Here is a 144,179-nt window from a genome sequence, read left to right on the forward strand (position 1 = left end):
GAACTATACTCAACAGGTCATGTTTCAAAAAACTCATTAGTTATGACGCCTGACCTGGTGAGTAAAGAACTGCCTTGTATAACCTCCATTTTTTCTTCAGTGTACGGAATCTATTTCACACAAACTGAAGAGACGATGGAGGTCATACAAGGTATATCTATACTCACCTGGTCAGGTGTCAGAAATAGTGAATTCATGTGGCTGCGTTTTGTGCTCATTAAGTCATTATTTGTGACACATAACCTGATGAGTATAGATCTGCTTTGTATTATACCTCCATCTTCTCTTCAGTCTGCATCCAATAGATACTGCAGAACAGAATCAGGACTTAATGATGTCAACTACCTTTATCACTAGCAACCTAAGTGGTTTTTAGAGGAAATACATAAGAGACTCTGTCAAGATATAAAAACACGTTGTTTATTAACAAAAAATATTAGTAACATTTAAAACATAACTGGTACAGCCCAAACCCAACAGCACATTTTACACAATATTGTCTTGCCATGCCACACGTCCAATATCAGAATCAAAGTAGGCAGCAAATTGGTCCCGCATGTGGCCGACTTCAACAGTTGACCGCAGCGGGTGATGCTGGTAATCTGGCAATCAGTTTGCAACTAGTTCATCCAGTTCAATGTTGGGTCGCTCCTTAGCCATTATGTAATTGTGGAGAACCACACAGGCTTTGATCACCTCATCGACTGTCTCCATTTTTAGATTAATGGCTGTCCCAAGAATGAGCCATTTTGAGACAAGAATCCCAAAGGTACACTTTACTGTTCTTCGGGTCCTGGTCAGTCTGTAGTTCTAAATCTTTTTAGTGTGGTTCAAGTCCCAACTGGAATATGGCTTCAGGTTTTCACACATCTGAAAGGCCTCATCCCCTACCATAACAAATGGCATCAGTGGGCCTTGAGTGTTGGGGAGAGGTCGTGGCAGGGGAAAATTAAAATTTTTGCCATACACACGTCAGCCCATATCAGAGTTCTTGAAAGTCTGGGAGTCATTGCCACGGCCAAAAGCTCCAATATCCACGGCAATAAAGCGACAGTCCGCATCTGCTATTGCCATGAGCACTACAGAAAAACAATTCTTGTAGTTGAAGTACTCCCATCCAGTTCTGGCAGGTTTGATAATACGTATGTGCTTTCCATCCACCACTCCCAAACAGTTGGGGAAATCACACACACTCCAGAATTTTTCTGCAATTTCCATCCACATGTCCTCGGTGGGTAGGGGTATAAATTCATCCCAGAGAACGTTCTACAAAGCTGGGCAGGTGTCCGCAACTATTCCAGACAAAGAGGAAATTCCAAGCAGGTACTGAAAGTGGAGGGATGATAAGTTCTCTCCGGTTGCCAGAAATCTGAAATAAAATAAAAAAATAAAATTACAATCAATTTGATTTATGGTGGTGTTTAGCTAAAGACATAAAGGAAAATACAAATAATACATGGCAGACCAACAATAATTAAGACTGGCATTTGCTTAGAATTATTACGTACCTTAGTGTAACCAGGAGACGTTCCTCTGCAGGAATCACTTTACGGAGCTGGGTGTTCTGTCTCCGGATGGCTCCTTGGACACGGTCAAGCAAAGCCCGAAGTCTTGAGACATCCTGATATATTCTGGGAATTTGTCCAGGTTGGCATTAAGCCCGCCATATAGCGTGTGGTAGGATCCACGGCTCTCCTGGAGTTCAATAATGGGGTGTCTCCAAAAATGCCAACGCAGTGTCCTTCTGTCGTTCTCTATTTCTTTGTTGCTCCCAAGCAAATGCACAGGCAAGAAACAGCTTGATACTTAAATACAGGTTGAAATAAAAGCTCTCCATGCGAAGATCCATCATGATGCAGGATACAGTAGCAAACTGTTAAGATTTCAGCAGTCCAAGGGTCTATATATATATAGATATCCCATAATACATGCCTACTGTAGTCCCATTGGCGGTGTCTGTTTATCTAGATTTTTCTCCTGTTAAATATTCCACCATGAGCACAGAAAATGCAAACGCATGCAAAACGCATAAAAAAGCGTGAAAATGCCGCGTTTTTTATGCGTCTAAAAAACGCTGCGTTTGTACGCGTTTCCATGCGGTTTTCCGTGCATTTGAGGTTACGGATTAAACGCTGCGGATTTTAACGCAAATGTGAAACTAGCCTAAAACAGCGGAGGAATGAAAATGATTGCCAATGCTAAATTGTCACATTTGATTATCTCTGCCTGGATTGCACCACTCGCACAACTGCTAGATAAAGATACGCTATTTGTTCAACAAACATAATTTTGGGGGGGATTTTTTTTTACATCGCCTTTATAAGACATGCCAACAGCAGACTCAGGGAAATTAATGGTAAATAGTGATGTTTCCGTAGGTCAAGAGGTTTTGCACCAGTTGAACAACTGCTAGACAAATATTAAGTATTTAAGCAATAGCCAAGGAATATTATTTAGCAATTAGCTTTTAAAATGGATGTTACTATATGTGGGCACTGAGGAATATTATTTTGTGGTAAAAAAAAAATCTTAAAAGGCTGCTACACAGGAATATTATGTAGCTCCAAAAACGGTTTTGTATATGCTGGTACTACCTAATATTATTTCCATCTACAAATAGATGATTTGTATATTTTGGTAGTGGATGAACCCCTCCATAATTCAACCTAATCCCACAGTCTGTTCCTAATACTAACTACTATACAACACAGTAGAAAATAGCAGAGATCTGCAGCATGTACTTGCAATGATGAGAACACCCAGGTGCCTGCCTTTCACTCTACTTCCTATTAAATCTCTCCCTATGCTATCCCCACCTAACAAACAACTTATCTTTACAATCTTCAGCTCTTAAAAGAGCTTTTTGGAATGAATAACGCTCACTATAAGCTTCTATCACTCTCCCTGTTTCCAGATGCAATGTGTGCAAGATGGAGCCGGCAGCCTTTAAATATCCCCTATGATGCTGGAAGGCTAGCCAATAACAATAATGCTACACCAAAGATGGCACTGGCATTACTGTGCTTGGCAAGCCAGCCCAGCATGTTCATTGGCTGCAAATAAAGCGCCAAACATGCTGAGCAGGTCACTCGAATATACCAAGGCGAATAACTAGTTACTCGCCAAGTAACGAATAGCCTGAATACCGTACTATTCTTGTGAGTAATAGTGCCAAATGTATTCGCTCATCAGTATTGGTTACTTGATTTCCTTAGCTAACAAAATAGTGGCTATGAAGGATTAAAGATTTGAAAATATCAAGATTAAAATACTTCACTCCTTAAAGAGAATGTTTTTTTTTTCCCTCATACAAACCTGGAGAAAAGCTTGGTCCCAATATGTTCATCCTCAAGTTAAAACTGTTTTGGTGCACAAACCCGTCTAGTGTGGCCAGGAACTGTCCTGATTCTCATGCTCTGTAACTTGCCATCAAGTAGGTGGTAGTTCTTCATCAATATTCTGCCAGCACCATGGCCGCTTTCCTTGATTTCCCATCATGCATTGGTCACGCCATTGTACAATGGCTTTCCTTTCCTAAACAGGTAGCCTTCCAGCTGTCTGTATGCTGTTTGACAGGCAGGAGCAGAAAAACAAATACCTGACTCTCCATACCTCCAGTAATCCATCTCAGTGACTCTGCTGGTAGAGGATTACACTTGACAACAGACAGCAGCAAGTACAGTTATATGAAAAAGTTTGGGCACCCCTATTAATCTTAAGCTTAATGTTTGATAAAAAATTGTTTTTTTTGCAACAGCTATTTCAGTTTCATATATCTAATAACTGTTGGACACAGTAATGTTTCTGCCTTGAAATGAGGCTTATTGTACTAACAGAACATGTGCAATCTGCATTCAAACAAAATTTGACAGGTGCATAAGTATGGGCACCCTTATCATTTTCTTGTTTTAAATACTCCTACCTACTTTTTACTGACTTACTAAAGCACTTTTTTTGGTTTTGTAACCTCATTGAGCTTTGAACTTCATAGCCAGGTGTATGCAATCATGAGAAAAGCTACTTAAAGTGGCCACTTGCAAGTTGTTCTCCTGTTTGAATCTCCTCTGAAGAGTGGCATCATGGGCTCCTCAAAACAACTGTCAAATGATCTGAAAACAAAGATTATTCAACATAGTTGTTAAGGGGAAGGATACAAAAAGCTGTCTAAGAGATTTAACCTGTCAATTTCCACTGTGAGGAGCATAGTAAGGAAATGGAAGAAAACAGGTACAGTTTTTGTTAAGGCCAGAAGTGGCAGGCCAAGAAAAACATCAGAAAGGCAGAGAAGAAGAATGGTGAGATCAGTCAAGGACAATCCTCAGACCACCTCCAGAGAGCTGCAGCATCAACTTGCTGCAGATGGTGTCACTGTGCATCGGTCAACTATACAACGCACTTTGCACAAGGAGAAGCTGTATGGGAGAGTGATGCGAAAGAAGCCGTTTCTGCAAGCACGCCACAAACAGAGTCAGCTGAGGTATGCAAAAGCACATTTGGAGAAGACAATTTCTTTTTGGAAGAAGGTCCTGTGGACTGATGAAACCAAGATTGAGTTGTTTGGTCATACAAAAAGGCGTTATGCATGGTGGCCAAAAAACACAGCATTCCAAGAAAAACACTTGCTGCCCACAGTAAAATTTGGTGGAGGTTGCATCATGCTTTGGGGCTGTGTGGCCAATGCCGGCACCGGGAATCTTGTTAAAGTTGAGGGACGCATGGATTCCTCTCAGTATCAGCAGATTCTTGACAATAATGTTCATGAATCAGTGACAAAGTTGAAGTTACGCAGGGGATGGATCTTTCTGCAAGACAATGATCCAAAACACCGCTCCAAATCTACTCAGGCATTCATGCAGAGGAACAATTACACTGTTCTGGAACGGCCATCCCAGTCCCCAGACCTGAATATCATTGAACATTTGTGGGATCATTTGAAGAGGGCTGTCCATGCTCGGCGACCATCAAACTTAACTGAACTGGAATTGTTTTGTAAAGCGGAATGGTCAAAAATACCTTCATCCAGGATCCAGGAACTTATTAAAAGATACAGGAAGCGACTAGAGGCTGTTATTTTTGCAAAAGGAGGATCTACTAAATATTAATGTCACTTTTCTGGTGAGGTGCCCATACTTATGCACCTGTCAAATTTTGTTTGAATGCAGATTGCACATTTTCTGTTAGTACAATAAACCTCATTTCAAGGCAGAAACATTACTGTGTCCAACAGTTATTAGATATATGAAACTGAATTAGCTGTTGCAAAAAATACAATTTTTCTAAAACATTAAGCTTATGATTAATAGGGGTGCCCAAACTTTTTCATATAACTGTAAAACTGAAGGAATACTCCCAGTGGGTGGCACTTTGGAGTGATTCTTTTTTTGGGGGTGGGGGAACTTTCCCAACAAACTTTAAAAAGTTATTTGTAGATTGACTATTCAGCACATTAATGAAATGCTGTTTCATGTACTATATGACAGTACAAACTTTATAATGTTGAATTTCTCATTTTTTATTCTATTTTGTGTACATGGTAATGGGGGCAGCCATCTTGCCTAAGCTGCTATTAGCAGCATTTAAAGATATGCTTTATAGGAGCCATGTATATCGCAGAAGTAATAGATGGGATCTGACTTTCATAAGATCAAATGCATAATACATAGAAATGTTAAAATGTTAAAAAAAAAATCAAATCACCAAAAGTAAGTTTAGCAGCAGAAATGGTTTTAAACAATAGGCCATATCATAATGACATTCCCTTAAAATGCTTGATAACATTTTCTTTGTATAAATATCATCTTTTGAATAAAAGCTTCATGTTCCTGTTTGATTATACAGTGTTCAAAAGTAATAATTACAAGTATAATGGTGCAGGGGGGAGAGGATTTGTCTTTCCTGTATTTTATCACATAAAGAATCCATGTAGGGTCCATTTGCCATAAGAAAACTACTATTAGCTGTGTAATTGCATAAGTTTACATACATTACCCTCACAGCACTAATATGCAAGCAGGTTATCTTTGACTACTTGTAGGACAGCATCACTCTAAGCAAAGAAGTCACCAAACGCATATTTGCGGATCATGCAGGTGCCATTGGTGAACCTTATGTGAATTTCCACTCCTGGTTAGATGATGGAACCACGCTGCACCGAACATCATATATTGCAATGGGTCCAAAAGGCCAAGTACAATGATATCCAGTAGCAAATTATAATACGCAGAACTTCTGTTTATCTCACTCAACTCTTGCATAACTGTAACTCAGTGTGGCTACAGGTGAAATTATTTCTGTACATGGTGGTATGTTGTTCTGCCAAGGTAAATCAGTTGGTATAGTTTTCGAGTCAATATCTTTGGGCCCTGATCATCCTCTCCTGGATGTCTGCAACTAATTTTATCTAAACATGATTGTCCATTTTTTAAGCTTTGACCACAAATCCTTTGTTATACCACTTTCCCACCAAACTATGTACATTGATTCTTGCTGAAAATGAAAGATCTTGAAATTGACCAACAAGACAGTTGTGAGTTTCTGTGAATAAGGAAATTCCTAGTTAAACACATTCATTCTCATCACGACTACCCACATCTGATAAAATATAAGCTGAGCTCTGATTAGTTGCTGTAGGAAACAAAAACAGCTTTAATGGAAGACTGCTTTGACAAATCAGGTCCCTAAACGAGGGCACACCATGTACATGCACACTTTACTCAGTGTATGCATGCTTACAATAAATGAATGTGTCCATGCATTGTAAATCAAATTCATGTCAGTTTCTTAGGAACTTGCTCAACCTGGCAAATTTGAACAATTTGAGATCTGATTTACGCAAATCACCAAAAATCCACATCACAGAAGATTGTATCAGCTAGAAAAGGCTCAGATAACCTCTGGCGCAACCAAATGGATTTCCTTCTACTGATATAACATCACATGATATAGCACAGTCAATCAGGATGGATTATAATAGCCTGTATAAAAGCAGTGGCTTCAGCAGCCATTTTGGAGTGAATCTGGATAGTGAGGGGATGTCACAGATTAGTGATAGAGATAGGGAGAGTCCGTCAGAAAACAGTGAATAAACAATACAGATTGTGTATGATAGCACAACAGTGAAGAACTGTAATACAAAGTAGAAGTGTGTAAGCACCAGTCTTTTGACGCTCAGGCTCGTGTTTAAATCACATCAGGTTATAGAAACTTCTTATGGATTAATTGCGGCGGTACATATGATAAAATTTGCAATGCTTGTTATTTGAAGAAAAACACTCACTCAATCTTTGTAGCTTAAAATGTCCTTTATTCCATTTAGTGACATGGATAGAAGCACCATATAGACGCAAAATGGCCATCGTCCACCTTCCCCCACACAACTGAATACACACAGACCACTGAATACTGTTCAGATTAAATGGTATTAAAGACATCTTTAAGCTACAAGGATTTGGTGACTGATGTTTTTCTTCCTTTCTTCGAAAACCCACAGTGAAAAACTGTTACCATTTTCAAAGCTATAGCCATATACAGCTCTGGCAAAAATTAAGAGACCACTGCAAAATGTTCAGTTTGTCTAATTTTTCTCTTTATAGGTATATTTTTGAGTAAAATGTAAATTGTTCATTTATTCTATAAACTTCTGACAACTTGTCTCCGAATTTCCAAGCAATACATTTTTTTTTTCTGACAAAGAAAAATGGTCAAAATTTTAAACAAAACAAAATAGTGCTTTCAGACCTCACATAATGCAAAGAAAACAAGTTCATAATCATTTAGAAACAAGAATACTAGTGTTTTAACTCAGGAAGAGATCAGAAATCAATATTTTGTGGAATAACCATGATTTTTAATCACTGCTTTCATGTATCTTGGCATGCTTTCCACCAGTCTTTCACACTGCTTCTGGTTCAAAAATGTAATCAGTTCTTCTTTGTTTGATGGCTTGGCTTCCATCATCCTCTTGATTACATTCCAGAGGTTTTTAATGGGGTTCAGGTCAGGAGATTGGGCTGCCCATGACAGGGTTTTGATGTGATGGTCTCTTTTGCCAGAGCTGTATTTTGAGCTAACTGACATTACTAAGGCTGTTTTTGCATTAAAGAGCTTGAATACAGTCCTAGGAGACATCAGTCTTATACATGTATTTACTAAGCAATAGGAGTACTCGCGATTTGGGAAAAATTTAATTTTGAGGTACTTTTTGTCACAGCTTGAAAATTTAAATTTAAAAGATTTGCTCATCTCTAATATTTCAATGGGAAAAGAAATATAGGAAGAGTAACCCCAAATACCATGTACCAGCTAAGTTTTAACTACACATGTTTAACTATACACTCCTACTTTGTGAGATGTAAAAGCAGGTAGAAATACAAATAATTTGTGTCTCATATTGTATACTGAAATGAAATCTTTTCATTGGCACATAAATACAATGTTCCCCTTTGATCTATAAGTACGAGACCTTTGTGGAGGAGATACAGACCTTGTGAATGCCATCCGCTTATATATTTAGAATTGCACACATTCTATTTGTTGGGAATACTGTATATTACACTATTGTAGCTTCAGTATGACTTTCTCAAGATGAATTTCTTTCTCTCAGATTCTCGTGTCAAAAAGACTTTGTTAAAGTGGATTCTGGTTTAGATGTAAGGAAAAGGAACAGATCAAAGAGAATTCCAGCATCTATTTTAGGCTGAACACAATAAAGACTTTTCTGACAGTATGTATGACTAACAGAAGAAGCCCACCAAATATCTAACGCAAAACCAATCTGTCTGCGACCCCTCAACAAAGATATAATTGGGAAGGATTATTTGAGTTAGTCACTCAGGTATAATGTGCCGCTTTTAAGAGTCAATAGCTGCCAACTTGAAATGGTTTACTTGCTTCATTTTTATGATATCTTCACTGGTAAGAGAAGTTGGCATTTATTCAAAGCTACCAATCAAAACAGTTTCACAGCGCACAATCCCATCTCACCTTGTCTAAAACCACGGAAACCTCCCTATACAATTAACAATGGTGTCACAGGTCATACACGGAAAAAAGTTATAGATGTCATCACAAAAATTATTTTGACAAAGTGGACGTATGAAATATGATTCATTCATGTAGTATAATGTTATTTGTTAACTGTGCCACTAATATAACCTTCTCCATCATAGTTTGGACAAAGAGAAAATGTAGTTGGAGAAGAATCATTGTATTGGTGAGGAAACACAGAGCCAAAGTACTTGAAGAGGAACCAAATAGCCAACCTACTTGAAGAACCAGAGGGACAACTTGCTTGGTGAGGAACCACAGAGCCAATGTATTTGGTGAGGAACCAAAGAGTCAACATACAGTTGTGAGGAAGTGTTTGCCGCCTTCCTAATTTCCTATTCTTTTGAATCTTTGTCACACTTAAATGTTTCAGATCATCAACCAAATTTAAATATTAGACAAAGATAACACAAAATGCAGTATTTAAATGACGTTCTTTATTATTTTATTATTAACGGAAAAAGAAATACAAACCTACAGGGCCCTGTGTCAAAGAGTGATCACACACCCCACCTTAAAACATCGGTTAACTGGGATTTATCATATCTTTGGGAAGCAGAGTAGAGATGAGCGGTGTTCGAGTCGAACTGTTCGCCAAATTCAAATTTGAGCTGTTTTGGGCGGTGTTCGAGTCGTTCGACAAACCCGAACAATTTGCTTAAAATTCGGTTGTTCGAGTTTCTGTTCGATAACTGTTCGTTCACCAAAAGCCTAGCTTGATTTGCACATTAAAACTGTTTATCATTGTTAATAGACTGTTTCAGTGTATAGTGGGCAGGGGGAAGCGGGGGATAGATCTGTGCTGAAATAACGCCGATCTCCATTTTTTTTTTCTTTCCCGCATTTACAGAGGGGTGGTGCAGTCTCTCAGCCTATCAGCAGTGAACACACACACCTCAATGTGCATGTGATGAACACAAGCAAGGGCATGAGTCATTGGCTGTGTATGTCACATGTCCTTGCCCTATAAGAACCAGTCATTTGCCCCATCGCCACCATTTCCTCACTGCTGCAGCTTAGTGTTAGACGGCACCGCTGCTGCTGTGGGCGCTATACTGAATAAGAGTGTTTTTTTGGAGTGAATTGTCAGAGAGATAGGTTTAGGGAGTCGGGAGAAGTCGGGACTAGTTGTAATATCAGCCCTTTTCAGGGTAGGTTACAGCAGTTCATAGCACTGTTTGCCAGGCAGGTCTGAGCCAGTGCTGTGCAAGTGTTAGTCACAGCATTTGGTGTAATCTAGCTTGGCCAATCCTTTTGGGCTAGTAGCATTGTCTGATAGTCATCTGAGTAGCCCGCCCGTGAAGCTAGCTACACCGCCTGTGAAGCTAGCTACACGGCCTGTGTATCTCAATTTTTACTGCATCTAACCCAGTAAATCGTTTTGGGGTTTTGGGCTTAGTAGCAGTGTCTGCATGTCAGCAGAGTAGCCCGCCTGTGAAACTAACTACACCGCCTGTGTATCTCTATTTTCACTGCATCTAATCCAGGTAACAGTTTTGGGCCTAGGAGCAGTGTCTGCACGTCAGCAGAGTAGCCCGCCTGTGAAACTAACTACACCGCCTGTGTATCTCTATTTTCACTGCATCTAATCCAGTTAATAGTTTTGGGCCTAGGAGCAATGTCTGCACATCAGCAGAGTAGCCCGCCTGTGAAGCTAGCTACACGGCCTGTGTATCTCAATTTTTACTGCATCTAACCCAGTAAATCGTTTTGGGGTTTTGGGCTTAGTAGCAATGTCTGCACGTCAGCAGAGTAGCCCGCTTGTGAAACTAACTACACCGTCAGTGAATCTCTATTTTCACTGCATCTAATCCAGGTAACAGTTTTGGGCCTAGGAGCATTGTCTGCACGTCAGCAGAGTAGCCTGCCTGTGAAACTAACTACACCGCCTGTGTATCTCTATTTTCACTGCATCTAATCCAGTTAATAGTTTTGGGCCTAGGAGCAGTGTCTGCACGTCAGCAGAGTAGCCCGCCTGTGAAGCTAGCTACACCGCCTGTGTCTCTCAATTTTTACTGCATCTAACCCAGTAAATCGTTTTGGGGTTTTGGGCTTAGTAGCAGTGTCTGCACATCAGCAGAGTAGCCCGCCTGTGAAGCTAGCTACACCGCCTGTGTATCTCAATTTTTACTGCATCTAACCCAGTAAATAGTTTTGGGGTTTTGGGCTTAATAGCAGTGTCTGCACGTCAGCAGAGTAGCCCGCCTGTGAAGCTAGCTACACCACCTATGTATTTCAATTTTTACTGCAACTAACCCAGTAAATTGTTTTGGGGTTTTGGGCTTAGTAGCAGTGTCTGCACATCAGCAGAGTAGCCCGCCTGTGAAGCTAGCTACACCGCCTGTGTATCTCAATTTTTACTGCATCTAACCCAGTAAATCGTTTTGGGGTTTGGGGCTTAGTAGCAGTGTCTGAACGTCAGTAGAGTAGCCCGCCTGTGAATCTAACTACACCGCCTGTGTATCTCTATTTTCACTGCATCTAATCCAGTTAATAGTTTTGGGCCTAGGAGCAGTGTCTGCACGTCAGCAGAGTAGCCCGCCTGTGAAACAAACTATACCGCCTGTGTATCTCAATTTTCACTGCATCTAATCCAGTTAATAGTTTTGGTCCTAGTACCACAGTTTGGCCATTCAGTTCTGCTCGGTTTTCATCCATCGGTTGTTGTGCCAACAACTACAGATACAGAGTTGCCAATTAGTTAAGCACTAAAATGAGTGGCAAAAGGCCTGCTGCTGGCGGAAAGGGGAATAGGCACGTTGGAAAGGGAAAAAAAGGTTGTGTCCGTGGGGTAGGTGGTAAAGCAACAGTAACATCTGCAGAAGAAAGACCATCTTCCAGCCAAAGTAAGATGTCTACTTCTTTTCGTGGACAATCTGATATGATCCCTTTCTTACGACCATCGCTACAAGCATCACCAAAAATTCCAGATGAGGCACAAAAACAGCAGGTGCTTGAACGGATATCAAGTGCTCGTTCAAGTGGGCTCTCCTCCATGTCAACTTCAACATCACAACTACTCCAGTCCTCAGAGTTGTCACCCCAATCGCACTTGCTTCCTCACAGCTCCCAAGTCTCCAGCTGCCCGTCTGAGCATGGGGTAACACACATGGTTGAGTCTGTAGAGCTGTTTACGCATACTATAGCCTGGGAATCAGAGGTCTGCTCCAGAGCTTCTGTGAATTCAGACGAGGAAATGATCTGCACTGATGCCCAGAATCTTTGTGAGTCGGACCCAGGCCCAGATGAAGAAGGTTCTGAGCATAATGTAGACCCTCGTTCCCAAACTGTAACTCCTGTTGGTGGAGACAATGAGGAAGATGATGATGAGACTGAGATACCTGATTGGAGCGAAAACTTGACTTTTCGGTCAGGCAGGACGAGGTTGGCTCTGAGGACGACGGGTGTGAGAACACACAGGAAGATGATGAGGAGGTTGGAGACCCCACTTACTGTCAACCCCCAGTCCGCCAGTCCATGAGGTCAGCAGAGGAGGTGGAGGAGAATGCTAGTGACGAGTCTGACAACGAGGTAACGGTGCGCCTTCCTGGACAGAGACGGAGTACTGGAAGCACGTCAACAAAAGTATCCTCAACCCCAACTGTGCCTCTGAGCAGAAGTTGTGGTGGCTCTTCAGGTCGCATGGGCTCTAAGCCTTGCATAGCCTGGGCATTTTTTGACATTGCAAAGGATGACCAAACTCATGTTGTCTGTAAGATTTGTCAACAAAATCTCAGTAGAGGCCAAAAAATCACTAGCTTGAGTACTTCATGCATGAACCGTCACATGGATATGAGGCATAAGTTGCAGTGGGAAGCTCACTGTGCCACAATGCGGCCTAGTGGGCCAGGTCAACCACCGTCTGCCCCATCAAGTGCATCCACGTCCTCGACTTCATCCTCTGACTGTGGGGCCAGCAGACGCACATGGTTTTGGAAGCAGAACTTCCACCTCTTTACCCGCAACAGCCAGTGTGATTGGCAGGTCGTCAGAACATTTGCAAGTGGAAACATCTGCTGGTGTTGAGCGCTTTCCGACATCGACACATTTTGATCAAGGCAACATAACATCTCCACTTGCACCTGCCTCACAGACCAGCAGTTTGCCGGGGACACCCTACTCAACTCCGTCTAAGCACAGCAGCCAGCCCTCAGTCCCTCAGATGTGGACAAGTAAAAGACCATTTCCTCCTAGCCATGACAAAGCTAAGAGGTTGAATTTCTCCATCTGAAAGCTGTAGGCTACAGAAATGCTGCCTTTCCGCCTGGTGGACACAGAGGATTTTCGAGTCCTTATGTCTGTCGCAGTGCCCCAGTACCAGATGCCCAGTTGCCACTACTTCTCAAAGAAAGCTGTGCCTGTGCTACACCAGCATGTTGCACATCACCGCTTCCTTGAGAAACTCTGTGTGTGACAGGGTGCATTTCACCACAGACACTTGGACGAGTAGACATGGACAGGGGCGTTACATGTCGGTGACTGGGCACTGGGTAACTATGGTGACATCAGGAGAAGGGGCTGCTGTCCAAGTCTTGCCGTCCCGAGTTGCTCGTCGATCCTCTGCATCTAGAAGTACCTCCACTGCTTCTGCCTCCTCAACCTCCACTCGGTCCTCCACCTGCACCCAAAGCCTGTCTGATAATGCCACCCGCGTTGTAACTGCGCAGAAGGAATCCTGCACACCTCCTTACTATGCGGTCACCAGGGCTCAACGGCATCAGGCAGTGTTTACATTGAAATGTCTGGGAAATGTGAGTCACACAGCTGAGGAGTTGTGGTCAGCTCTGGAGACCGAGTTCCATCAATGGTTGCCTCCACTCAACCTGCAGCCAGGGAAGGCTGTGTGCGACAATGCTGCAAACCTGGGTGCGGCCCTTCGCCAGGGCAATGTCACACACGTGCCTTGTATGGCTCACGTTTTGAACCAGGTTGTCCAGCAATTTTTATCCCACTATCCCGGACTACATAGGCTTCTGCAGAGAGCACGGTCGCTGTGTTCTCACTTCCGCCGTTCGCATCCCGCAGCTTGACGACTTGCATCTCTACAAAAGTCGTTGGGCCTGCCAGTTCACTGGCTGAAATGCGATGTGCCCACACGGTGGAATTCAACTCTGCACATGTTGCAGCGACTGTGGCAGCACCGACGAGCCCTGCTGCAATACGTTATGACGTATAGCCTGGGCCAAAGAGATCAAGAGGTGGGGCAAATCACGCTGCAGGAGTGGTCTCAGATCAGGGACCTATGCACCCTTCTGCACAGTTTTGAAATAGCAAAGAAGATGTTTAGTGCTGACGATGCCATTATCAGCATGACCATTCCGGTGATTTACATGCTGGAGCACACCTTTACACAGTGTCCAGAGTCAGGTGGTGGAACAAGGTGTGGAGGAGGAGGAACAGGAGGAGTCGTATGAGGAAGGGATCATATCTCCAAGGTCAAGAAGGTTGGCAGCACCAAGGCAGCTGGCATTGGAGGCTGGGGGAGAGGGATTACCGAGGGCGCATGGTAGCAGCCAAACTGTTGAGGAAGGTGCAGGAGGCGAGGAAGAAGTGGAGGACGAACTGGCGCTGGACATGGAAGACTCATCAGATGAGGGAGACCTGGATCAAATTTCTGTTGTGCGAGGTTGGGGGGAGAGGGCAGACGAAGGAAGCATGATTCTCACCTCGCCACCACTTAGACAACAAGGACTTGGTCCTCCTGGATGCGCAAGACACATGAGTGCCTTCTTGCTGCACTACCTGCGACATGACCCTCGGATTGTCAGAATCCGAAGTAATGCCGACTACTGGGTTGCCACACTCTTAGATCCCCGGTACAAAAGCAAATTTGGTGAAATAATTCCTGCCATAGAAAGGGATTCACGCATGCAGGAGTATCAGCAGAGACTGTTACAGAATCTAACATCTGCTTTTCCACAAAACACCAGTGGTGCAATCTCTGAGTTCTAACTTGCCAACCGTGGGACTATCGAGTCATCACTCTAACCGTAACAGTAACATCGTATCTGGTGGTAACAGCAATTTTTTCCAATCGTTTCAAGATTTTTTTAGACCATCCTTTGCAAGGCCACAGGACACAAGAAGTCTGATGCACAGCCAACGCCTAGAGAGGATGGTACAAGAGTATCTCCAAGTTAACATCTATGCCATGACTGTGGAACTGGACCCTTGCTCATTTTGGGCTTCCAATCTTGAAAAATGGCCTGAGCTCACCACTCACGCCTTGGAGATCTTGTCATGCCCCGCAGCCAGCATTCTCTCTGAACGTGTGTTCAGTGCTGCTGGTGGTGTGCTGACAGATAAGCGCACGCGGCTGCCCAGTGACAATGTAGACAGACTAACGTTCATCAAGATGAACAAATCCTGGATCCGCAAGGACTTTTCTACCCGTGTCATCTTGGGGAGACTAAAAGCTTGATTTTTGAAAATCACCTCACCAACCGTTTTAAAAAACTCTGGCGAAATTGATGCCACTTAAGTGGTGTCTGTGGCCGAATGTTTTTAAAAAAATGGAGACTCTTATTTACTCCCCTTGCTGAGTTTTACATGACGTTGCCTGTTATGATCTGGTGGCCTAGGAGCAGCATGAGACGTACTCTGGAGAAAGTGGTACCTGTACTGACCGCAGACCCTGAACTTAACACCGCAACTAGAAGTAGCCGTGGAATGTACCTATCACTCCCTAGACATCTCGACACAGCCGGAGGACTAATTACCCCTAGAGATAGAAAAGGGAAAACTATCTTGCCTCAGAGGAAATCCCCAAAGGATAGACAGCCCCCCACAAATATTGACTGTGAGAGGAGAGGGAAATAACATACGCAGACTGAAATCAGAATTTAGCAAAGGAGGCCACTTCTAGCTAAATAGAAAGGATAGGACAGAGTACTATGCGGTCAGTATTAAAACACTAGAAAATATCCACCACAGAAAATACAAAATCTCCACATCTAAGTAAAGGCATGGAGGGTATATCTGCATCTCCAGAGATACCAGCTTGGCTGAACAAATCCTTATACAGACCAAGCTGGACAAGACAAAACATGGAAAATAACTTGAACGATCAGGCCCACAGCATGTGGACTGCAAAAAACAAAGCCAGAACTTATCTTTGTTGAAATGAACAGCAAGCGAGACCAGGCAGGGAAGTGAATCCTCCAGGAAACAATGGACAACTGGCACTAACTAAAGGGTCAAGCAAGACTAAATAGCCCAGTCAGAATTGCAATAAGTGGACACACCTGATGAATGCTGCGATCCAAAGACAGCAGCGCTACCACTTATAACCACCGGAGGGAGCCCAAGAGCAGAATTCACAACAGTTGCCATCGTCAGAGGTCTGCTCCAAAGCTTCAGGGTCTGCTAGTCAGCAGAGTAGCCCAGCCACCCACCGTCTGTTTACCTAAGTACTATTTTTAACAGCATCTGGCCCAGGAAATCCTTTTGGGCCTAGTAGAATTTAGTGCTACTCAGCAGCGTACCCCACCCATGAAGCAAGCTACACCGCCTGTTTACCTAACTACTATTTTTTAACGGCATCTGGCCCAGGAAATCCTTTTGGGCCTAGTAGCAATTTCTGATACTCAGCAGAGTACCCCACCCATGAAGCAAGCTACACCGCCTTCTTTCTTTCTCAATCTAACCCCTCGGCTCTGGGGTGTCCACTCTCCCTCCAGCTTGCTCCTTCTCACAGGTGGACTACCGCGTGTTTTCACACTGTGGCGAATCTTTTGGGCCCAGGCATAAGAAGTCGTCGAGGTAATGGATATGTGACGCCTTATAAACGTCCATGACGACACATTTGAGGAAGCAACTAAACGCCTCAAATAGTGAGCAGGATATGGAGCACCCCATGGGCAAACAGGGATCTATGTAGTATGCTCCTTCACAGAAGCAGCCCAATGGGAGGACACTATTCGGAGGCACAGGTAGTAACCGGAACGCCCCCTCAATGTCTGTTTTGGCCATTAGGGTGCCCCTTCCCAACTTCTTGACCTGCCTGATTGCCTCGTCAAAGGAGGTACAGTACATAGTACTGTACTTGGTTCCGCGTCGATGTTGTCGTTTACTGACCTGACCCTTGGATATGACAAATGGTGGATTAGTCTGAATGTATTGGGTTCATTTTTTGGCACATCTCCCAACGGGGGTACCACTACATCTTCTAAGGAAAGTGTTCTTAATGGACCCGCCGCCATTCTACCTAAAGATATTTCTTTTTTTATTTGTTTTGTCAAGACGTCTGGGTGTTGGTTGAGTGAGTTTAGATTTTTACTCCAGCCTTTCTTGATTTTAGAAGGGCATGACATGAATATATCTGTGTCTCCGCCTCCTTTTACTCCTCCACCTTTTCTTTTCGCATGACTATATGTAGTTGTGACTTTTCCATGTGTTTGTTGTGTCTTCTGAGCAGTTTGTCAGCTTTTGGACACCTTTTAAGGTGTTTTCTATGTGTTTTCCATGTGTTTGTGTTTGACTGCCATTGGTTTCAATGGGGTTCGACGAACAGTTAGTCGAACACCTCCCTGTTCGTCGAACCGAACCCGAACACTTGGGAGGTGGCTCATCACTAAAGCAGAGTTCAAATTCCCTAGCCACACACAGGCCTGATTACTGCCATGCCTGTTCTCAATCAAGAAATCACTTAAATAGAATCTGCCTGACAAAGTGAACGGACCAAAAGATCCTCAAAAGCTAGACATCATGCAGCAATCCAAAGAAATTTTGGAACAAATGAGAAACAAAGTAATTGAGATCTATCAGTCTCAAAATGCTTCCCAAAGATGTGATAAACTGCAGTTTATTTATGTTTTAAGGTGGGGGAGCAATCACTTTTTCACACAGGGCTCGTAAGGGTTGAATTTCATTTTCCCTTCATAATAAAGATCTTCATTTAAAAACTGCATTTTGTTTACTTGTGTTATCTTTGTCTAATATTTAAATTTGTTTGGCGATCTGAAACATTTAAGTGGGAGAAACATGCAAAATAATGTGAAATCAGGAAGGGGCAAACACAACTGTACTTGAGCAGGAACCAAAGTGCCAACCTACTTGGTGGAGAACCAAAGAGCCAATGTGCTTGAAGAGGAAATAAAGAGCAACGTTCTTGGTGAAGAATCAAAGCCTTCCATGTACATTAGCAAATAACCAAATTCTAAACAGTATTAGTGCTTGGAAAAGGTATTTCTTTCTATGGTTCCTTATGAAATACAATGTGTAACTGCCACCCATCATATCAGTTACGCTGTGAGGTGGTGTAGAGCATTATATAATGCATATTCTATGAGCAGCAGATATAGTCATAATGATCATTACTTCAGCAGTGAATTTGCAGTTGAAACTCTGATTTAATTTGCAGATTGACCCGCAGATCCCCACATGAATTAGGCCCATCGTAGTTTTAGGCTATGTTGCCACATAACTGCTTTTGACAGTGCCAGCATTGTGCATGAAATTAGAAAGAAATTTCCTATACGTGCCGCGAAAAACAGCAGCAGCAGCAGCTTATATTGCTCCGCACTGAAAATATTGTCAGTTTATTCTGCAGATTTGACACTTTGCAAGGCAAAGGGGAACATTTGTTGCTGTATTGCATCATTTTATCAATGGAAAAATCCAGAGAAGAAATGCCCTTTGGGATCGTAGTTGAATGGCAAAACTTTTGTGTGTGGAGCCTGCAGTAACCATCAATATGCTTTGGGTTTTAAAATTTGCAGCCCATTTTATTTTTCAAGCAGATTTCCTTAACATGTTAATGAGGTATAAAATACATTCATATGCTTTTTTGGAGGAACATCAAGAGTATCTAAATATTATTTAAAATTAAGTCTACCACTTGGGGTGAGCCCGCCAAGGGAACTTCTTCATTCCACAGAGAGCAAGCAGGGGAATAAGGGGAGGGAGGCACTTGAAACAAGAAAATACAGAAGAATGAAGCAGGCACAGAGGAACTACACTTAAATGAAGTATGTTTCTAAGAAGAATACCAGGTCACAGACATGTGCATGTGCACACAACGCTCTTATTCAGGTGGGTTTGGAGCACATTCGTTTTGAAAAATGCCTGAAAAAGCAACCAAAAAATGTCCCAAAAGAATTTTCTCATTTCTATGTAAAAATGACTTGCTGTAGGAATGTTTAGGCTTTTGTGTGTCTTTAGCTGCTTCATTTTTCCAAAAACACCAAGTGGTTGAAAGCAAGACGACCATTAATTGGGCATTTTCCACTTGGAAGATACTCTATAAAGTATCTCCCAAGTGCCAGAAAACGCTTGGGTGACTTTTGTAGAGATTTGTCAGAGTTTCTGCTCACGTTATTAATCGAGCACACTCGGATTGGGTCGCGGTTAGCAGTGGGGTACCACAGGGGTCAGTATTGGGCCGCCTTCTTTTTAACATATTTATTAATGACCTTGTAGGGGGCATACAGAGTAGAATTTCAATATTTGCAGACGACACTAAACTCTGCAGGGTAATCAGTACAAAGGAGGACAATTTTATATTACAAGATGATTTATGTAAACTAGAAGCTTGGGCTAATAAATGGCAAATGAGCTTTTATGGGGATAAATGTAAGGTCATGCACTTGGGTAGATGTAATAAGATGTATAACTATGTCCTTAATTCTAAAACTCTGGGCAAAAACGACAATAAAAAAAGACCTGGGAGTATGGGTGGATGACAAACTCATATTTAGTGGCCAGTGTCAGGCAGCTGCTACAAAGGCAAATAAAATAATGGGATGCATTAAAAGAGGCATAGATGCTCATGAGGAGAACATCATTTTACCTCTATACAAGTCACTAGTCCGACCACACTTAGAATACTGTGCACAGTTCTGGTCTCCTGTGTATAAGAAAGACATAGCTGAACTAGAGCGGGTGCAGAGAAGAGCGACCAAGATTATTAGAGGACTGGGGGGTCTGCAATACCAAGATAGGTTATTACACTTGGGGCCATTTAGTTTGGAAAAATGAAGGCTAAGGGGTGATCTTATTTTAATGTATAAGTATATGAGGGGACAGTACAAATACCTTTCTGATGATCTTTTTAATCATAGACCTGAGAGGGACAAGGGGGCATCCTCTACGTCTGGAGGAAAGAAGGCTTAAGCATAATAACAGATGCAGATTCTTTACTGTAAGAGCAGTGAGACTATGGAACTCTCTGCCGTATGTTGTAATGAGTGATTCATTACTTAAATTTAAGAGGGGACTGGATGCCTTTCTTGAAAAGTATAATGTTACAGGTTATATATATATTAGATTTCTTGATAAGGCGTTGATCCAGGGAACTAGTCTGATTGCCGTATGTGGGGTCGGGAAGGAATTTTTTCCCCAATGTGGAGCTTACTCTTTGCCACATGGGTTTTTTTTGCCTTCCTCTGGATCAACATCTTAGGGCATGTTAGGTTAGGCTATGGGTTGAACTAGATGGACTTAAAGTCTTCCTTCAACCTTAATAACTATGTTACTATGTTACGTTATAGTCATTGATTAATGGACGTTCTAAAATGCCTGAAATTAGCCCCCAAAATATCAGTACAAAAAACCCACAAAAAAAAATATCTCCTCCAAAAAACAGCTTTAGGTTAATAAAACAAAAATGCTTCAGGATAAGTATTTCTGCTTGAAAGCCGTGACTTTTTCGCTGGCCTAAAAAAAAAAAACGCTGTGTGAACACATCCTTAGAAACTCAGGATGGGTTACTGTTCTCATGGTCTAGTCTACACAGAAGCGTAGCTAGGGTTTTAGCTTGGGGGGGGGGGACAAAAAATCTGAGTGGGCCCCTAACCAGGTAACCCTGAGTACAGCTACGAGGTGCACCCTAATTGTGAGCATAGGTGAACATCAGCAGATGACCGCACTCTCGACTGACAAAACATCTATAGACAGAAACGAACACTGATATTACTATATGGAGACCATATTGGGGTAGATCCCAGTCCTGCAGACCATATAAGAGATCACTGGACAGTTTTAGATGGTGACTTACAGCTGATGTTCTTTCTTATGGAGTTGTTCACTTTTCCCATCTTTTCCATCTGGCCCAGAACATGAAAGCTTCTCCAGCCAGGACTTGTCCCCAATACTGAGCCGCTGCTGCCGTATGTATCCCTATTACTGCCCCTGACACCCCAATACTGAGCCACTGCTGCCGTATGTGTCCCTATTACTGCACCTGCTGTGTGGTACAATAATGGTGCCGCCCCACATAGTAATGCCACCACTGAGCCCCTTACATAGTAATAATGACTCCTTTGTGCTCTCTAGATATTCACCCCTAGAAAACATTAATGCCCTGTGCTAGTGCCCTCCACATTTTGTCCCTAAAAAGTAATACCACATATGACATTTTGATGGTCTCAGTACTCTGAGTGCCCCTATAAGAATAATGTTTAAGTGCCCACTTAACATTTAATAATGTCCCCTAAGTAGCCTCCATGTGCAGCTTGACTATACACAGTATGGTGGGCCCACAGCTTTCCTATACACAGTATGACCCCACAGCTCCCCTATACACAATATGATACCACAGCTCCCCTATACACAGTATGATGTCCCCACTGCTCCCCTATACACAGTGTCACCACTGCCCCCCTATAAACAGCATGATGAGCCCACAGCTCCCCTCTACACAGTATGATGAGCACACAGCCCTCCTATACACAGTATGAGCCCACGGCTCCCCTATACAGTTTTATGCCAACAGAGCTACACTATAGAAAGTATAATGCCCCCCAAAGCTCCCCTATATACAGTATAATGGGCCAACAGCTCACCTATGCACGGTATAATGCCTTCATAGTTCCCCTATATATAGTATGATGGGCCCACAGCTCCCGTATATGCAGTAAGATGTCCCCCACAATTCCCCTGTACACAGTATAATGGGCTAACTGCTCCCTTATACGCAGTATAATGCCCCCACAGCTCCTATACACAGTATGGTATGCTCACAGCTCCCTTATACACAGTATGATGGGCCCACAGATCCCGTACATACAGAATAATGTCCATTAGAGGTCCCCTATACATAGAATGATGTCCCAATGGGTCCCCCAAACCCTGGTATAAGTGTTCTGACACCATGCGTCGCCTGCACTGAGAGTCATGCTGCCAGGAGGAAATTAACTTTATTCCTCACTGCAGCCTCGGGGGCGGCGCCGGTACGGTTTCAGTCACAGCAGCTGTAACTGCGCCTCTTAGGGTATGTGCACACGTTGCGGAATTTTCCGCACCCTGCATTTTACCTGCAGATTTCGCCTGTACTTTTACACCTGCGGATTCCTATTAAGGAACAGGTGTAAAACGCTTTGGAATCCGCACAAAGAATTGACATGCAGCAGAAAATACAACGCGTTTCCGCGCTGTATTTTCCGCAGCTTGTGCACAGCGGATTTGGTTTTCCATAGGTTTACATGGTACTGTATAACGCATTGAAAACTGCTGCAGATCTGCAGCCAAATCCACGTGTGCACATAGCCTTACTGCGACTGACAGCCGGCTCAGCAGCCTCTACCACCCAGTAGATGCGCACTGATGCTCCTATAACAATATTGCTTAAGTGCCCATCTGACATTTAATAATGTCCCCCAGAGTCCCCCTATGTACAGTAACAATGGCCCCAGCATCGCTGATGTCAGCAGGCGGTCAAATGACAAATGAATGGCTTCTCTCATGTCTCTTGTGTTTTACCTGCGGATTAGCAGCGGATTTCCAGCTTTTTGTGCGGATTTCCAGCTTTTTGTGCGGATTTCACCTACGTTTTTACACCTGTGGATTCCCATTATGGAGGTGTAAAACGCTGCGGAATCTGAACAAAGAATTGACATGCTGCGGAAAATACAAAGCAGGACTTCCGCGCTGTATTTTCCGCAGCATGTGCACTGCGGATTTTATTTTCCATAGGTTTACATGGTAGTGTACAACACATGGAAAACTGCTGCGAATCCACAACGTGTGCACATAGCCTTAAAGCGCCACTCCAGCGGTGAAATAACAAAAAATGCTGGAGTGATGCTTTAAATGTGATGCAGCTCATGGCTTACCCAGCTGGTAAGTATAATAAGCCCCCTACCTCCCCATCCCAGAAAACAACTATTACATGTGAAGGAGGGCATATAATCTCGTAACAAAACCGTATAATAATCAGCCCCCCAGTGCCGTCACCTCACCCACCTCAGCCCTCACAATACCCTTATCTTCTCACATTCACCCCCCAGTGCCCTGTCCCCTTCCCCCACCTAAGCCCCCACAACACCCCCATCATCTCACATTTACTCTTCAGGGACTATGACATACAAATATACCTCAGTGACACCATAGTGTCATAAGTCGGGCTCGAAATAGCCCATAAAGCAAAAAAACATATGTACCCACTCAAAGATCAATATAAATGCAAAGAGAAACAAGAGCAACCAGGTACAATTTATCAGAGTATAATTTATTAATTCTTAAAAATTCAAAACCAATAAATCCAGTAGCCATAGACCATCACAGAATTAAACAGGACAAATACAGAAAGAAAACACACAAACCTAGTGTAGAGAGATGGTGGGGGTTACATATTGCCACTGCCCGATTGTGCAAGGTATATTCATAAGGCACTGAGGTGCTAAACTAACACTAAGAGCCATTAGAATGAAGGAAGCCACCCCCAGTATGGGAAATCACACAAACTAATTACCAATGATCATACATTTAAATGGGGGAAAAAAGGCTTACCATAGGCAGAAGTCAATATGCCCCGGGTGGGATGTTGGATAACCCCAAGGAACAGCTCCGACGCGCATTTCGCGTGCTCCCAGCAACGCTTTATCAAGGGGAGTACCAAGATGTCCCTGCAAGGACCTTTTATGATCACATGGGGGGTCAGGTGGTATAGAGGGAGCCAATCACGATGGATATATAGACGGCGCATGCCCATCCACAGGTCCTGGATGGTACGGATCAGCGTCACACATCACTGCGCATGCGCGGGAGACAAAAATGTAAGTCCCCACACACACGAGCGAGGTTAAAGACACTTCACCGTCCACCAGGTAACCAAGGACGCGACGCGCATGCGCACAGCCATCGAGATGTTTAAAACACCGGCGTACATGAATCAGAGCACCCACACATGCAATCAAAGGCACCAATCACGGGGAAATAACACGGACATACGTTACATGTAAAAAAGTGTACAGAAGATACATAATAAGATCATATCCGCTTAAGTCCATATTCATGCATGTGCTGAGTTAATTTCATGTGCAATCAGGTGCAAATAGATAACACCATCCGGCGACTCAAATCGAGATGTAGAAAGGCTCCGTCCCTGCAGAGGTCCATCGGACCAAAATCAATTACACTGTCAAAATTATAAACAAGAAAGACACGAGAATTAAAAACAGGAAATTAAAAATATGGGAGACCAACATCATACCAGGGGAGGGGATATATACAATAGGGTATAGCAACTAAGAAGGATTTTAGAAATACAGATACGCAATCCGGTTGGCCCAAATAACACTCATAAGAATGATGCAAATGATAGTGACTCATTTAGTCCCTTAGGAGTCATCGTATCCAATAAGACAATCCATTTGGCTTCAACTTGGGCCAAAATTTTCTTATAATTACCCCCCTGATCCCCAAGTGGACAATATCAATCCCTCTCACCTGAAATGACGAGGGTTCACAATTATGACATTATCTAAAGTGTCGCGGGATCGTTTTCAGGAGGGTAGGGTCGGCCGCTGTCTTGGCCGCGCAAATGTCCCGCACGTGCTCCCGTACACATGTTCTCAGCTCTCTGGATGTGAGTCCAATGTAGATCTTAGAACAACCGCAGGTTGCGTAGTAAATCACATTCGTACTACTACATGATATCCTGTGTCTGATATCAAATTGCTTCTTACTGTCAGAAGAGCTGAACGTGGAGCAGCGCAGGACATTTGCGCAGGCGAGACAGCGACCGCACGGTATCGAACCCAAAGTTGGACCTGTAGAGCCAAATGGATTGTTACTAGTAGGGACATAATGGCTGCTCACTAATAAATCCTTAAGATTTTTCGATCTCCTAGCAGTCATTAGGGGAAAGTCCCCTAGGGTTGTTCCCAGGGAGGGTTCAGTACCTAGTAACGACCAGTGCTTTTTAAGAACCTGTCTCATATCTTCCCATTCATGGTTGAATGTTGATATAAATCTAATAGGTCCCGCTGTTACCATGTTGGAACGAGCCATGGAGGGTTTCAAGAGATCACTGCGTGGAGTAGCCCTCGCTCTATGATAGCCTTGTTTAATAGAACGAATCGAGTACCCCCTCGCCCTAAAACGGGATTTCAAATCAGAGGCTTGGTTCTCGAATCTGGCATCAGATGAACAGATCCGCCTCATCCTGAGAAATTGTCCGACCGGGACGGCCCGTATAGTAGAAGGGTTGTGAGCTGAGGACGCATGGATCAGAGAATTCACAGATGTACGTTTACGATACACATCTGTTTGGATATATCCGGTCTGATCAACTTCAAAGGTAACATCAAGGAAGTTGACCTTCTTCTCATCATACGTATATGTAAGATAAATGTTAAGAGAATTTTGATTCAGCGTCCCCATAAAGTCCCCGAGCTGCTGCGCCGTCCCGTCCCACAGAAAGAAAATATCATCTATATATCTGTGCCAGCACAGCACATGGGAGGCGGCCCGAGGGCCCTCGTCGCCAAAAAGAGATCTCTCCCAGGAACCCAGGAAGAGATTGGCGTACGAGGGCGAACAGGCCGCGCCCATGGCTGTGCCGCGCTTTTGCAGGTAAAATTGATCTTTAAAGACGAAAAAATTGTGGGTAAGGACAAGATCACACAAAGGGCCGTCCCGGTCGGAAGCTCCCAGGAAGAGGCGGACCGCATCGATGCCTTGTTCATGATCAATGCAAGTGTAAAGGCTCTCCACGTCAGCCGTTACCATCAACGTATTATGGTCCACAAGAATGCCATCGACCCTAGCCAGAGCGTCCGTGGTGTCCCGTACATAGGACGGTAAGGTCTCTACCATGGGTTTCAAGTAGAAGTCAATAAATTGACAAATTGGGTTACACAAACCACCAATGCCCGACAATCGGGTGCCCTGGAGGGTCAAGGGCATTCTTGTGGATCTTGGGTAAAAGATAGAATGTTGGTGTTTTTGGAGACTTAATAGTAAGCCCATCTAACACCTGTCTAGTAATTATACCTCTATCCAAGGCTCTGACCAAGATTTTCTGGAGATCAAGAGAGAAAGAGGCGGTAGGGTTAAAAGATAACCTCGAATAGGTCTCAGAATTTCTCAATTGTCTGAGGGCCTCCTGTTCATACTTGTCCTGCGGCCAGATCACAATGTTCCCCCTCTTGTCTGCCGGTTTAAACACGACATCAGGTAAGGCCTGTAGTTGAGATAATGCCATGCGCTCAGTGTGGGTCAGGTTGTCGTATTGACGCCTCTGCGAAAGTTTCTTGAAATCTTCACCAACACATTTAGTGAATACCTCAATCGCAGGGCTAAGGGTACTGTCACACAGTGGCACTTTGATCGCTCCGACGGCACGATCCGTGATGTTGCAGCGTCGCTTGATTATCGCTCCAGCGTCATAGACTGCGGTCACCCTTTGCAATGCACGGCGCTGGAGCGATAATTTCATGACGTTGTTGCGATGTAGAAGTCATATGGGACATTGGGAATATCGTGCACACCTTTGTTACACGCTGCGATCATGACGCCACAGCGGGACACTTGACGACGAAATAAAGTTTCAAACGATCTGCTACGACGTACGATTCTCAGCAGGGTCCCTGATCGCAGTAGCGTGTCAGACACAGCGATATCGTAACTATATCGCTGGAACGTCACGGATCATGCTGTTGTAGCGACCAAAGTGCCACTGTGTGACAGTACCCTAAGAGACAAGGGGGGGAACCTGGTAGATCTGGGAGAGGAAGAAGGAGGAAATCTACTAGAGTGTGAACCAACCTGTTCGGCTAGGAGGTCCTCCAAATTCTGCAGAGTTTCTCTCTCGATCTCACTCATGGTTTTACAGCGGGACCTCTTTAGATGCAATTTCCTCTGTAATAATTTCCGAGGAAATAAATGCAAGTCTTTTATGGCTGTAAAAAAATGGAAAGAGTTGGTTGGTGAAAAAGAGAGACCTTTTGATAAGATTTAAATGCTCATTAGTAAGCACATGCAATGATAGGTTAACTACCTGAAGCCCCCCCTGGGAATCAGAGGATACTTTGGTATTGGTTTTCACCTTAGATGTTTGTCTTGTTGTACGTTTATATACCGGTGTCTTGCCCGTGGGCATGCCCTTTGTCGTATCCTTAAGGCCCCGTCTCACTAAGCGATTTACCAACGATCACGACCAGCGATACGACCTGGCCGTGATCGTTGGTAAGTCGCTGTGTGGTCGCTGGGGAGCGGTCACACAGACCGCTCTCCAGCGACCAACGATCAGGGGAACGACTCGGCATCGTTGAAACTGTCTTCAACGATGCCGAAGTCCCCCTGCAGCACCCGGGTAACCAGGGTAAACATCGGGTTACTAAGTGCAGGGCCGCGCTTAGTAACCCGATGTTTACCCTGGTTACCAAAAAAAACAAACACTACATACTCGCCTTTCGGTGTCCAGGTCCCTTGCCGTCTGCTTCCTGCTCTGACTGAGCCGCCGTACAGTGAGAAGTGAGAGCACAGCAGTGACGTCACCGCTGCTCTCACTTCTCACTGTACGGCCGGATCTCAGTGAGAGCAGGAAGCAGACGGCAAGGGACCTGGACACCGAAAGGCGAGTATGTACTGTTTGTTTTTTTTGGTAACCAGGGTAAACATCGGGTTACTAAGCGCGGCCCTGCGCTTAGTAACCCGATGTTTACCCTGGTTACCAGTGAAGACATCGCTGGATCGGTGTCACACACACCGATTCAGCGATGTCAGCGGGGCCTCAACGACCAAAAAAAGGTCCAGGCCATTCCGACACGACCAGCGATCTCGCAGCAGGGGCCTGATCGCTGGTACGTGTCACACATAGCGAGATCGCTACTGAGGTCGCTGTTGCGTCACAAAACTAGTGACTCAGCAGCGATCTCGCTAGCGATCTCGCTATGTGAGACGGGGGCTTTAGATGTAGATCCTTCGTCCCCCGAGATATTAGATCTCATTGAAGCTGACCGTGATCTTGAATAGGATGAGTTCCTAAACCGTGTCCGAGAGCGCTCATATGTATTGCGCCATCTATATACACGTGAGGTTCTCTTATCCTCAACATCTCGTTGGAACTTTTTGGCCTTCATAGTCTGAATCTCATGTGCCCATTTTTGAGAGATGACATCTATCTCTTCATTAAATTTTTTTAAAGCATCAGCAGTCATATCTCTACGTAGGACCGTCTGCAACTCCTCAATTTCTAGTTCGAGGGACACTAACGATTCCTGATTCATGTTTTTCAAAAGTCCCAGGAAGCCCCCAGAACATGTATTAGTGAGAGTTTCCCAATTATTCTTAAATACTTCATCCTCAATAGGGAATGACGGGAACACCTGTATCCTCAAACCTCTCGGGATAAGATCTCTTTGAATATATCTGTCAAGGAATTCATGGTTCCACCAGATGCGAGTCCGCTTTCTAAGTAAATCCTTAAATTTATTAGTCACATCCTGCATATTTTTGTCAGGTCCCACTGCACCCCCAGTGGTCTCATCCTGCATTGTCTCATTAATGAGTGCACGCCATGTCTGATCTCGTGCACGGAAATCCATTATACGGCTGAGGTCAGCTGTGAAAAACACAGAAATCATTAATATACAAATATACCTCAGTGACACCATAGTGTCATAAGTCGGACTAAGGGACTATGACATGCCTATCAATCTAATGCATTTTATCCCCACTTACAAATGAAGTTTGCAGCAGGACCAGGATGTATCTAAAATGCAGGTGGGCACTAGGACCCAGGGTGCCTGCCCCGAGCCAGTCCCAGCTTGCACATGGAGGGAAGAAACCTGCAGCCTGGGAGAAGCTCCTGAGGTCGGTCAGCACAATACAGTGCAGGAGGGAGATTTGCAACTGGCTACTGCCCAACCAGCGTGCAGAATCTCCTTCAGGCAGGAGAGCAGGCATTTTGCTGTTCTCCTCCTGTGCTTATTGTGCCTCATCACGGAAGTGGCAGTGCCGGCTCCCAGTGGGCCCCTTCATGTGACAGGGCCCGGGGCGAAGGCCCCTTCTGCCCCCCAGTAGCTACGCTACTTAAGTCTACACAAAGGACTACACATGGTCTATTCTACACAAAGGACTACACATGGTCTATTCTACACAAAGGACTAAAATCATCAAAAGGTCAATAACATTTTTGAAATGCAACATAATTTTTAATCCAAACTAACCCTTCACACTAGAACTGAAAAGTGACACGTTGTCATTCATAGTCACCCCACCTGGTGCCCTCCGCTTGTCTCCTGCTGCATCCTCTGCTCAGATCTGCATTCCGATCCTCCGGCTTCCAAGATGGCCAGATTAGCGGCATGGGAGTATAACGGTAAGGGCTCATACTCACTTGCGTGAAATACGGCCGAGTCTCACATGGTAACACCCGGCTCTGCCGCCGACACTTGGGAGCGGAGCGTACGGCCCCATGTATTGCTGTGCGGCCGCATGCTCCGCTCTGGAGTGCCGGTGGCAGAGCCGTGTTTTAACATGCGAGACTCGGCCGTATTTCACCCGAGTATGAGCCCTAAGTGTAAGCCGCACATCTCTGTCTTTCCTATCTTCTCCCATTGCACAAGGAAGGCGTGCTTAAGGGCTTGTTTTGCACTCATTCAAGTAAATGTGTACGTGCAAAACATCAGACTGCACTCGGATGTCATCCAAGTGCAGTCCGATATAAGGCGAGACAGGCAATGGAGAAGTAAATTAAAGAACATGGAGCACAAGAACACTAACAAATTTCAAAAATAAAAGGAATAATTTTATTGATACATTATAAAATATACAAAATACAAAGACAGCCCAAACAATGGGCAATCTACAAGTAAGAGGAAAAGGTAAGGAACCTGCTAGCACAGCAGGCAAAAACGGACCAAAAAGGTAAATATTGCAAGGGCTAGTCTGGCAGAACCAAAAGAGGGGGGAGGGGAAAATAAATTCCCAATGAGTCCTAAGTAAGACCACGGACCAGGCTCTGTACATAAGGCCCTGTGGATATCACCACCAATGAAACCCCTCAAAACCCCCTACACATATCAATAGGGGACTCCCCTTCTTGAAGAAGCACTTACGCGAAACGCGCATCAAGGGGTCACAGCAGGCGTGACCGAGGATATCTGTAACTATGGGTGAGTGTTGGCAACCTATTGATATGTGTAGGGGGTTTTGAGGGGTTTCATTGGTGGTGATATCCACAGGGCCTTATGTACAGAGCCTGGTCCGTGGTCTTAAGGCCCCGTCTCACACAGCGACGCTGCAGCGATACAGACAACGATGCTGATCGCTGCAGCGTCGCTGTGTGGTCGCTGTGTGGTCGCTGGGGAGCTGTCACACAGACAGCTCTCTCCAGCGACCAACGATCAGGGGAACGACTTCGGCATCGTTGAAACTGTCTTCAACGATGCCGAAGTCCCCCTGCAGCACCCGGGTAACCAGGGTAAACATCGGGTTACTAAGCGCAGGGCCGCGCTTAGTAACCCGATGTTTACCCTGGTTACCAGCGTAAATGTAAAAAAAAACAAACAGTACATACTCACCATCTGTTGCCCGTCAGGTCCCTTGCCGTCTGCTTCCTGCTCTGACTGAGCCGCCGTACAGTGAGAGCAGAGCGCAGCGGTGACGTCACTGCTGTGCTCTCACTGTACGGCGGCTCAGTCAGAGCAGGAAGCAGACGGCAAGGGACCTGACGGACATCAGAAGGCGAGTATGTACTGTTTGTTTTTTTTTACATTTACGCTGGTAACCAGGGTAAACATCGGGTTACTAAGCGCGGCCCTGCGCTTAGTAACCCGATGTTTACCCTGGTTACCAGTGAAGACATCGCTGGATCGGTGTCACACACACCGATTCAGCGATGTCAGCGGGACCTCAACGACCAAAAAAAGGTCCAGGCCATTCTGACACGACCAGCGATCTCACAGCAGGGGCCTGATCGCTGGTACGTGTCACACATAGCGAGATCGCTACTGAGGTCGCTGTTGCGTCACAAAACTTGTGACTCAGCAGCGATCTCGCTAGCGATCTCGCTATGTGAGACGGGGCCTTTACTTAGGACTCATTGGGAATTTATTTTCCCCTCCCCCCTCTTTTGGTTCTGCCAGACTAGCCCTTGCAATATTTACCTTTTTGGTCCGTTTTTGCCTGCTGTGCTAGCAGGTTCCTTACCTTTTCCTCTTACTTGTAGATTGCCCATTGTTTGGGCTGTCTTTGTATTTTGTGTATTTTATAATGTATCAATAAAATTATTCCTTTTATTTTTGAAATTTGTTAGTGTTCTTGTGCTCCATGTTCTTTAATTTATTTCATGCTTTGGGAGTAGTACACGCATGATTAGTGTAGTTTCATTTATGTATATACGGAGAGAGCAGGGCTTCGGCCCCTCTCAGTCTGGATATTTTGTTATATTTGTTGTGATTTCTGTTATAGGCAATGGAGAAGATAGAGAGATTAATCTTTCCTTCTCCTCACCCATGATCTGATTCTCGCATGAGAAAGGATCAGAGCACAGAAGCATTACTTTCGGTTCACACTCGCAGCAGAGGTTGAGCTGAGCGTCATTAGCATATCACATTGGATGCTACACACTAATGTGACCCCGGACTTACCACTGCACTGGCCATCTTGGAAGTAGGAGGAATGGAATGCAGATTAAAGCAGCGGAGAAAGTCAGTACGGAAACTACACATGACAAATAGTCATTTTTCAGTCCAAAAGGTGGTGGGTTGCTGTTAATAGCACCACTTTAAAAGGTAATATTACAAAATTGAAATTACTTTTTATGATAAAAATACATATATTTCCCATTTTCCATACGGCTATTTTTTTAATTATTCAATAATGAAATCTTGACATTTTCCCACTGGTTACTTACTATAACATTAGAACATTCTTTTTAGAAGTCCTATTATTATCATCACAGTCTAGAAAACATTGGCAGATAAAGCCTCTATATACAGGAGATAGAACAGAATCCCCCATACACAATAGTGATGTCACAGCTCACCTCCTCCCCCAATACCTGAGTACTAATAACCTCTGCACAGGTCTCAGAGCAGGTTTACAAATGGTCCCACAAAAGTCAAGTGAAGGCTAATTTCACACATCAGTGAAAAATGGATGTTGCTTGGACGAGAAGACCCTACCTGACCAGCGGGTCTAACAACCTGAGCCAATTCCTATACAGTGCCTTGAAAAAGTATTCATACCCCCATGAACTTTTCCTCGTTTTTTCACCTTTGAACCACAAACTTAAATGTATTTTATTGGGATTTTATGCCATGCTTTGATAAAAACCATCCATTATAGCTCTGGCAGTATGTTTAGGGTCATTTTCCTGCTGGAACGTGAACCTACACCGCAGTCTCATGAGTCTTGCCGCCTCTAACAGTTTTTCGTCCCGGATTGCCCTGTATTTAGCTCCATCCATCTTTCCATCAACTCTGACCAGCTTCCCTGTCTCTGCTGAAGAGAAGCATCCCCACAGCATGATGCTGCCACAATGTTTGACAGTGGGGATGGTGTATTCAGGGTTATGTGTAATGTTAGTTTTCTGTCACACATAGCATTTTGCATTTAGCCCAACAAGTTCTACTTTGATGTCATCTGACCAGAGCACCTTCTGCCACATGCCATGTCGGTGACACAGCTAGCAAGTGGAAGAAACTGCTGGGGGCATGAATACTTTTTCAAGGCAGAAAAAGAGGACTTGGTGTAATGTGTAACACTGCGCCAGAGAATTCCTGGCGTAAAGTAAGCCAACTAATAAGGTGAATAAACTTAGATCAGACATCTCAAGATGCAGCATAAACCAGTGTGATACATTTTAAGACTGTCTAAGAATTAGGAAAGTGAGGAGGGAAATGGTGCACACATACAAGATTTCATTTTTTAAGTTCATGTGAAATTTCGGTTTAGGAAATCTGTATGCAGGTTTTTGTTATGTACACTCCTTGACAGAAGTTATGGCGCTTATCCATGTTATGTAAATAAAAGCTTATAACCTGACGATAAATTCATCCATTGGTTGTATAAATTATTCTTTTGAAAGCTGAAATCCTCCGAAATGTGGTTTAGGTTAAGAAAATAAATTGGCATCAATGCAGAAATATTGATCAGTTAATGGACACAGAATGGTCAGATTTTGGCAAGACAAGTTTTGTCGCCCACAGAAAGTAATGCGATATACAAACAAATAATTAACTTAAAATACAAATATATGTTGCATAACATTGGTGAATGAAGTTGTGGTGCTATTAAGAGTCATATTTAATATTTTGTGTGACTTCCATGAGCTTGAAGGACTGCATTCATCAGATTTAACAATGATTCATACAATTTATTAATGAAGTCATCAGGAATAGCAAAGAATGCAGTCTTACATGCCTCCCAGAGTTCATCTAGATTCTTTGGCTTCCAAGCTTCCTCTTTCATCCTACCCCAAACAGGCTCAATGATGTTCATGTCTGGTGAGTGGGCTGGCCAGTCCTTGAGCACCTAGATCTTTTTTGCCTGGAGGAACTCTGTTGTAGAGATGGATGTATGAGATGGATGTATGAGATGGAGCACCATCGTGCTGCAGAATTTGACCCCTTTTATGATTTGGAATAAAAGAGGTAGCAAATACTTCTTGATATTTTAAGCTATTGATATTGCCTTCCACCTTGCAAATGTTTCGCACACCCCCATACTGAATGTAACCCCAGACCATGATCTTTCCACCACCAAATTTAACTGTTTTCTGGGTGTATTTTGGATCCATACGTGCTCCAGTAGGTCTCCTGCAGTATTTGCGGTGGCTGTGGTGTAATTCTACTGAAGATTCATCAGAGAAATCCACCTTCTGCCACTTTTCCAGCATCCATCTGTTTAGCAGGCTGTGAGACTTTGCAAATGCCACACGTTTTTTTATTTGCCTTTTGTTTAGTGCTGGCTTCTGGGCACTGATTTGACCATGGAGGCCAGTTCGAGACAAAATCCTACAAACTGTTCTAGTTGACACAGGAACTTGAGGTGACCAGGCCTGTTGGAGCTCTGCTGCAGTGGAAGAGGGGTTTGCTTTGGATTTTCTAACCAACAAACGTTCCTACTGAGCAGTTGTTTTGCAGGGTCTGCCGAACCTGGGCTTGTCAAACACATCTCCAGTCTCTTCAAATCTTTTTTTAATTCTTTGTACTTGACGCCGAGACAAATTAAAGGTGCCAGCCACCTCTGCAGTGGATCTGGTCTTCAGCCTCTTGATAATCCAGGCTTAGGTCACAGGGTGGATTTTTGGTATGTTGTCAGAGCCCAAGTTGCCGTTCAAGTGAAGGTCTGGGGTGCTGGGTTTCTTTTTATACACACACTAATTAACCGATCATTAACTGAGCACAGGTGAGGATGTAAACTAGGATTGGGTGCTTTATATGACCAGGCGACAAAACTTTTGTCTTGCCAAAAATCTGACCATTCTGTGTCCATTAACTGATCAATATTTCTGCATTGATGCCAACTTATTTTCTTAACCTAAACCACATTTAGAAGGGTTTCAGCTTTCAAAAGAATAATTTATACAACCAATGGATGAATTTAATGACAGGTTATAAGCGTTTATTTACATAACATGCATAAGTGACATAACTTCTGTCGGGGAGTGTAATCTAAGAGCACCATGATGGTAGGGGATGGGAGCTCGCTTCCAGCAATGTGTCACTTACTAGGCTATGCTTTTCTTTCAATACAATCAGTGTTTTATCAGCAGGAGATTATCATTACAGAATTAGCTTCCTCGTACCTCCAGGTTCAACCACACCCTCACCGCTGATTAGCAGCTCTCTGCCACTATACAAAGTACACAGAAAACTGCCCATCAGTGACGTGCACGGGGTTTAACAGCTCTGCTACATCTGCAGCAGAGAAAATTGATTTTATCAAAACTGCTGCACCCAGTCAACTAAGCGACACATCACTGGAATAAGGGTCTCTATCCCTACTTCATGCTGCTGTCAGATTACATAGCCAAAACCTGCTTACATATTCCTTTAAGTGTTTTAGCCTTTTAACATAATGCAGCTTGGACTTGAAGTTCATGCAGGAGGCAATGGTCACAAAAATGTAATCAGCAACAATGACAGGGAGGTAGTAGATGGATGACTGACATAACATAGGTATAATCAATATAAGACTAAAAGTCAGAAACCCATGTGCATCCACACAACACATTGCTGGCATAGAATGCTGGCACCAGTGGAAAATCCAGACAGGATGAAGAACTGTACATTAGGCTAAATATACATAATACAAATAGATTTGGGGACCAGCGACAGTCAAATTAACAATTTAATGCATAGAATTGTAACAATTTGTCAGCATCATGCATGCCACAGACAGACAACAAATTTTCTTTAGTACTGTAGTCATAAAGCCTCATATTCTCTATGCCTTTAACATTTAAAGGCATTTATCTGCTTAAAGGGACCGTGACAGCTGATTCACGCTGTCCAATCTACAGTCAGCATGTATCAGACAGTGGCTGTACAATTCCAGCCATATCTGTTATGAAATGCTGCGACGTTTCAGAGAAAAATATACTTTAATAGCTGCGGGTACTGAGCCCCACGGGAGCCTAGTCGGACAGGCGGCTCCCCGGAGGCTTCTACCCGCCTGCTGCCCTGGAGTGACAAGTCTCTCCCTGCATGCATGTATAGACAAAGACCTATCACTCAAAGGCAGAGGGTGGGGGACCAGGTGCCGGGGACCCACCTGTCCGACTAATCTCCAGTGCGGCTCAGTCCAGCGGCATTTAGACTGTTCTACTCTGAAAGGCCGGAGTGTTTCAAAGCGAAAAATATATGGTTGAAATCATGCAGCCAGTGCCTGATATACGCTGCCCATGGACCGGGCAGAATATATCAGCTGTCAAGTGCCCTTTAAAGGGTTACTCCCATTTTGTGTATGTATGGCATATTCACAGCATGTGCCGTAAATGTGTGCTACATAGGAGTCCCACCAATGGGACCAGCATGTATCTAGTAATGGGATCTGCCACGTGCTGTTTTGAATGGAGAGAAGAACAGAGTTCACATACATGGACAGAAGGGTGTGTTACGGGTTCAGTTCTAGAGATCGATGCGGGTCCCCTTGGTGCAATACGCATGTACTATAAATTACGGATTATACTTTGAATATTACACAAATGTGCGCAATGGGAATACCGCTATAAAAACATAAAACCCATTTAATAACCATACAAAATTAATTAAAAATAAACAGTATTTTATGTAAAATCCAGAATCTTCCCCAATCTTCTACTCTATAAGCCCTTTTCGCTAAATGTCCATAATAGCCACTATTCACATGGTCCACGCTCTGATTGATCACAAGCCTCAACCAATGTACGGCATGTTTAACAAAACTGGCTTTAAAAAAAGATCTCTCTGTTCTGAAAAACAAAGCACACGAAAAAGCAACAATCCATGAATTTGTAACACACTTCTTAAATATATATTAACAAATCAAATGGTTTCTTCAGGTTTTGTGCTAATTTTACGAGAATGTGTTGATAACGTCTTAATGAATACCCCTTTAAAAAAAAAAAATGTATGGAGATGAACGGCAACGCCAGACATTTAAAGGGAACCCGTTAAATCAAAAATATTGTGTAATCTATAGGCGGCATTTTATAGTGCCATGTGCATATAGAAATAGCTGCCGATCACTGATTGGGACCACCCACTGGACTGCTGGTCCCGAAGGAGCAGGAATCTCAGAGAATAAAATACAAGGTAGGCCTCATTCAGACATCTGTAAAAACAAGGACCATTGTTCAACGGTGTTGTAGAGCTGATTTTCATCAGTGTTTCATCACCAGATTTTCTCTGCAAGGTTCTTCTACACGTTACAATGTTAATGACGTACAGGCAATGCTTGGACGACGATGTGTGCTGTTAGAAGCGTAACCAAGGCACTCCAGAGAAGGAGTGCATATATAATACAGGATACATACAAACGAATGGGCCAATGTTTCGGGCCCACATCGGACCTTGATCTCATACACAGGAGAGGGAGCTGAAGTGTAGGATGTGGTCGTAAGACATGTGGGTCACAAATCAGCATCCAACTCTTCAGCTCTGCCTCGATGTGGCTGAGAAAAGCGCCTGGTGTAGGACGAAACGTTGTATTTATACCTGCTGATGATCATATAAAGCCTTCAGTCTCATTTGGAGAGGTTTGGTTATGCCTTTTCAAATTTATAAATTTCTCTACCAAAGCACCCAGTTCTCAATATCAGCAAGTTCCAACCATATTGTATTACTGTATGTGTGCCATCGGTGATTTTTTCACAACCCGTAGACTTGGATCAAAAACGGACATGTCTCCAAAAACCATTTTCAGCACATGGTCACAAAAAATCTAGGACATGTGAACAGATCCGCTCCATGGACTATAATGGCTATGTGCTCTATCCATGAAAACCACAGGTAGAACATGTAAGTGGTTCACGGACGTCTGAATGAGGCCTTATGCTGAATCTTTTTCCACAATTTGTTTTTGTTCCTGCCCTATTACATTCTATATAGCAGTACCCATAAGTATCAGATGATCGGTATTACCATCGATGGATTTGGCTAACTGTAGGGGGCCTAAAGCTGTCGGCCGATTATTCAGCAGACAACCTCATTTGTATGGCTAGCTAAAAAAAAATAGTGGTCTGTAGCTCATTCCTTTGGCTACCAGTACTGTAGTGTTTGACGCATATTTGTCCAACTTGCAAAAAGGGCACTTTAAAATATCTCCATCTCCCATGGTTATTGTAACGCAACAACAAAATGCCTTTATATAACCCTGGTTACAAAGGTTTGTGAGCAAGACAAAAAGCAGGACCACCGAGCATTTAACACCTTAGGAAACACCATGAATTCTAGCGTTTAGAAACTTGATAAAGATTTACTTTTAAATGATTGCATATAAATATGTTTGATCTGAAATACGAACATTTATATTATGTTTACAGCAGCGTTTTGCATTGAACCCTTTAAAAAAGGATTTTAAAAATAAATAAAAAGTCAGATCACACAAGTTGTATAAACCTCTGCAAAAAAAAATGGTCTAATAAAGTATTTCCTATAAAATAAACATTTAAAACTCTTTCTAATATGTGATTTTAGAGTGATGTTTGGATTAAGCTTTAGTAAAAATGATGCATAACTTTTGCAGTGTCATCCCCACTCTTCACCCATATAGACACACACACAATCCCATGTCTGACACGTCTAGCACCGACACTTGTTAAGTGTTTATGTGGGCAGTGATGGAGGAACTATCGTACACGATAGATTAGATTGCCAGTAGAGATGAGAGTAGAAAAGATTTGTAGGATCCTGGCTGATCGGTCCCGTCAGTACCTGTGGCTGCCAACCAATGCCCCGCCAACCTCCTGCCTGCCGGAACCCTTGGCGCCTCTTCTATTAGGGCCGGTGCGATGTCCTGCAGCCGAAGACCACCGATGTGGCTGCTGGACCTGGGTCCTGTGAATCTTTTTGCTCATCTCTACTTACCTGCCTTGAAGCACACATGTCCGTCAGACATAGAAAAGTCACCAGATAACCGCACAGTTGTTCACATACATTTACTGTAATATACAGTAGCAATACATTCTGTCCTGCTGGAACTTGTGTCACTAAAAACGGACAGACCCAGCAGAAATAAATTAGTCATCTTCAAGCCTCAACTTTCTTTGTATGGCAGAGCTCTTGACAGAAAAATGCAGGAGAATTTGTCAAAAGCTTCGTTGACACGGCGTCCATATTTAAGGGAGAAAATAAAAGACACTAAGCGATGTGAGTGCAGCTAAGAAAAGATGACTAGGTAATAGGTAATCTTACTTCAGTCCGAAACTTGTTATAAAAAGCAAAAAAAAAGCAAAATCACAAAGAAAAAACAAAACTAACTATTATGTGAATCAGCAGTTACGGTAAGTCGTCTTCGTCCTCTGAGGTAATGAAGATTAAGCTCACAACAGTGATCTGATACAATATTTACCCTGAGAAAACAGAGGAAACATTGATACGAGACATGACGCTGCCGATATCCATGTGCTCTTGTCGGTGCAGCTTCTTGTCTCATACTTGGTCCTTTTAGGAGAATGCCATGGGGTTGATCATGCCACTATTAAATACTGATGATAAAACAAACCGAAGAGGCTTGTAGAGAAAAGGCAAGCAGCTATCCACCACGTAAGGAAGGATAAGAGTCCCCGGAAGAGAAGAGGGGAGAAAATGTTCTTCAGTCCCCCGAGTGCTACGGTAATTTGCGTTACTGTCGCCTTCATTTTTTCTTCAGGGCATGGCACTTCAGAGAAAGCCGGGCTAGATCCTTGCGCTGCTTCTAATGGAGAATTGGACTCGTAGATCCCCCAAGAATGATTACCTAACAAGGAAAAAAAGGAACGACTAGAAACCGGTCACCAGGTATGTCCCATATGAGATGCCACCACCACCTTTCAGCCCTGATATACAGCATTCTGATATGCTGTCTATGTGCCCCCAATCTGATCTGTAAGACAAGAAAGAGAAGTTTTATAATACTCACCTACGGGGCCGGTCGGGTCCGATGGTCATTCGCAGTCTTGGTGCACCACCTCCCTTCTTCATGCGATGTCATCCTCCTCCTTGCTTCGTGTGGATGATGCATTCTACGACATCTACACAGTGTCCCCAGCATCACGCTCTGCGTCACCCACAAAGTGTCCCCGGCATTGCACTCCTGCACAGGCGTACTTCTCTGCCCTGTCGAGGGCATAGCAAAGTACTGCAGTGCGCATGCGCTGGGAAAGGTCAGAGAGCCATGGCGCACAATAATAAGAATTTTATTTATATAAGGCCAACATATTCTGCAGCACTTTACAAATAAGCGCATGCACACTTGGTACCTTACTTGGTACCTGGTCAGAGCACAGAAATGCCCCTGCACAGGAGCGTGAGGCCAGGGGACACTGTGTGGATGACGTAGGACGGGCCCATCCACATGAAGTAAGAAGGAGGGCGTTGCAAGAAGAACTGGACAAAAACAGCAACGCCCACCGGACCCAACGCCCCACAGGCGAGTATAATAAAAGCTGTTCTTCTGGTCTTGCAGATCGGATTGGGAGCATATTAGAATGCTGTATATCAAGGCTGAAAAGTACTGGCATTACCTCACATGGGACAATCCTGGTGACAGGCTCCCTTTAACACACACTAAAAACAGAATTCCAGACTTTAATATGAGCATGCGTGGTGTTATTGATGAAGTCCGGTGCCACATTCATGCTTACCTAATGTCTTCAGGAGCAGGGTCGTGTGCAGGAGCATCACCATAGGTGCTACATACTGAAGTGCAATAACACAAAGGTAGTAAAACACTCGAGCCACCTAAAATAAGACAGAATCCATCAGTGTGCTGTCCAATGTGCAGTAAAAAAGTGCTCATTTCTGAAAGGACCTTAAAAGAGACTGTCTCATGTTGTTAAACTGATAACATTGTCCTTGTGTGCATGGCTCCCCGACCCTGTCCTTGTAAGAGGGGCTTCTCATCCCCGTCCTTGTACGCATGGCTCCTTATCCCCTATCCTTGTATGCATGGCTACCCATCCCTATATAAAAAAATAAAAACATCCTACTTACCTTCCCTGCGCGCACTCACAGCATCTTGTTCTGGTGCCAGACGCTCTTCTCGGCCGAGCGTTCACGTGTCCTCCGCTCATTAAGGTAATGAATATTAACCGCTTTCCACTTCTATGGGAGTGGAGAGGGATGAGTATTCATTACCTTAATGAGCGGACACCCATGATAGCCCGGCAGCTGCTGAAAGCCGGCTGCTTGTAACTGTGCGCTATAAGAGAAACGAATATTCACTGCCAGTGCAGTGAATATTCATTTCTCTTTAGCAGCGGGCACAGGCTTTAGCCGCAGCTGCCGGCTCCTGCTTCCTGTGACCTGCTGTTCGCCTGCACCCCATGGACTGGGACAATGACTGGTGTATAAGCCGAGGGGGGAGTTTTAAGCACAAAAAAAATGTGCTGAAAAGCTCGGCTTAAAAACGAGTATATACGGCACTTGAATAAACAAGTAAATCCTCTATTTACCTTTTATTAAAAATCCTCTGTTCTCAAGAATGTTTTAACTGTGTATTTTACGGCTTGTTGCCTAGGTTACCGGCCACTGCTGATGCAGTTTATTAGAGGTGGCTGGTTTCCTATACAAGGAGCGCACGCCTGAAAGCTCTTCTGGGCTCCTCCAATTCTGTAGAGTCAAAACTGTAACTACTTTCAGCATGGGAGACCACACAGTTCAAGTGGTGCCACTGGTCCGAACTGTTAATGTTCAGTCCCCTGGCAAGCAGAAAGATGGGAGGTAGCGGTACGGTGCACTTCTGAACACAGAAGATGAATACACCCCTTTAATAGAAAAACCAGGCCGCCTGTATTAAAAGCCAGCTGTTACACTTGTACAACCAGAAAACATCATTGAGAAGGTACTAATCTTTTGCAAAAAAAAAAAAAAGACAACCATATGGTGACATACACATGGAGAGCAAATGGTCACTAGTATAGAAAAAGGAAAAAAATAAAAAGCCTCACATTCTTCACCCCCTTGTTAAATTGTCAGCTGCATTATAGACACAACTCTACAATGGCTCCTAGGTTTCACCGTTACTGGTCTAGGTCTATGTTCATAAGACGCCATGACTTTCACGCATTACAATACTTGATACTGGAGTGTGTAATGTCCGCAGCTACATCGTAATCTGAATAGGATTTTCTCATAGAGCTAAAGATGGGGCGCTAATATTAGCAAGGCTTGTTTTGGGTTAACCAAAATATTTTCCAATTAAGTGAAGTTTCCATAAAATAAATCTCATCTGTCACTTGTATACAATGCTGGCAAAAAAAAAATCTTAACACTTGTGCAGCAACCCCCCCCCCCCCCAAACTTTACAAGTAATATCCGCGTCATGATTTCACTTCTTAAAAGTGCACACAACAGTGGAGATGATCGAAAACGGTCATATAGTAAAACTGGCTTATTGCCCAGAGCAACCAACCAAAGCTCAGATTTCACTTCTCACACTGCTCTGGTAAAATGAAAGCTGCACTCTGATTGGTTGCTATGAGAAACTAAGCCAGTTTTTCTATATGACAGTTTTTGATTATGTCCCTCAATGAGTTGGAAGAAGCTTAAAATGGAACAGAAATCCTGTGCCATGACTCTGATAAAGGGGATGGGGTGGTTGCTGTAGCTAGAGATCTGGGTGTGTTGAGAGAGGCAATTTATCAACTGAAGCAGTCGGCGGCATCATTGCCTCCTCCTAGGATTGTACCGCAGAGGAAGTCAGGCTCTGGCGCACTTAAAATGACATCACCAAGGACTGATATACTTTTGCAGCATGAAGTGATGTAAAGTCCATCTATAACGGTCGTTGAACTAAAAAACAAGTACCCTGCGCTCCTCCAGAACGCAATCCATCACCACCTGCAGAAGGACCTGGGTCTACCAAGTCGCCCAGCCACACAGAAGCCCCTGCTCACAGCAGCAATGAACAAGAATAGGCTTGCCTCTTGGAAGAAATATCAAGATTGGACATTAGAAAAGTGGAAGAAAGTGATGAGAGAACTTTCAGGTTGGTCAGGGGAGGCTCAAAGCGCGCTGCCTGAGTACCGCGTCACGGCATGACCCGAAATATACACGGTTAAGACTGTTAAACACCCTGAACATGGTGTGAATGGCTGGGCAGGGCAGGTTTGTACTTGCTTCCCAACAATGTAAGTATTAAAGCAAGTACCGTAGTTCTATTAGTGTTCTGGATGAACATTTGCTTAATTTTTGGGTCATTCATCAAACTTTATGCATGATGGAGCCCCTGTCCACAAACCCAAGGCCGTGACAAAGTTTCTCAATTACCAGAAGATTAACATTTTAGAGTGGCCATGTAATCCCACTGACCTTAACCAAATAGAAAATGCCTAGAATTTAATGAAAAAAAAAAGGTTCAAAACACACGACCGGGCAACATCAACGATCTAAAGGAGACGCTGAAGACACTGTGGGTAGACATGGACTCCATGTACTTCACCTGCCTTCCTGAATCCATGCCTAGACAACTGCAGATGGTGATAACATGTAAGGGTGACATGATGAAATACTAACTGATTTTGTGGTTTCATGGAACTCGTACAGAGTTTGTCAGCAGTATTTTAGGGAATAAATCATATATATTTTACATAAGGGATCAACGGAGAATAATACAGAATAGGATTAGACCGAGCAGATTTACCATCTTCTGTAGTTCCATAGTACTTATCCTCCCAGCTTCTTTCTTCATTTGATCCACACATTTCTGAGCCAAATTTAAGTATGCCTGTAGATGGTATCTCATCATAGTTAACCTCAAACCACACAGGGAAATGATGATCCAGAGTCGGACGGTGTCAAAGGCATCCTCAGTCATTCTGCCATTGTAAAAAACAAACATGGAGTTATGTTCTTTTTATCATCGTAGTGCAGGATGTCATGAGACCCTTACACTGAGCCATTAGGTCTAGTCTAAAGGGCAGGAGAACTAGAGGTGGTGTTTGTGCACATGGCATCAGATTGTGTACATGCCAAGAAGAGCTCCAGGGAACTCATTCATATAACCACTCAGCAGATGGGAAACGAGAATCCTTATGGTCTCCAATATGGTCAGAATATTTTCTTCACATTTCTATACTCAGGACCTTCAGAAACTACCGTATACAGCAGGGTGCATGTCTTTAATTATGGGACCCTGTAGGTGACCTGTGCCACCCGTGTATACCCACATAGTGTACATAGAGCCTTATAGCCTATAGAAAGATAGTGTGATACTCTCACTTAGCCCACCATATCTGATGCGGTGTCTTATTGTCTGCAGTGGTGACATCACGCTGACAGCGCTGCATCTAATCAGTGAGCTCGGGCAGGCAGAGTTGCTGACCTTAGTTAATGGCTGCAGTGCTAAAGTGACGTCACCGCTGCAGACAATAACAGACACCGAGAGCAGTGGTAGAGAATCTGAGCTGGACCTGGGGATGGTAAGTATAGTAGGCTTTTTTTTTTTTTTAACCAATTGCGCATGGGGACAAGAGTTTTCTGAAACTGGACAAGCCATTTGAGACTGCTCTAGACATGGAGAACAATCATAGCTTTTCTACATTGTCTGTTCACAACACAATCCTACAGACAAGACTTAAAGCTTTCAATAAGCACCAATGACTCAAAGATACAAGGGGGGAAATAAGTATTGTAAGTTTGCCCACTGACAAAGACATGAACAGTCTATAATTTTAAGAGTAGGTTTATTTTAACATTGTGAGATAGAATATCAAAAATAAAATCCAGAAAATCACATTGTATAAATTAAATAAATTTATTGGCATTTTGCAGTGAGAAATAAGTATTTGATCCCCCACCAACCATTAAGAGTTCTGGCTCCTACAGACCAGTTAGATGCTATTAATCAACTTGTTACCTTCATTAAAGACAGCTGTCTTACATAGTCACCTTTATAAAAGACTCCCATCCACAGACTCAATTAATCAGTCAGACTCTAACCTCTACAACATGGGCAAGACCAAAGAGCTTTATAAGAATGTCAGGGACAAGATCATAGACCTGCACAAAGCTGGAATGGGCTACAAAACAGTATTACGTAGGACACCTTGTGAGAAGGAGACAACTATTGGTGCAATAGTAAGAAAATGGAAGAAATGCAAAATGATTGTCAATCAACATCGATCTGGGGCACCATGCAAAATCTCACCTCGTGGGGTATCCTTGATCATGAGGAAGGTGAGAGATCAGCCTAAAACTACATAGGGGAAACTTGTTAATGATCTCAAGGCAGCTGGGACCACAGTTACCAAGAAAACCATAGACAACACATTATGCCGTAAAGGTTTAAAATCCTGCAGTGCCCGCATGGCCCCCCTGCTCAAGAAGGCACATGTGCAGGCCGTCTGAATTAACATTAAAAATGGGTCGTGGCTGGGTCTTCCAGCAAGACAATGACCCAAAACATACAGCCAAGGCAACAAAAGACTGGCTCAAAAAGAAGCACATTAAGGTTATGGAGTGGCCTAGCCATTCTTCAGACCTTAATCCCATAGAAAAATTATGGAGGGAGTTGAAGCTCCGAGTTGCCAAGCGACAGCCTCAAAATCTTAATGATAAAAGTGGTGCAGAATTTTCTGCACAAAATCCGCATCTCCTGGCAGAATCCGCAGCCGCAGATTTGCCGCGGTTTTTATGCGGATTTACCACGGAATTGATGCAGATTTTGTGCGGATTTGCCGCAGTTTTTGCCACTGTGGATTTCTATCACGGAGGGGTGCAGAAACGCTGCAGATCCGCACAAATGAAGTGACATGCACTTCTTTGAAATCCTCAGCAATTCCGCACTGATTTTTCCGTACCATGTGCACAACTTTTTTTTTTACATTGATTTACATGGTACTGTATATCACAGTGCGGGTCTGCAGCGTTTCTGCACGGAAAAATCCGCTGCGGATCCGCAGCAAATCCGCATCGTGTGCACATAGCCTTAGAGATGATCTGCAAAGAGGAGTGGACCAAAATTCCTCCTGACATGTGCGCAAAACTCATCATCAACTACAAAAAATGTCTGACTGCTGTGCTTGCCAACAAGGGTTTTGCCACCAAGTATTAAGTCTTGTTTGCCAGAGGGATCAAATACTTATTTCTCACTGCAAAATGCAAATATATTTATATAATTTATACAATGTGAGTTTCTGGATTTTATTTTTGATATTCTATCTCTCAATGTTAAAATTAACCTACCCTTAAAATTATAGACTGGTCATGTCTTTGTCGGTGGACAAACTTACAAAATCAGAAAGGGATCAAATAATTATTTCCCCCACTGTAGGTGTTGGCAGATTTTTTTTTGTTTTGCAAGGAAGGATGATCACATTTAGGCATTGCACTTTCTAAAGTATATTCAGAACAGTACAGCTGGTTTTATATATGTAAAGGTTGTGCCCAGACAGTTTTATGCCCAAGCCGGATACAACTGATGACAAAGTTGTGAACTGTTGTGGCATCCATAACTAGACAAACAAATAGACATAAAAATATGGCACACAACATTTCTGATCCGGCTCTAGGACCAGCCCAGCACAACACCTGATGTATTTATCACCATCTATTTCCCAATGTAAAGTATGGGTACACTATCAGTCCTGGCGTCCGATTCACTATGACAATCACTGCAGCAACACATGGCCGGATATATGGGAATACACTTACAGGGGTACACTTTCCTTGCCCATGGGTGGATTCAGAATGTAGTCCTTGGTTATGGGCTTCACCCACAGCAGCACCATCAACAGAGGCGATAAAAAATTAACATGCAGCAAAAACCTGTAAGTGAAGCAAGAAAATACATGAAACATCCCACTTACTGGAAGTTACAGCATTTATATTGTATTTCTAGTTGTAAAATATAGGCGAAATTAGGCCAAATATCCGTGTAATATATAAAAGGTTCTCTGAGAAGAAACAAAAGGGGGAAAAATGCTTTATGGAAGACAACTGGCATCGCAACTTAAAGAGTCTTTATTCTCTCCTGTTACGATGCTGAGCAGCTCGGGGGTGCGGGACGGAAGCAGCTCCCAATCTCTTCATGGAGGCAATGTCATCAACAAGCTACATGTTCATTTTTCTATCTTCACATCTTGTTTCCTCTAATTAAATGTTCAGCAAAGAAGAAACAAAACCTCTGTAGGACACGCTCACGGTGCAGATCATCTCTTTCTGAAACGTTTCAGGTTTATATCCTCAATATATATATTATATTATATATATTTATATCCTCCATTAACAGTGAAACAAGACCCTTTTTATAAGACATCCATCAATGCTCCTTACTGTGTCACTGTTCCTCTTGTTTGACTGAGGGCATCAAGGTGCATCTGAGCCAAACGCAGGCCCGGGAATGTAAGGAAGGCTCCGATGAGAGAACACAGGACCGCCAGGAAGAATTTAAAGGTAAGCTTGGACACCGGCCCTCTGCGTGAGAGAAAAAACAAACTATTGTTACAGGCATTAACAGCAGGTGGTACACAACTGATTACTACAAGTCTACTAAAAGGACCACAGATTGGCTTCTCAAAGGGGTTCTCAAGAGGTATTCTTATGGTAAAAGAGGTGGGAAATCACTTTTTCCCATGCACATAAGACTAAACCCACAGATATCAGCCAGCAGTCTAATGTGTATGGGGCCTCCTAAATGTCCTGACAAATTATGTCCATCAGAGAGAATGATTAGTTTAGCGAGATCAGCGGCTACTGGACAAGTATGGCAGCAGCTGTCTCATAGAGGACACTGGAGTGCTCGACATTCATGTGTGTGAGGGAGTCAGGAGAGACGGCCGCCAGCGGGCGATCATTCTACTGTCAGCGATCTAATGAGTTACACCTATTTACTAACATGCCGCTTCACAAATACTGGAATACATTTCAATAGCTGCATGTAAACATTTCATACATTAATTATACATCTTAACATTGGGGAACACCATTTTCCAAATTGCAACCAGGCTGTCTATATTTCTCACATCTCTAATACAATACAACATATATATATCTAATATATAAAGCTGAATGTGTGTGTGTATGTATGTGTGTATGCCCGGGATTGGCATCTGCACCATCGCAGCTACAGCCACAAAATTTTGCAGTCACACGTCTGGACCCGAGAGCGTCATAGGCTATGTTGTCAGGCAAAATTTTAACCCCGCGCATTCCAATTCACCAAACAATTTTGCCCCTATCTACATAATGGGAAAAAGTGAAAGGAAAAGTGTTGGAGGCAAATTGACAGCTGCCAGATGTGAACAAGGGGGACTTAAAGAATGAGAGCGATGGCGACAAAGAGTATATACCGTACAGTTGCTAAGGTGGGGCCCCGACATGGGATACTCACCACACACAGGGATATGAACACACACACAAAATGCGCCACACACTACCACGTGCTTGAACACATATACCACCCTCAGCGCACATTTCACCACACATACACCAACCTCGCCACATAAAAGTCGAAACACAAAAGTCACCGCTCAAAACTCGACACGGGCAAAACTCGCCACATCCAAAACTCGCCACATGCAAAACTAGGCTCACGTGCAAAACTAGCTACACATGCAAAATTCACCTCATGAAAGACTCGCCACACACAAAACTTGTACACGCGGAAAAATTGCCGCATGCGCAAAAGTTGCCTCACACAAAACTTGCACATACTCAAAACGCACCACACATAAAACTCGCCATGTGCAAAACTTGCTGCACACAACTTGCTACACTAACCTGTCACATGCAACTCGACACACAAAAAGTTGCTACACGCATGTCGCCACACAAAACTCATCTCACAAAAGTCACTACATGCATGTCGCTACACGCAACTCAACACACACAACTAGACACATGAAACTCACCCTAAAACACACACAAGTATGGTATATGGTATGGTATACTGGTATTATCCTTCAAAAATAAAAATCTGATTAATAAGCAGACAAACTACAAGAGCAACAACTGTACCATATAGGAAATCCGGCAGCTGTAAGTCACATGACCTGTCTATTATGTGTATGTGTGAGCTAATATATACTGCCAGGGGGGAGGGCTTCCTGTTGGCTGGGGATTTATCAGGCTGCCAATTTAGCTTACAAATACTGAGGTAAAAATACTGAGCACATAACGTGTGAACGAGGTCTAATACAGGAGGAGATGACATATAGATATATACTATATACAGGAGGAGATGACACACAGGTATATACTATATACAGGGGAGATGACACACAGGTATATAGTATATACAGGAGGAGATGACATACAGGTATGTACTATATATTGGAGGAGATGACATACAGGTATATACTATATACAGGAGAAGAGAACATAGAGGTATATACTATGTAAAAGAGGAGATAACAGATAGGTACAGGGGTTGGACAAAATAATGGAAACACCTTACATTTTGGCATAATAATCTTCAAACATTCAAACATGTTATAAACATGCAGACCGTGACATATGGTAATGTTTTGTAGTTGATCATTTGTGTTATATGATACGTGTATGTAAATTAACTGTTTGTTTTGCAGAATTGTAAGAACATTGATGAGAACCTGATACCAATGGCAGACCTCTCGGATTTTCAAAGAGGCCAAATTGTTGGTGCTCGTATGGCAGGCGCTAGTGTAATAGAAAGTGCCCGAATGCTTGGCGTGTCAAGAGGTACTGTCTCCAAAGAAATGACTGCGTTTGAAAGAGAAGGAAAAACGTCCGCAGCAAAGCACAGGTCCGGCCAAAAGTCGAAGTTGACTGAGAGTGACCGTCGGACTCTAAAGCGAATTGTGAGAGAGGATCGCAAGACCACAGCTCCGAAAATCAGTGCTGAGCTCAATGAACACCTACAGAACCCAGTTTCCACGAAAACTGTTCGTCGGGAGCTGCACAAATCTGGATTCCACGAAAGAGCTGCAATTAGAAAACCGCTGCTCTCAATGACAAATGTTTCCATGTATTTAGAGTAGTGTAGAAACCTCCAGAATTGGTCCCTCGAGCAGTGGAAACATGTGATATTCTCAGACGAATCATCGTTTACCCTATTTCCGACCTCCGGCCGAGTGTACGTTTGGAGACAGCCGAAAGAAGCATTCCATCCAGACTGCCTTCTCCCAACCGTAAAACATGGCGGAGGTTCTGTGATGATCTGGGGTGCTATTTCGTGGAGATCCGCCGGGCCAATGATATCCCTTCATGGAAGAATTAACAGCTGAGATTATTTAGGCATTTTGGGCAACCAAGTGCACCCAATGGTTCAAGCACTGTTCCTGGAGGGGAACGCCATCTTTCGGATGATAATGCACCAATTCATACAGCTAGAATCGTTAAAGCATGGCACGAGAAACATTCTAATGAAGTTGAGCATCTCATCTGGCCCCCACAATCCCCAGACCTCAACATTATTGAGCATTTATGGTCAATTTTAGAGGTTCAAGTTAGACGTCGATTTCCACCGCCGTCGTCGCTCAAAGAACTGGAGGGTGTTTTAACTGCAGAATGGGCTAAAATTCCTTTGGAAACAATTCACACCTTGTATGAATCCATACCTCGGAGAATTGAGGCTGTAATCGCTCCAAAAGGTGGACCTACACCATATTAAACTAACTTTTGTTGATATTTTCAGGTGTTTCCATTATTTTGTCCAACCCCTGTATATAGAGGAGATGACATTCAGCAGGTATATACTATGTACAGGGGAGATGACATACAGGTATATACTATATGCAGGAGATGACATACAGGTATATACTATATATAGGAGGAGATGACATACAGGTACAGTATATAATACAGAAGAGATGACATACAGGTATATACTATATACAGGAGGAGATGACATACAGGTACAGTATATATTACAGAAGAGATGACATACAGGTATATACTATATACAGGAGGAGATGACATACAGCAGGTATATACTATTTACAGGGGAGATGACATACAGGTATATACTATATACAGGGGAGATGACATACAGGTATATACTATATACAGGAGATGACATACAGGTGTATACTATATATAAGGGAGATGACAAACATGTATATACTGAGGGGAAAATTAAAGGTGTGAGGTGAAAATGAGAGGTGTGAGGAGAAAATGAGAGGTGTGAGGTGAAAATGAAAAGGTGTGAGTGCAAAATGAGAGGAGTGAGGGAAAATAGTGGAGTGATCGGAAAATGACAGATGTGAGGTCGAAATAACAAGTGTTAGGGGGGAATGAGAGGAGTGTGTGGGAAAATAAGAGGAGGGGGAAAATGAGAGGCGTGATGGGAAAATAAGAGAAGTGAGGTGCTATAACTAACCACAGATATTTACTATGCCCAGGCAACGCTGGGCTCTTCAGCTAGTATATACATACATATACATATACACATATATATATATATATATATATATATATATATATATATATATATATATATATATATATATATATATACACATACACACACACACACACACACTGCATATTAACAGAGGGATGTAAACTTAACTTTTAGCAACCTACTAAAATCCTAAATGTGTAATACAAGGTTATTTGGGTACACAGTCATTGTAATAATATCAGGGTAAAGCTTTGGGTGCCTTCACCCTGCACAGTGGCACTCCCAGCACCAGGCTATAGGCCCTATTCACTTGAAAACAGTTGTGATGTAGTTTCCAAGCATAGTAAGGTGTACAAGGATGAGTCATGATGAATGGGGGTCCCAAAAGTTGAAGCCCCACCAATCGATCATAAAGGGATGGCATATCCAAGAGACCTGCAATCACTTTAGGTCATTGGAATACCCCTTTAAATGTAATTGGTCAACATGTATGTAATCCTGAAAGCAGCATGAAGAAGGGGTGGAGACACCAGGGCCGGCCCGAGAGATTACGGCGCCCTAGGAGAAACTATTTTGTTGCGCCCCTACTACTTTTAACATATCTCCCAACTTTTGAAGATGGGAAAGAGGGACAACGTTTGTGGCGCGTGAAGAGCGCCGCGGCAAATTTTAGGCCACGCCTCTGACCACACCCATTCATAACTAGCCACACCCATATCCACGTCCCAACCACAACCACACCCATTTAGAACTGCTGATCACACTGTTTCATAAAGAATAATTATAAACAAAAAAAATATGGCCACACAGTGCTCCATACTGTATAATGGCCACACATGATGCTCCATACTGTAGAATGGCCACACATGATGCTCCATACTGTATAATGGCCACACATGATGCTCCATACTGTATAATGGCCACACATGATGCTCCATACTGTATATTGGCAGCACATGATGCTCCATACTGTATAATGGCCACACATGATGCTCCATACTGTATAATGGCCACACATGATGCTCCATACTGTATATTGGCAGCACATGATACTTCGTACCGTATAATGGCCACACATAGCTACTCCTACACACGCGGCTGCGCTCCGTACACACGCGCTCCGCTCCATACACCTCGTACACACGCGGCTCTGCTCCGTACACCTCGTACACATTTAGCTCCGCTCCATACACCTCATACACACACGACTCCGCTCCGTACACCTCATACACACACGGCTCCGCTCCATACACCTCATACACATTCAGCTCCGCTCCATACACCTTTTGCCTTTTGAAAAGATTTTTTATAATTTTTGCTATTTTTTCTCTGGCGCCCCCTTAGGGTCGGCGCCCTAGGCGGCCGCCTAGTTCGCATATACGTTCGGGCCGGCCCTGGGAGACACTGATTCCAGAAAATGTGTCATTTCCTAGGCTGTGTGTTGCTGATTCAATGCTATCAGTGTTTTCTCGCTACAGGACTAGGAGTTTAGCTGATCATGGTTAACTGCTCTGTATAACCCCAGCCCACACCATTGATTAGCAGCTTTCTGTTAATGTACAGAGAACAGAGAAAGCTGCCAATCAGTGATGTGGACTGGGTCGTACAGGACTCATCAAACAAAGCACTTCTAGATCTGTAGCAGAGAAAACTGTGATTGTATCACAACTGCTGTATCTAGTAAACTAAGTGATATATAGCTGGAATCAGGGTCTCTGCCCTATCTACATCATGCTCCTCTCGGATGAAGTAACAACAAAGTCTGGTGACAAATTCACTTTAACAGGAGTACTGGTCAGGCGTGTGCACTGCCGATCCATTCTAACAGGGAGAAAAGTTCCTCGTTTTGCTGATCAATAAAGTTATTGAAGCAAGCATATTTGATATATATAATGTGTATAAATCAACTACAGTGAGAACACTGAATCGTAAATATGCGTATAGGACAAATGGGGACCAGCTGCCAAGCAAGATTAAGACCACCGAACACAAAACACAAGCAACCAAATGGTCCCAAAACACTATAAATCTTTATTAGCAACACATAAAAGCCAACAGGTAAGTAAACCGATGTGAAAGGAGGGAAGACAAGCATTTCTGTCAGTCATGCTGAAAGGTCAGAGCACCCACACATACCATGCCAAACGTGGCAATATGCCCTAAGTAAAGCCCATAACTACTTGTGCTATTATATCATGGAACAATGCCATAGCATAAAAAGTAGTAATGCATAATCGCTCAATGTGAGCACATACCTGATGTGAGTGTAACAGGCAGGATGCGTGGGTGACCCGACACAGACCCCGACGCGCGTTTTGGAGCTAGCAGCTCCTTCCTCAGGGGGTCCCCGAGCAACAAGTAGTTATTGGGCTTTACTTAGGGCATATTGCCACATTTGGCATGGTATGTGTGGGTGCTCTGACCTTTCAGCATGACTGACAGAAATGCTTGTCTTCCCTCCTTTCACATCGGTTTACTTACCTGTTGGCTTTTATGTGTTGCTAATAAAGATTTATAGTGTTTTGGGACCATTTGGTTGCTTGTGTTTTGTGTTCGGTGGTCTTAGTTTTGCTGATCAATGCTGGTCCCAGTGGTTGGACCCCACTGATCCGCACGTTACCACCTATATAACTTTACATCACCAGACAACTCCTTTAACTGTAAAAGTAAAAATCATTCTCAGCACAGAATATCATATCATTATTTACATTTCACATCAAATCTGTTGACTCTCAATTGTCCTAGAGATTCATAGCCGGGTACAAAAAGTTTGATGCTGAAAATACTTACTGAGACTCCAAGCCTTGTTTTTGAAGAAACTCCACAGCACCTTCTGAAAAATTTGTAAAACCTAGGGAAAAAAAACACATTTCAGAAAGTCAAATTATGGACACTGAAATCCTTCCACGCTGCATTACTTTGTAACCTGGGGTTAATAAGAAAGGTTAGAGGGCACAAGGGTCACAACCCGATGGCATTTACTACTTTGGACTAGACAGTAATTAATCCCAATCTCTTAAAGGGAACCTGTCAGCAGGATTGTGCTCAGTAACCTACAGACAGTGTCAGGTTGGTGCGGTTGTACTGAATAAAATGATAACTTATGATATCTTGGTTGATGAAATCCGTCTTGTGGTTGTTGTTTAATCTGTATTTACAGTTTCCAGATAACGAGATGCTTTTGCTTCAGGGAGGCCTGTGGGGGTCTTCATGTGGTGCTCTGTTCTCATATGCATCCTTATGGGCTCATGACAGGTCACACTGATCCTTCAGTGACCTGCCTCCTATTTTACATAATGAATGTAATATTGTGGGCTAAGGAGAAAATTTACATCCAGCAAATTGGCGCTGGCTCCTGCGCAGTAGCATCTATCCGCTTGCTGATAAGTGCTAATGTGCAGGCGTCATGTTGCTGTAGCCACATTTTTTTTTCTCCAGCAAAATGCCGGCGGCGCTTGCACAGTAGCATATGTTGGCAAGTGATAGATGGTACTGCGCAGGCGCCATTTTCCTGGACGTTAATTATTTTTTTCTAAGCTCACAATATTCTATGCATTATGTAAAATAGGGGGCAAGTCACTGAAGGATCAGTGACCCGTCATAAGCCATAAGGATGAATATGTAAGCAGAGCACCACATAAAGCCCTGCCCACAGGCCGCCCCAAAGCATGAGAATCTCATTAACTGAAAACCCAGTAATCATTTTAATCAGTAGAACGGCGCCAACCTGACAGTGTCTCTAGTTTACTTAGCAAAATCCTGCTGACAACAGGTTCCCTTTAAGCTGCATTTAGAGAGGTAGATTGGTGCTCACAGACAAGTGCTGTTGATTTATACAGCATATACACAATCAATTAGGTTATTGATGGTTGTCTTGACATAAATGAACTTGGGCAAATCATCAAGATCCGCTGCTGGCAGCTCCCTTTCCAATTGCCAACCAATAACTTCTCAGATGTGCTTGATGGGAGACAAATCTGGAGACGCTGCAGGCCGCTCACAGTAGGATGAGCGAAGAGCACATACTGAATACATCAAGAGGTTTTAAACATTTTATTTCCATTTTCTCATCATCTGCATAGCACTAACATCTCTATTGATCCTGCGATTTTCATAATTTTGAGACTTTTCATCCTTGGTGAAATTTCAATGCTGAGTTAATCGGAAGTCACTGATAATCCAGTTCACATAGGCCGCTACAAACTATATGGAGACAATACTGACAAAACTGATCCAATCAGCTGATGAATAAGCTCTGCTCATTGTCAGCTATGCATGGTTTACAGTGAAAATGCTTTATTTTCTAAATGGCCAGCAGATTGCCTAGATTTTCCACATAACTAAGACAGCTATATGTAAGGATATGCTGCATAGTAATAAGAGATATAAAATGTGCTTATTTGCGTACACAGTCATTATCATGTCAGGGTAAAGCTTTTAGGCGCTTACTAAGCTAAGTCCCATCTGTCTAAACGTGTACATATAGGTCAATGGCATTAATTCCCCCATCATCGGCCTATACACTGTGCTGCAATAATCCATGGCCTATTCCACCCTCAAAAGGTCTGACAATGGTACTGAGCATTTCATCCTGGCAATCGAACAGCAGTTGGGGTACCGCTGTCTATCATGTGGAGGTTTGAGCATCCTCCAAACACATGACTCCACATATCATCACCAAACCATTCATGCTGGATGATGTTACAGGCAGCATAAGCTTCACCACAGTGTCTCCACTCTCCTTCCTGTCTGTCACACGTGCTCAGTGAGAACTTCGTCTCATCTGTGAAGAAAACGGGGGTCAGATGTGCCAATACTCTCCTTGTGTAACCCCCTGTTTTCTGGTCCATGCTCCTGAGACTGTGCTGCGAGGCAGCAAACCATGCCGGCATGTATGGATGTGCCATCCTAGAAGAGCTGGAATATGCATGCAACTTGAATGGGCTGGAAATACCACATGCTACCAGTAGTGACCAGAACACTAGCAAAATGCAAAACTAGAGAAGAATCATTCAGGGAGGACAAGGGAGCGTCATAGTCTGTGACCGTCCCCTTTTTGAGGGTTGTCTTGTTTTTGCCTCTCCAGTGCACCACAGCAGGTGAGATGGATTCACATCAAGCTTCCTAACCCGGGCAGATTGGTAGCCCTGAACTTTAACCAACTTAGGATTACTTTGTGACGTGTAAGTATTTTTTTTTTAGCAGCGTATGCACATGGGAAAGGAGGGTGGACCACATCGTTTATACATTCAGTATTCCTTTGTACTTTGTAACATAAAATAAAATAAAAAAATATATAAATGAGAATTTCTCACCAGTCTCCAGGCCGAACTCCAGGTAGCTTTCTGTTACAATAAGAATTGCCATGGCTTTGACAAAGAAAAAGAATCCAAAAGTAACACAGACAGATCTCTCGCCACCATCTTCAACTTTAAAGTAATGGGCTGTCAGAGTGAACAGCACTTTGCTGGACACGAACCGTCAAGGAAAGACATGATTTTATACTGCAGCTTTAAGCTCAGCTGTCACCATCCAAGTGTGAACTGTTCAGCATTTTTATAAAACTTCTGCCAAATTTACAAATACCACCGCTCTGTCTTTATCCACATACTCTTATAATCTGTGGACATAGAAGCTGAAATACTGAATGTGTCTTTACAATTCTAAAATAAAAAAATGATACAAATGTAACTATGATCATTGATAATGATAAAGGATACACTGCAAATGCCAGGACGAGCATGCACCAAACTATGCTGATGTTCATCTCCTGTGAGGGACCCACTAAAGTGTAATAAGCCTCAGTTATCAGATACACGACAGTAGCAGCAACGGTGAAGTCTACCAGCCACTGATATTCGGGGAAGTAATGGAGGGCTGGAAGGAAATAAAAGCCTTTGAGAATCACTGAGTATGTCGTCAGTTAATATAGCACATACAATATATGCCGGGATATTCTATAGTAATGGTTCACAATAACGTGGAATACACCGCATAACCGTCCGCAGTGTCGAAGCCAAAATAATGCAACAAATCAATGAAATCAAAACAGTTATTCTCTAAAGCCACGGAAGTGCAATACACAGTTTCATAGGACTAGAAGTGACACTTTTTAGCAAGAAAAATCTTGCTAAAAAGTGTGTGCGTTTTATAAACTTTTCATGTAGCATCCTTCCCGATCACTGAGACCTATAGGCAGCTGCACAGTTCTCCATCCTCTTGCCAAGCAAAGATCAGTCAGATCAGTGCAGAGCAGGAGAGAAAGCGGAACCTGCATATCAATGTGTGTGTACATATGTAAGCTGCAGAGTTGTGCGTGTATACAGCAGAGTTGTGTGTCCATACATATGTATGGCGCAGAGCTTTACATAAAGCTTGTCAGCCAGTGGAAACAGTATCTGACTAACTGTATAGAAAATCTGGCCTTCGCCGCAGACATAAACAGGATAGCCACGCTTATTCACATAGGACACATACACAGAGAAACAAACCATTTACATTAGGAAGAGAATGCAAAAATGGAGTTATCTTTTGGTGCAGTCACACTTAACCCCTTCATGGCCCCAGCTTTTTTTCAGTTTTGCGTTTTCGTTTTTTGCTCCCCTCCTTCCCAGAGCCATAACTTTTTTATTTTTTCGACAACATGGCCATGTGAGGGCTTATTTTTTTGCAGGACTAGTTGTACTTTCGAACGTCATCATTGGTTTTAGCATGCCATGAACTAGAAAACGGGAAAAAAATTCCAAGTGTGGTGAAATTGCAAAAAAAAGTGCCATCCCACACTTGTTTTTTGTTTGGCCTTTTTGCTAGGTTCACTAAATGCTAAAACTGACCTGCCATTCTGATTCTCCAGGTCACTACGAGTTCATAGACACCTAACATGACTAGGTTATTTTTTATCTAAGTGGTAAAAAAAAATCCAAACTATGCTTTAAAAAAAACAAAAAAACAAAACAAAACACTTTTTTGCAATTTTCCGATACCCGTAGCGTTTCCATTTCTCGTGATCTCGGGTTGGGTGAGGGCTTATTTTTTGCGTGCTGAGCTGACGTTATTAATGATACCATTTTGGTGCAGATACGGTCTTTTGATCGCCCGTTATTGCATTTTAATGCATTGTCGCGGCGAACAAAAAAATGTAACTCTGGCGTTAATTTCGCCGTTCAGGTTAATCCTTTTTTTTTATTGATAAATCAGGCGATTCTGAAAGCGGCGATACCAAATATGTGTAGGCTTGATTTTTTTTTATTGTTTTATTTTGAATGGGGCGAAAGGGGGGTGATTTAAACTTTTATTTATTTATTTTTTTCATATTTTTTAAAACTTTTTTTTATTTTTGCCATGCTTCAATAGCCTCCATGGGAGGCTAGAAGCTGGCATAGCCTGATCGGTTCTGCTATATAGGAGCGATGCTCAGATCCTAAAAAATAGGATAGGATAGGATAGGTCATCAATGTCTGATTGGCCAAGGTTCAACATGCAGCTCCCCTACCAATCAGCTGGTATCGGTGTTGGCAGCTGGAAGTACTCACTTGCGGAGCTGGCCATCTTCTGGCAGAGGCCGAGGCAGAATACCGCACATGCGCTTCCCATTCAAATCAATAGGTGAATGTGCAATACCATGTGGCGACCACTATAAGAAGTCGGCCAGCTCAGCAAATGAGCACTTCTGGCCGGCGCCCACCACGGACATCGATGTGTGCACATTTGCAATGAATTTATGTTTTATTGTTCCAATGATTTATAATAAAAACCTGAAGCAACGTTACAAACCTTGATTTTTTATCATCAAAAATTCAATGTTCTGTGTCTGCTGCTCTTATCCCGAGTTATTTGTCTCTACGGTTACATGTTATAAGTAAAGGTAGTGTGAGCCTGCTGTTGTGCTTTCTAAAACCAGTCCCCTCTTGAAATTTATTTTCGCCAGAGATAGGGAACAGGAACAAAGTATGACAAATTATGACTCCAATGTGCTTGAGATTTTTAATAGAGCAAAGCAAAGTCCAGCTCACCATGGTTGACATCTCTGGATACTCGGAGCACGGAACCGCTGTGTCAGGGCGTAGAAGGATCAAGGAAGAAGGAAACATCCAGCTCAACGAGATAGTGAAAAAACGTGTCGTTCCTTTATTCACTTCAATAATATATGTGGAGGATAAAAACATCAGCAACAACAGGAATAAAAACAGTATCAACGCGTTTCTGGTGACAGAGCACCCTTATCATGACTAAGGGTGCTCTGTCACCAGAAACGCGTTGATACTGTTTTTATTCCTGTTGTTGCTGATGTTTTTATCCTCCACATATATTATTGAAGTGAATAAAGGAACGACACGTTTTTTCACTATCTCGTTGAGCTGGATGTTTCCTTCTTGCTTGAGATTTTTACCTAACTCTGAATTTAGTATTTCCGGACAGATTTGATTCTTAGTGACTTGTTCTGCACCAGCTTGCAATATTTTTTCAAGTTTAGCCAAACATGTGTTCCTATGAACATCACTGTTAACTTGTACAAAAAGGGCAAGATAATAAAAGAGAAATAGTTTGGGATGGTAAACAAAATTAAAAAACAAAAAGAAACCTCACCTAAAGTGTCGACTTCTGTAACAGTCTTGGTTTCCAAATGGAGGTCAATATCTTTGGGAATGGTAAGAGGTTTATTCTCGATATGGCCGTTATACTTTCTGCAACAGAAAGAAAATCACAGGTGACATCAGCCCAAAGGGAAAGAAGACACACTTAACTTCAAATTATCAGCAGATCCGTACATCCCCCTCCCTAAGGACGAACGAGAGGGGTCTGCACCTGCTAGCTGCTTCTTGGATTTGGTCTATTACAATTGTATGACGACTGCAGGAGTAAATGTGGCAATTAAGACAGCTTCAGAAAACTTGAGGCTTTTTTTGCACTGAGCCATTCCTGGCTGATTAGTTACAAGTTAATAAATTGGTTATTTATTTGAAGAAGAAATCAGGGGTCCCATCCTCTATGTGCAAAGCTCAAGACTGCAGGAATTCACACTGACGTCAGGTGAGTTTATTACATATAATAGAGAAGCTGGAGTTCCACCAACACAAGGTAGAAATATATGGTGCCAGCTGCCGATCCCTGCAATACCAGTCAGTCTCGAGTACAGCTCTGCAAGGAAAACTAAAGTTTTGCAGCAAGAAATCCTTTAGGATAAGTCATCTTATATAAGGCTTGGTCATGCATATAAAAGCATTGGCACTCCTCCTCCTGCCATCAAACTTTTTATCCTCCTAATATATTGCAATCTTCATAATATATAGCACTGTGTACTTACAATTGCTCATTTTGCCCTTCTACTCAGCTAATGCTTCTCTTTGACATCAGGTCTATGACATCATGTGACTAAAAACTGACTATCTGAATCCTTCTAAGCTTTATGTAGAAACAGGAGATCAATTTTCCTTTTATGACTCATCAGTGACTGCTAAAGTCCCTGGCAGGGGGGAGGAGGGAGCAGCTGGGTCAGGAGGTGAAGAGGGGAGTGATAACTGCAGGGACAAGAGACTTCCTGTTTCTGCATAGAGCAGAGAAAAGAGAAGTATTACTGAGCAAAGTGAGCAATTGTAAGTACAGAGTGCTATATAATATGATGACTGCAATATATTAAGAGGATAAAACCTTTGATGGGACGAGTGCTTCTTTCACGTGAACATGACAGGTGATACATACTGCCTGATTCATAGGCAGCATGTATCAGGGACTGGCTGTAAAAACTCAGCCAGGTATGTTTGGCTTTAAAATGCAGAGAAAACATATTTTAAAAGCCGCTGCGGACTGAGACTATGGTGTAGACTAGCTGGAGAGATGGGTGCCTGGCAGCTCCTCCCCGCCCGCTGCCATTGACAGGCCTCTGCCTACACGTGCAATCTATGAGCTGACAGCTTCTCAGGGTCCAGTGTGCACCTGTGTCCGCTGCATTTTCTGCTAACATGGAGATCTGTATTTCCTGTGCACTGCAGATCAGGTCTTATTCTCTTCAATAGGAGCTGATCTGTAGTGACCTGCAGAGGCCACTACACCGTGTACGGAGCTGGGCCGTGTATTTACATATGGCCGCCGCCTGCATTGAAAACAAATGGTAAGTGCTGGAGCTAGGTGTCGGCTGCCACCGACCTGATATTGATGACTTATCCTGATGATACATTATTAATATAAAAGTGAGAACACTTATGAGAACATGCACAATAACACATTACCTATCTTTCTTGCTCTTTCCTCTTATTTGTTGCTTTCCAGCAAGTGTCCGTAACTCGTCTTCTGTAGGATGCTGGTACCAGTATAAGCTGCATAATATAATCATAGAGGTAATATTACGGAAATCACTTGGCTCACATCCAGGAGGACTTTCATACACAGCCATAAGAACCGAGCACAAACTAAGTCCTGCGCATTCACTTATCAGGAGGCCAAAAATAAAATAAGAGTAAAAACAACTGTTCTTTAGAAGGTCACAAAACTAGGCAGGTACGACCTCAGATGGCAGATATTACTGTGTCCCTATTCATTCAACAAAAACAAAGTCAAAATACAGATCAGATGTGTGAAAATTAAGTACACCATCACTGCTTCCCTTGGAATTATTTTTTTTATTATTATTATTACTGATGTCCTGACACATAAAACTCATGAGTGACTTATCTATATATATAATTGTCTAAGGGGTACTTCCGTCTGTGTCTGTCTGCAACTTCCGTAATGGAAATCCCGCGTTGCTGATTGGTCTCGCCAGCTGCCTGTCCTGGCTGCCGCGACCAATCAGCGACGGGCACAGTCCGGCGGCAAAATGGCCGCTCCTTACTCACCGCAGTCAGTGCCCGCTCCATACTCCCCTCCAGTCAGCGCTCACACAGGGTTAATGACAGCGTTAACGGACCGCGTTATGCCGCGGTGTAACGCACTCCGTTACCGCTGCTATTAACCCTGTGTGACCAACTTTTTACTATTGATGCTGCCTATGCAGCATCAATAGTAAAAAGATCTAATGTTAAAAATAATAAAAAACCTGCTATTCTTACCTTCCATCATCCGCCGAGGCGCGCGTGGCTGCGTCATCTGGGTAATTTCGCAATGCATCCTGGGAACGGAAGCTAGCGGCAGCCGCGCGCGCATCGACACAGCTTTGCTGTACGCCAGCGGGTGAGTATATAACTATTTTTTATTTTAATTATTTTTTTTTCACAGGGATATGGTGCCCACACTGCTATATACTACGTGGGCTGTGTTATATAATGCGTGGCTGCCATATACTACGTGGCCATTGTTAAATACTGCGTGGGCTGTGTTATATACTGTGTGGGCTGTGTTATATACTATGTGGGCTGTGTTATATACTCCGTGGGCAGTGTTATATACTGCGTGGGCTGTGCTATATACTATGTGGGCTGTGCTATATACTACGTGGGCAGTGTTACATACTATGTGGGCAATGTTATATACTACGTGGCTGCTATATACTACGTGGGCAGTGTTATATACTACGTGGCCAATGTTATATACTGCGTGGGCAATGTTATATACTGCGTGGGCAATGTTATATACTGCGTGGGCAATGTTATATACTGCGTGGCCAATGTTATATACTGCGTGGGCAATGTTATATACTACGTGGCCAATGTTATATACTGCGTGGGCAATGTTATATACTGCGTGGGCAATGTTATATACTGCGTGGGCAATGTTATATACTGCGTGGCCACTGTTATATACTGCGTGGCCTGTATTAACGCATCGGGTATTCTAGAATATGTATGTTTGTATAAAGCAGCCACATAGTATATAGCACAGGCCGCGTAGTATATAGGAGCCAGCCCAGGGCTGTGTTATATACTGCGTGGGCTGTGTTATATACTGCGTGGGCTGTGTTATATACTGCGTGGGCTGTGTTATATACTGCTTGGGTTGTGCTATATATTACGTGGGCTGTGCTATATATTACGTGGGCTGTCTTATATACTACGTAGCTGTGTTATATACTGCGTGTCTGCTATATACTACATGGCTCCTATATACTACGTGGCCTGTGCTATATACTATGTGGCTGCTATATACATACATACATATTCTAGAATACCTGATGCGTTAGAATCGGGCCACCATCTAGTTATTTAAATAGAATAAAATGTAATTTCATGAAACTGAAATATCCCTTTAAAATAACTCCTAAAGCTGCAATACTGTAGATGTAAAGACATTAGCGAAGACTTCGTAACATACCGTATAGTGAACAGAAAGAAATAATTATTCTAACACTTTAGTAGCAGAAATGTAAAAAACAAGTAGAAATACGGCGAGTGTCCGGATCGCTGTTCTCCTTGTGAATGGCACTGCTGTTTGCATTTTTAGGCTCCGGCACACATCCTAACAAGCCTACAGTGAATGTGGCGAGGGGACAGACCTTCAAAAGAGAACACAAGGGGCCAAACTCAGGGGACAGGGGTTGTCTGGTGATAACGTATCGATCACTTGGAGGGCTGACCGCTAGAAATCACACGAATAGGCAGAACGGGGCACTTTTACGCCAGGATGTCCGACCACCGCTCTATTTGTTCTCTAATGGATTGCCAGAAAACGCGTGCAGACAGCCCTATATATAATAAATGGAGTGGTGGTCGGGGATCAATAACTTTTCACCTATCCCATCAAACAGCTGCTTTAGGGCGCAGTCAGACGACCGTATAAATTGGAAATCACTGCGCAGACTGGTTGGCGGCTCTCCTGACCAGAGTGTCACAGCGTCATACATTAATATGAAGCTGTCACTCTAGAAGCGGGAGACCCGCCGGCCAGTCCTCACACTACGTTGGTCCGATTTATATGGTCATCTGACTGCGCTCTTAGAGGAGAGAAATCTGTAAAGTACATGTCATTCTCCTGAACACCACCTCTATTACACAATCCAGATCTGCCAGGACTCATTTTCAGCTCCAACATACTGTCCATATTCGATCATCTTAAAGACTCGCCCGCAGAGTGAGCACACAAGGTGGCTGACATTACAGGTTTGTATGGAAACTTCACAGTTCTATGGATGTCGTCGGCTCAGGTCTTACTGTATAATAGTGGGAAGGAGGATGTGTGTTATTAGGAGAACATTAGACGTTACCTGCCATTGCAGAGGAGCCAGCGGGCCAGCGAGTAGTGAGGTATGATCTTCTGTAGGACACTGGCCATCACCATTGTGACAACCAGCTGCATGCCTATCACACCCTGCAGAGAAGAGTGGACATGACGTATGAGATGGCAGCACAGAGCATTTATGGCGATGTACACACAGGCAATCACTCGAGGCAGCATGTAGTATTCAGCTGTAATAAAGATGCATATGGAAAATATATCAACAAGGGATGCAGTTATGGCGCACAACTGACTGTGTGACGCAAAGAGGAAGGATGCCGGCTATAGTACTAGTCACGCTGGAGCGCAGCAGGACACTGGGCCCTGGTCAGTCACTGGGCCCTGGTCAGTCACTAAGCTCAGTGTAACAAGCGCTTTCTGCACTCTCGAATTATAGGTTCCGGGTGACAATCATACGTACAGCAATGTCTGAACATATTCCTAGTCTCAGATTTGCTTCCTGGATGGGAAGTAAGAATTCGGTAATTGTTCAGCAGACACCGCGCAGTCCAACAATGGCAGAACTGAGGTTACAGCCTGTCCTCTGCAGAGGCTCTCAAAGGAAACCTGTCACGTGACAAATGCTATGAACTTGCAGACATTCGCAGGTTAACAGTGTTCTGAACCTCAGGAAAACCTACAGAGAAATCCCCTTCTGAGGAAGAGATTCTCGAAACGCGCGTCAGGGGGTATGTTGTGGCAGCCTGGACTCTGGGTAACTATGTGCGTTCATTAGCCAAATATTTATTCTGAACTCTCTCTTACTTTATTTCTATGTATGGCTATGATGTGCAGAGGAATATTTTGTTCTAAGGCTCTCGAGCAACTTTGCTTATTATATACTGCATCGTATTACTGAACTAGTTGCACTCAGGCCTTTAGTATGTTTTTGGTCCATATGCACTTTTTTACTTGATTCACTTTAAGCACTGTGCTTTCTATTGATTTATCTATGGTGGGTTACTATTGATGTTATTTGTACAAGTATCATTATTGTTGGACCTGATTCATGCCTCTATCCAATGTTTGCTTGTCCTTTTTGTATGATGTCATCCCTTTTTTAATTATGTTTTAAATATGGCTCAATAAAAATTATATTTTTATATGATTTCTTTGGAGGACTTTCTCTGTAGGTTTTCCTGATTTTCACGGTCCTCCCTGCTTATGGTGTGGGGCATTTCTAGTGTTCTGAACCTGCCTGGTGCCGACACTTAGACCCCCGATCTGGGGAGGAAATTAACTTTATTCCTCCCGGTAGTGTTCCGTTTCAGTCATGGAGATGTTGCCAGCGCAGGTTCAGTCACAGGTCGGTGTATAGAGACAGCAGGTCTTCATTAGGGCCGGCGGTCAGACAGTGCCGGGGGGCAGTTACAGCCAGTGATCTCTATACACAGAGCAGTGACTGAACCTGCGCAGGCGTCACCCCATGACTGAAACCGGACGCTACTGGGAGGAATAAAGTCCATTTCCTCCTGGCAGTGGGGGTCTAAGTGCCGGACAGGTTCAGAAGCCTGCAGATTAATACCATTTTTTCAAGTGTCAGGTTCCCTTTAATGGTGAAAACAGTGACCACCTACTTCCCTGCACTCATTAAACGGCTATTCTCATCTTTGCCTTTAATAAGGCCAAGATAGGAAGTGAGGTTATGAGAACACCTGAGCGCAGCCTCTCCATGCTGTTCACTTGTCTCCCTTAGAAATTAATGGGAGTTATCACAGTGTAGCAAAACAAGCTATGATATGTGAACTCCCAAACTGGGAATAAAGTAGTTCATGATGCTGGTTTTGTGGCTCCCATTTATGTCTATGGGAGTAAGAAGAACAGAAGTGCGGAATTGCACTTGGCTGGACTCATAACCACACTGTAGGATGAAATCAGTTGGTCACGGGATCAAGTAAAGGACTTTAAAAATTAAATCAATAATAAAATATTTTTTATATCTTTAAAAAACTTAAAGAAACAAAAAATGCATATGACCCCCCTTTCGCCCTTTAAAAGTAAAGAAGAAAAAAAAAAAACACTTAGTATTGCTGTGTTCGCGAACGTATTAATTACGGTAATTAACCTGTACGGTAAGGCTATGTGCCCACGTTGAAGAAATGCTGCGGAAATGTCTGCAACATTTCTGCATCTCCCTGCGCGGGTAAAACACAAGCGTCTTTAGCTTGCAGAATGCTTGCGCTTTACAAGCTTTGAAGCATCGCTTGGAAAAGTGATTGACAGGTTGGTCACACAAGCATAGTGCTTGACAAGTGTGACCAACTTTTTACTATTGAGATGCTGCCTATGCAGCATCAATTAGTAAAAGATAGAATGTTAAAAATAATAATAATAAAAAAAAAAATAATACTATGGTTATTCTCACCTTCCGGCGGCCCCCATATCCTCAGCGGCGCTCCCGGTACGTTCCGTTCCCAGGGATGCTTTGCGAGAAGGACCTTTGTGACGTCATGGCAGCGTCACCGCAACGTCATCTCAGGTGATTCACGCAATGCATCCCTGGGAATGGAAGCCGCCATGTGCACCGCTGAGAGGCGGGAGGACTCCGGGGCCATCAGATGGTAAGTATATTCCTATTTTTTATTTTAGTTCTTTTTTTTTTACGGGAATATTGTACCCAGGGCCTGAAGGAGAGTCTCCTCTCCTCCAAACCCTGGGTACCATCTGCACATGAAGCGCTCACTTTATGGTGGGCATAGCCACATGCGTAAAGTGAGTGTTTCAATACAATCCTATGGCGGCGGAATCACCATGATTCTGCAGAAATAATGAACATGCTGCTGATTTTACCGCTATGCAATTCGGCAGCGGGAAAATCTGCAGCATGGGCAAAGCAACTGTGGAATCCCATAGGATTGCATGGGAATGCGTTTTTAAGCATTTCCACTGCGGCAAAAAACGCGGCGGAAACGCATAAAAAAACGCAACGTGGGCAAACAGCCTAAAAGTTGTAAAGAATGAAAACAACTGAAAACATCAGAATTTCAATTATCTGTAACAATAATTTTTTTTTTCTTAAAATGAAGCTTTAGCCCCATATTTTTATTTCACGGAATGGAGTGAGAGAAGATCTAACTGACATTTGTTTAGCACTTCCTCCATATACATGGAGGAACGGAAGGAGTGCCATCTGGCTTTTGTAAGGCAGATGATGCTAGAAGTTTGTGAATGCATCTGCAGAGCCCAAAAGCAGCACCCACCAAAGAAAGGTACCCTACTATGGAAACTATGACCCTCAAGGAATTCGTCTACGGTTGTGGAGAGCATGAGCATTTTGAAAACAAAGTTGTCTCACAGAATTTTATAACATTTCACTGTGAAAATTAAAATAATATGGTCATTTTCCACAATAAAATGTTGCTTTAAGCCTAAATTTTTCATTTTCACAAAATGTAATAGGAGAAAATGGACCCCACAAATTGTCACAGAATTTCTCCCACACGTGGTAAGAAATCACTTTTCAGGCTCATGACAGGCATACGAAGTGAAGAAGTGCTCTCTGACTTTTGGAGATCAGATTCTGCTGACGTTTTTAGGCGCCATTTGTAAAGTCCTTGAGGTGCCAGAATAGCAGGAAAATCAAAAAGATAACAGATTTTGGAAATGACACCTTACAAACAGGGCTGTAGAGTTGGTAAGACAAACCTCCGACTCCGACATTTCTGTGACACCGACTCCAACTCCACCAAAATGGGCTCCGACTCCACAGCCCTGCTTACAAAAACCTCATTCAGACATCGATGAGTAACATGTGTTCTGTGTTTTTCACGGAAAGGACACACTCCCATTATAATCTATAAGGTTGTCCACATGTCCGTGTTTTGTGGGTCATGGGTGGCGTTCGTGTGCAACCTGTGTGCTGTCTGTGATTAACACTGTAACGTATAGGAGAAGATTTGCAATTTGTTTTAGGCTATGTGCACACGATGCGGATTTGCTGCGGATCCTTAGCGGATTTTTCCGCTCAGAAACGCTGCAGATCCGCACTGTGATGTACGGTACAATGTTAGTGAATGGGGAAAAAAAAAAGCTGTGCAGATGGTGCGGAAAAATCAGTGCGGAATTGCTGCGGATTTCAAAGAAGTGCATGTCACTTCTTTTGGGCGGATCTGCAGCGGTTCTGCACCCCTCCATGTTAAAAATCTGCAGTGCCAAAATCCGCACAAAATCCGCATCAATTCTGCACAAAATCTGCAGTAAATCCGCTGTAAATCCGCTGTAAATCCGCAGCTGCGGATTCTCCCAGGAGATGCGGATTTTGTGCAGAAAATTCTGCACCTCTTTTCTTACGTGTGCACATTGCCTTATTCTGTTTTTCCATCAGTGAATAATCACTGTTTGAATCACTGACTAAGGTACCTTCACACGAAGCGACGCTGCAGCGATAGCGACAACGATGCCGATCGCTGCAGCGTCGCTGTTTGATCGCTGGGGAGCTGTCACACAGACAGCTCTCCAGCGACCAACGATGCCGAGGTCCCCGGGTAACCAGGGTAAACATCGGGTTGCTAAGCGCAGGGCCGCGCTTAGTAACCCGATGTTTACCCTGGTTACCAGTGTAAAAGTAAAAAAAAAACAAACAGTACATGCTCACCTGCGCGTCCCCCAGCGTCTGCTTCCTGACACTGACTGAGCTCCGGCCCTAACAGCACAGCGGTGACGTCACCGCTGTGCTTTCACTTTCACTTTAGGGCCGGCGCTCAGTAAGTGTCAGGAAGCAGACGCTGGGGGACGCGCAGGTGAGTATGTACTGTTTGTTTTTTTTACTTTTACGCTGGTAACCAGGGTAAACATCGGGTTACTAAGCGCGGCCCTGCGCTTGGTAACCCGATGTTTACCCTGGTTACCAGTGTAAAACATCGCTGGTATCGTTGCTTTTGCTTTCAAACACAACGATACACGGCGATCGGACGACCAAATAAAGTTCTGGACTTTATTCAGCGACCAGCGACATCACAGCAGGATCCTGATCGCTGCTGCGTGTCAAACTAAACGATATCGCTAGCGAGGACGCTGCAACGTCACGGATCGCTAGCGATATCGTTACAAAGTCGTTTCGTGTGAAGGTACCTTTACACTGATGGCAAAAACTGGTAAACTGACCAAATGCTAATGACATTTTGATTAAAAACAATGATGAATAACGAGCCTCGTTTTTGCATGTGAGAAAAATTACTTGCAAATGACATTGCAGAATAAAAATTGCAAATATGCCAAATAAGACACATTGTTCCCGGCAGGTCCTTCTGGAGACACTGTCTGAATCCCCATTTGTATGGTTTTGGACAAAACTCTGGTGTAAGTGCTCGGCACAGAGCACAAAAGAAATCTCACTAAATCAAGAACAATATCCAAAAATTTGGAAACACATCATCAAGATATACTATATCTAGTAATTTACATAAACGCCATGATTTTTAAGGGCAGTACAAAGTTCTTAAAGTCACACGTTAGAAAAATATTTTTTTTTTTAGGGTAAATTCACACAGGGCGTTTTTGCTGCTTTTTTTTCTGCAGCAAAACCTGATCATCTTGGCAGGAAAGAAGCTGCGCCAAAAACGCAGGTTTAGGTGCGTTTTTTGGTGCGTTTTTTTTCTCTTTGTGCATGCCAATAAAGTTGAGTGCACACAGAGGAAAAAAAACAACTTCCTGTAGATTGAATAGAGATTGATAGAATAGAATGAATAGATTAGAATGAACAGTATAGAATGAATAGATAGATTGATAGAATAGAACAGATACATCACCTGCAGTATCCTCTTCCCTGGCATTTGCTCACAGTGTAGAGGTTACCTCCGGTTAGGCTGTGAGGGAGCGCAGGCTCGGTGACTTCACGGCTAGTTACTGAGCCTGCACCCACTCTGTCTCATTAATTCCCCAGTTGCTTACAGCCGGGGGAGGTCGCATTAGCAGCGCTCCCAGTTGTAAGCTTTATCTCCCCCAGATACTGCGTGGGACACTCGTTATATCGGACTACGATGGATCAGGGAGTATACTTATGCTTTTTTATTTTATTTTTATTCCAGAAGATCGAGGGCTTCGCTATGGAATGGCAGATAATAAAACACACACAATTTTGACAATTTTTTTTTTCATTAAAAGACTTTTTTCTTACCATGTGTGTTTATTTAACCCTTTAATTAATATATGATTAGTAATGGATAGGTGTCTTACTGACGCCTCTCTATTACTAAGGCGGCCACCGCTACAGGGCAAGTGGGAAGAGGCGGGCAAAGCGCCAGAATTGGAGCATTTAATAGATGTGCCTTTTCTGGGCAGCTGCGGGCTGCTATTTTTAGACTGGGGGGCCAATATCAATGGCCCCTTACCAGAATGAGAATACCAGCCCCCAGCTGTGAGCTTTAGCAAGGCTGGTTGGCAGATGAAAACTCCCATCCGCTGCTCCTGCTCTCACAGTAAATGGCGGCTGTAGGTGTCAGATGATGGGAGCAGTAGTCCCATCAGCTGACACCAGTGATCGGAGGTGAGTTTACACCTCCGATCACAGCTGATCGCTCCTGCTCTCTTCTGACAGCGGGGAGCCGCGGCTCTCTGACCGAAGGGGAGGATTTCCCCACCGATCAGAAGCGGTGTTTGCAGCACTGTCATGCATATGACAGCGTGTCAAACACTAATGTTGGACCCCCCATTTAAGTGAATGCGCGGTCCACTGCTGGATGACAGGCTGCATGAGCGCATCGTGCAGCCTGCCATCTAGATGTAGCAGAGCCGAGTGTGACGTCAAATCCGGCTCTCCTTGGCTTTTCTGCAGCAAATACGCTGCAAGAAAAGTCAACCTGCGTATTTGCAGCGTTTTTTCACCACCCATTCAAGTCAATGGGTGAAAAAACGCTGGAAAAACGCTGAAAGAAGTGACATGCTCTATGTCAAAAAAACGCAGCAAAGCACAAAATACGGACCTCACAAAAACCCAATGTGTGTGCATGAGATTTCTGAAATCTCATAGGCTTTGCTGGTACTGTAAAAGCAGCTGGAAATTAGCATAAAAAAGCAGCAAAAATGCCCTGTATGAACTTACCCTTAGAGTGTGGATGCTGGACGGAGAGTGAGGCTCAATTTATCTCTTCAGAATTCCACATAGGTGATCAGATGTATTCAGATCAGGAGACACACTTGGTAATCAAATCACTTTCAAACTGTTCTTCAGCAAACAGATGTGTGTTTTGTATTGTGGTGGTTTTGGAAAAGTTCACGTCTACCAAGGCCATGGAGTAATATAACATCTTCTCTTGTTATAGAGCAGTGCATCTGTGAATTCAAGATATCATCAATGAAATGTAGCTTCCTGACACCAGCAGCACTCTTGTAGCCCCACCTAAGGACACTGCCATCACCACGTCTCAGTCTTTTTATAAATACATGGTGCCTACAGTAAAACATGGTGGTGGCAGTGTACGTATATGGGGCTGAATGAGTGCTGCTGGTGTCAGGAAGCTATATTTCATTGAGATATTGAATTTACAGATGTACTGCTCTATAATGAAAGAGAAGTTGCTACCCTCACTCCTTGCCCTTGGTAAACTTGCACTTTTCAAACATGACAATGATCCAAAAGACACATCTAATGCCTCTGTTGCATTTCTGAAGAAGAACAGGGTGAAAGTGATTCAGTAGCCAAGTATGTCTTCTGACCGAAACCCAACCGGACACCTATAGGGAACCTCTAACAGAGGTTATTCTTGAGAAATGGAAAGATAGATTTTGCAATGTCACCAAATTGTTCATTTCATGCCTAGAAGACTTGTGCGGCCCTTAAAAATCATGAAGGTCATACAAACTACTAGATGTTTAAATTCCATCTGGCAGATTTTCCACCAGCCACAGGGCAGCAGCAGCTTGCCATCTAAACCTTTATAGCTGTTGTGTCTTCACACAAACACCCAAGGTGAACAAACCTATTGATTTTACTGTCTCCTATATTATGGTTTTACGTTATTGTGTGCTTCTCCCTTCAGTCACTGCTTCCTCAAAATACTAGATGTAGAAGTTTTTGATGTGAGGTGTATTAATTTTTGCATCGAATTTGAGTAAAACTGAAGATTTTGTAGTGAAAGTTATATTATTAACCTTACTTTCATATTATAGGGTAAATAAATGTTTTATGACGACTCCATCTTGTCAAAATTTGGGAAATTGTTCTCGATTCTGTTCTGTTTTTAATGTTTTGTTAGTTTTGCACAATAAACTTTGCTACAAAAATATTATTTGACATTGCATTGCCATATTCGGAGAGCTATACAGTGGCATGTAAAGGTTTGGGCACCCCCGATCAAAACTGTGCTCTCAGATAACTTTGACCAAGATTTCAGACCTTAACCCATTATCTACCAATGTCCTTTTTTTGGGGATGCCTAATCTTTAGCTTCTAGCAACTAAGATTTTATAATTTTTATAATTAGGTCCAATTTTTTGTGTTGTGTTTGTAAAATTGCTAATTTGGCAAGTAATGGGTTAATTAACCTGTTAGGGTTATGGCTGGTTCACTATAAAATGTTAGGAAAGGACAGGTGATGCTACTTTCCCAGCTTCATAAATACCTTGCCTCCTCTAACCTTGTGCTAAAAAACAGCAGTCATGCGTTCTTTAACCCCTTCCCGACATGCGCCATACTAGTACCATATTGACGCAACCACAGATACAACAATCACTGTATACCAATAGATTATAAATAATTAAAATTTTATTCTTATTATATTTCTATAATCGCCAGTGATACGTGTTCTGTGGAGAAAAGTGTGGAAACCCACTAACCAGAGAGAGCAGCCACAGCCAATATGGAGCCACCCAGAGATAACACCAAGCAGGAGTGAGATATAAAATGCCTTTATTTAATATTAGCAGCAATATAACATATAATATATAGAATTTGTGCGTATACATGGGAATAAAATTTATAAAAATCAGAATACTAAGAACAAAATGGGGGAGTTTATACAGGCTGACCCTTTTATATTAGGATAACAGGTTAATGGAACCTCCAAAAATAAAAATTAAAAAAAATTTTTTTTAAAAAACATGCGGGCATGTGGAATTTATTAATTACTACTAATAGTGTAAGAGGTGATGTCGGACCATTAAAGTGCCAAGTGATAAATAAATATGAAATTAATGTGCTATTGAATTCAATTGATATGTACGTGACAATATTAATTAATTTATGTGCAAAACGTAAGCAGAATAGAGTGCAATGTGCAATACTGTGCCAAAGCCACAGGGTATATAATGACAGTGTCCGCAATGGGTGCACAATATAATAGAGATACTATAATATTAAATTGTGATATAGTGTACTTGTTCATAAAACACGTGTTAAAAAATGTGCAAAAAAATGGCAAAAAATCAAATATAAACCAGTGCAAAACTTATGCGTTACATAATTATAGTATCCGCACCAAGTACACAGTTTTACGGACATGGATAGTGGCAGACTGCTGAAAGCTGCACCATATACCACAGTGCCTATTAAGAAATCTCATAAAACTATCACACCCACAGCCATAATCCGATCCGAGGAGGAATATAATGTTGTGATATACCTGTATAAGGGGTCAGCCGAGTCCCATGCAGCACACCCCGACGCGCGTTTCGGATCTAATCCTTCGTCAGGGGGACCTGTACCATAGTATAGGACACGGACAGCGCCACCACTTTCTATAACTCCACTCTCACATCAGCCATAGACTCAGTCGCCCCCTCATGCATGGCAAAGTGCGACAAATCACTAGGCAACCTTGGCATAACACTCTCACCAAAAAACTTCGACAAGCATCCAGGGTCACGGAGCGGCGTTGGAAGAAAACACGCCTGCCAGACGACTTCACTGCTTTCAAACAAGCTACACTTGCCTTCAAATTAGCCCTCACCTCTGCTAAACAGACCTATTTCACAAACCTTGTATCTTCATTATCCTACAACCCAAAACAACTGTTCAGCACATTTAATTCTCTCATCAGCCTACCACTGCCACCTCCAACTCCCCTCATCTCTTCCGAGGACTTTGCCACCTACTTCAAAAACAAGATCGACCAAACAAGGTAAGCCTTTACTGTTCCACCACCCCAACCACTCAATATACCAGACCTCGGCCCTTCCCTAATAACCTCCCTTTCCAACATCACTGAAGGAGAGCTTACTCACCTCCTTTACAAATCACACCTCACCACTTGTGCACTTGACCCTATCCCTTTCCAACTGCTCCCCAACCTCACTAACACGCTCATTCCAGCCCTAACCCATCTCTTCAACCTATCGCTATCTTCTAGTACCTTCCCCACTGCCTTAAAACATGCCACCATCACACCCATCCTCAAAAAACTAACCTTGACCTAACCGCTATGCCCAGCTATCGCCCCATATCATTGCTCCCGTTTGCTTCAAAACTCCTTGAGCAGCATGTCCATGCTCAACTTTCCTCCCACCTCTCATCTAACTCTCTCTTTGACAACCTCCAATCTAGCTTGCGCCCCCACCACTCCTGCGAAACTGCCCTGACCAAAATTACTAATGACTTATTCACAGCCAAAGCTAAAAGACAGTTCTTCATCCTCCTCCTTCTCAACCTGTCCTCTGCCTTCGACATAGTCGACCACTGCCTACTGCTACAGATTCTTTCTTCCCTTGGCATCAAAGACCTTGCCCTGTCCTGGATTGCCTCATACCTTTCCGACCGCACATTTAGCGTTTCCCACTCCCACACTACCTCCTCATCCCGCCTTCTCTCTATTGGAGTATCTATACCCTTGGCATAGGACAACTCAAAGTCCCATGGCTTCCAGTACCACCTGTATGCGGACGACACTCAGATCTATCTCTCTGGCCCAGATGTCACCTCTCTGCTGTCCAGAATCCCGGAGTGTCTGTCAGCCATATCCTCCTTCTTCACCTCTCGCTTCCTAAAACTCAATGTAGACAAAATCGAACTCATCATCTTTCCCCCACCTCGCGCATCCCCCCTACCTGATCTAACTATTATGGTAAACGGCATCATGCTCTCTCCCGCACCTGAAATCCACTGCCTCGGCGTAACTCTCGATTCTGCTCTGTCCTTCAAACCGCACGTCCAAACTCTTGCCATCTCCTGTCGCCTACAACTCAAAAATATTGACAGAATCCGTCCCTTCCTCAGCCCACAATCTACCAAATCTCTTGTGCATGCCATCAACATCTCGCGCCTCGATTACTGCAACACCCTCCTCTGTGGCCTCCCCGCTAACTCTCTTGCACTGCTCCAGTCTGTCCTGAACTCTGTGGCTCCCAATTCCCCAACGAATCCAGTTCAAACTACTAACACTGATCTACAAAGCCATCCACAACCTGTTTCCTCCCTATATCTCTGAACTAATCTCCCAATATCTTCCCTCACGTAATCTCCGATCCTCCCAAGACCTCCTCCACACTTATTCGTTCCTCACACAACCGCCTCCAAGATTTCTCCCAAATATCCCCCATCCTCTGGAATTCCATGCTTCAACATGTTCGATTATCCAACACCCCCGGATCCTTCAGACGGAACCTGAAAACCCATCTCTTCATGAAAGCCTACAGCCTGCAATAACCATTCTGCTGCCTCACCACCACCCGAGCTGCCGCCTCAACACCACCCGAGCTGCCGCCTCAACACCACCCGAGTTGCCGCCTCACCACGACCAGAGCTGCAGCACCCCCGACCTTCTGTCTCTTCCTCATTATCCCATAGAATGTAAGTCCGCAAGGACAGGGTCCTCTCCCCTCTGTACCAGTCTGTCATTGTAAATTTGTTTACTGTAAACGATATCTATAACTCTGTACGTAACCCCTTTCTCATGTACAGCACCATGGAATTAATGGTGCTATATAAATAAATATCCCACTGAGCGCCGCGGCGATTGGGTGCGGGTGTCAAGAATTGTAAAAATTGGCCTGGTCAGGAAGATGAAAACAGGTTTAGGGGCGAAGGGGTTAAGCAGCTGCATAGCACTATTAAAATGATGGAGGCCCACAAAGCAGGAGAAGGGCATGAGAAGATAGCAAAGCTTTTTTAAGTTGCCCTTTCCTCAGTTTGATATATAATTAAGAAATGGCAGCTAAAAGGAACAGTGGAGGTCAAGATAAGTTCTCGAAGGCCATGCAAATAAGAATTCCCGCTTGACTGCAAAAGACATTTAGCAGACTCTGGAGTTGTGATACATTGTTCTACTGTTCAGAGACACCTGCACAAATATGGCCTTCATGAATGTCATCAGAAGAAAACCTCTCCTGCGCCCTCATCATAAAATTCAGGGTCATAAGTATGCAAAAGAACATCTAAACAAGCCTGATGCATCTCGTAAACAAGTCCTGTGGACTGAGGAGGTTAAAAACAGAACTATTTGGCCACTATTATCAAAGATACGTGTGGAGAAAAAGGGCACAGAATTTCAGGAAAAGAACATCTCGCTAAACATTAAGCATGGGGGTGGATCAATCATGTTTTGGCTTTGTAACATTTCATGGGTAGAAGGAAGAATCGATTCAATAAAATTTCAAATTCTTGATGAAAAAATAACAACAATCTGTAAAAAAGCAGAAGTTTAACCCCTTAGTGATTTTGAGATTGCTTTTTCATGACACATTATACTTTATGATAATGGTACATTTAGGTAGATATGTTTTGTGTTTATTTCTAAAAATATCAGAAATTTGAGAAAAATTTAAAAATGCTAGCAAATTTTAAAATTTGAATGATTATCCCTTTAATCCAGACAGTCATACCACACAAAAACATTCATAAATAACATTTCCCTCACATCTGCTTTACATCACCACTATTTGTAAAATGTTATATTATTTTGTTAGCGTTTTAGGAGGTTTAAAAATATAGCAGTCATTTTTCACTTTTTCAAGGAAATTTACAAAATTTATTTTTTTAGGGACCTATCCATGTTTGAAGTGCCTTTAGGGGTCCCATATGGTGGGAAACCAACAAAAGTTATATCATTTTAAAAACAGCACCCCCTGACATATTGAAAACTGCAGTCAGGTAGCTTATTAACCCTTCAGGAATTAATGCAAAGTGGCATGACAGAAATGAAAATGTGTATTTTTACCACCTAAAAGCCGCTAATTTCTAAACAGGTTACAACAGCCGTCAGACTCTAAGGCCGCTATTTGGTTGTGAATTGCCATGGCAAACATCAGGACCACACAATCATGATCTGAGGGCCAATTGGGATAAAGAGGAAGCCCCCACACTCTGTTAACCATTTATATGATGTAGTCACTATGGACAGCAGCATTCTAAGGGGTTAAACAGATTTGGACAGTGCAAACACTGATCGTGGCTAATGCAGCAAGTTGTCAGCTACAGTGTACAGCTGACAGCTGCTGGATTGTCACCTGTATGGGTATGCCATTCTCTTATATCTCAGGTCAGTTAAAAGATGTGTTGGCGGTCATTAAGGAGTTAAGATAATGGTTTCCACAAACGAATAATGATCCTAAACAAGTCAAAATCCCAAACAGACAACCTCAAAAGGGGCAAACTCAATGGTTTACAATGGCCCTTGTAGTCCCCTGATCTGAATACTATTGAAAATCTGTGGGTAGACCTCAAAATAGCAGTGCATGCAAGACGACCCAGAAATCTTACAGAACTGGTATAATTTTCCAAGGAAGAATGGAAAATTCCTCAAACAAGAATTTAAAGACTCTTGTCTGTCTACAAAAAGTGTTTACAAGCTGTGATACTTGCAAAAGGGCGTGCTACTAGAAACTAACCACGCAGGGTACCCACATTTTTGCATTGGCCCATTTTCCCTTTTTGCAATTTTTAAAATGTAATGTTGATCACATTTTATTCCATTTTTGTGTGGCTATATGATGACACAACAGCATTCTTGGCATGGTTTCCCATTCGGGATTTGACTGGTTTATACCCTGGGTTGTCCCAGATGTGGCAATACCAATTATACGTTCTATTTTTTTATTATTATTTTTTTTTGTTTTTTTACATTAGAAGTTACTTTTTATTGGCAAAAATAAAATTATGTGTTTTTTTGGATTTTCATTTATTTTTTTTACCTATTAACAAATTGTAATTAACTTTTTTCCTTCTTGTTTTTATTTAGTACAAGTATCGGACTTAACTCTTTACACTTTGATTGTTGGTCTAGTACTCTACAATACTTTTGTATTTTTACAGTTTCACAATGGCATACAACCTGTTACACAATCCTTAAAGCAGAATGTAGAGGTCTCCATACATATTAGACTAAAGTCATTAAAATCCGCCGATATCATAGGGATCGCTCGGCAGTGTAAACTACATGTTGGCCTCCTGACTCTCCACCGACAGATGTCAGTGAAGAGAATGATCCTGCACTTTGAATATCCAATGGCAGATATTTTTTTCTGTGGGTGATAAGCTACAGGAATAGTCTATCAACAGCTCGCTCAGAATACAGTGCTCCTGTCTATGGTGGAGTTGGGGGGAGATGGCTGTCAGCCAAATGACTGTTCGGTCGACAGCCATCTAGCGTTTCTGGGGAGCTTTACCAGCAGAATTGGAGGCCATTGCTTGGCCTTGGGATGTTACAGCAACCATAAATCATTGCTCCTGTGTCCATTCAATTGTCAAGACATATTTGTACATCATCTTCAAGAAGGAGTTCCCTCAGAATCAGGGCTGTGGTGTCGGAGTCATGGAAATTGAGGAGTTGGAGGTTTGGCTTACCGACTCCACAACCCTGGTAGGGCTGTGGAGTCGAAGTCGTGGAGTCGGAGCCCATTTTGGTGGAGTCAGGGAAATTGAGGAGTCGGAGGTTTGGCTTACCGACTCCACAACCCTGCTCAGAATGATGCACAAGTACATCGACCACATTCAGCCACACCATTACTGGAACCAGTAAAAGTACTGCGTTAGGTCAAGCATGGTTTACACATTGTCACCAAATTTCACTATGGTTTCTCTTTGTATCCAGCTCTGCGTCTTTGCTGATGGGCTGCGCCGGTAAAGTCACGTCAACAGCACTGCAGCCAATCAGTGAGCTGACCGACTCAGGTTGATTGAAAAAAGGTTTGCTGAAAGGGGACATCCTTTTTAATAATGCGAAAATTAACAGTAATCTTATTCACACAAATACCATGAACACTTGTAGCGTTTCCAGTTAATGTTCTACAAAGCAGAGAGGTATTGCATTACACTGAATTACATACTTCACAGCCATTACATGCCTTCAACGGAGGGAGAACATTGCTGTGTACTAACGAACAAGGAAATGTTATCTTAAGAAGTGTGTCCTCTACAATAATGAACAAATGCAAATATGGACTGATGAAGGACGAGATTACTTATGTCAACATGAGGGCTGACGAGTTACAGAAGGTCATGAGCAAGGAGACGTAAAGACGGTGGCAAGTACAAGGTCAGGGAAAAAGCTTTTCTTAGCAATACCAGTTTGTCTTTGGTATGCTACCGATGATGGAGGCAAAAAAAAAATACGGACATTCTTTTCGCACGGCCCCAGGCTCTTATGCGGATCTCTATTACACTTATAGAAAGTAATAATCATTGTTCTGCTGGTGGTGTGATATTAAAAATGTGTGTATAAACATAAGGGTGAATGACCTCGTAGAGATCAAAACATCCAACACCGCGGAGACACCATCACGTGTTTCTCAACGCAGTGATCCAGAACACTGCCCCCATCCCTAAAGGGAAATATGCAAATGCATGTAGAAAAGCCGCGGAGACACCATCACTTGTTTCTCAAGGCAAGCAATGAATAGCCAGGTCTTTCACCAGGAAGGAACAACCACAGGAAGGGCAGCATCCAATAAAGGAAAACCACCTATGCCAAAACATGGTATCCATCCAGACAGCTGTTTTGGGGTATTTGCCCCTCTGTCTGTGGATGGATACCATGTTTTGGCATAGGTGGTTTTCCATTATTGGATGCTGCCCTTCCCGTGGTTGTTCCTTCCCGGTGAAAGACCTGGCTATTCATTGCTTGCCTTGAGAAACACGTGATGGTGTCTCCGCGGCTTTTCTACATGCATTTGCATATTTCCCATAAGGGATGGGCGCAGTGTTCTGGATCACTGCGTTGAGAAACAAGTGATGGTGTCTCCGCGGTGTTGGATGTTTTGATCTCCCCGAGGTCATTCATCCTTATGTTTATAGTCTTTTCACTAGGCACTGCTCCTAATAGCCAGTTTCCTACTCCACACTGATGAGGGGAAAATACCCCCGAAACAGCTGTCGGTGGATGGATACCATGTTTTGGCATCGGTGATTTTTCTTTATTGGATGCTGCCCTTCCCGTGGTTGTTCCTTCCCGGTGAAAGACCTTGCTATTCATTGCTTGCGTTGAGAAACACGTGATGGTGTCTCCGCAGCTTTTCTACATTAAAAATGTGTGCATATGGCATCTTTTAGATGCCAGCATACCTGTCACGTTTTCCAAGGCAAAGACTCTTATGGAAAATAAAGTGATGCTTTTCCTGAAAAGTTGTGTTTTTCTTTTTTTTTTTTTGCATAATTTTTTTGTCATTGAAACTTTAAATAGTGAGTGGCTTACAAGTGGAAACCACGGCTGTGGAGTCAGAGTCCATTTTGGTGAAGTTCGAGCTGGTATAAAATGAACCGACTTCTAAAATATATAATAAATTGTGTACAGGAATTCAATGTTATGAAATGTCCTATAAATGTCTGTTCTGTTCCTAATCTAAGGATCTCGGCTTTTAGTTGAGATGAATCTGTGCTGCACTTTATGTACATTCTCAGTAGTGACCAGTGCTGTGGAGTCGGAGTCGTGTAGTCGGGAGTCAGGGAAATTGAGGAGTCGGAGGTTTGGCTTACCGTTGGAAACCACTTAAAGAATGAGCAAGCTACTCCTTTTAATCGCTTCCCAGCCTTTGAAACCTGAAGTGGTTAAAAGAAGTGACATAACATGTGCACAGAAAGTCATTTTTACATTCCTGTGCATTATTGTTCATTCCTTGTAGCAGACTTTTACCGTTTTCTTTGACGTTGTGTGCACACACTATAGTGATGGCATATTTCTTGGTATGTCCCAGCTCTTATAATCACCAGGTGCCCAGGTATTGGTTATGGAGCACGTGTGCTTGGTATATCAGGAGAACTGGCACCATGTCAAAAATGCACCCTATGCCAGTCAGTCATATCAGTCAGTGAAAAAATGTTAAAAAAAAACGTACAAAAATGTCACAACTGTCAACATCTTAAAAAATGCCGTTCAATGCTTTAGTCATATAGGTTTTAGTGGCAAATGAGTGATCGCTCCTGAGCAGCCATTATCCCTTGACTGAGGTATACAGTAAGTCAGGGGCTATTCCCTACGGAAGGCTGCTGTATGGGGAATCAACGGTACATGTCATAAACAGCCATCCTTTATACAGAACAATGGTCACCCTTTATAGAGAAAAACAGCCGACTACACTACTCTGTGCCGAAAAAAGGCGCATCCTGGCCCAGTATGCCACTGAATGGGGTATGCACTTTTAACATATCCTGCGAAAATGGTGCTCACTGGATATATTTGGGATCTATCCGATGCATGCAAGGGACGTAGTCTACAAGTGTGAATTAAAAGGGCTAATCCAGTTATAACTTCCTGTCCTAAAATAAAAAAATAACATCAGCCATTACTCATTCTCCCTGGGTCCAGCACTGCCTCTCCACCGCTGCTTCGGACTGTGTTTACTGGCTGCAGCAGTGACATCAAGACTAGAGCGCACATCACTACTGCAGCCAATCACCGAGCGCAGCGGTTCTTGTAGTTTGCAACGGCAAAGCTGCTGAGCTAAGCAATTGGCTGCAGGGTGATGTGCATTGTAGTCATCATCGCTTCTGCCATTATATGAGAACTTGTGCAGTGGAGGAGAGGTAGTGCGGGACCCGTGAAAGGGGAGTACGAGATGATTTTATTATTTTAACCCAGAGCAAGTATGTAAATATCTGAAGGGCTGCCACATTGTAGAGGGATCATCATTAGTCTCATTTGCACATGGAAACATGAGAAACAATGGAATGGAACTGAAAGGAAGATGCAGATTAGATATTAGAAAAAAACTTTTTGACAGTCAGGGTGATCAATGAGTGGAACAGGCTGCTACGAGAAGTGGCGAGTTCTCCTTCAATGGAAGTCTTCAGACAGAGGCTGGACAGACATCTGTGTGAGATGGTTTAGTGAATCCTGCATTGAGCAGGGGGTTGGATATGATGATCCTGCAGGTCCCTTCCAACTCTAACATTCTAGGATAAGTCATTACAGAAAAGGAAGTTATAACCGGATAATCCCTTTAATAAAAGCATAGTCTCTGTTAGCATGTGTCTACCTGCCAATAGGTGGCTGTTTTGTGAGGACTTCTGAAATGAAACCTACTTTGAACAGTTACTAATAACAGAGGGGGCAATTTAACAACCACTCTATTTTTTTTTTAAGTGACTGAGCTGAAATCTTCCACTTTACAAGTTAAGGCCCCATACACATTAGATAACTGTCGACCAATCATTCACCCACAGCTGTCTCTCCAATTACCCCATACACAGGCACACGCGGCTTGGCCAAGTGCTCCTGTGTGCTCTACGGGAGCACAGCTGCCAGACTCCTCCAACAGCCTTATATTCATGGGAAAAAATAGTAACGGCCATTAAATCCTTCTCTAATGAGTCAGGAGGCCCCATACACATTAGTCTGTCGGACGATCCCACAGATATCAGAGGGCTCGTCTCACTTTATGGTGCATGGGAGCCTTAGTACCAAAGATTACCAGAGTTTGATCTCAGGAGATAAAATGGTATCACTAACAATAGAGAAGCTAATCTGCCCAGACATGATGGCGTGGGAAGAGGTGATCATGGAGCAGGACCACATTCTGTGTAGATTTGGTCACTTTTGTCTTTCCGCATCTACATTAACAAGCTGAACACATGACAATTGAGGCGTCACATACCAATGACCTGCTGGGTCGCTTTTTTCATCTCATTTCATCTAATCAACTGCTGTTATCAGTGCAAAGTGTAACTGGAAGTCTCTAGACATTGATTTGTAGCTGCTGGAGCCTGATATACCGCCCTGACCAGATAGGACACCAATAAGAACACTGCCTGCAGGGTCTATAGGCGGTATTCACATCTGCCAATTTGTTTGCATTAGTAAAATACCACAGCAAATTTCTACTCATCCTATCCCTGACGTCTCTGTAGCATTTTTCTTCCACTGTGTTGAGTAATGGCCATTTTACACTGCAATTTTTCCAATGTTTAGCAGCTCTGTTGGTGTTTATATTCTGCCCTCCACCCCTTCAAAAAAATGGATTTTGGGCATATAAGGCGATGGGGCAAATGACTATAATGATGCATCATTTTCTGCCGTATACACCTAATGGAGGCAGGCGGCAAGGCAGAGGAGCTGACATTTTTGTAGACACCAGTTTCACATATAAGATGCGTTGATTGCTTATTATTAATTTTTTTTTTAGGGAGGTGAAATGACAGAAAAACTGCAATTCTGGCATTTTGATTCTTTTTCCCTTCACGGTGTTTCTCATTAATTAATTCCATATTTGGATAGTTTGGACTTTTATGGACAAAGTGATGCTAAATATATTTTTATTCTTTATGTTTTTTTAACTGTTGAAAACAGAGATTATTTGAATTTTTATATATTTTTGTACTACTTACAGCAATACCACAGTATTAAACCAAGGTCACACGTTCAGTATTAAGTCAGTATTTTACCTCAACATTTGTGAGACAAAACCAAGAGTGGAACAATTAGAGGAAAAGTATAATAGAAACATGTCACCACTTCTGTATTTCTCACCCACTCCTGGTTTTGGCTTACAAATACTGAGGTAAAATACTGACCAAATACTGAAGGTGTGAACATAGCATCACAATGGGAATCTTGGTTGCTTATGGCTGAGCTTTACAGGACTGAGAGGACAACGATCGAGGTACTCAGCAAGCCCCAGACTGCCATTGTAATCTATTAGTCCCTGAGCAATAGGCCCCTTTCACACATCAGTTTTTTGCCATCAGTCGCAATCCGTCGAATTTTGAAAAAAACGAATCCGGCGACTGATGCCGCCGGATACATTTTTTTCTCATAGACGTGTATTAGCGACGGATGGCCTCACGTTTCATTCATCGTTCGAAAAATGTTTGTCCGGTGGCCGTGAGATAATAGACAAAGTAACGTTTTTTTGTGTCCGTCGAAAAAACGGACAGCGACGGATCCATCGTTTGCTCGAATGGAAGCCTATGGGAGCCGGATCCCGTTTGGTTTTAACTGAGCATGCCCCGATTTATTTAGCCAGATCCGCTAGTCGGATCCGTTGAAAAAATGAATCAGTAGCATCAGTTTTCCACAATCTGCGACGGATTGTGACTGACGGCAAAAAACTGATGTGTGAAAGGGGCCTCATTGCATTTAAGGCTACTTTCACACATCAGGTTTTCAGTGTCAGGCTAAATCCGGCGAATGTTGGAAAAACTGGATCAGGCGCAGATTGTGAAAAACTGATCTGACGGATCTGTTTTTTTGACGGATCCAGCTAGCATATCTAGATTAATGTATAAAAAAAAATTGGAGCATGCTCAGTTTAAAAAACCGGATCAGGCCGCCGGATCCGCCTTTTTCCGGATCCGGCACCTTCCGGCTCCCATTCTAGCAAACAGCTGGAAGCGCCAGATCCGGCGCTTCAGGCTTTTTCGCCGGAGACAAAAAACATTGCTATGGACATTTTTTCAAGAAACCGGAAGCAGCAGATTTTCCGGATCCGGTGAAAACCGGACGAAACGCAATGTCATCCGCTGCACTCCGGCACTAATACAAGTCTATGGGAAAAAAAACTGATCCGGCGGCAACATTCGCCTGATTCGGTTTTTTGAAAATTAGCCGGATTTAGCCTGTCACTGAAAACCTGATGTGTGAAAGTAGCCAAAATGGCGCTGTCAGAATGAAGCTTTTAGTTACACACTATGCCAGATCAAAGACTATGTGGACCACCATATTATAGGCCAAAATGCACAGGGTCTGTACAAAGGTATAATCACAAATATATGTTTACTCTTTTTTTTCCTCAATAAATTGCTAGGGATAAGCAAAACTATCAAAAGTCAAAGTCAGTCATATACTTGAACTGGGCAAGGAAGTTTAACTCACATCGAATTTATTTAATGCAAATCATATTTTCCCTGATTGTTATGTATAAAAAGCCATGTATTATGATCTGTGGTCTCGCCGCCCAGTCAAAAAAAAAAAAAAAAAAGATTGGACAGGGAAAAGTTAAAAAATAAATACAATACCATAATCATATCATCCCTCTCCTGTCCCTGCAGATCCCCTCCAATGTCTTAAGGGCACTAGCTCTGGTCATTTGCACAGGGTAGGACTGGACACACTTTATGATGTCATTATGTGACCACATGGGGCAACGACTAGAGCATGCACTGAAGCCTAGCCGGCGTAAGAAGCACTGGAAAAGGGTCAGGAAGACACCAGAGCTGGAACGCCTTTGGAAGGAGGACCAGCGGCACAAGCGAGTGGCAAAGTGAGAATAGTATTATGTTGTTTCTTAATCACTTCCCAGTCGATATGAATCCAGCAAAGATACTGACTGACTGGCTAACAATTTACACAAAGTGAATTCTCCAAAATTCAGATTTGCTACAATCCACTAATTCATGGAAATTCTATTTGCTTAGAATCAATTTGCTCAACTTTACAAATAGCAAAACCTGATGGCTCATGTAACAAACCAAAGGAAAGGGTGCAGAACATATGAGCACTGGCCCTAATGCTTCACATGGCCACTGATACTCAGGATAGGGTCACACGAGAGTCCGAGGTCTCCTGCAATCACACACGTCACTGTCACCCTGTGTGACCTGCCTCTCTGTCTCATGCACTAGGTAAATGTGGTGTAGGACACTGAGCAAACATACAATACGAATAGACGACATGATGGGCCCTCCGCGTTCAAGCTATGGAGGAAACACTGGAGGCCATCACTGACCAGGACTAGGACATCCTTCCAATAGAAAATATTTCCTAATAAACCAGGTGTAAAAATACCTTGAAACTTAAAAAAAAAAAAGCTAAAAATTCTAAAGTTATGATCAAACATACGAATAAATGTGATTACCGGTTTAAGAAATTTAACAATATCAATACAGCTGAAACCATGGCTAAAGCTTGGAAAACAGGCTATGAAGTACCGTAATGAACAGAGGGACATGAAGGCTACGTTACCATCTTTGCAGTGAAGGCTTCTTCTCCAAGAGTCTAAGATATGAGGAGCTGTGCTCGGAGATCATATATAGGCACTGGAATAGAAAGAAGATTGCATGAGGTTCTGGCTCTGAAGGGCACCTTACACAGGAAAGTGTGGGCTTCTGGAGCTACAGGTCTGCAGACACTAAACACGCCCCTGCTGGAATACCAAGGTGTGATGGGAGGACCAATACTGTGTACAGATACCCGAGCACTCAATGGGAGCTATTAGCACACACTGTGGAGTGTACAGACGCAGTGAAACTCACTGTCAGGCTGCACTTACACTGGCCGATAATCAGGAATGAGTGCTACTAAGAATGAGCCACAAGCGTTTCTCGGAAGCACATCGGGCTGGGTAAGGAGGACCTGAGCTGCCGAGAATAAGGATTTATTATGATGCCTAATGGCCTTTGTACATTGGCTCTCGTTTAGGCTATGTGCACACGTTCAGGTTTTTTCGCATTTTTTTCGCGATAAAAACGCTATAAAAACTCATTAAAAACACATATATTATGCATCCTATCATTTAGAATACATTCTGCTTATTTTGTGCACATGGTGGGTTTTTTTCTGCGAAAAAAACGCTTTGTGGTAAAAAAAAGCAGCATGTTCATTAATTTTGGGGATTTTCCGCGTTTTTCCCGCAATTCTATGCATTTGGAAAAAACCCCACAAAAAACGCATCAAAAACGCATTAAAAAACGCGAAAAAAACACATGCGGTTTTCTGGCAGAAATGTCCGGTCTTTGTCAGGAAAATTTCTGCAAGAAATCCTGACGTGTGCACATACCTTTAATGTACTGGATCAACTCATCAGCATAATTTACTGGCCTGCAAGAAGCCAAAGTTTCCATATGTGCGATACCTGTTAATCTGATCTTCCTCTTAAGGTTCCTCTAAGGTTGTCAGCAGGAGACCACCTGCTTACACAGAAGGAAGTTCTGCCTATAAAGACACTGGTCATCCTGGTGAATAAAGGCCCCGTCTCACATAGCGAGATCGCTAGCGAGATCGCTGCTGAGTCACAAGTTTTGTGACGCAACAGCGACCTCAGTAGCGATCTCGCTATGTGTGACACGTACCAGCGATCAGGCCCCTGCTGTGAGATCGCTGGTCGTGTCGGAATGGCCTGGGCCGTTTTTTGGTCGTTGAGGTCCCGCTGACATCGCTGAATCGGTGTGTGTGACACCGATCCAGCGATGTCTTCACTGGTAACCAGGGTAAACATCGGGTTACTAAGCGCAGGGCCGCGCTTAGTAACCCGATGTTTACCCTGGTTACCAGCGTAAATGTAAAAAAAAACCAAACAGTACATACTCACCATCTGATGTCCGTCAGGTCCCCCGGCGTCTGCTTCCCACACTGACTGAGCGCCGCAAAGTGAAAGTACAGCACAGCGGTGACGTCACCGCTGCGCTCTGCTCTCACTGTACGGCGGCACTCAGTCAGAGCAGGAAGCAGACGGCAAGGGACCTGACGGACATCAGATGGTGAGGATGTACTGTTTGTTTTTTTTGGTAACCAGGGTAAACATCGGGTTACTAAGCGCGGCCCTGCACTTAGTAACCCGATGTTTACCCTGGTTACCCGGGTGCTGCAGGGGGACTTCGGCATCGTTGAAGACAGTTTCAACGATGCCGAAGTCGTTCCCCTGATTGTTGGTCGCTGGAGAGAGCTGTCTGTGTGACAGCCCCCCAGCGACCACACAACGACTTACCAACGATCACGGCCAGGTCGTATCGCTGGTCGTGATCGTTGGTAAATCGCTATGTGAGACGGGGCCTTAACACCCATTTTGCTTGCTCATAGGACGATGGCCAGCCTGCTAAGCCAAACCTCTGACTCCTCAATATCCCTGACTCCCGACTCCACAGCCCTGGTCACTACTGAGCATGTGCATAAAGTGCAGCACAGATTCATCTCAACTAAAAGCCCAGATCCTTAGATCAGGAACAGAACAGACATCTCATAACTTTCCCAAATTCTTAGGAAAAAATGTACAGCCCGTCCTGCATTGTATTTATTATACATTTTAAGAGTCTGTCTAGTTTATACCAACTACACAACCCAGCTACCTAAGACTGACGGATAATAGCAAACAAGTGCTTCTACGGGTCATAATCTTGGAGTGACATAATTTTGCCCTCAGGAATATCAATCAACCCAGTTAGGACGGTATTAGAGAACAGCCATCTTTACTTGGTTCTTTTTTTCCTCTAGTTAAAACATGTACCCATTAAAACTATGGGGCTTTTCACATATCTTTACTAAAAAAAAAATACTCGTTCATCATGGGTGTCTCTCCACTTTTGTGGAGTAATTTGCTCTTTATTGATGGCTTTAGCATTTGCGCCTCTATACGTTTTTTGCCAATTTTTGAGTTGTCTTTCTTTTAAAGCTAACCTGTCAGCAGGATTGTGCACAGTAACCTACAGACAGTGTCAGGTCGGCGCCGTTATACTGATTACAATGATGCGTTGGGTGATAAATCCTGAGTCGTGGTTGTTGTTTGATCTTTATTTTCAGTTTTGAGTTAATGATATGCTCGTGCTCCAGGGCGGCCTGTGGGGGTCTTCATGTGGTGCTGATTATATATTCATACTAATGGCTTCTGACAGGTCACAGATCCCTCAGTGACCTGCCTGCTATTGTACATACTGCATAAAATGTTGTGTGGGGAAAAAAAAAAACATTTATCAAAATGGTGCCGGCGGTGGCGCCTGCGCTGTACCATGATGCAATGTATAATATGCATATATTCACTTATGATTCAGTCATATAGTATTGTGGGGGAATAAAAACTTCATCAAAATGGTGCCGGCGCAGTAGCATGTATTGCGTTCCGATAGATGCTACTGGGCAGGCGCCATTTTGCAAGAGGGAAAAAAAAACATTTTTTTTCCTGTAGTAAAATGGCGCCAGCGCCTGCACAGTAACATCATCTATGATTAAGATAGTTTTGTTGGAAAATAAAAAATGTTGTGTGAACGAAAACATGCATATTATCCATTATATCATGCTACAGTGCAGGCGCCTGCATGATGAATATTATTATTTTTTCTACACAATATCCTATGCAGCATGAAAATTAGGGGTCAGGTCACTGAAGGATCAGAGGCCTGTCAGAAGCCATCAGCTTGAATATGTAAGCAGAGCACCACATGAAGACCCCCCCCCCATAGGCCCCCCGGAGCATGAGCATATCATTAACTCAAAACTGAACATAAAGATTAATCAACAACTGCAAGACGGATTTAATCAACCAAGGTATCATTTTAATCAGTATAACGGCGCCGACCTGACACTGTCTGTAGGTTACTGTGCACAATCCTGATTACAGAGTTAGGCCGGGGACACACTTGCGGCGTGAGTCTCTCGCATCAATATCCGGCACTTGGAACTGGAGTGTGCGGCTGCATAGAAATACAGCTCTAGCAAAAATGAAGAGACCACTGCAAAATGTTCAGTTTGTCTGATTTTTCTCCTTATAGGTATATTTTTGAGTAAGTTCGGGTTGGTAGCCCGGAAGTGAGTCTGGTCTGTAAATGGACCGTGAGATGCGTCAGTCTGAATTCAGCCATAAAAGTGGCAGGGGTGATGAAGGATCGCCATAGTGCAATCTTTGGCACATCCCATAACTGGAAAAGCTTGGAAAGTAAAACCTGCAGGAATACCAGCACACACTGACCCCAACGATAACATTACTATACGCCAGTGTTCCCCAAGTCCGGTCCTCAAGAGCCACCAACAGGTCATGTTTTTAGGATTTCCTTAGTATTTTACAGGTGATTGAATGCTTGCCTGTCCAGGTGATGCAATTATCACCTGTGCAATACTGGAAATACTGAAAACATGACCTGTTGGTGGCTCTGGAGGACCGGAGTTGGGGAACACTGCTATACGCCAACATGTGCTCAATGCCAGTGATCACCTGCTGTAGATGGCGGGAGGGTCCTTTATGTGTACATGTCGGCTACATGTCACTGCCCAGATCTGTGGAGTACAATGTGTTGGCCTTTAATTTTCTAATTTCCACAAACATCTTGGTATCAGATTCACAAGAAGGAGAAAGGCAAATGGACGCCGTCTACAGACACTTGAAAGTCAGGAGTGGGGCGACGTACATGTAACGTCCCAGTCCCCTGCAAGGTGGTTTGTGAAGGCCTTAGGCTGAGGTCACCACTGCATTCTCTCATCAGAGATAACTGGGACAATTATGTAAACGGCACTGATCAGGATAGGATTATAGGATGATCAGATTTTCTCCGTTGTGGAGAAGAGAGAAAAACGTTTTTTTTTCCATCTTCTCCATTCTGTCAGTCTGTGAAATCAGATGTCATCTGAGTGCAGTCTGATGTTTTCCATGCATGAGCGAGTGCGCTCAGAATATCGGATGCAAGTCGTGCATGCTGCAATATTCTTCAGACTCTGCCCAAGGAAAAAGAATCGGACATGTGTTTTGTCAGACGCACTCAGACCGACGCAATGGTCAAGACCTTAAGGAAAGATAATAACCAATCACAGCATTCTGTAATTGGTTGCTATAGGAGACTACAGCCTATCACAGCACAGCTTTCATTTGTAGTCAGCAGTTGAAGACCGAAAGCTGTGCTGTGATTGGTGGCTATGGGCGACAGTACTTTCAGAGCTTTATAAATCTGCCTCCTCTTCTTGCGCGCCATTTTGCCGAGTCAATGACAGAGGCAGGGTTACTCCGTGCTCCCATTCATAGCACTGCAGCAGAGGTCATTGGCCAGCGTCTGACTGTGGAGCTGCACTGCTGCGCCCGGAGCATGACGCGGGTGAGGCAAGGCTCCACAACCCCCACATGCATCCTCCTGCCCCCGGTACACACCGTTCTCTCCAGGCACGGCAGATGTTAAATCCTAGTGGGCGAAAGGACCTTCGGCGACGTCACGCTCATGTGACCAGATCCTGGGTGGGAGGAGCTAGTTAGCAGGAAGCGCAGTGCTGTTCTCGATGGGAAACGACCACACGTGAAGGCAATGCCAGAGTGCATGGGCGGCTTGTGGTGATGACGTCACGCAGTAACGCGGAGTCACGTGATTGCCTTCAGGCGTCTTCCGGTTGTCGTCCAGAGAGTACGGTCAGGAGAGTAGGCGGGCCGTCCTGTGAGCGCGGGCTTGGAGGAAGTGCACGAGCACGGCGGTGGCGTGCGCGGGCACAGCGGCTGGCACGCAGCAGTCAGAGGCGGCGCTCAGAGTGCTCCGTGTGTTTGATGCTGAAGGGTCAAAAACTAGTGTAGAAAATGGAGGGTGTAAAGCGGAGGTGGCCTGAGCTGTGAGGGGCTGGCGTTAACCCTTCACCGCTTCCTGGCGATTTTTCCCAGTGCAGTGACATGACAGAGTCAGTGCAGTTAGTTCCCCAGCGGCTTGTTTCGTTCCCTCGCTGGTAAAGCTGAGCGGGTGATGTGATTCTCCAGATCAGATACGAAACGTGGATCGTTGGGTTTAAATGGTGCACAAAAACCTAGTTCTTTCTCTGGGATTGGGTGAGGGCTTATTTTTTTTCACCCTGAGCTGACTTTTTACTGATCTCCTTTTTGAGGTAGATGTAATGTTTTGGTTGCCTCTTATTGTAATATTGCTATGCTCAAAAAATGTAATTCTGCCGGTTTGATTTTTTTCCCGTTAAGCCAGTGATGGGCAACCTTTTGAGCTCGGTGTGTCAAAATTCGCCAAAAAACCGAGCATAACTTGGGTGGTGTGTCACCTTGATAAAAAAACATAATTTTGCGACATGTATAGTTTAAATAACAAATATGTATAATTAGAATTAACTTACCTGCTTAGTGACTTCTTTGTTCATCTGTCAGTTGGTTTCTTTTGTTGGTCTTGCTATTATTTAACTTGTGTGGGGTGCCGTGAACTAAGATAAGTGAGGGGGAGGGGGAATTCTTCCAGTGATGGCGAACCTGTGGCACTCCAGCTGTTGCAAAACTACAATTCCCATCATGTCTTTACAGCCAAAGCCTTTGCTTTGAATGGCCAGCCATGATGGGAATTGTAGTTTTGCAACAGCTGGAGTGCCACAGGTTCGCCATCACTGATGCCTCCCTCTCACTTATCTCAGTAATGGCCAATGACACCCCACAGTTCACTGGATGATGGTTGCTGTAGTAGTCACAGGGCCTCCAGACAGCAATCACAGGGCCTGAGTCCAGACAGCAATCACAGGGCCTGAGTCCAGACAGCAATCACAGGGCCTGAGTCCAGACAGCAATCACAGGGCCTGAGTCCAGACAGCAATCACAGGGCCTGAGTCCAGACAGCAATCACAGGGCCTGAGTCCAGACAGCAATCACAGGGCCTGAGTCCAGACAGCAATCACAGGGCCTGAGTCCAGACAGCAATCACAGGGCCTGAGTCCAGACAGCAATCACAGGGCCTGAGTCCAGACAGCAATCACAGGGCCTGAGTCCAGACAGCAATCACAGGGCCTGAGTCCAGACAGCAATCACAGGGCCTGAGTCCAGACAGCAATCACAGGGCCTGAGTCCAGACAGCAATCACAGGGCCTGAGTCCAGACAGCAATCACAGGGCCTGAGTCCAGACAGCAATCACAGGGCCTGAGTCCAGACAGCAATCACAGGGCCTGAGTCCAGACAGCAATCACAGGGCCTGAGTCCAGACAGCAATCACAGGGCCTGAGTCCAGACAGCAATCACAGGGCCTGAGTCCAGACAGCAATCACAGGGCCTGAGTCCAGACAGCAATCACAGGGCCTGAGTCCAGACAGCAATCACAGGGCCTGAGTCCAGACAGCTATCACAGGGCCTGAGTCCAGACAGCTATCTCCTCAGGCCTCAGAAGTGCAGCCTGGGACTTCTGGTCGGCGCAGCAGGGAGCAGCGCAATGTCGCCCAAACAACACAGATCCGACGCAGAGGCCTGGGACTTCCGGGAGCTGCGCCTGGCCTACCGGAAGTCCCAGGCCTAGACGCTCTGCACCGGAGCTCTGTTGTTTGGACCCACAGACCTCCTGCATGGCATCCGATCCGATAAAAAATCGGATCGGATGCCATTGTTTAGTATTCCGATACCGCAAGTATCGGGTATCGGCCGATATTTGCTGTATCGGAATTCCGATACCGAGATCCGATACTTTTGTGGTATCGGGTATCGGTATCGAAACAACATTAATGTGTGTAAAATAAAGAATTAAAATAAAAAATATTGCTATACTCACCTCTCCGACGCAGCCTGGACGTCCACGAGGGAACCGGCAGCGTTGTTTGCTTAAAAATCGCGGTTTTCCTTCCTTACTTGAAGTCCCGGCTTGTGATTGGTTGCGTGCCGCCCATGTGACCGAGACGCGACCAATCACAGCAAGCCGTGACGTAATTTTAGGTCCTTCAGGATTTTAAAATTACGTTCCGGCGTTGTGATTGGTTGCGTGCGGTCACATGGGCGACGCAACCAATCACAACGCCGGAACGTAATTTTAAAATCCTGAAGGACCTAAAATTACGTCACGGCTTGCTGTGATTGGTCGCGTCTCGGTCACATGGGCGGCACGCAACCAATCACAAGCCGGGACTTCAAGGAAGGAAGGAAAACCGCGATTTTTAAGCAAACAACGCTGCCGGTTCCCTCGCGGACGTCCAGGCTGCGTCGGAGAGGTGAGTATAGCAATATTTTTTATTTTAATTCTTTATTTTACATATTAATATGGTTCCCAGGGCCTGAAGGAGAGTTTCCTCTCCTTCAGACCCTGGGAAAGAAGCAATTTCTATGGGGCCGCGGCCGGCGTGTCACTGAAAATGACTACGCGTGTCAGCACTGAGGTTCGCCATCACTGCGTTAAGCCATTTACCAATCAGATTATATTTTGATTGGACTTTCATGAATGCTGCAATACCAAATATTTTTTTAATGAGGTAAAAGGGGATGATTTGAACGTTTGATTTTATTTTTAAAAACTTTACTGTATATTCTAGTCTCTTTACATAGTTACATAGTTACATAGTTATTGAGGTTGAAGGAAGACTTTAAGTCCATCTAGTTCAACCCATAGCCTAACCTAACATGCCCTAACATGTTGATCCAGAGGAAGGCAAAAAAAACCCATGTGGCAAAGAGTAACTCCACCATGGGGAAAAAAATTCCTTCCCGACTCCACATACGGCAATCAGACTAGTTCCCTGGATCAACGCCTTATCAAGGAATCTAGTGTATATACCCTGTAATATTATACTTTTCCAGAAAGGTATCCAGTCCCCTCTTAAATTTAATTAATGAATCACTCATTACAACATCATACGGCAGAGAGTTCCATAGTCTCACTGCTCTTACAGTAAAGAATCCGCGTCTGTTATTATGCTTAAACCTTCTTTCCTCCAGACGTAGAGGATGCCCCCTTGTCCCTGTCTCAGGTCTATGATTAAAAAGATCATCAGAAAGGTCTTTGTACTGTCCCCTCATATATTTATACATTAAAATAAGATCACCCCTTAGTCTTCGTTTTTCCAAACTAAATAGCCCCAAGTGTAATAACCTATCTTGGTATTGCAGACCCCCAAGTCCTCTAATAACCTTGGTCGCTCTTCTCTGCACCCGCTCTAGTTCAGCTATGTCTTTCTTATACACCGGAGACCAGAACTGTGCACAGTATTCTAAGTGTGGTCGAACTAGTGACTTGTATAGAGGTAAAATTATGTTCTCCTCATGAGCATCAATGCCTCTTTTAATACATCCCATTATTTTATTTGCCTTTGTAGCAGCTGCCTGACACTGGCCACTGAATATGAGTCTGTCATCCACCCATACACCCAGGTCTTTTTCATTGATGGTTTTGCCCAGAGTTTTAGAATTAAGCACATAGTTATACATCTTATTAGTTCTACCCAAGTGCATGACCTTACATTTATCCCCATTAAAGCTCATTTGCCATTTATCAGCCCAAGCTTCTAGTTTACATAAATCATCCTGTAATATAAAATTGTCCTCCCCTGTATTGATTACCCTACAGAGTTTAGTGTCATCTGCAAATATTGAAATTCTACTCTGAATGCCCCCTACAAGGTCATTAATAAATATGTTAAAAAGAAGAGGGCCCAATACTGACCCCTGTGGTACCCCACTGCTAACCGCGACCCAGTCCGAGTGTGCTCCATTAATAACCACCCTTTGTTTCCTATCCCTGAGCCAGCTCTCAACCCACTTACACATATTTTCCCCTATCCCCATTACTCTCATTTTATGTATCAACCTTTTGTGTGGCACCGTATCAAAAGCTTTGGAAAAGTCCATATACACTACGTCCACTGGGTTCCCTTGGTCCAGTCCGGAACTTACCTCTTCATAGAAGCTGATCAAATTAGTCTGACATGAGCGGTCCCTAGTAAACCCGTGCTGATACTGGGTCATGAGGTTATTCCTCTTCAGATACTCCAGTATAGCATCCCTTAGAATGCCCTCCAGGATTTTACCCACAGTAGAGGTTAAACTTACTGGCCTATAATTACCGAGTTCAGTTTTTGCCCCTTTTTTGAATATTGGCACCACATTTGCTATACGCCAGTCCTGTGGTACAGACCCTGTTATTATGGACTCTTTAAAGATTAAAAATAATGGTCTATCAATGACTGTACTTAGTTCCTGCAGTACTCGGGGGTGTATCCCATCCGGGCCCGGAGATTTGTCAATTTTAGTGATTTTTAGACGCCGCTGTACTTCCTGCTGGGTTAAGCAGGTGACATTTAATGGGGAATTTTTATCACTAGTCATATTGGCTGCCATGGGATTTTCTTTTGTAAATACTGATGAAAAAAAGTCATTTAGCAGATTGGCTTTTTCCTCATCCTCATCCACCATTTCACCCAGACTATTTTTAAGGGGGCCAACACTGTCATTTTTTAGTTTCTTACTATTTATGTAGTTAAAGAATATTTTGGGGTTATTTTTGCTCTCTCTAGCAATGAGTCTCTCTGTCTCAATCTTTGCTGCCTTGATTTGCTTTTTACAGAATTTATTTAATTTTCTGTATTTATTTAATGCCTCATCACTACCTACTTCCTTTAATTCTCTAAATGCTTTCTTTTTGTTCCTTATTGCGCCCCTAACAGCTCTATTTAGCCATATTGGTTTCCTCCTATTTCTAGTATGTTTATTCCCATACGGTATATACTGTGCACAGGTCCTATCCAGGATGCTAATAAACGTCTCCCATTTTCTTTGTGTATTTTTGTGTCTCAGGATATCGTCCCAGTTAATTGCACCAAGATCCTCTCTCATCCGTTGGAAATTTGCCCTCCTGAAGTTTAGTGTCCTTGTCACCCCCCTACTACCCATCTTAGGGGACTCGAAACTGCATCTAGTCGCTTAGGCTATGTGCACACGATGCAGATTTAGTGCGGATCCGCAGCGGATTTTTCCACGCAGGAACGCTGCAGACCCGCACTGTGATTTACAGTACAATGTAAATCAATGGGGAAAAAAAAAAGCTGTGCGGAAGAGCTGCGGATTTAAAAGAAGTGCATGTCACTTCTTTTGTGCGGATCTGCAGCGTTTCTGCACCCCTCCATTATAGAAATCCGCAGGGGTATAAACCACACAAAATCCGCATCAGTCCCGCAGAAAATCCACGGCAAATCTGCACCTGCGGTTTCTGCCAGGAGATGCGGATTTTGTGCAGAAATTTCTGCACCCCATTCTGCAACGTGTGCACATAGCCTTATGCCTTCCATAGCAGCGCTGCTGTGTATTGAGAAAATCACGATCAATGATGAAGGCTGGTTACAGGCTGGTTTTCACAGGAGAATTGTCATAAGCATTGAGGTCTTCGGCAGACCTCCAGCCGTCATTGCAACCCATCGTGTGGAATGATGCGCTCCCTGACGGCATGTGTTAAATGCTGCTGTCATAGATTGACAGCAGCATTTAACAGGTTAACTGCCACAGGCAGTTCTCAGCTCCACCCCACCTGCATCTGTTAAAGGCACATGATGGTTGATTTATCAGCCATCATCAGCTGGGAAAGATGCAATCTTGGCATGCATGCGAGCCTTCATCAAAGGTAACGGCATCAAAGTTGACATACATGTACATCAAAGGTCTTGAAGGGGTTAATAAAGACCTGGGCCCCGTGCTGAGGAAGACCATGTAGTCTGTAATCTAAGGCAGCCTGCTTTTGAGTGTTTTCTGTATTTTTTTTTTTTAATGTTTTGTGCTGAGGTATTTAAATACGCCAAGGACAACATCTGCGAGGAGTTTGTATGTTCTCCCCGTGTTTGTGTGGGTTTCCTCCGGGTACTCCGGTTTCCTCCCACACTCCAGACATACTGATAGGGAATTTAGATTGTGAGCCCCATCTGGGACAGCGATGATTATGTCTGTAAAGTGCCGTGGAATTAATGGCGCTAAATAAATGAGTAAAATAAATCGATTTTGGGGAGTTTTACTTTTTAAAGTGTCTGGAGTCTGTCCTAAAAGTGTAATTATGTTTGTGTTTTATTTGGAGTCTTTATGAGGCCTGGTTCACACAAGTGTATACAAAATTTCAGTTTTATTCAGAAAACTTTAACATAGGAAACTACAGTAAATGCTCTTGTAAATTAACAGCCAATGTGTAAAAACAGATTGCACATGGGCAACAACTGAGAATAGTCAAAGATTCGCCATGTGTCAGTAAAAATCGGATGATATACATATGTTTCATATAGGATCCATTACTTTGTGCTCACCCATAGAAGTGAATGGGTGAGTCTGACAACATACAAAATAAAATACTGCATTCTGGGATATATAATTTTTTTTTTACATGCAGATTCAGTGGGAAAAAAAAACTGTGCTTCTAAACAGCCCAATTTCCAAGAAGTATCACTTCTATTGAAAGACCTTGGTAGTAGGACTTTTTTTTTTTTCCCCACAGACACTACTTGGAATAAAAACTTGCTTGTGTAAACCTGCCCTTGCTGGGCCTGATATCTGCATTAATTAGATCTTCTGATCTGGGGAAAAGGGGTCTATATTTTGAGGGGGATGTTCTCTGCTTTTTTGGTATGCATTAACCACTAGGGGACACAGAGAGAAAAGGGCCCTGTGCAATAACAATATATGAGCTCTTTGCAGCCCAAGAGCTCCTAAAAAAGCAAAATTGCACCTGCTTTGGAGGTAGAAATGGGCCCCTGTGCAAGTGCACAGGTTGCATCAATAATAAGTCCACCCCTGCTCTGCTATTAAAGGGTACCTGTCAGCAGGATTGTGCTCAGTAACCTACAAACACTCAACACCTACAAATATGATACACAAACCAAAAAATCTTCCAAGAAGTATATAGTTTATTGTTACATAATAATCACAACATTAAAATTAGGGAACAGACCACCAGGTGACTCCCTCGTCAAAGCTGAAGCGAAACGCGCGTCGGGCCGTGCGGGCTTATCATCGGGGTATGTACGACCATGGCAATATAATACCGCAAGATGATCATGTCTGATGCACTGATACGGTGTGCATCTTAATGATTAGGCTATTTTGTATTTGATATCCCCATCTTTATATTATTACTTTATTTACATTCTTTGGGGTAATTTAGTATTTATGCACAGCGCTCACTTTATTCTGAGTATTTATTTGATATATGCACTTTTAATGAAATTAGAAATGTGAGTAGTGCATTTTAGCCTTTTCTATATATTCAATCACTGTCTGGTTTTCTGTGCGGAATAAAACAGTAGTATTGATCATCTTTTCACTGATTAAATTTATTGTCAATTTGATGTATATATTTATTGCCCATACCCTTATATGGTACCTTGCACTCTATTGCCACCTGGTGGTCTGTTCCCTAATTTTAATGTTGTGATTATTATGTAACAATAAACTATATACTTCTTAGAAGATTTTTTGGTTTGTGTATCATATTTGTAGGTGTTGAGTGTTCTGGTAGATACACAACTCTCTCTCTATATATATATATATATATATATATATATATATATATATATATATATATATTTTACCTGTTTGGTTTATTAACCTACAGACACTGTCAGGTCGGTGCCATTATACTGATTACAATGATACCTTGGTTGATGAAATCAATCTTGTGGTTATGTAATCTTTATTTTCCGTCTAAGGTGAGCTAAGCCCACCGGCATCAGGGGCTTATCTACAGCATTCTGTAATGCTGTAGATAAGCCCCCAATGTATCCTGAAAGATGAGAGAAAGAGGTTAGATTATATTCACCCAGGGGCAGTCCCGATGCGGTCTGGTCCGATGGGCGTCGCGGTCCGGTCCGGGGCCTCCTATCTTCGTACGATGACGTCCTCTTGGGAAAGGTCAGAGAGGCCCTGCGCAGGAGCCGTGGCGTGAAGGCAAGAAGAGGACGTCATCGTAAGAAGATGGGAAGGACCGGACCGCGACGCCCATCGGACCGGACTGCAGCTGGACCGCCCCTGGGTGAGTATAATCTAACCTCTTTTTCCAGGACGTCCCTCCTGACAGCACCACCAGGAGGTTGTCCTTCTTATCCTTGATAGGGACAGGAAACACAGAAGAGGTTAAATAGCCCCTCCCCACCTCCACCCTTCAGTGTTTTTCCTGTCCCTATCAGGGACAGACGCAGAGGAGTTGGCACGGCTTACCGTGCTGAAGATTCCAGGTAACCGGTTGAGCAGGGCTCCCGGAGCGGCCTCATCCCTCTCCCGAGGGCTCTGAGCAGGCGGAGCAGGACTCCGCATAATAGCGCTGACACCGCTGGAGGTCCCTTAGCGCCGGTTGAGCTGTGCTCCCGACTCGGGTGCATCCCTCTTCATAGGGCTCTGCACCTTTTTGCTGCACCCGGATACCGGCGGTGATCCTCCCAACACACGCCAGGGAGCGTGCTGGGGTGGGCCTGCGGGGAGTGCCTCGGATCGGTGCACAGTGGGCGCGCCGCGTCATCGGGGCGTGCCGCGTCATCAGGTGTAATGCTGTAATCACCTTCCGGTGGCGTTCCTGGGCAGCTCGTGGCCTCGGGGATGCCGGAAGTCGGCGTCGGGCTGTATCATACAGCTGAAGAAAGAAAATTCCCGCCCAGCAGCAGTGGGCGTCACAGGACCCGCAGTGATCACCTGCAGCTGAGCTCGGAAGGAGGACGAATCAGATGATTTGAAGACAGGTAAGATCCTATTTAATCACGAACATCTGACTGCACACTGATCCTAGAGAGATGGAGGGTGCAGATCGTCCAGAGATCCTGTCCTCAGAGCTCGCCCCCGATCATGTAAGTTATACATAGGGGGTTTGTATCACATATTACAACACAAGCTATAGGGCCTCTCTGTATCTATTGCAGGATAAGGAGGCTTCCAAGCGCCCAGCGTCAGGCCAAAAGCGCAGAACAAGTAAATACCCTCTATGCTCCAATAGGCTACCAGAGGGACATAGGAAAAAAGTGTGTGATAAATGTTTGGCAGGACTGCTTAACCCCTTCATGACCTTGGGATTTTCCATTTTTCCGTGTTCGTTTTTTGCTCCCCTCCTTCCCAGAGCCATAACTTTTTTATTTTTCCGTCAATTTGGCCATTTGAGGGCTTATTTTTTGCGGGACGAGTTGTACTTTTGAGCGACATCATTGGTTTTACCATGTCGTGTACTAGAAAAAAAATCCAAGTGCGGTGAAATTGCAAAAAAAGTGCAATTCCACACTTGTTTTTTGCTTGGCTTTTTTGCTAGGTTCACTAAATGCTAAAACTGACCTGCCATTATAATTCTCCAGGTCAGTACGAGTTTATAGACACCTAACATGACTAGGTTCTTTTTTATCTAAGTGGTGAAAAAAAAATTCCAAACTTTGCTAAAAAAAAAAAAAAAAATGGCGCCATTTTCCGATTCTCGTAGCGTCTCCATTTTTCATGATCTGGGGTTGGTTGAGGGCTTATTTTTTGCGTGCCGAGCTGGCGTTTTTAATGATTCCAATTCGGTGCAGATACGTTCTTTTGATCGCCCGTTATTGCATTTTAATGCAATGTCGCGGCGACCAAAAAAATGTAATTCTGGCGTTTCGATTTTTTTTTCTCGTTACGCCGTTTAGCGATCAGGTTAATGCTTTTTTTTTATTGATAGATCGGGCAATTCTGAACGTGGCGATACCAAATATGTGTAGGTTTGATTTTTTTTTTTTTATTGATTTATTTTGATTGGGGCGAAAGGGGGGTGATTTAAACTTTTATATTTTTTTTTATTTTTTTCACATTTTTTTTAACTTTTTTTTTTTTTAACTTTTGCCATGCTTCAATAGCCTCCATGGGAGGCTAGAAGCAGGCACAACCCGATCGCCTCTGCTACATAGCAGCGATCTGCTGTTCACTGCTATGTAGTAGAAAATCAGGTGTTCTGTGAGCGCCGACCACAGGGTGGCGCTCACAGCTGCCGGGGATCAGTAACCATAGAGGTCTCAAGGACCTCTATGGTTACAATGGAGAAGCATCGCCAACCTCCGATCATGTGACGGATGCGGTAGTTAAATGCCGCTGTCTGCGTTTGACAGCAGCATTTAACTAGTTAATAGTGGCGGGTGAATCGCGATTTCACCCGCCGCTGTTGCGGGCACATGTCAGCTGTTCAAAACAGCTGACATGTCCCGGCTTTGATGCGGGCTCACCGCGGAGCCCTGCATCAAAGCAGGGGAGCTGACCTCGGACGTACTATCCCGTCCGAGGTCAGTAAGGGGTTAAAGGAGAACAGACTTCCCTTCTGGATAGTATAAAAACTATGATCAGAGAGGAAGTACAGTCCACAGTATCAGCGCTGTTGCCAGTCAAATCTCCCCGCCCTAAGAGACCTAGGTGGGAGCAGGATCTTAGTTCAGAAGAAGGGGAGCTTTCAGCTTACTCCGTATCCGATTCCATGGAGGGAGAATGCGCTTCAAATATCCTCCCAGAGGAAAAGAGATATCTATTTTCTTCTGAACACACAGAGACATTACTACAAGCCGTCATTGATACCATGAGGGTAGAGGAGGCCACGGAACCCCTTACAATCCAAGACGAGATGTTTGGGGGGCTCAGAGCTCGTAGAAGCAGAGTGTTTCCCGTAAATCGCCATATTCAAGAAATGATCTTGGAAGAATGGGGTGATTTAGGGGAAAAAACTGATACTCCCAAGATATTTCAAATATCGTCTGCCCTTTGATCCAGAGGAGACCAAAATCTGGGAATCCGTTCCTAAAGTGGGTATACCTGTAGCCAAGGTCTCAAAAAAGACCGCCATCCCTTTTGAGGATTCCTCGGGTCTCAAAGATCCTATGGACAAAAGATCTGAAGATCTCCTCAAAAAGGCCTGGGAAGCTTCAGCCGCTATTATGAAGACCAATATTGCGGCCACCTCAGTTGCCAGGTCAATGTCTGTGGGTAGAAAAACTAGAGACCCAGATTAACCCCTTCCCGACATGCGCCGTACTAGTACTGCGCTGCCGGCACTGCATTAGTGCCAGCCGCAGTACTAGTACGGCGCCCCGATCACCGCGGTCTCGCGCTGAGCGCCGCGGTGATCGGGTGCGGGTGTCAGCTGTATATGACAGCTGACACCCCGCAGCAATGCCCACGATCGGCGCTATCGCCGATCGCAGGCATTTAACCCCTCTGATGCCGCTGTCAATAGTGACAGCGGCTTAGAGGGGGATCGCGCAGGGACGGGGGCTCCCTGCGCTCTCCCACCGGAGCAACGCGATGAGATCGCGCTGCTCCGGTGACCTGGAAGGAGTCCCCGGATCCAAGATGGCCGCGGGACTCCTTCCGGGTCATGAGATGCCCTAGCTTGCCGGCGCTTGCAGAGAGTTCCTAATAGCAGGCGCCGGCAAGCCTCTGCCCTTGTCTGTCAGATCGGTGATCTGACAGAGTGCTGTGCACACTGTCAGATCACTGATCTGTGATGTCCCCCCCTGGGACAAAGTAAAAGAGTAAAAAAAAAAAATTCCGCATGTGTAAAAAAAGAAAAAAAAAATTCCTAAATAAAGAAAAAAAAATAAAATATTCCCATAAATAAATTTCTTTATCTAAATTAAAAAAAATATCACACAATAAAAGTACACATATTTGGTATCGCCGCGTCCGTAACGACCCCACCTATAAAACTGTATCACAAGTTAACCCCTTCAGTGAACACCGTAAAAAAAAAAAGTCAAAAAACGCTTTATTCTCATACCGCCAAACAAAAAGTGGAATAACACGCGATCAAAAAGACGGATATAAATAACCATGTTACCGCTGAAAACGTCATCTTGTCCCGCAAAAAAAAAGCTGCCATACAGCATCATCAGCAGAAAAATAAAAAAGTTATAGCTCTCAGAATAAAGCGATGCAAAAACAATTATTTTTTTTATATAAAAAAGTTTTTATTGTGTAAAAGCGCCAAAACATAAAAAAAATTCCATAAATGAGGTATCGCTGTAATCGTACTGACCCGAAGAATAAAACTGCTTTATCCTTTTTACCAAACGCGGAACGGTATAAACGCCCCCCCTAAAAGAATTTCAGGAATTGCTGGTTTTTGTTCATTCCGCCTCCCAAAAATCGGAATAAAAAGCGATCAAAAAACGTCATGTGCCCGAAAATGGTACCAATAAAAACGTCAACTCGTCCCGCAAAAAACAAGATCTCACATGACTCTGTGGACCAAAATATGGAAAAATTATAGCTCTCAAAATGTGGTGATGCAAAAACTATTTTTTGCAATAAAAAGCGTCTTTTAGTGTGTGATGACTGCCAACCATAAAAATCCGCTAAAAAATGCTATAAAAGTAAATCAAATCCCCCTTCATCACCCCCTTAGTTAGGGAAAAATAATAAAATTTTAAAAAATATATTTATTTCCATTTTCCTGTTAGGCTACTTTCACACTAGCGTCGGTACGGGGCCGTCGCGCTGCGTCGGCCCGACATACCGACGCATAATGTGCAAGCGCCGCACAACGGGGGCAGCGGATGCTGTTTTTCCACGCATCCGCTGCCCCATTGTGAGGTGCGGGGAGGTGGGGGCGGAGTTCCAGCCGCGCATGCGCGGTCGGAAATGGTGGACCGTCGGCACAAAAAAGTTACATGTAACGTTTTTTGCTGCCGGCGGTCCGCCACAACACGACGCAACCGTCATACGACGGTTGCGACGTGTGTCAATACGTCGCAATGCGTCGCTAATGTTAGTCTATGGGGAAAAAATGCATCCTGCAGATGACTTTGCAGGATGCGTTTTTTCGCCAAAACGACGCATTGCGACGTATGCAAAAAAACGCTAGTGTGAAAGTAGCGCTAGGGTTAGGACTAGGGTTAGGGTTGGGGTTAGGGCTAGGGTTAGGGTTGGGGTTAGGGTTTCAGTTAGAATTGGGGAGTTTTCACTGTTTAGGCACATCAGGGGCTCTCCAAACGCGACATGGCGTCCGATCTCAATTCCAGCCAATTCTGCTTTGAAAAACAGTGCTCCTTCCCATCCGAGTTCTCCTGTGCGCCCAAACAGTGGTTCCCCCCAACATATGGGGTATCAGCGTTCTCAGGACAAGTTGGACAACAACTTTTGGGGTCCAATTTGTCCTGTTACCTTTGGGAAAATAAAAACGTGGGGGCTAAAATATCATTTTCGTGGAAAAAAAAAAAAATTATTTTCGCGGCTCTGCATTATAAACTGTAGTGAAACACTTGTTGGTTCAAAGTTCTCACAACACATCTAGATAAGTTCCCTGGGGGGTCTAGTTTCCAATATGGGGTCACTTGTGGGGGGTTTCTACTGTTTGGGTACATCAGGGGCTTTGCAAATGCAACATGACACCTGCAGACCAATCCATCTAAGTCTGCGATTCAAACGGCGCTCCTTCCCTTCCGAGCTCTGCCGTGTGCCCAAACAGTGGTTCCCCCCCCATATATGGGGTATCAGCGTACTCAGGACAAATTGGACAACAAATTTTGTTGTCCAATTTCTCCTGTTACCCTTGGGAAAATAAAAACGTGGGGGCTAAAATATCATTTTCCATTACGTCCCTCAGGACAGCACAATGGAGGATGTCCTTCCTTTGACCTATAGCGGGACAGGATCATAGAGAGGTTAAAAGGACCCTCCCACCTCCACCCTCCAGTGTTTTTCCTGTCCCTACAGGGGACGGTTGTATAAGAGGTTGCTCCTAGAGCGAAGATAGCCTGTGGATTCTCTCACCCCTGTCAAGTGGACTGTGGCCGACTCCTCTTTGAGAGGTTCCTCAGCCAACAGTCAGCCTGTGCAATGGGCTCAGGGGGATCGTGCGGCTGGTCCAATCCTTCCCCCTGTCAAGTAGCCCAGGGTGGAAACTCCCCGGTGGGGAGTCCCTCAGCCCCAGAGACCAGTCGAGCGGACGGGCTCCTGGGTAGAGCCGCTTCCTCCCGGTGGGGGGCTCTCGGCTCGGACGCCAACCGGCAAAACACCTCTATGTCCGAAGGTCGCGTGGTGGAGAAGGCCGTGGCGCTTACAGTGATGGAGCGCCGGCACATAGGTTTGGCGTGCGTTCCACGATGGAACACGGAAGGGGGCACAGGAGAAGAGTAATGGGGACGCCGCTTCCTTCCATGGTAGGCTTTCGGCGTTACCAGCTCCCCCTGTCTTCTAGCAGGTATGGAGCCAGCACAGGTGAGTGCATGGTTTAAATGTTGCATTGATGGCCTGGGCCTCTGGGCTGACTCTAGTCTCATGCCTTTGTGTCAAAGCTGTACCTGGAACCCATTTGCAGCTAGGCCTTGGACCTCTAGGCTATGGTAGGGCCATATGTCCAGGCTACATCTCATGACTGGACTTCAGTTAGTTGCAGGTTTTGTCTGCACAGAGCCTTATGATTGGGCTTCAGAGTGATTTTTTTTTTTTTTTTTGGAAGCATGCTTTCCATTTTTTGGTTCAATAAACAAGTGTTTCACTTTTCTTTGCAACTTAACTACTCCGTCCGTAGGAGGACACAAGGTGTTAATTCAGCACATTGTCTCCTTGAAGACTGCCCTCCAGCTGCGGCTCATTAATTAGCTCCTTCGGGTGGAGTCAGTCTGACAAATGAGAGGTTCTGTTCAGAATGGAGATTTATCTGGACCTCTGATAGATTGCTCTTTTGCTTAAAAGTGTAGGCCTGGTCTCTTGTTTGGCACCTTCAAGCATGGCCTAGTCTTTCTGTGCATCATATCAAGTGCCTCCGTGCATAATACTGCATCATACTGCTTTTATGCATCATATGGAGGGTCTCTGTGCATGATACTGAATCATAGTACATCTATGCAACATATTGAGTGCCTCTGGGTTATCATACGGCATCATATTGCTTTATAGTTCCTATATGCATCATAGCGCTTCATAGTTACTTCGTGTATCATATTGCATCATATTGCTTCATGGTTCCTTTATGCATCAGAGTGCTTCATATTGCCTTTCTGCATCATATATTGCATCTCTGTTCCTATATGCATCATAGTGCTCATATTGCCTTTGTGTATAATATTGCTTCATGGTTCCTATATGCATCATAACGCTTCATATTGCCTCTGTGCATTAGATTACAGTATATTGCTTCATGGTTCCTATACACATCATAGCGCTTCATAATGCCTTTGTGCATTATATTACAGCATATTGCTTCATGGTTCCTATACGCATTATAGTGCTTCATATTGCCTCTGTGCATTATATTACAGCATATTGCTTCATGGTTCCTATACGCATCATAGCGCTTCATATTGCCTTTGTGCATTATATTACAGCATATTGCTTCATGGTTCCTATACGCATCATAGCACTGCATATTGCCTTTGTGCATTATAGTACAGCATATTGCTTCATGGTTCCTATACGCATCATAGCACTGCATATTGCCTTTGTGCATTATATTACAGCATATTGCTTCATGGTTCCTATACGCATCATAGCGCTTCATATTACCTTTGAGCATTATATTACAGCATATTGCTTCATGGTTCCTATACGCATCATAGCTCTTCATATTGCCTTTGTGCATTAGGTTACAGCATATTTCTTCATGGTTCCTATACGCATCATAGCGCTTCATATTGCCTCTGTGCATTATATTACAGCATATTGCTTCATGGTTCCTATACGCATCATAGCGCTTCATAGTGACTTTGTGCATTAGATTACAGCATATTGCTTCATGGTTACTATACGCATCATAGCTCTTCATATTAGCTTTGTGCATTATATTACAGTATATTGCTTCATGGTTCCTATACGCATCATAGCGCTTCATATTGCCTTTGTGCATTAGATTACTACATATTGCTTCATGTTTCCTATACGCATCATAGCGCTTCATAGTGACTTTGTGTATTATATTACAGCATATTGCTTCATTGTTCCTATATGCACCATAGTGCTTCATATTGCCTTTGTGCATTATATTACAGCATATTACTTCTTTGTTCCTATATGCACCATTGTGCTTTATAGTTACTTCATGCATCATATTGCTTCATAGTTCCTATATGCATTATAGTGCTTCATTGTTCCTATATGCACCATAGCGCTTCATAGTTACTTCATGCATCATACTGCTTCATTATTCCTATATGCATCATATTGCTTCATTGTTCGTGTATGCATCATAGTGCTTCAGATTGCCTTTGTGCATCATATTTCTTCATAGTTGCTATATGCATTATAGCGCTTCATAGTGACTTTGCATCATATTGCATCGTATTGAATCAGATTACTTAATAGTGCCTTTGGACATCATATTGCATTATATTGCTTCATAGTTCCTATATGCATCATTTTGCATCATAGGGTTTTGGTGCCCTGTGCCTCAGGGGGTATCATTAGTGTGTCAGGCTTGGTGGGTTTTTTTTTTCGCCTCTGGCGGTGAAACACTGGGTTAGACCTTCTGTCTTGTGCCTTGTGTGGCTGCACATTGTATCATCGGTCTACCACTTCACATTTTGTCTTGGGCCGCAACTCTGGATATGGAGTCCTTGTGTTTTTGGACCCAGATCCAGCTTCTGTTACTTCATTCTTTACAACAGGGCTTAGTCAAGCAAACAGATATGCTTGAATTGTCTTAGTAGAATTTGCATTTCTTCTGTTTGGAACAGATCTGTCAGGTAGATTCTACCTTGAGTGCTAAAGGCAAGTCTATTACATAATTAGCTTTAAAAGATGACATATGTCATTTTGGTACATCCTATAATCCTATAAAAGGACATACTACTGTCCTGGGAATGGGAAAAATCCCACGAGTTGAAAGGAAGGATTCCTTCCTCCTTGGAATGATTTGCCCTAAAATATTAGGACCATCTACAATTTGCATAGTTTGGGCACTCCCTCAGGGCACATTTGTTCAGAGCGGCCTATCACGTTCCCTAATCAGTCATTTTGTGTTTGTGTGTGTGTGTGTGTGTGTGTAGCCCATTCACTATCTCCATCTATCCCCCACCCCCTAAAGATGGCTGTGCCATCATTGTTATACAACATTGTTAATACAGTACACACTTGTACATTGTATCTTCCCCGCCTCATTGTAGATTGAACTCTCACGAGCAGGGTCGTTTTATTTTGCTTTAATTATTATATGGTGGTTACTTATGACTGTTGCGTTTGAAACTGTCAAGCTGTAAAGCGCTGCGGAATATGTTGACTTTATATAAAGTTTATTGTTGTTGTTATTATTGATCCTTCCCAAACTCTACATTCGGCAATCAGACAGATTCTTGTCCCATAAGTCTGTTGCGTTATGTTTACCAGGGACATCAGCACTGCCTTCTGTACCTTGTGGTGAAGTAGCAGTACTGTCGTGTGGCAGAGGATCCCATACTCGCGGCTCTTACAGCAGTCACGGCTCCTAAGATAACTGAAACTGTATCCAGGGCTCTTACTGTTAAGACCCCATAGTCTCACTGCCTCACAGTAGATAATCTCCCTCCGTAATGGGGAAGAGACCTACTTTTTCTGTAGCCATGGAATATGGTTACTCCCACAATGGCAGTCTGGGTGTATAAAGATTCCTGAGAAGATTGCCTCTTGGGATATGTATGAGCGTAATATGCATATATGGACAAATAGTCGACATACTTATAATGTCTGGACTAATGACTCGTATAAATGCAGTTTCGAATAATTTCAAGTGTCGGAAGATTTTTAATAGCACCACCACCTTCATTGATTCAGAGTCCAGACTCCCTGTGTCTAACATAAGTAAAACAGGAGTGATGATCCACGTTTCTCTTTCAGCGCTTCTAATAGAAGCCCAGCATTGGTAATGGCAGGAGATATTACCTGCCGGATGGTGTATCCCTTAGTTTCAATAATATCCAACCCTTACTTGGGGTTAGACATCTAAGGATTTGGAATAGACGTGATCTCCTGGATGAGTAATGTGCGTACACCCAATGCTCTGCCATTATCCATGTACTAACTGTTATTGGTTTGATATTCCCGCAGTCCAGGGCCTCTGTCCTGCAGGTCTCCTTCTAGTACGGTAAGTTGGTCGGTAACCAAGACTTAACCTGAGCCCAGAAGGACCGATGAAGGAACAGTCCTGCACATGCAGCTTATTATTGGTCGGTACAGTCCTCATTGTGTGGTGGCTGTGACTTTCACCATATTTTGCTGAGCATTAAGGTTTTCTAACCCTATTCTGGGGCTGCGATGTCTATAAGTATCTATCACAATAAATAACTTGCTGTGGTTCATTATTGGTATTGGAGTACAATGGGTGAATTTCCCTCTCTGTTTCTGATGCTTATTTCGTTTACCACATTCATACTGAAATTGGCCATTATAGATGTATATCAGACACTCACTACGGTGATTTTCTTTGCGGATCTCTTTAGATATCTATGGTTTTCTGATCTTTCATATCATTTAAACATCTAGTCTGGTTTTAGCCTGGGACTTTGATTCCTGGGCTTCTGTACCCACCCTGGGAGAGTTTCTTTGGTATTCTCCATTGTGCTGTCCTGAGGGACGTAATGGAAAAAGGGAATTAGACCTACCGGTAATTCGGTTTCCAGGTAGTCCCTCAGGACAGCACCCTTAGTTCCCTCCCTTATGTTTCTCTTTTTAGGCTTGCACGGGATTAATCTACCGGCAGATCGTTCGTCCTTTGAGTCACCATGGCTCAAAATTAAGATGAAGCCGTTAAATGGATTATAACACACGTGTTTGTAAGGGCATGTTTAGACCATTTATTTCCATCCTTCTGTGGTACTTTGAAAAAACACTGGAGGGTGGAGGTGGGAGGGTCCTTTTAACCTCTCTATGATCCTGTCCCGCTATAGGTCAAAGGAAGGACATCCTCCATTGTGCTGTCCTGAGGGACTACCTGGAAACCGAATTACCGGTAGGTCTAATTCCCTTTTTCGTGGAAAAAAAAATATTTTTTTATTTTCGCGGCTCTGCGTGATAAACTGTAGTGAAACACTAGTTGGTTCAAAGTTCTCACAACACATCTAGATAAGTTCCTCGGGAGGTCTAGTTTCCAATATGGGGTCACTTGTGGGGGGTTTCTACTGTTTAGGTACATCAGGGGCTCTGCAAATGCAACATGACACCTGCAGACCAATCCATCTAAGTCTGCATTTCAAACGGCGCTCCTTCCCTTCTGAGCTCTGCCGTGCGCCCAAACAGTGGTTCCCCCCAATGTATGGGGTATCAGCGTACTCAGGTCAAATTGGACAATAACTTTTGTGGTCCAATTTCTCCTGTTACCGTTGGGGAAAAAAAAATTGCGGGCTAAAACATCATTTTGTGGAAAGAAAAAATGATTTTTTAATTTTCACAGCGCTACATTCTAAACTTTAGTGAAACAATTGGGGGTTAAAAGTGCTCACCACACATCTAGATAAGTTCCTTAGGGTCTACTTTCCAAAATGGTGTCACTTGTGGGGGTTTCCACTGTTTAGGCACGTCAGGGGCTCTCCAAACACGACATGGGTTCCGATCTCAATTCAGCCAATTTTGCATTGAAAAGTCAAATGGCGCTCCTTCCCTTCCGAGCTCTGCAATGCGCCCAAACAGTGGTTTATCCCCATATATGAAATATCAGCGTACTCAGGACAAATTGCACAACAACTTTTGGGGTCCAATTTATCCTGTTACCCTTGGGAAAATAAAAAATTTGGGGCAAAAAGATCATTTTTTGTGAAAATGAATATGAATTTTTTTTTACGGCTCTACATTATAAACTTCTGTGAAGCACTTGGAGGTTCAAAGTGCTCACCACACATCTAGATTAGTTCCTTAGAGGGTCTACTTTCCAAAATGGTGTCACTTGTGGGGGTTTCCACTGTGTAGGCACATCAGGGGCTCTCCAATTGCGACATGGGTTCCGATCTCAATTCCAGCAAATCTTGCATTGGAAAGTGAAATGGCGCTCCTTCCCTTCCGAGCTCTGCCATGCGCCCAAACAGTGGTTTATCCCCATATATGAAATATCAGCGTACTCAGGACAAATTGCACAACAACTTTTGGGGTCCAATTTATCCTGTTACCCTTGGGAAAATAAAAAATTTGGGGCAAAAAGATCATTTTTTGTGAAAATTAATATGAATTTTTTTTTTACGGCTCTACATTATAAACTTCTGTGAAGCACTTGGAGGTTCAAAGTGCTCACCACACATCTAGATTAGTTCCTTAGAGGGTCTACTTTCCAAAATGGTGTCACTTGTGGGGGTTTCCACTGTGTAGGCACATCAGGGGCTCTCCAATTGCGACATGGGTTCCGATCTCAATTCCAGCAAATCTTGCATTGAAAAGTCAAATGGCGCTCCTTCCCTTCCGATCTCTGCCATGTGCCCAATCAATGGTTTACCCCAACATGTGGGGTATCGGTGTACTCAGGACAAATTGTACAACGACTTTTTTGGTCCAATTTCTCCTGTTACCCTTGGTAAAATAAAACAAATTGGATCTGAAGTAAAAATTTTGTGAAAAAAAAGTTGAATGTTCAATTTTTTTTAAACATTCCAAAAATTCCTGTGAAGCACCTGAAGGGTTAATAAACTTTTTGAATATGGTTTTGAGTACCTTGAGGGGGTGCAGTTTTTAGAATGGTGTCACTTTTGGGCATTTTCTGTCATATAGACCCCTCAAAGCCACTTCAAGTGTGAGGTGGTCCGTAAAAAAATGGTTTTGCAAATTTTGTTGCAAAAATGAGAAATCGCTGGTCAACTTTTAACCCTTATAACTCCCTAACAAAAAAAATTATGTTTCCAAAATTGTGCTGATGTAAAGCAGACATGTGGGAAATGTTGTTTATTAACTATATTATGAGATATATCTCTCTAATTTAAGGGCATAAAAACTAAAAGTTTGAAAATTGCTAAATTTTCATAATTTTCGACAAATTTTTTTTTTTTCTCAAATAAATGCAAGTCATATCGAAGAAGTTTTACCACTATCAAGAAGTACAATATGTCACGAGAAAACAATGTCAGAATCACCAGGATCCGTTGAAGCGTTTTAGAGTTATGACCTCATAAAGTGACAGTGGTCAGAATTCTAAAAATTGGCCGTGTCACTTAGGTGAAAACAGGCTTTGGGGTGAAGGGGTTAATAATAAAACGCCTAGAGACGAGATCCTAAAATCTTTACCACTCCTGAAGATAGCAACAGACTTTATGGCCGATGCTTCGGCAGAGTCAGTGCGGTTTGCTGCAAGAAACAATGCCTTATCTAATGCAGCAAGAAGAGCTCTATGGTTCAGATCATGGTCCGGTGATACACAGTCAAAGAATACACTGTTCAATACCCTTCTCTGGCCTTCATGTCTTCGGTCCGGTATTGGACAAATTGCTTGAAAAAGCAGCGGATAAGAAAAAGGGTTTCCCGGAAGAAAAACCGAAAAACACGCCGTCCTTTCGTAGGTCTTGTTTCCATCCCAGGCAAGACTATAGAGGGAAAGGGAAGGGCGGAAGATGGAGCTACCCGAAAGGTGGTAGAGGCAGGGGGTATCTTTCAGGACCAAAAATCAAAAACTAATAAACAATGACGCCAACCTAGTGGGTGGAAGGCTTCAGTACTTCCTACAGGGTTGGCAAAACACTCAGTACCCATGGATCCTATGTTTGATAGAACGAGGATACAAAATAGAGTTCAGCCAAACACCTCCCAAAAGATTTTGCCTAACTCAGACCCAGTCTTTATCGGTTCAGCAGAGGCTTCTAAAGGATATCCAAGAACTTATCCAGATAAAAGCCATCATTCTGGTACCCCATGCCCAGAGGTTCAGAGGACACTATTCGAGTCTATTCTCCATAAAAAAAACCAAGCGGAGAATTCCGTACGATTATAAACCTAAAACCCCTGTATCGGTCAGTTACTTACAAACAATTCAAAATGGAATCCCTCTAATCTGCAGTACCTCTGATCCAGAAAGGATCAGTAATGAGCACATTAGATCTAAAAAGTGCCTATTATCAGGTTCCCATCTCCGCCTCACACCAACAGTATCTCAGATTCGCCATAAAAGACCAGGGCCAAATTCTACACTATCAGTTCACATGTCTGCCATTCGGCATCTCGTCTGCTCCCAGAGTATTCACCAAACTCGTGGCAGAAGTGATGGTTTTCTTGAGAGGGAAAGGGATACTCACCGTCCCTTATCTGGACGACATCCTACTCATAGCAGACTCTCCACAACAGATGGAAGAGAACTTATCAACAACTATTTCACTCCTGGAATAGCTAGGATGGCTAATAAACTTCAAAAAGTCAAGCCTCAAACCCGAAACAAGAAAATCATTTCTTGAGGTAATCCTAGACTCAGTTCAGGAACATACGTACCTCCCACATCACAAGCAGGAGTCATTCAAAAAAGAAATCCAAAAATTACAAAAGCAGAAGCAAACATCCATAAGGAAGGCCATGCGGGTATTGGGCTTGATGACCTCTTGCATTTCCAGCGTCCAGTGGAGCCAATATCACTCAAGACCCCTGCAGCAAGAGATCCTCTCACTTTGGGACGGCAGGGACGTAACCCTGGACAACAAAATACGATTATCCCTAGATACAAAAAGTTCACTGTCATGGTGGACCATAACATAAAAAGAAGAAAGGAAGGCCTTGGAAAACATCTCCGTGTATAAACATCACTACAGATGCAAGTCAGCGGCTGGGGAGCCCACATAGAAGAGAATTACTCCCAAGGGACTTGGCCTGTATCAGTACAAAGCAGGTCTTCAAATTACAGAGAACTCAGGGCAGTCTGGGAGGCCTTAAGGGCATTCCAGGGAAAGTTAAAAGACCAACACATCCGTGTCTTTTCAGACAACTCGACAACAGTAGCCTTTCTACTTCACCAAGGAGGTCCAAAGCATCGTCACTTACAAGACCTATCAGACACAATATTCTCTTGGGCAGAACAGTCAGATCAATAACGGCAGTGCACCTGAAGGGAACCAAAAACCAGGTAGCCGACTTCCTAAGCAGACAGAAACTATGTCCTACAGAATGGTCCTTAAACGAACAAATCTTCCTCCAAATAACCCAACGTTGGGGCTTCCCGGAAGTAGATCTATTCACCTCAGGGAAGAACACAAAGAAAAGAAAGATTCTTCTCACTAAACCCAGGAGATAGGCCATCAGGAATAGATGCACTGGCTCAGAACTGGGACATGAAGTTGGCTTACGCTTTTCCTCCATTGGCCCTAATACCGAGAGTATTGAGGAAGATTCAGGAGAGCCAGACATCAGTTATCTTAATAGCCCCTTACTGGCCCAAAAGGAGCTGGTTTCCTCTACTAAAGAAGATGTCCTGGGAGGATCCAATCCATCTACCAGCGGTACCGAACCTTTTGTCTCAAGGGCCCCTAGTCCATCAGAACCCGGGCCTACTACAGTTAGCAGCATGGATCCTGAAAAAGAGATCCTAAGATCAAAAGGCCTCTCGGAGCCAGTCATTGCTACTATTCAAAACAGTAGAAAACCGGTAACTGCTGCAATATACAGAAAGATATGGAAAAAGTTCTGCTCTCAGAGTACAGTTCCCGTATCGGTCTCTCACGGTCCAAATATTCCAAAAATTCTAGACTTTCTCCAGTCGGGGTTCGATAAAGGACTAAGGCCTAGTACACTGAAGGTACAGATCTCGGCCCTCAGTTCTTTCTATGACTTCCAGCTAGCCTCCCATCCATGGATAGTGAGGTTCGTCAAGGCCATTCAGAGACTTAGGCCTACAATTCGCAGTTCAGTGCCTCCCTGGGACCTAAACTTAGTGCTAAATGAACTTTGTAAGGAACCATATGAGCTATTAGCTCAAGCAGACCTGAGAGCCGTAACATTTAAAGCTCTCTTCCTAGTGGCAATAACATCAGCGCGTCGCGTTGGTGAGATCCAATCTTTCTCTATTAAACATCCATACTTAGTCATCCTGGACCTTTATCATCCTTAAACTAAATCCCGGGTTCCTTCCTAAAGTAGTCTCAGACTTCCACAGAAGTCAAGAAATTGTTCTGCCTACATTCTGCCAGAACTTCAGTAATGACAAGGAGCGTTTTCTTTAGATGTAAAAAGGACAATTCTACACTACTTGGAGATCACAGATAGTTGGAGAATTGACTCTAACCTCTTCATCCAGATGGCCAGAAAGAACAAAGGGAAAAAAGCATCCAAAGCTACTCTAGCAAGATGGATTAAATCTACCATCACGGCAGCCTATATCTCGGCAGGAAGAACTCCTCCAGAAAGCCTCAGGGCGCATTCATTGAGAGCAATCTCAGCCTCATGGGCAGAAAGCGCTGGGGCATCTATGGACCAAATATGCAAAGCTGCGACATGGTCGAGGTCAAATACTTTTTGTAAACATTATAAGTTAGACATGACGGTAAACCAACAGACTACATTTGGGAGGAAAGTCCTCCAGGCTGTAATCCCACCCTAAAAAAAATGAGGAGTTATTTGGTATTTCTCCTGGTGGTGCTGTCAGGAGGGACGTACTGGAAAGTAGGAATTAGTCCTACCGGTAAGTATGTTTCCAGGAGTCCATCATGACAGCACCCCTTATATACCCTCCCTTGAGTTCCTCTCTGATATGTGATGTAAACATGTGTAGAAGGGAATTTCAATAAAATAGAGTTGCATCCATCCTGGTGTGGTACTTGAAAAAATCACTGAAGGGTGGAGGTGGGGAGGGGCTATTTAACATCTTCTGTGTTTCCTGTCCCTATCAAGGATAAGAAGGACAACCTCCTGGTGGTGCTGTCATGATGGACTCCTGGAAACATACTTACCGGTAGGACTAATTCCTACTTTCTCATCTTTCAGGATACATCGGGGGCTTATCTACAGCATTACAGAATGCTGTAGATAAGCCCCTGATGCTGGTGGGCTTAGCTCACCTTCGATTTTGGGGGAGACAGGTTCCCCTTAATGATATGCTCGTTGTCTGTGGTAGGTCTTCATGTGGTGCTCTGCTTAGGTATTCATCCATATGACCTCTGACAGGTCCCTCAGTGACCTGTCCCTATTTTACATAATGAATAATATATAGATCGCATATGTAATGGTAAGTTCATTCTTTTCTTTGGTATACATAAGATCCTAAAAAAATAAATGAAAATCAGTTTGAAAAAATGGAACCAGCCTCGCCTGTGCAGTAGCTACTATCGGCGATCTGATAGCTGCTACTGCGCATGTGGCACCATCTTACTAGAGAAACAAAAATTTCCTCCTCCAAGATGGCGATCACCAATAGCTGCTACTGTGCTAAAACTTTTTTTTTTTAATTTATGGATACCAGCAAAGAAAAAAAAAAAAATGAAGTGCACATTAGATATGCTATAATGCTGCAGGCAATTTATTTATTTATTTTTTTAATATATATAATCATTATGTAAAATAGGGGGCAGGACATTGAGAGTCACTGTCAGAAACCATACTGATGAATACCTAATCAGAGCACCACATGAAGACGACCCCCCGACAGGCTGCCCCGGAGCACAAGCATATCGTTTTAGTCAGTATAACTGCACCGACCTGATACTGTAGGTTACTGTGCTCAATCCTGCTGACAGGTTCACTTTAACCAGACATTTCACTGGAGTCCGGTCTAATGTTATTTCAGTCAGGTTCGTTTCACTCTGCATCACCGCCGCATTTGTCTCCTTGCCCCATCCCCTTAGTTTGACAAGTCTCTCCACACGTTTGTCTAGGGGAGTTGGGAGGAGCATGTGGGGACTGGCCTCTTGGACTAGTCACCTGAGAAGCAGAGTCCCCAGCTGGCTTTTAAAAGAATATCTTCCCTGAAATGTTTGAGTAATGGTATGTGCACATGTTGTATTTCTTTGCTGAAATTTGTGCACTATTTCTGCATCTTCGCAGGAAAAATGCATTGGTAAAAACTCAGAATGATGTAGAGATAGATAATAGACAAACAGACATGTAGATGAGTCTATAGACATATAGAATAGAGATGAGCAGACCCAAACTTTTAAAGTTTTGGGTTTGTACCTGACACTTAGTGCCCAGTGCTGAACTCTAAATACGGACTTCTCCCAGAAGTCCGTTTTAATGTGCGAAGTTCTGGTGGAAGTTCGGGAAGAGAGAGATAATTTTCCAGCTCTGAAGTTCATCTTCCCATACATTTCAATGGGGTTCGGGTTCCAAGTTCTAGTAGAGTTCTTGTTCCCAAACCGAGCTTTGGACATGAAGTTCAGTCTGGTACCAGAGCCAGAACATACTGGTCTAATATAGACACATAATTACACAACACCCTGACATACAATATTGCACACTGTGGAGTATATTGGACAGCTTTTTATGAATAAGTGAAACAAATGACGTGAACCAGAGGAAGTGTGGAGTAGTTTTTATTTAAAGATTTGTTTTTTTTTTCATTTACTGGGTTAGTAAAGGGGGCTGTCTGATAAATGCCTCTCCATTACTAATAGCAGGGTTTAATTTCAGCTGTATTTTTTTGGACAATTCACAGCTGACATCAACCTGAACTCCCATTACCCCAATTGCCAATGCACCAGGGCAGTGTTGCTCCACTTCTAGAGCATAATGTGGGCTGCTCTTATTAGGCTGGGAAGGGACCAGTATCCATCGACCCTCCAAAGTTGATAGCTGCCTGCTTTACCTTTGCTGGTTACACAAATTGATGACCAGATCTTGTCTCTCAAGGGCCAGTCTGCCATCCACAAGTGTCCAGCCTACATCTGACGTCATGGAATTTGAGAGGGCACTGTTGATGGGGAAGGAAGGGGGGGGAAAGATTTTTATCCCAATCTAGTGGCCACTACTAATGAGCAGGAAAGTGGCCACAACCAGAATTTAAGCCAGAACCTGGATATAGTTTTTGCCTACCTCAAGTTAAAAAATTACAGGGGAAGTCACAGTTGGTCAGATTCTAGAGTTCCTGCAAAAAAGGTCTGGAGATGGAGCTATCTACTAGCATCCTCAAATTCCAGATATCAGCTCTGGGAGCCCTGTTTAGTTATGATCTGGCAGGAAATTGAGTAGCTAGGTTTATCTAGGTATTGGCTAGATCTAGGCCCATCGTTAACACCTTTCTGACATTAGACGTAATAATCCATCCATGTGCCCTGGGCCTATCTGACCAGGGATGGATCATTACGTCTAGACGATCACCCGCTCACATGGAGGTGCGTGGGCGATCACTGCCGGGTGTCAGGTGATTCTGACACCTGGGACTAAGTGCCAGGAGCCATCACACACGGCTCCTGGCACTTTAACCCCTGAAATGCTGCGATTGAACACGATCGCAGCATTCCGGAAGCTAGCAGAGGGCTGACAGACCCTCTCCCTTTGGATCGGAGACCCTGCAGCGTGACGCGGGGCCCCGATCATTGCCATGGTGAGCTGATGTGGTCATGACGACATCTGGGTCACCAGACGTAGCAAACTTGCTGATCATGCCCAGTGCATGATGAGCAAGCTTGTCTGTCAGTGCAGAGCTGATAGTTTCTGTAGCATGGAAATGCTGCTTCATCTCCATGCTATATAAGCGATCAGCCTGCAAAAAATGATAGTGCCATAGTGGGATAAAGTAAAAAAGTAGACATTTTTTTTTTTAATTGTAAAAATATTTAAAAAATAAAATCAAAAATAACAAAAAAAAACAAAATATAGTCTCTCTAAATATTTGAATCAAAAAAGTATACATATTTGGTATTGCTGCGTCCTCAGTGACCCGACCCATAAAACTATCTCACTAGCTAACCCCTTTAGTGAACACCATATAAAAAAAAAACAAAGCAAAAAAACTGCTTTATCATCATACCGCCGATCAACAAGACGGCTATAAATAAACATGGTAGCACTGAAAACGTCATCTTGTCCAGCAAAAAGCAAGTTGCCATACAGCTCCATCAGCAGAAAAATAAAAAAGTTATAGCTTTCAGAATAAAGTGATGCAAAAATAATTATTTTTTCCATAAAATAGTTTTTATTGTATAAAAGCGCCAATACATAAAGATATAAAAGAGGTATCGCTGTAATTGTACTGACCCGAAGAATAAAACTGCCTTATCAATTTTTTTTTTTTTAAATTCTTTAAGAAAATTTTTCATAACACACCATAACAGAATCAAGAATTGTGTCCCACAAAGGCCCATCAGAAGATAAACATTGAAAAATTGTGTTACACTTTTGATCCAGAAAATAACGAATGCGGCACTATAGTAAAGAAGAAAAACATTCGGAACAGCATCTTGTGAACGGACCGGGGTCAGACCATAGAACTGTATAAACAAAGGGGGAAAAACTATTTCAGGTATTAAAATCCAAATGATTTATAGTAGTGTCTCCAAAAGACCGAGACCGTATCTTCCGGAAACCTCTTAACAGTGAGTCAGTAGGGTAACAAAAGAGATTTAAAGGCAGAAAGGAGACAGGCGAGAAAAAACATACGAGCAGACAATGAACAGGAACCGAATTACAATAATTGTTTTTGGTTAAGGTCGGGCTCAGCACTTCGGCTCTAGAGGTAGAACAGGGTCCTATCAGCAGAGGCAGGCCCGGGAGATAGGTTACCCATAGAGAAGTGTATGCCACAATCATGTGAGGGGGTGGTTGTTTTTAACCCAAGGCTGCCAAGTGAGTAGAAATTTATCATGTGTGCGGGAATCCCAGCTTGACAGCTCTTCCATTCTATAAATATCTTGTACTTTGTTTATCCACTCATTTAAAGTAGGGGGGTACAATTGTCTCCAATGAGTGGAAATTAGGTGCTTTACTGCTGCTAACAAAAGAGAGAGTAAATCATATTTTTGGGGTTTAAACATGTTTGAAGGGAGCGAAATCAAAATTTCTTGAGGTGTTAAGTCCTGTGTAATCAATCTTAGACGTTGGAGATGTTTGTTAACATCTGACCAGTGTTAGAGATAATGGGACACAACCAAAAAATATGGGCCAGGGAGCCCATCGATTTTGAACATCTCCAACAGAGAGGAGAGGGGGTTAAACCCATATGGAATAATTTTTCGGGAGTCCTATACCAACATGAGAGTATTTTAAAGGAATTTTCTTGTAGCAAGATACATCTTGAGAAGCCGTGAGAGTTACTCAAAATTTGGTTAGATTCTTGGGGAGACAAAGACAGATTTAATTCCGCTACCCGTGAAGATAAGTAGAGCGGTTTGAACTGGGAGGGTGGATTGATGAGGTTAGCGTACATTTTAGAAATTAGTTTGGGGGGAGGGGATCTGAGGCCTACTAGAAATTCTAGCCAAAGCCAATCAGAGTTATGTTTTAGTCCTGATTTAAGTTTGGAAATAATAAAATTTACATGGTGCTTTTGTAGAGGGTCACAGGGTCGTTTCTTGGCATCTCTTGGCCAAGCGTCTTTGCAGGGGATTTGGTTAGAAAGGAGGTGTGAAATTGGTAAGTTAGGTAAAGAGTCCCATAAACCGAAAGCATCAACATAATTGGGATCAATGAGCCAAGGGATGATATTCAATGGGATATTATCTAAGAAAAAACGATGAGGTACCTTATTAGGAATCAGAGCGTCGAATAGCTAAGGTGTTGTAGGTTATAACATTGAGTGAGTTGGTGGGGGGAGCGCAGGAGGACCAGAGAAAGATCTCTGCTTTATTTTGCCTTATCAATTTTACCACACGTGAAACGGCATAACCCCACTCAATAGAAATTCCTAAAACTGCTGGTTTTCGTTCATTCTGCCTCCCAAAAATTGGAATAGAAAGTGATCAAAAAATGTTGTGTGCCTGGAAATGGTACCAATAAACACATCAGCTTGTCCCGCAACAAACAAGACCTCACGTGACTGTGTGGGCCATAATATGGAAAGATTATAGCACTCAAAATGTGGTAATGCAAAAAACTATTTTTCTTTTGCAATAAAAAGCGTCTTTTAGTGCGGGACAGTAGCCAAACCTAAAAATCCGCTATAAGGTCTCTCACACATCCTGATATTTTTGATACTGCAAAAAAAAGTACCGGAGATATGTGTCCGTGTGTGTAATACTTGCAGCACACATGTGGCATCCGTGTTCCGCATCTGTATCACACGGGAGCCAGTGAAGAAGCATTAAAGTAAGTGCTGTTCCCCGGCACCGGGTGCTGAACACTGCTCTCATCATTCTCCCGTGTTTTGCCGGCGATCGGAGCAAGCAGGGGAGAATGATGAGTTATATTTAAGTGATAAAAGTGATAGCAGGCGGCAGCTGATGGGACTATTACTCCAGCCTACCTCTGCTGCTGCTAATTAGTGACAGCAGGAGCGGCTGATTAGGGTATTCATCAGCCACCGCCTGCGCTATAAATAAATGAAAAAAAACCAGCATAGATTCCCCTGTATTTTCTATAACCAGCCAGGCAAAACTCACAGCTGGGGCTGCAACCCTCAGTTGTCAGCTTCAGCAATGTTGGTTATCAAGAATAGAAGGGTCCCCATGCCATTTTTTTAGATATTTAAAAAAATGGTTGACAAAAAACAGCGTGGCCCCCATCTTTGACAACCAGCCTTGCCAAAGCTCACAGCTGGTGGCTGGTATTCTCAGGCTGGTAAGGGGCCATGGATATTGACCCCCCCTGCCTAAAAATAGCAGCCTGCAGCTGCCCGGAGAATGCACATCTATTAGATGCGCCAATTCTGTTACTTTGCCCTGCTTTTCCCACTTGCCCCATAGCGGTGGCAAGTGTGGTTCATATTTGTGTGGTTGATGTCACCTTTGTATTGTCAGGTGAAATCAAGCCCACCGCTTAGTAATGGGGAAGCAACTATAAGGCACCTATCCAATGCTAATCCTATAGTTATATGGTAAATAAAGACACAGCCAGAATAAAGTATATTATTAGAAATAAAGCAAAACCCACTTTTCCATTTTTATTTAAGAATAACAAACACTAAACACTAAAAATACCTAACGCCTAATTCCATTGAAGCACTCGTTCTCCTGTAATAAAACAAAAATAAATAAAACCAATTCTTCACATACTGTTCATCTTTTCATTCTGCCTCCCAAAGATCGCAGTAAGGCTCGGTGCAAAATTATTCCTGCGCTAAGCGCTTGTATCAGGGTTTCCGTGTAAATCTCTGAAATACGTGATTCAGACGGAACTTCTGGTGGAAGATTCCCTATAATGAGGCAGATAGAGGCACTGGATGCCAACTGACCTGTGATCCGGCAGTGTCAGTCTTTTTAGGATTGCATAAAAGTGTTGTCGGCCACGGTTTTGTGCACTTCTGAAAAGGACACTGCTGAACAGAGGCCAGATGGAGTCCAGAGTAACTCTGCTGCCTCACTATAGTGAATGGATGATCCCTCAGGGGTTTCATCTGAATCACGTCACTCGGAGATTTAGATGGAAACCTCAATGTAAGTGCTCAGCGTAGAGTGCCGGAAAAATGTGATCCCAAACATTATGGAAAATGTTCCCAATAAAAGATTCAACTCAGTCCACTAAAAAAGCAAGACCTCACTCAGATTCGTTATCTGGTAAAGGAAGTGTAGGGAGCCTCCACGTTACTGGTAGTACAAAGGCACTGGAAAAGCTAAATGGCTACTCGCCCCCCAAAAGAAATTCAGCAAATTCTCCACTTCCAAATCCAAATGCCCCCCTCTCTTCTGAGCCCCAGTATAGCTAAACCACATATTGTGTCCACGTTTGGCATTTCTGAAGCAATGATAGTCTGCCTAACTTAAAGGTGCATGCCTCCAGAAGCACGGGTTGGGCATAACGTACTAGTGACTGCAACATACTGGTCACCACAACGACAGTTTGCAATTTTCACTCAGCAACATTCATTGCTGCTTGTTTTTGGAAAATACCCATGGAGTCAAAATTGTCACTACACCGGTAGATAAATTCCCCAAGGTGTATAGTTCACAAATGGGATCACTTGATGGGGGATTCTGGTCTTCAACAATTAGGGGCTCTGTATATGGATTCTGCAAGCTGTTCTAGTAAAATCTGCTCTCTAAGAGGCAAATAGCGCTCCGCTCCTCCCGAGTCCGTATGGCTAAGTAGTAATGTACAGCCACATATGGGGTATTACCATGTTTAATAGAAATTGTGGGACAAATTTTGGTGCCATTTTTATCCACTTCTTGTGTGAAAATGTAAAATCTTTGGCTAAAACAAAATTTTGGCGGTAAAAATGTAGTTATTTTGCATTCATTGCCCAATGGTGTAAAATTCTGTGACACACCCATGGTGCCAATATGATCACTGCACCCCTAGATGAATTTGTTGAGAGGTGTAGTTCGTAAAATGGAGTCACTTATGAGGTTTCTGCTGTACTGGCACCTCATGGGTTCTCCCAGTCGGTCATGGCACCTGCAAACCATAACAGTAAAATCTGGTGCTCCTTGCCTTCTGAGCTTTGCACTGTGCCTGAAAAATATTTCTCGATTTACATGTAGGATTTTGGTGCACTCTGGAAAAAATGTACCTCAGTTTGTTGTAAAAAAAAATAAAAAATCCTATTAGCCCTTAAAAAAATTAAAAACAAAACAATTTAGTGATAAAAATGTAATTTATTCTTTCTTCACCACTCAGTGGTATAAAATTATGTGAGGCACATGTGGTGTCAATATGATCACTGCACCCCTAGATGAATTCATTGGGGAGTGTAGTTTGCAAAATGAGTTCACATATAAGGGTTTTCTGTTGTTCTGGCACCTCAGGGGCTCTGCCAATGTGACATGGCACCCTCAAACCATTCCTGCAAAATATGAACTATATCGTGCCTATTCCTGTAAGGAATATGATATATTTGTTTGTCTATGATCATAAACACACGATCAAAATGTGGGTCCACAGCATTATTATTTATTTATTTATCATCCCTTTTTTTTAATTTATTTTTTATTATTATTTATCATTTTTTTTATTATTATTTATTTTTTTATTATTTTTTATTGTTCAATTGTTCATTTTTTTTCTTATTCATTATCATCATTAGTTTTCATTAGCATATTATTTTCTTTCATTTATGGTTTATTTAGTTGGTTTATTACCGTATTATATTATTTTCCTTTTTCTAATGTTCATGTTCTATAATTATTTTCATTTTTCATGCGCCCATTTTTTGTTACTTCCCTTTAACTTTCCAACTCCGTTCCCAATCACACATACATTTGCTCTCTCATTCCTATGTTTATTATGCGCATGCGCCCTTTCGGCAACTTTACACTTTCACATGCGCCACGCTGATCTTCTTTGGCGCGTGCGCATCTGATTGTATGGGCAGAGATGTCTGCCCTCACTTTGTTCCCAGTTACATCATTTCCGGTTCCGACCTCTGCCGGCCACGGCCGTCCGCACAGTGGTGCTCACTGATCATGAATCATTGCCAGGTATTTATACTGCTGGTTTGACATCGTACCTCATACTTCCCCTGACGAAGCCATCCGTGCAACGGCGACATGCGTTGGGCTTTCCCCCTCCCACGCCTTCCCGCTCCCCTTCCCCTGTTCTGCATCCTGGGAGCTGGACGCCTGGTTTCTTTGCATACATGTGAGCTCGTTCCATGGCTTCATGGTTCATTTCTCTAGTGCAGCCTTTGGCTATTTTGCTTTGGTCACTTAGGGTACATTTATCCCTGTGAGTGCGGACAGATTGTTCACTTTTTTTGTGCACTCTCATGGGCTGTCACGTGACTATTATAGCTTTTGCCACAGGTTATTGTTCCTAAATATTCCTTATATCAGCATATTGTTTGCTTTAGGCACACCAGTCTCCCATCATTTTTGCATATTATTGCACAATTGCTTTGCATTATCCTGGCTCCAGGATTTTCTCTTCCACCATCTGGGTTGATAAGGGGTTATTGTGATCCAGGTGTTGGGTCAGCATTATTGTTGCTTCCATGTGCATTATCAGGAGTGTATTGGCATGTTCATATATTATATAATCCCATACACCTGTATATCTGCGGGACAACACGTGTGTGGGGGGGGGGGTTTGGTTGTCATTGTTTTTAATTGTTTTTATGCGGTTTGTCAAATAAAAGTTTACCTGTTTATACATTATCTAAATAGTGGTGTGCATTCTCCATGGTGGTTTTCTTGCTCTTTTTGTGTTGATCATGCACACTGAGCACTGCTACTTTCATTAAAGCTGAGCACAGACACGCTGCCGGCTTTCTGACCCCACTTCCTCCCTACTCTTTCTCCCTGCTGACAATACAGCTGTAACATGAAACTGCTGTGTGGGACTCTGTCCCTCCCCCCTCTCGAAGCAGGAGTGTGCAGAAAACCAGTCTTTTGTCTGAAACCATGTGCTCTTTTGTTCATGTACAAGCTTAATAGGCAGAACTTGACCCCAATTAGAGACAGAGATATGAAAATGATATCTTTGGTATGTGCTTTGGCCGGGCCATCACCCAGTGCATTTTCCAATTTCCTGTACCCTTTGTATCCGAGAAATGAATTACTGCTTACTTGCGGTGCATAGCTAGGTCATGTTTGGTCTTAATAGAATGCTAGTTGCAAAACAAGATCAATGGTAATTCCGATGTCGCTATACGAGGTTGCATCCTGGAGCTACAGTGGATATAAATTTTCCATAACTCTTAGTCCCTCTGAGAAAGTAGGAGTGCATTTCATGTCTCCGCCCAATGATGTCACGACCAATGGGTATAAGACCGTGAGAGCTCATTTTTCACTAGCCTTTGACCAGGAAGCTAGCTGAGAGATGCTCTGTAATGCATTCTGATGTTCGCCCCTCCCCCAGCCACATGGTTTGCCATGACCTGAAATGATATGAGAGAACTGTAAGTGTTTTTTTAACTTTAATCCCTTTTTATTTGTAATTGTTTGTACGTACGATACTTGTCGATGCTTGTCTTCTTTTATAATATCCTTTTACCCTTTTGTAAACACTGCGTACCTTTTGGAGTAAAATAAATAAAATTACTAGCTTTGTTTCTCCTTGCTCTATAACGTACTGTCACGTCCTCTGAAGTGAATTATGCTACTAATTTGGGTTGGCTCCGGACCCGATATTAATTAAGGAATCGGAGCTGGTGGCAATGGATTTCTCCTGTACGTTTGGGGAACCTTTTAGCGATGGACAGCATTGATAATTATTATTCCCGCCTGAGTGGGAGTAGTTATATCGCCCTCGCTGCAGTGTGCCAATTAGCCAGCACAAAGTAAGGCATCCTTTCTGGCAACTAATTATTCTAGGTTCAGTACCCTGTCTGACCTGAGGGTAAGGGGGTGCCAGAGGGCTGCAGGTTCTAAACCAGAATGGGGAAGTGGGATATAGATAAATCCTCTTCAGAAAGAATTGGGGCAACCAAACAACCCCGGTTCATGACTAGTGTTGAGCATTCCGATACTGCAAGTATCGGAATTTCCGATACCGAGATCCGATACTTTTGTGGTATCGGGTATCGCAACAACATTAATGTAATAATGTGTAAAAAAGAGAATTAAAATAAAAAATATCGCTATACTCACCTGTCCGACGCAGCCGGGACCTCAGCGAGGGAACCGGCAGCGTTGTTTGTTTAAATTTCGCGCTTTTACTTGGTTACGTGAAGTCCCGGCTTGTGATTGGTCAGGGCGGCCATGTTGCCGGGACGCGGACCAATCACAGCAAGCCGTGACGAAATTACGTCACGGCTTGCTGTGATTGGTCCGCGTCCCGGCAACATGGCCGCCATTAACCAATCACAAGCCGTGACGTCACGGGAGGCTGGACATGCGCGTATTTTGAAAAGCGCGCGTGTCCAGCCTCCAGTGACGTCCCGGCAACATGGCCGCCATTAACCAATCACAAGCCGGGACGTCACGGGAGGCTGGACATGCGCGTATTTTGAAAAGCGCGCGTGTCCAGCCTCCAGTGACGTCCCGGCAACATGGCCGCCATTAACCAATCACAAGCCGGGACGTCACTGGAGGCTGGACACGCGCGCTTTTTAAAATACGCGCGTGTCCAGCCTCCCGTGACGTCACGGCTTGTGATTGGTTAATGGCGGCCATGTTGCCGGGACGCGGACCAATCACAAGCCGGGACTTCACGTAACCAAGTAAAAGCGCGAATTTTAAACAAACAACGCTGCCGGTTCCCTCGCTGAGGTCCCGGCTGCGTCGGACAGGTGAGTATAGCGATATTTTTTATTTTAATTCTTTATTTTACACATTAATATGGTTCCCAGGGCCTGAAGGAGAGTTTCCTCTCCTTCAGACCCTGGGAACCATCAGGAATACCGTCCGATACTTGAGTCCCATTGACTTGTATTGGTATCGGGTATCGGTATCGGATTGGATCCGATACTTTGCCGGTATCGGCCGATACTTTCCGATACCGATACTTTCAAGTATCGGACGGTATCGCTCAACACTATTCATGACATATTAGTATGAGCAGTCGGGATGAGAAAGATATCCTCCCTGGGATCGGTGACACTCCCCTTCTGAGCTTTGCACTGTGCCTCAAAAGTCGTATTCCCCTACATATGGGGTATCCAAGTACTCAAGAGAAATTGCACAACAAATTGTATGGTGCAATTTCTCTTGTTACCCTTATGAAAATGCAAAATTAGGGGCTAAACATTTTTGTGAGGAAAATGTGATTTTATTATAAGTTATAAACTTCTGTGAAGCACCTAGTGGTTCAGGGTGCTCACCATGCATCTAAATACATTCCATGAGGGGTCTAATTTCCAAAATGGAGTCACTTGTGGGGGGTTTCCTCTATTTAGACACATCAGGGGCTCTCCAAATGCGACATGGCGTCCGATCAGCCAATTTTGCGTTGAAAAATTAAAACGACACTCCTTCCCTTCTGAGCTCTGCCATGCACCCAAACAGTGGTTTACCCTCACATTTGTGGTACAGCGTACTCGGGACAAATTTCACCTAAGCTTTTGGGGTCCAATTTTTCCTGTTACCCTTGGGAAAATAAAAAATTGGGAGCAATAAAAGGATTTTTGTGAAAAAAATATGATTTTTTATTTTCACGGCTCTACATTATAAACTTCTGTGAAGCACTTGAGAGTTTAAAGTGCTCACCACACATTTAGATAAGTTCCTTGGGGGGGTCTAGTTACCAAAATGGAGTCACTTGTGGGGGAATTTCCACTGTTTAGGCACATTAAGGGCTCTCCAAACACAACATGGCGTCCGATCTTAATTCCAGGCAATTTTGTGCTCTCTCCCTTCCGAGCTCTGCCATGCGCCCAAACAGTAGTTTACCCCACAGGGGTATCAGTGTACTCTGGATAAATTGCACAACAACTTTTGGGGTCCAATTTCTCCTGTTACCCTTGGGAGAATAAAACAAAATTGGATCTGAAGTACATTTTTTGTGAAAAAAGTTAAATGCTCTTTTTTTTTTTTTTAAACATTCCAAAAATTACTGTGAAGCACCTGAAAGGGTTAATAAACTTCTTGAATGTGGTTTTGAACACCTTGAAGTGTGCAGTTTATAGAATGGTGTTACTTTGGGGATATTTCCTTATTCGTGTCCTTTCAGGTTGCTAGGAAGGGACTTAGGTTTCAAGATGCACATTAGCTAGGTGGACCAGGGAAGCCATTTCATTAGCCTAGACATCAAGTGGTAAGGCAGTGCCAAAAGGTCTGAGGGCTCACTCCACACAGGCCGTGGCAGCCTCCTGTGCGGAAACATCGGACGTTTTGATCGAGCAATTATGTAAGGCAGCTACTTGGTCTTCTCCTTCCACTTTTATAAGCATTATAGGCTTGACATAGGTGCCTCTACCGATCTCACATTTGGAAGAAGGGTGCTTCAGGCCGTGGTCCCTCCCTGAATTCTTACCTATCTGTAATTCTCTCGTGGTGCTGTCATGGGGGTACGATAAAAGTCTTAGTTACTTACCAGTAGCAGGATTTTTTGGAGCCCATGACAGCACCCTTATATCCCCTCCCTTCACCTGTGGGGGAGCCCTTTCAGTGGTAGATTTTCTCATGTGAGAAATGCTTTGGTGTTCGGAATGGCATATATTTTGTAATTAACCTTGGGACGTCCTCTCATGCTCTGTAATCCAACTGATGCGTGGGAAAGGTGCTGCTGTTTTATGTCTGTAGGTTTCTTGTCCTTGAAGGGTGGTGCCCCTTTCTCGTGGTGCTGTCATAGGCTCTAAAAATGTCCATTACTGGTAAGTAACTAAGACTTTCATTTTCATGGATGACAAAGCTCCAGCTCTCAAGGTCACATCATTGTGGAATGGCTGCTGAAGATGCATGTACCGAAAATGGAGTGGCTTGCACTTTTTCCAAACCTGAATCCCATAGAGAACCTAAAGGGCTTAGTGGAGTCGCCGTATAGAGACTCGTAAATTTGTTCATGATAAAATATCACTGTAGTGTGAATTTTTTCCAGAAATTTCATCTGAAAAGCTAAATATCCCTAACTTTTTGTGAGTATTGTATATCTATTATCTATCTTTATTATCTATTACTATAGAGCCGACAGAATAAAAATAGGCTGTTCTCCAATGACTAATGTAAGAGTCCTTTATCAATTCAAAGGGATATACAGATTAAAACCATTTAAAGTGAAAAAATAGGGGAATGTGTAGAATGCAAAAAAAAAAAAAAAAAAAGGACTCAGGGCACAATATAAAAACGTTTTTGATGGTACCTATATTTTACAGCAAATTATCCGTGCAGTGGGGGAAATAATTATTTGATCACTTGCTGATTTTGTAAGTTTGCTCACTGTCGAAAGACATAAACAGTCTATAATTTTAAGGGTAGGTTAATTTTAACATTGAGTGATAGAATATCAAAAATAAAATCGAGAAAATCACATTGTACAAATGTATTTGCATTTTGCAGTGAGAAATAAGTATTTGATCCTCTACAAACCATTAAGAGTTCTGGCTCCTACAGACCAGTTAGACGCTCTTAATCAACTCGTTACCTGCATTAAAGACAGCTGTCTTGCATAGTCACCTTTAGAAAAGACTCTTGTCCACAGACTCAATCCGTCATACTCTAACCTCTACAACATGGGAAAGACTAAAGAGCTTTATAAGGATGTCATGGACAAGATCATAGACCAGCACAAAGCTGGAATGGGCTACAAAACCATAAGTAAGATGCTGGGTGAGAAGGAGACAACTGTTAGTGCAATAGTAGGAAAATGGAAGAAATACAAAATGAATGTCAATCAATATCGATCTGGCACACCATGCAAAATCTCACCTCGTGGGGTATCCTTTATCATGAAGAAGGTGAGATGATTCTGTGAGTAATTGGGGGAAGGTGCTGTGGTCAGATGAGACAAAAATTGAGGTCTTTGGCATTAACTCAACTCTCCGTGTTTGGAGGAAGAGAAATGCTGCCTATGACCCAAAGAACACCATCCCCGCTGTCAAGCATGGAGGTGGAAACATGTTTCGGTGTTGCTTCTCTGCTAAGGGCGCAGGACTACTTCACTGCATCAATGGTAGAAAGGATGGAGCCATGTACCGTAAAATCCTGAGTGACAACCTCCTTCACTCTGCCAGGACATTGAAAATGGGTCGTGGATGGGTCTTCCAGCAAGATAATGACCCAAAAACATACAGCCAAGGCAACAAAGGAGTAATTCAAAAAGAAGCACATTAAGGTCATGGAGTGGCCCAGCTAATCTCCAGACCTTAATCGCATAGAAAACTTATGGAGGAAGTTAAAGCTCCAAGTTGCCAAGTGACAGCCTTAAATTCCTAATAATTTAGAGATGATCTGCAAAGAGTGGACCAATATGTCTCCTGACATGTGCGCAAACCTCGTCATCAACTACAAAAAATGACTGCTGTTCTTGCCAACAAGGGTTTTGCCACCAAGTATTAAGTCTTGTTTGCCAAAGGGATCAAATACTTATTTTTCACTGCAAAATGCAAATAAATTTATATAATTTATACAATGTGATTTTCTGGATTTTATTTTTGATATTCTATCTCTCAATGTTAAAATGAACCTAACCTTAAAATTATAGACTGTTCATGTCTTTGTCAGTGGGCAAACTTACAAACTCAGCAAGGGATCAAATATTTATTTCCTTCACTGTATATGCTTGAAGACTAGTGATGAGCGAATATACTCGTTACTCGAGATTTCTCGAGCATGCTCGGGGGTCCTCCGAGTATTTTTTAGTGCTCGGAGATTTAGTTTTTCTTGCCGCAGCTGAATGATTTACATCTGATAGCCAGCATAAGTACATGTGGGGGTTGCCTGGTTGCTGGAGAAATCTCGAGTAACGAGTATATTCGCTCATCACTATTGAAGACCTCTAAATCAAACCACCACATTGGTTGTAAATATAAGATGGAGAGGTATACACACACAGGATTTACTTAACAGTTAAATAATGGATGGTAGTGTGATTCATATAGTAAATAGATATGCCATGTATATATGAAAACAAAAGAAAGTAAACAGGAGTGTGCAAATAATGCTCCAAGGTGTGAAAGTATGGGAGTCTCACAAAGGGATAACTACAGTAGCATGTAAAAGTTTGGCACCCCTGGTTAAAATTACTGTTATTATGAACTGATAAGCAATTTGAAGATGAAATGATCTCTAAAAGGCCTAAAGTCAAAAATGACACATTTCCTTTGTGATTTAGGGAAAAATAATATACATTTTCATATTTTACACTTTATAAATTACAAAAAAGTAAAATGGGCCGCTGCAAAAGTTTGGGCACCCTGCAGTACCTAGTATCATTTTAAAGTATCACAGCTTGTAAGTGTTTTTTGTAGCCAGCTAAGAGTCTCTTTCAATTCTTGTTAGAGTGATATTGAAATTCCTGGGTCGTCTTCCATGCGCTACTATTTTAAGGTCTAGGCACAGGTTTTCAATGATGTTCAGATCAGGGGACTGTGAGGACCATCATAAAACTTTCAGCTTGTCCTCTTTGAAGTAGTCTATTGTGGATTTTAACATCTTGCAATCCTGCGAGCAGCTTTCACTGAAATTTTGCTTGGTCTTCTAGACCTTATCTTGACCTCCACTGTTCCTGTTAACTACCATTCCTTAATTACATTTCAAACTGAGGAAAGGGCAATTTATAATTGCTTAGCTATATTCTTTTAGCCTTCTCCTGCTTTGTGGGCCTCCACCATTCTCATTTTTAGAGTGCCTGGCAGCTGCTTTGAAGAACCCACGACTGCTGTTTTTTGGCCCAAAACTGGGAAATTTGCATCACCTGGCCTTTCCTAACGATGATAGTGAACAAGCCATAACCCTAAGGCCATGTTCACACGCTGCGGGTTCCTCTGCGGGTTAATCCCGCAGCGGAATTGAAAATCTGCAGGGCAAAACCGCTGTGGTTATCCCTGCAGATTTATCGCGGTTTGTTCCGCGGTTTCCGCTGCGGGATTACTGCTGTACTATTGATGCTGCATATGCAGCAATATGCAGCATCAATAGTAATGTAAAAAATAATAAAAATTGGCTATACTCACCCTCTGACGTCGCGATCTCCCCGGCGCTGCAAGCGGCTGTGCCGACAAGGACCTTCGTGACGTCACGGTCATGTGACCGCGGCGTCATCACGGTCATGTGACCGCGACGTCACCACAGGTCCTGTTCGGCACAGCAACTGAGACCGGACGCCGCGGGCAGCGCTGAGAGGTGAGTATAGCTTCATTTTTTATTTTAATTCTTTTTTTTACACTATTTTATGGTTCCCAGGGCCTGGAGGAGAGTCTCCTCTCCTCCACCCCGGGTACCACCCGCACATTATCCGCTTACTTCCCGCAACGTGGGCACAGCCCCATGCGGGAAGTAAGCGGCTCAATGCATTTCTATGGGTGCAGAATCGCAGCGATTCTGCACAAAGAAGTGACATGCTGCGGGTTGTAAACCGCTGCGTTTCTGCGCGGTTTTTCCCGCAGCATGTGCACTGCGGTTTGCGGTTTCCATAGGGTTTACATGTTAATGTAAAAGCTATGGAAACTGCTGCGGACCCGCAGCATCAAAATCGCGGCGGTTCCGCGGTAAAAACCGCAGCGTGTGAACATGGCCTAACAGGCTAATTACAGTATGAAACCTTGGACAAAGTTATCTGAGCAGCCACATCTCAACGGGTGCCCAAACTTTTGCATCAGCCCATTTTCCTTTTCTGTAATTTTTAAAATGTAAAAAGATGAAAATATATATGTTTTGCCTGAAATACAAAGGATGTGTTTCATCTTAAGCCTTTTAGAGATTATTTCATATTCAACTTAACTGTTCATAGTAACAGTCATTTTGTCGAGGGGTGCCCAAACTTTTACATGCCACTGTAAACAAGTGCAAACAAATGAGCAGTTCAAGGGTCAAAATCAAATAACAACCACACTCAACCATAATATATTTAGTACACCTGTAAACGATGCAGGAGAATAGTGACCAAATAAATGTGCTCCAGGGATGCCCAGGGGCTATTTGACACTCATGTTAACACTGAGGCCAAATTGATAATAAACTATCTCTATCACTGCTGTCTAAAAACACTACAAAAAAGCAAATCTGCAGCAATGTTTAGACCCTGCGTTTTTGTAACTTTTTTTAACTGACTTCATTGAAGTCAGTGCATGAAAAAACACTGAAAGAATTGACATGCAGCAGATTTGAATCTGCACCAAATCTGCAAGATACAAACAAGCAACGTGTGTATGAGACTTCAGAATTCTCATTTATTTTTCTGGCATTATGATTCCCTTCAGGTTTTTGTGAAACTTCCGCATGTAAAAAATACTGCAAAATGCAATGTGTGCACATGGCCTTACTGTTTGTGAGTTTAGCCAAGATGATGGGTCTCTAGTGTGGGTAGAGTCTCTTTGGTGTCCTAAAGCTCCACTAGGGAATATGGATGGGTTTTCACAAGATTGATAAAAAGTGGATCACTTTTAAAGTAGATGGTTTTGAGTTCTATGAAACCTATTATAATAAATTAACTGTTGAATGTTGTATGATTCTATGAATGCTTTGCAGACTCAGAAAGTTACAACTGGCAGGATTTGTGAAGTACGTCAGTGATCTCATTGAATCAATGTAGTCATCCATTAATTTGAAGATATATTATACAGGCGTAAATAAGTTCTCAGATATTGGAAAGCTGTCAAAGATGTGTTCTCATCATCTGAACAGTATTTTATATCTGAAAGATTTGCACATGATGACTCAGACTTCTATATGGACGATTCCTTATCTCGCAGCATTTGACATGTTTACCCAATATACATGTCTTAAAAATAAACATTTAAACAGAGCATAATTACAAAGCAAGTGTAAACGTAATGCACCTTAATCTTTTTGCGACAGAGCTAATTTTGACCAGGACAATTTTTTCAAATCTGACCAGTGTTATTTTATGTAGTAATAACTCTGGAACGCCTTAAAGGATCCCCGTGATTGTGAGATTTGGTTTTTTCTTGACATTTTGTACTTCATGCTAGTGGTAAATTTTGGTCTATAAGATTTGCGTATATTTATGAAAATATTGAAGATTTGACAAAATATGAAAACTTTGCAGTTTTCAAACTTTCAATTTTTATGCCCAAAAATAAGATAGTTATACCACACAAAATAGTTAATAAATAACATTCCCCACATGTCTACTTTACATGTGCAGCCTTTTTTAAACTTTTGTTTTTGTTGCTAGGAAGTTAGAAGGGTTCAAAGTTGATGAGCAATTTCACATTTTTCAACAAAATTTCCAAATCCTTTTTTTTAACCCCTTCACCCCTGGATCTTTTTTCGTTTTCGTTTTTCGCTCCCCTCCTTCCCAGAGCCATAACTTTTTTATTTTTCCGTCAATATGGCCATGTGAGGGCTTATTTTTTGCGGGATGAGATGTACTTTTGAACGATACCATTGGTTTTACCATGGCGTGTAACAGAAAACGGGAAAAAAATTCCAAGTGCAATGAAATTGCAAAAAAAGTGCAATCTCACACTAGTTTCACATTAGCTTTTAAATCCGCAGCATTTAAAACGCATCCGCAAGTGGTGGAAAAAATGCATATAAACGCGTACAAACGCTGCGTTTTTTAGACGCATGCGTTGTCGCATGCGGTTAAAAAAAGCCGCGTTTGTACGCGTTTATATGTGTTTTTTCCTGCGTTTGCGTTTTTGGTGCACATGATAAGAAACTTCACAAGAGAAAAATCAAGATAACCAGACACCGCCAATGGGACTACAGAGGGCGTGTACTATGGGATCTCTATATCTAGACCCTAGGGCTACTGAAATTTTAACAGTTTGCTACTGTATCCTGTGTCATGATGGATCTTCGCATGGAGAGCTTTTATATCAACCTGGATTTCAGCTTCAAAATGTTTCTTGCCGGTGCTTTTGCTTGGGAGCAAGACAGAAATCGCGAACGATGGAGAAGGAGACAACGTAGGCGTTTTTGGAGGCACCCCATTATCGAACTACGTGAGAGCTGTGGAGCCTATCACACGCTCTATGCCGAGCTTAATGCCAACCCGGAGAAATTCCAGGAATACACCAGGATGTCGCAAGACTCGTTCCGGGATTTGCTTTCTAGTGTCCAAGGAGCCATACGGCGACAGGACACCCAGCTCCGTAGAGCGATTCCACCGGAGGAACGTCTGCTGGTTACATTAAGGTACATTCAAAATCTAAACCAATGACAGTCCAAATTTAGTGTTTTCTGACATGTATTTATTGGCTATTTTCCTTTCTTTAGCGTAACCACACCATAAAAAGAATAGATTGTAATGTTTTTTGTGTTTGTTTTTCTTCCAGATTTCTGGCAACCGGAGAGAGTTTATCATCCCTCCACGTCCAATACCGGCTTGGAATATCCACCCTGTCCGGAATAGTTGTGGACACCTGCCGGGCTTTGTGGAATGTACTTCGGGATGAGTTTATATCCCTACGCACCTTGGACATGTGGCTTTGAAATTGCGGAAAAATTCTGGAGTGTGTGTGATTTCCCCAACTGTTTAGGAGCGGTGGATGGAAAGCACATTCGCATTATCAAACCAGCCAGAACAGGATCGGAGTACTTCAATTACAAAAAATATTTTTCTTTTGTGCTCATGGCAATAGCCGATGCGAACTGTCGCTTCATCACCGTGGACATTGGAGCTTTTGGCCGTGGCAACGATTCCCAGATTTTCAAGAACTCTGATATGGGACGCCGTGTGTATGGCAAAAATTTCAATTTTCCCCCGCCACAACCTATCCCCAACACTCAAGGTCCACCGATGCCATTTGTTATGGTTGGGGATGAGACCTTTCAGATGTGTGAAAACCTACTGAAGCCCTATTCCAGTCGGGACTTGAACCACACTAGAAGGATCTTTAACTACAGACTGACCAGGGCCCGAAGAACAGTAGAGTGTACCTTTGGCATTCTGGTCGCTAAATGGCGCATTCTTGCATCAGCCATTAATCTAAAAGTGGAAACAGTCGACGAGGTGGTCAAAGCCTGTGTGGTTCTGCACAATTATATAATGGTTAAGGAGCAACCCAACATTGAACTGGATGAACCGGTTGCACACCCACTGCCCGATTTCCAGCATCACCCACTGCGGTCAACTGCAGCCGTTGGTCACATGCGGGACCAATTTGCTGCCTTTTTTGATTCAAATATTGGACGTGAGTCATGGCAGGACAATGTTGTCTAAAATTTCCTGTTGTAATTACATCTGTACCAGTAATTTTCTACAATGATAATAATTTCTCATTAATTAACTTTAGTTTTGGTTGTGTTGACCGTGTCTCCTATCTTTTTCCTCTCCAAACCAAGGCTGTCCTAAAACTGGCAGTATTTGATCTGTATTTAATATCAGTTTTTGTAATCCAAAACCAGGAGTGGGTGATAAAAGCAGAGATGCTAGTTATTATGTTAATATCATAATTTACCTCTAATTGTTCCACTCCTTGTTTTGGCTTTCAAATACTGATATAAAACACTGGCCACATACTGCTAGTAATGGCAGCCATGTTGCTTCATTGGTAAGCTTTTTGACGTCATTGCGTCATGATTCTCTTCTCCTGTATCCATTGGACACAAACTGAAGAGACAATCACTGTCACACTATCTATACTCATCAAGTCAGGTGTCAGAAATAATGAATTCATGATAAACATATACAGGCTCGTGAATTCACTATTTCTGACACCTGTGCAGGTGAGCATAGATATGCAGTGTGTGACCACCATTGTCCCCTCAATTTGTGTGTAATTGATTATGTATAAAGAAGAGAAAATGGTGGTTATACAAGGCAGTTCTCTACTCAACAGGTCAGGTGTCATAACTAATGAGTTTTTTGAAACCTGACCTGTTCAGTAGAGGTCTGCACTGTATTTCCACCATTTTCTCTTCAGACTGCCACACTAGGCACAGACAAAAAGAGATTATGGAGATACATGTAATATTTTTTGGCCCACCTCATATCTGTATACTAAAGACACACAAAGCTGCAGTCTTTTTATTTTTAACTACTGGAGATATGATGTGGCCCAAAAAGTGTGTGGCGAAGTTTCTTGGCGCACGGTGTGTGTTGCCGGCGGCGGAAGACACAATAAACCAAACATAATTGTGGCAAATCAAACTTTTTTTATTTTGTAAACAACTAAAAAATTTATTTACTGTGCCGGCTTGGGGTAGAGTGATGTAAACGGGGGGTGTGAAGAACTGAGGCCTGGCTAACCGTGGAAGACGCAGAGGTGGCAGGAGAAGGGGCAATGAAACTAGAAGGGTCTGGAAGTTCGGGGATGGGGCTTGACACATGAGAGGCTTGAGACGCACTGGAAGGTTGAGACAAACCTGACATTACAGACACATTGGGAGGTGAAGGGGGAGGAATGCTAAGAGTCCTTTGTTTTGTTTTTTTTTTCTGTGTTTTTTTTGGGGTTTGCCTGGTTGTGGGAGGTCTTGGTGGGCTCATATGGCGTGGCGTGGTGGCGGGTGACCTGTCAGGGTCCGGCTCCACTGTGTCAGAGTCCATAGTGCTCGTAGATCGTGCAGCCATGCCAGAGTCCACAGTGCTCATAGATCGTACAGCCATGCCATGAGTCCATAGCGCTTGTAGAGCGGAAGGCCATGCCAGAGTCCATAGCGCTTGTAGAGCGAAAGGCCATGCCAGGGTCCTTCTGCATCGTGGTGGTGGCGGTACGGAAGGCCATGCCAGGGTCCTGCTGCATCGTGGAGGTGATGGTATGGAAGGCCATGCCAGGGTCCTGCTGCATTGTGGAGGTGGCGGTACGGAAGGCCATGCCAGGGTCCTGCTGCATCGTGCTGGTGGCGGTACGGAAGGCCATGCCAGGGTCCTGCTGCATCGTGGAGTTGGCGGTACAGAAGGCCATGCCAGGGTCCTGCTGCATCGTGGTGTCAGTGGAGGAGGTCCAAGCAGGAGCAGCGGATGTCATGGTGGTGGCGGTGGGATGTCCAACTGCACTCAGATCAGGAGTAAGGTGTTCCGACATGCCCTGCTCAATTTGGTTAAAAAAGTGATGTGCTGGCCTCTGGAGGTCGGCTTTCACTTGATCAAGGCTTTTGCTGACCTGGATACGTGCATTCAAGAGGTTATGTGAAACATCCATTCGGTCACCCAAAGCCTTGATTGCGTCATGTAAAACCGAGCTCAAGTGCAAAAACTCGGGCATGAGTGACCTGTCCGAAGCCCTCTGCCGCTGCCGGGAGGAGCCTAAAAAAAAGGGGGCAGTGGAAGAGGACTGCGAAAGGGGAAGACCTGATGGACCAGCTCCCTGGTCTGCAGTTAGTGTGGAAGGCCCACTTGCTGCTGCGCTGCTTGATGGCTGGGACGGGTCCGTGGCTGTCGGATGAAGGACCACTCCAGAACCTGGGCCAACAGTAGTGCTGTATGTGCTGTGAAAAAAGGAAAAAGAAAATTACTATCAAAAATTTACCAGTCGCAAAATCTTGTGGAATGTAAAAATACAGATTATGGCAATACAATACAACCTAATGCACGTGATAAATACTTACGTTCTCTGGGCAAGGACCGGTCTTAAAAATGACAGTACTCGATGGTATTTGTAGCGTCTGATCCTTGCTCCTGAACCACTGGGAACACGGCTCTCTTGACGTAGGTCCTTGTTGAAGCGGTCCTTCATTGAACGCCAACGTGTTTTGACTTTGGATACTGTTAAAAAAAATTGTCAGAAAAAGTACTTTTGGCCATGCTCACACAACTGTGTGTGATGAGAGAAACTCTATCAGATCATCCTCCCGTTGTGAAACCTAAAAATTAAAGAAAGTCATTAAAGTTTGCTCAATTAACATAAGGAAAAGAAAGAAAAAGATGCTGAGAAATGGCATGAATAGGAAAGTCAACATACAAAAGGATTCCAGAAGAAAAAAGTAAAGAAATACGAGTGGAGAGAAAGGAAGATTCAAGAATATTACACTGAGGACAGTCAGCCTTGTATACGTACCCGCTGACGTCTTGCCACGGACCTTGACTCCGCTGCTCCTGCCCTGTCTCTGCCGCAGTAGAAGAGCTGTAAAAAAAGGAAAAAATCAAATTGTCACATGTGTCGATGTGACAGTGAATACTTACCAATCTGACGAGGCAAATACTCACCTCACTGACATGCTCCACTTCCGACTGTCCTGGCCAAAACTCCTCACCAGATGAAGATTCCGAAGAAAACATTCTGATGCATGTAGAAAGAAAGAAATGGCAGAAATTAGGACATGTAGTGACAGAAAATAGAAAATGAAGGCATTGGCTAGGATATACTCACATTGTTCAGGGTCTTGTTTTCCTCCAAGATGTAGCCTGTCTGTGTCTCGTCTGCTTCAGAGTCTGGTGAGAAGTGACCTGCAACTGTCCACACCCTCCCTTTATCACCTTGATGGTGGGGGGTGGCTTATTAGTGTCTAGACATGTTTTTCTCAATTGAAACGCATGCGTTCAAAAACGCATCAAAACGCATGTGCTTAAAAATGCATGGGCTTACATTGACAGCAATGCATTTTTTTGTCGCAATCCTTGCACAATTGAACGCATGCGTTTCCTGGCGGCAAATAGACGCCTCTAGAAATTACTACATGTTGCATTTCCGCGCCAAGCCTCAAATGTGAAACCAGCCTTATCTAAGTGGTAAAAAAAGTGGTTCCAAAGTTTGCTAAAAAAAAAAAAGAAATTGTGCCATTTTCCGATACCCGTAGCGTCTCCATTTTTCATGATCTGGGGTCGGGTGAGGGCTTATTTTTTGCATGCCGAGCTGGTGTTTTTAATGATACCATTTTGGTGCAGATGTGTTTTTTTGATTACCCGTTATTGCATTTTAATGTAATGTCGTGGCGACCAAAAAAACGTAATTTTGGCGTTTTGATTTTTTTTCTCGCTACGCCATTTAGCGATCAGGTTAATCCTTTGTTTTTATTGATAGATCGGGCGATTCTGAATGCGGCGATACCAAATATGTGTAGGTTTGATTTTTTTTATTGTTTTATTTTGATTGGGGCGAAAGGGGGGTGATTTGAACTTTTATATATTTTAATTTTTTTTTATATTTTTAAACACTTTTTTTAAAATTTTGGCATGCTTCAATAGCCTCCATAGGAGGCTAGAAGCATGCACTACACGATCGGCTCTGCTACATAGAGGTGAATAAATGCAGGGTTGCTTTGAACGCCGACCACAGGGTGGCGCTCAAAGCAATCGGCCATCAACAACCATAGATTGTCATAGACATGGTTGTTATGTCAATGCACCGATGACCCCCGATCATGTGACGGGGATCAGCGGTACGAGCACTTCCGGCCGCGCGCCCGGGAGCGCTAGTTAAATGCCGCTGTCAGCATTTGACGACGGCATTTAACTAGTTAATGGGCACTGGCGGATCGCGATTCCGCTCGCTCTCATTGCGTGCACATGTCAGCTGTACAAAACAGCTGACATGTCGCGGCTTTGAGGTGGGCTCACCGCCGGAGCCCACCTCAAAGCAGGGGATCTGCCAGCTGACGTACTATACCGTCAGCTGGCAGAAAGGGGTTAAGGACCACATTAGATCACCGAAAATATCCAAATGTGACACCATTCTAAAAACTGCACCTCTCAAAGTCCTCAAAACCACATTCATGAAGTTTATTAACCTTCATAGGAATTAATGGAATGTGGAAGGAAAAAAATAACTTTCACAAAAATGTTGCTATGAGCACTGACCACCTGGCAGCTGCAGGAAGGGAAATGCACAGCTGACTGGGTTTCCCTGGGAAACTCCATCCACTGAGACCTACACTGATCATCAAATAGAGGATTGTCTTCCATTCAAATGGAGGTGCGGGTCAATATATGCGCTACTCCTTCATCAATAATCATTCTCCATGGCACTTCAGGAGAGAGCGGAGAGAACATTCTTTTCTTTGGTTATCTGAATTCTGAGGCCAGGTGACTAGAACAGAACGTAATCAGATGTTTCTCTGACATCCCACTCCAGACATCTTACCCCTGCAGCTACTCCCAAACTTCAACATTCAGGTGACTGATGACCAGGACATAATCACTTACTGTCAATCAAGTGGCCAAAGCTGGATTCACAGAGGATAGAGAGGAGTCAGCCTGTTTGCTTGAAGTCAGACATGGGTCAGCTCAGCAAGTCTTTAGCTGTAAAAGAAGCAAAGGTTGGCCTGCTTCTTTCACTCAATTGATTCATAATGTTCCATTGTTGGTGAAAGGAGCTTTAATTCATTTAACAGAATTTGAAATATAATTTTGCGTTCTAATAATGTTGACATTTTAAGACCTTCAAAATTACTTGTATACATTTTTTTTCACCTGGAAATAGTTCTTTGGTGGGTGACAGTATTCTGTACTCTCATACTTTTATCCTCCTATGGCTCCAGTGTTTGCCCTGGAAACCCGGCTGCTCGTACATTCACCACACTGATACATTATAATATATTTACATATTAACCAGCATCAGGAGCACTGTTCACAAGAACGAGCTGTGGCTTTCATATCTGTATGGAAGATGACTTACAGCAGGATAATTGTAATATACATTGTGAAGCTCTACTGTAAGCAGTAATCTAGTTAGCGCTGCTTCATGAATGATTAAGAAGGGAGTGACTGTGTTTTCCATAAACGAGGGTTATCGTTCTTGGTTTGAAGTGCCTTGTGATGTATATGAAAAAAAAAAGTCGATCAAAATCGTTATTTACATATAGAATGTAACTGTTTGATGTGAATGACATTATTTTTTTATTTTGGTTTACGTTGTTTTGATCAAATACCATATGTAAAAAAATGTTTTGCAAATATCTCTTAGGCCTTTTTTATGCACTCAGCCTTTGATCTTACTCTTTGATGCATGGCAGCTCATCTTGAGAACTATAGTAATTTGCATTTGAATGACCTTTATTTGAGACCATTACCTCAAGAGGAAATCTAAACTACTCACATATAACTTCAAGCCTTGGCTATATTATTTATCAGTTTGGAGATGTGAAACAACAAGGCAAGGAGAAAGGATACAGATGGCCAAGTTCATTTTTAAATAGCAAGTGATAAACAATATGTTGTAATAATTTCATTATGAAGACTCCAATAGTGGTTCTTTATATTCTGTAAAGAACTTAAAGGGGATTCCAAAGAATGCTTTTATGACATGCCAATCAGCAATGCTTTATCAGTAAAGGTCCAGCAGCTGAGATCCCCAATAATTCTACAATCTTTTCATCTTTCATTTCCAATGGAAAAAAGCTTAAAGTAACCATCCCTTCTGCTGGGATCTGCAAAAAGTGCTGGCATATGCGCAATAACTTCTTTTTTACCCTTTGCCACGACAGCACCCACATGAGAGAGAGGGGATCCGCCCATAGGAACAGGAAACCTACAGAATAAAAGGAGGCGGTCCCCCTCTCCTTCTCAGTTTAGGTTTCCTGTTCCTATAGGAATCCCAAGATACCTGCAGTAAGAAGAGGATTCCTGGGCCAGAAGCATCCGCCTGTATGGTGTCTGTGGGAACAGCAGGGGCTGCAGTATCAAATGCAGCGATGGGGGAGCCCCTGCTAGCAGCCTCCCCCCTCGTCTGTCCACCAATCCATGGTCCGGGGTGGGCCGCCCGGCTCCATGGGGGCGCGCGCGCTGCAGTAGCCGACTTTTCAGTGCAGTGGCTACCGCGTGGTGAGGAGAGCAGCGTGTCTAACCCGGAAGTAGTCGGAGTACTTCCGGGTTGAGTCCGGGGAGGCAGGAG

At 43.3% G+C, this 144,179-nt stretch overlaps 2 protein-coding genes across 4 annotated transcripts; both read right to left on the bottom strand.

Annotated features, from left to right (window-relative positions):
• Positions 1 to 23,485: 23,485 nt before the first annotated feature.
• On the bottom strand, positions 23,486 to 27,380 carry LOC143793776 (uncharacterized). 3 transcript variants are annotated; one of them, XR_013220255.1, is made up of 2 exons: positions 27,034 to 27,380; positions 23,486 to 24,400 (listed from the first exon to the last, which is right to left on the bottom strand). XR_013220255.1 is itself a non-coding variant. In XM_077280769.1 (2 exons), exon 2 carries the CDS (start codon positions 26,233 to 26,235, stop codon positions 24,742 to 24,744), a length of 1,494 nt encoding a protein of 497 aa, XP_077136884.1. In that variant the 5' UTR covers positions 26,236 to 27,167; positions 27,266 to 27,380; the 3' UTR covers positions 23,486 to 24,741. The 3 variants fall into 3 exon arrangements, 2 of the variants coding, with proteins under 2 accessions (XP_077136884.1, XP_077136883.1); XM_077280769.1 differs by having other exon boundaries at positions 23,486 to 27,167; positions 27,266 to 27,380; XM_077280768.1 differs by having other exon boundaries at positions 24,712 to 27,380.
• An 8,173-nt stretch (positions 27,381 to 35,553) lies between these two features.
• TMEM161B (transmembrane protein 161B) lies at positions 35,554 to 91,822 on the bottom strand. Its single transcript, XM_077288761.1, has 13 exons — positions 91,507 to 91,822; positions 86,628 to 86,701; positions 64,358 to 64,461; positions 61,452 to 61,538; positions 59,812 to 59,909; positions 56,946 to 57,102; positions 56,541 to 56,692; positions 54,016 to 54,076; positions 47,178 to 47,318; positions 46,557 to 46,670; positions 43,546 to 43,720; positions 40,547 to 40,643; positions 35,554 to 39,660 (listed from the first exon to the last, which is right to left on the bottom strand). The coding sequence occupies exons 2-13, from the start codon at positions 86,628 to 86,630 to the stop codon at positions 39,392 to 39,394; spliced, it is 1,458 nt and encodes a 485-aa protein (XP_077144876.1). The 5' UTR covers positions 86,631 to 86,701; positions 91,507 to 91,822; the 3' UTR covers positions 35,554 to 39,391.
• Positions 91,823 to 144,179: the final 52,357 nt, after the last annotated feature.

This window comes from Ranitomeya variabilis, chromosome 1, assembly GCF_051348905.1.
Source record: "Ranitomeya variabilis isolate aRanVar5 chromosome 1, aRanVar5.hap1, whole genome shotgun sequence".
In the NCBI taxonomy this organism is placed as follows: domain Eukaryota; kingdom Metazoa; phylum Chordata; class Amphibia; order Anura; family Dendrobatidae; genus Ranitomeya; species Ranitomeya variabilis.

Excerpts from the sequence above, each read along its gene's own strand:
- LOC143793776 (XM_077280769.1), bottom strand. The coding sequence starts at position 26,235 with ATGGGCTTACTATTAAGTCTCCAAAAACACCAACATTCTATCTTTTAC.
- TMEM161B (XM_077288761.1), bottom strand. Across the intron at positions 59,910-61,451 it reads GGAAAGAGCAAGAAAGATAG|AAAGTATAACGGCCATATCG; the intron begins GTAATGTGTTAT and ends TTTCTGTTGCAG. Across the intron at positions 57,103-59,811 it reads TACAGAAGTCGACACTTTAG|CCCTCCATTACTTCCCCGAA; the intron begins GTGAGGTTTCTT and ends ATTTCCTTCCAG.